We start from the raw sequence: 144,179 nt of genomic DNA, 5'->3' as shown, positions 1-144,179 counted from the left end.
TGATTTTGGGGCTCTTTGGCATCTGAGAAATTTTATGACAGCAGCAGGCACACCAGTTGCACACTCACACCACATAAAAGGACTCTTGACAGCAATCCAACTACCAAAGGCAGTAGCTGTCATCAAATGTAAAGCCCATACATGTGAAGAAGAACCGGTGTCACTGGGCAATAACAGAGCAGAAGAAGCTGCCAAATGGGCAGCAGGGTTAAAAGTAAACATGCAAATTGATAAAATTATGGTTTTTCAAATGATTGACACCCAGAAATTAATTGAGATGCAAAATTTGTGTTCCATACAGGAAAAGGCAGTCTGGAGATCAAAGGGATGTGGTCAGGAGTCCTCTGGACTCTGGAGAGATGGACAAGGTAGGCCGGTTGCTCCCAAGGCATATTATCCAACCCTGGCTGAGGCAGCTCATGGTTTGACTCACCTAGGAAAAGGAGGTATGTGCAAGTTAGTCAGAGCATACTGGTGTGCACCTGGAGTTTCTTCTCAAGCTGAAAAGAGGGCTATATCCTGTTTGACTTGCTTGAGTAAAAATGTCGGGAAGACAATCCCTACCGAACCATCCCATAACCCTCTGACAGATGGACCTTTCCATGTAATACAAATTGATTACTTCTAATTACCACCCTGCAGGAATCTCAAGTATGTATTAGTTTGTACTCATGTGTTTTCTAATTGGATAGAGGCATATCCAGCTGCCACTGGTACTGCTGTTTTTACGCTAAAAAGATTGTTCAGTAATTTGTATGCAGATACGGTATCCCTAGAATCATAGATGATAGATAAGTGACAGGGGTACTCATTTCACTGGAGATGTTTTCCAGAACATGTGTAAGTTAATGGGTATTAATAGTAGACTTCACACCCCCTACTGACCTCAAGCCAGGGGAAGGTGGAGAGAGTGAATGGTACTATTAAGAACAAACTGAGTAAGGTAATGGATGAAACTGGATTAGGATGGCCAGAAGCCTTACCACTAGTCCTCCATAGCATCAGGACCACTCCTAGACCTCCTCTTAATCTGTCCCCCTTTGAGACACTGTTTGGGAGACAACCTCACTTGATTATAAATCCACAGGATGATCTGAAGTGCAATAATGAGGTTACTGTGAAATACCTTATAAAAATGTTGTTACCTGATATGCCTGAAACAAACTGTCATGAAGTTGAACCTGAAGAATATGTTATGATCCGAAATTTCTTACGTTCAGGTTGTTTGACAGATCGGTGGGGAGGACCGTATCAAGTGTTGCTGACAAGTATGACATCATTGAAAGTAGCAGAGAGAGAAACCTGGGTCCATTCCACTCACTGCAGAAAGGTCAATCACCCGGAGGAGATACAAAGCGGAGTCGAGACAGATAACGTGGACCTGTCAATTGCGAGCCTGTTCCAAGAGAGTTAGAGATTGCAGTGGAACACCTGAGCTAGGGAAATTTGCAGACCACTATTCCAGCAATGGAGTGGTGGGCTGGGGTTGTTTGTGTTTCCTTCCAGGGTTCTCATCATACTCATTTGTTTCGATTTTCTGTTTCTGTGACGGAGGACAGATGACGGAGAGGGAGATTGATGGTGATATCGATGGAGTGGGGTCTGGAGAAGGAGTGATAAAACAATCAGGGCAGTATCTGGCAAAACTCAGTACAGTAATTAAGAGATCTGTCATCCTAGTAATTCGGAGTCAGTGTGAAGGTCTATTGTCTGAGGAATACTGTATGTGTGCGAACTGTGGATCCCTAATTGATGAAAAATGCATCCAATGATGCCAGTCCGAGAGTAATTTATATTTGGGCGAGCATCCTTTAGAGGATTACCATTCCTTCATGGGTAAGGTCTTAAACCAGACTGAGTGTTGGGTTTGCACTCATGTGCCTCAGGGACAACATAATGTAGGTTTAGTACCACTCCCGTTAAATGTCTCTGAGGTTCTTGGATTACATAAGGGGAAAACGCTGGATGGGAAATTCGTTAAGTCCAAGTTCCAAATTTTAAGCTCCACCCATACCAAGTAGATAGAACTCTCTTATGTTTAAACTTCACCAATTTCAATACACCAGGAATCTGGGAGGTGACCGGGAACAATCAGACAATGACCTTCTCACACAGAGCTGATAAAAGACCACTAGATGATAAACTTGTACATTACATTACTTACAGTGGGAGATATTTCCAGTATAGTTATACTCGCAGTCCATTAAGGAAATAGTTGGCAGAGTACCAGTAGGGTACTGGGCAGATATTATACAACCAGAGACGTGTATTAGCCAAATGGGAGAACCTGGGATAGGATCCTTTGTCAGAGAAATGTGTTTAATGGTAATGATACATTCTATTTCTTATGTACTCCCAGACGATGTGTATTTTATATGTGGATGGAAAGCATACAAGTGGCTCACTCCGAGTTCTGAAGGTTTATGTTATCTGGGAAGGGTACTCCCAGAGGTTATGACCCTTACACAAGGTGAAATGCTTGGTATTCATAAAAACACACCATCACTATATCTTCATACACAGTATGAACACAGAGACAAAAGAAACATGATACCTGGTGATGTACAAACAGCCACACAGTTGATTAGCGAAACAACTGGCTTCCAAATTTTGGTAGCATTAGATCCCACCAGGATCACTCGGGATATTTTAAATTTTAGATACATCCAAGACCTTGCTAAATTAATAGATAATATCACCAAGATGTATGATGACATGTTCAGGTACACTGATAAGAAGCTACAGGCCTATAAGAAAGAACTTGTTCAGCATAGACTAGTATTAAATTATTTAACAGCTGTTACTGGTGGATACTGTGTGACTCTGGCCACCCAAATTGGTGTCAAGTGTTGCACTTACATCACAAATAATACTAGTGAACCCAAAGAGGTGGTAGACTGGAAGATGGATGAGATTCTGCAGCTGAAATGGGAATTTCGAAAGAACCATAATGTCTCATTGACTGAGGTGGAGGAAAAGGTAGAAGAGTGGTTCACGTGGTTGAACCCTGTAAAATGGTTTTCCGGTCTAGGAGAGTGGATCCAAGAAATGGTTGCTAGCGTAGGTAAACTCCTGATCCTCATATTGGTTGTCATCTTAATAATTGGTTTATGTGTAACATGTGTTCCTACTGTGTTGAAGTGTGCGAAATGTAATGCTAAGGTAAACCGGGAGAATGAAATTATGATGGTGGTTAGTAGTAATAGTACGAATACCAAGGTAAATGAGGAACTGCATTACAATCCTGAACTAGAATGTACCATCAGATGATGAAAGGTGGATAGATTTAGCCATGCATGAAATGTATTATTAAATGTTATTTTAAACATCTTAAATAATGAAGTCCCTATCCCCTTCAAAACTTCCTTTATAGGTTAGGTGCATCACCACATCTTTCCCATGATCTTCAGAGATCCGCAGTGTGCATATAAGGGTAGTTTTATGTCCCTCCCCAGGGCGCATTATTGATGGTTTAATGACCAAATTGTGCCATCACATAATATAACATTGAATAATATTTTATAGTGTATGACTGAATAGATTAAGCCTAGAGTGTGATAGCGCTTTGGTTGCTATCAAAGGGTGGACTGTCAAAGCTGGATGATTGGCTGAGACCAAATCTTTAAATTAACATCTGGTGATGCCATTTTGTGTCACCTCTGATGACGCCATTTTGCGTCCTCAGTACGATACCATTGTGTACCATGCTATATTTGATTATTAGTGTCGTGCGTCTGTTTTGCTACTGCATGATGGTGTAAGTCCAATCAAAACCTATACGCACATTAGATAATACATATAAAACATACACAGTGCACAACACATAGTTGCGCTGTACATCAAAGCAGATAAGCACAAAACACATAGACGCACAATGCATACTAGCGAATTTACACAATATTCTCACACATGAAATCACTTATAACAAGGTTCCCAAGCATTAAGGTTAATATTAGAGGTTTTATTAGCAAATACTTATGTTGTGAAATGTAATGTATATGATATTTAAGGTAGATAAGCTAGTAGACAAGTCATGTTTGGTATCATTCTATATCACTGTTTATTTGCAGATCTCCGGTTCTGTCGGCAAGGAGATCGCATCATGTGTCTGCAAGTTATGAATTATAGGAAATTAGTGGTTAAAATGTATATCTGTATGTAGCGTCTTTTACTAGTTTAAACCAGTTCTTTGGCGGGAAAACCACACAAAGCAACATCTGAGGAACTGGGACATACCCCTAGTGAATCTGTATGAACTGTCCTATGACCTGCATCGTACTAGAATGTCCAGGAGCAAGACCCACTGGAAATCTGTCAACTAGTTTCTTTGTTCTGTAAGGTATATAACCTGAGTACTGATTAGCCATTCTTCTTGGATGACCACAGGCTTCTGGATAGGTGATTGTATACTGGGACCAGTGCGCACGCGTATGTATCAGCTTGTACCTTTGTATTTACTTGCTTTTTGCGCTAATTGTCTGGATCACAGTGCGTTATACTTTACATTTAACAATATAACTTTTTGTGCTTTGGAACCACAATTGGATTGGAAAGCAATTATTTCTTATGTGACTTGTAGCGCTAAATAGCAACATTTGGGTCTAGAGATTGAGAGGTATCAATAGCAGATAAACAAATGTGTGTAATTACTATAGAAGAAAACAGGCAGAGGCTCTGTTAACGTGGGTACAGACCTGAAATATATATCTGCAGATCAAGTGATCTGCAGATATATCTTTATATGATGGTCATTCATACACACTGAATGGCCATCATCTACCCGGCAACAACGGGACCCGCTGGCAGGGAGGTGGGACGGGGGGGCCGCCACCCTCATATCTGTCCATCGTCTGTACACACTGGCCAACGTCCAGCTTATATATTGGCCGATCAATTAATCGGCCCAAAAAATCAACCAGTGTGTACCCAGCATTAGATTCTGGTAGCCTCAGGGCAAAACGGTTTGTATAACCTGTACACATGGAGATTCTTGGTATTATATTAATGCTGAAGTGAACATAGAAACACAGTGTGGACTCACTGTAGTCATTGTAGAATTATTTCTTTCTTTCATGCATGATTCTATATTGAGGAGAGATTTTTTCTACTTCTGGAAGCTGTGGGAAGCTGTGGGAAACACAATTTATTACAGAAGTAAATAACACAGAAACGTTTGGTAATGTTACTAATACAGTGACAGTGGGAATATTCTCATAGTGTAAAGTAATTGGGGTGTTAGAAAAGAACAAGAGCAGCAGAGTAGCGCAGAATGATATATCTCATACTGAAGTAGAAAATGTTGTTGAACCAGTTGACTGTATGCCTGATCTTGATTGGAGAAAAGAGATCTTTGTCTCAGAGCAGTTAAAAGACCCTACTTTGGTAAAGGCTAGAGAGAATGTAATTGCGGTTGATGAAACCCCATTAGAGCCTGATAAAAGATTGTCATACCCTCACATGGCGGTATATCAAGATGTGTTGTATCAAATGTCCAAAAAGGGGGAACATATTGTGGAACAATTTATAGTTCCTAAGGCTTATAAAAGAACTGTATACAATACAAGATAATCTCCACTCCAGCACATATATATATATATATATATATATATATATTATATATATATATGTAATATATATAAATGTAACTGTGTAAACATCTTAAATGTGGCTAAATAGTACCCTGCATGATCAAGACTTTGTATATCCAATGAACAACTTCCTCCTTCAGGCTGAGGAAGCAGTTGAGTAGTAACATGTTACAAGATTCCAAGTGAGACTCATTCTATTTTTATTATTTTGTATTATATTTTTTGTTTCAATTGATTCACATTTTTAAGTGTTTGTATTTGCTACCAGACTTTTTAGTGCCAACTGCCTAGTTAAATTTATTTTATTTTATTTTTATTTTATTAAATTAGTCATTGTCTGTTATATGAACTGAGATCCAAGACATAATTATGTCTTATATACTGTGTAATATAAAATAAAGAAATTTCTGTCACACCTACACTATTGTAGTGGACAATTCTCCTTTTCTTGTGTGCACAGCTCACTTAAATTGAGTAAAGATGTAGTTTGTTCATTGGACAGACAAAGTCCAGGTCATACAGGGTACTATTTATCCATAATTTAGGTGTATAAACTGGAGCCAGTGAAGGGGGTTATATTGTATTGCATATCCATCTTTGGACTCTATTTGCAAGCTTCCATTTATCTCCTTGGTTGCAGGCTTTAGATGTTGTGGCACCAATAATTTCTGCTCTTACTCTATATAGAATAATTGTGTTGGAGCTGACTCATGGTCACATAACTGCAGGACATCTAGAGGTAGAGAATACAGCCAAAAGAATTTTGCAGCAGTTTTAGCTGGCCAGCGGTCCATAAAGATGTATCTGACTACTGTGCATCTTGCTCCCAGGCCACATTATAGAAGTCTGCTTGTCCCATTACCCATTATTGAGGTCCTGTTTGAGAGAACAGCTATGGGTTTGGTTTCACTTCTAATAAAGTCTGCTCAGGGTTATCAATATCTTTTGGTGGTAATGGATTACGCCACCAGATACCTGGAAGTGATACCATTATGCAATACATCAACAAAGACAATTGCTAATACATGTCTTTAGCAGAGTGGGAATACCTAACTGATCAAGGTACCCCATTTATGTCAAGAATCATTAAAGAGTTGTGCCACCTGTTTAAGTTTACTTATCTAAGGACCTCCTTGTATCACCCTCAGACTGATGGTTTACTGGAGAGGTTTAACAAAACTCTAAAGAATATTCTAAATAAAGCGATGAATAAAGATGGAATATTGGATTTATTTGTTACCCTGTTTTTTGCTGGTCATTAGAGAGGTTCCACAATCTTATATGGGGTCCTCACTTTTTGAATTGCTATATGGTAGACACCCACGGGGATTGCTGGATATTGCAAAAGAGACATGGGAGGGGCAACTCAGCCCTTATAAAACTGATATTGAACATGTTTCTCAGATGCCGAACAGGATAGCTGCAGTGGTGATGAAAGTGAGAGAGCACTTGGAACAGGCCCAACAGGCACAACAAAGGGTGTACAATCGTAATGCATAATTACACACTTTTTCTTCTGGGGACAGAGGGCCTGATTCAGAGCCGGACGCTATTTGCGCTCGCTCATTCAGAAAAAGGGGCCGGCTATTTAAATTGAGCGCTCGCTCTTTGCGGTCTGTTGACGCCTCTATGTCTGAGCGAGCGAACAAAACATGCGCTGGCTATTTTGTAAAGACGCCCCCTGGCCGCTCGCATCCTACGTCATCTCCACTATTTATTTGATTAATTGAGTACATCGAAAGGCGTCTGAACTGCTCGCAGTGCTTGTGGTTGGGTTTTCCTACCGCAATCATGCGAACAGTTCAGGCTAAGAAACTACCAAGTGACGTAGTCGATGACGCTGCTTTGTTAATTATGCACACCCTTAAAACGGCAGTTTTGACCGTTTGGCACGCCTGCGTTCAGATCACCACTCTCCGTTTTCAAGCACCTTCCCCTGTTACCACCCACAAACGCCTCATCCTGCCACTCAAATTAGCAGGCACTCGCTATTTTGCGAGTGCTCGATTTCCGACTGCAATGACTGGTAGGCGCATGCGCATTATGACCCATATGCATGCGCAGATGTGCAAACATCGCTTGGAGCGAACGAGAGGCCGCTTACAAGCGGCTCTGAATCAGGCCCAGAGTGTTTTTGGTTCCTATGATAGAAAGTAAATTCATGGCCATATGGCAAGGACCATTTGAAATCAAATAAAAAGTGGGTGAGATTAATTATAAGGTTTACCAACCTGGGAAAAGAAATCCAGAACTGATCTATCATGTAATCTTATAAACTTTGGAAAGATAGAAAAGCTCTGTCAGCTTCCCCTTGCAAACCTCTCTCAACTATTCAACAGCATGATGCTAAAAAAAATTCTAAAAAAAATAGAGATTTGTTTTCTGACATAGTTAGTAAAACAACAGTCCTTATTAAACATGACATAATCACTGAATCAAGGGATAAGTTAAACCTAAAGCCCTATAGAATACCAGAAGCCCAAAGGGAAACATCTAAAGAAATTTAAATAATGTTGAAATTAGATATAACTAAAGAGTCACATAGTAAGTGATCAAGTCTCATTGTACTAATTTCAAAGCCAGACTGGAGATTACGCTTCTGCAATGAATTCCTTAAATTGATTTGTGTGTCTAAGTTTGATGCCTATCCAATGCTTCATGTGGATGAACTTATTGAAAGGCTGGGAACAACACTGTACTTAACCACTGTAGACTTAACCAAAGAGTACTGGCAATTGCCACTGGCAGTCAAGGCAAAAGAAAATACATCTTTTCTTGCACTGGAGGGTCTGTTCCAATATAAGATGTTGCCATTTGGGTTACATGGAGCACCCACCATATTTCAGAAGATGACAGTATGCTGCTGCTTATCTCAATGATTGTGTTGTCACCTATAGTCCCGATTGGCAGTCTCACCCAGGGATGGTGGAGTTGGAGGACCTTGGATACAGCGCCAACTTAATAAAATTGAGGCAATACAAAATTGTCCACGACCCCTAAATAAGAAGCAGATGAGAGGTTTTTTAGGAATCACAGGGAATTATAGAAGTTTTATACCCAATTTTGTCACCATTGCTGTCCCTTTGACTGATCTTATGAAGGGTAAACAGTCAGTTATGGTTAAGAGGAATCCTGAGTCAGAAAAAAGGCGATGAAGGTACTGTAGCGTTGTGCACCCAACAAACTTTACTGATACTTGACTTTAAAAATAAATTTGACATACAGATGGATGGCCAAACATGTACTTAAGAACCTCTATATAACACCATGTTAATTTATAGTTTATTATATATATTTTTGATATTTATTATTTTTAGTACTTAGAGTGTGCATCAGCTCTCCCCCTTTTTTCTGCAATATAACTACAGGTCTCAGCAAGGTAGCACCTCTTATAATGTTGTAATTAGGAAGTGCAGCCGATTCCCCCTTTTTTATGCATTCAGATGCATCAGATGTAGGGATTGGTGCTGTATTGTCTAAAAGTAAAGATGGTGAAGAGCATCCTCATATTTATTTTAGTAGGAAATTGAATATACATGGAGAAATTATACCACTGTTGAAAAATAAGCATTGGCAATTGTTACGTTCTGGGTTATTTGTGGACCCGGGGTGGTAGCAGGAGCGATCACAGAAGCAGATTTGTAAATAAAACTAGGATTTTTAATAAGTGCTCGAGTAGACATATAATGTGGCAGTAAATAAAAGTCCAGGAAAATATAAATGTGCACAAGAGTTCTGTGGTGGGAGCAAAAGGGTTAATGTCCAGGTAGAAACAATTAGAGCAGTCCAGGTGTGCAGGTAGTGAAACTGAAAATAAACAAGCCAGGTTTGCAGATAGTGAACTGAAGTGCAGGATGTCAGCAGGCTCAGGCACTCAGGTATGGGCAAGGGTGATGGAGGTAGCGGGGTAGTCCAGTGGGAACTAGGAGCTGACAGGGAGACTGGCAGACAGCGGATTCACAGGAACAGGAAAGCACAGAGAACTCCCTCTCAGCTAGGCTGAGATACACGTTGCACTGGCAAAGAAGGAAGGCACTGACCCTTCCTAAATACCCCATGCCGTGCTGTTACTGGCCGGAGGGAACATGTGACTCACCAGGATTGGCCAGCCACATCACATGGCCAGAAGGCAAGATGGCGGCGCCCATGCCAAACGGAATGGAGACGCCGCCAGGCCTTACCAGCGCAGAGTGACAACAGGCCCGCACAACAACGCGTGCAGCCAAAGCCCCCCGCCAGACACCAGCTCCACCACCAGACAGCCCGCGCCACAATGACCTCACAGGTAACACTCGCCTAGCGCCATGCTGAAATACCCTGGCCGTGACAGTACCCCCCCCTTTTGGGGTGGCCTCAGGACACTCACCAGGCTTCTCCGGATGGGCAGAATGGAATCTCCTGATGAGCGTGGGAGCGTGGACATCACGAGCATCGGTCCAGCAACGTTCCTCTGGACCGTAACCTTTCCAGTCCAGCAAATACTGTAGATGACCTCTGCGTAGACGAGAGTCCAAGATCTGGGCGACCTCAAACTCAACTCCTCTCTCCGTCTGGACTCGAGGAGAAGCAGGTAGAGCACTATGGAATTTATTCAGGACCAGGGGCTTCAATAAGGAAATATGGAAGGAATTAGGGATTTTTAGGTATGGGGGTAACTGTAGACGATAGGCCACTGGATTAATGACTTCTGTTATGGAGAAGGGACCGATGAAGCGTGGTGCAAATTTCATAGAAGGAACCCTCAGACGAAGATTCCGGGTGGATAACCAGACCTGGCTTCCAACTTGCATGCGTGGAACTATTCTACGCTTCTTATCGGCCTCGGTCTTATAGCGAGAGGATGCCTTCAACAAATCAGACCGTACTTGAGTCCAGATGGCAGCAAAATTCCGCACCGTGTCCTCCACGGCCGGAACATCGAAAACAGGCAGGCTTCGGAATTTGGGAACACGAGGATGAAGGCCATATACAACCTGAAATGGCGTTTGGTAAGTTGACGAGTGGTAGGAAGCATTATGTGCAAACTCAGCCCACGGCAGCAAGGCAGCCCAATTGTCCTGGGAAGATGACATAAAAATTCTTAAGAAAGTCTCTAGATCTTGATTAACTCTCTCGGTGGAGCCGTTGCTTTGCGGATGGTAGGCCGTGGAAAAGTTTAACTTCACTTGAAGAACAGAACACAAAGCCCTCCAGAATTTTGCAGTAAACTGCACACCACGGTCAGAGACAATTTCAGCAGGAAGGCCGTGTAGACGAAATATGTGTTGGACAAACAACTGTGCCAGGTCAGGGGCAGAAGGTAACTTCTTCAACGGTATATAGTGGACCATCTTAGAAAATCGGTCTATTACAACCCAGATAGTGTTGAAACCTTGAGAGACTGGCAGGTCTGTGACGAAATCCATGGAGAGATGCGTCCATGGACATGATGGAGTAGGTAATGGAAGCAATTCCCCAGCTGGAGCTTGTCGTGATGATTTATGCTGGGCACAGGAGGAGCAGGAAGAGATAAACTCCATTATGTCTGTCTTCATAGAAGGCCACCAATAGTGTCTTTTCAGGAACTCCAAGGTCTTCCGAGTGCCTGAGTGCCCTGCGAAGCGAGAGGAATGTGCCCAAGTGAGAAGCTGCTTCCTTAATTCCGGGGCCACAAATGATTTTCCCGTAGGAGGCTGAAGTTGTAATGCGGCGAATACTCTTGATTCCAAGACAGGGGTATTGCTTTGATTTTCAGATTGATCATCACAGAGGAGAGATCTCGATAGGGCATCAGCCTTCTGATTAAGTGCTCCAGACCGAAAGGTCAGGGTGAACTGAAACCTGGCAAAGAATATTGCCCAGCGGGCCAAACAAGGACTCACACATTGGAGGTTTTTGAGAAATAGGAGATTTCTATGGTCCGTAAATACAGTAAATGGAAACTTGGCGCCTTCTAGCAAATATCTCCATTCTTTCAACGCCAACTTTACAGCTAGTAGTTCTTGCTCACCTATGGCGTAGTTCCTTTCGGCAGGTGAGAATTTTTTAGAAAAGAACCCACACGGATGGACTCGGTTGTCCTCATAACGTTGAGACAAGACTGCTCCCACAGCTTCAGATGATGCATCTACTTCCAACAAAAAAGGCCTGTCCAGATCTGGTTGTCGAAGGACTGGTGCTGAGATGAAGGCCTGTTTTAGAAGATGAAAGGCAGACTCTGCCTCAGGTGACCATTGGGCAGGATTAGCACTTTTGCGGGTCAAGGCTGTAATGGGAGCCAGCAGTGTAGAAAATCCCTTAATGAAGCGTCTATAATAATTGGCAAAGCCCAACAATCTCTGGATGGCCTTCAGTGTCTGAGGTCGGGTCCAATCCAGAATTGCTTGTACCTTCTTGGGGTCCATTTCTAAACTGGAGCCAGATATTACATAGCCGAGGAAAGCTACACTGGGCACTCCAAAGACGCACTTCTCCAGTTTGCAGTAAAGGTGGTTTTCCCTCAAACGGGTCAGGACTTCCTTAACATGTTCTTGATGTTTAGCCACAGAGGGTGAAAAAATCAGTATGTCATCCAGATAGACAACAACCGAAACATATAACAGATCCCGGAAAATCTCATTAACGAAACTTTGAAAGACAGCAGGGGCGTTACATAATCCAAAAGGCATTACTAAATACTCGAAATGTCCATCTCTGGTATTAAAAGCGGTCTTCCATTCATCGCCAGCTCGGATACGAATGAGGTTGTAAGCCCCTCTTAGATCTAATTTAGAAAAAATGACAGAGCCCTTGACCCTATCAAACAACTCAGTAATCAGGGGAAGAGGGTATCGATTTTTTACAGTAATGTCATTAAGGCCTCGATAATCGATACATGGTCTTAGACCAACATCCTTCTTGCCAATGAAGAAAAACCCAGCTTCGGCAGGTGAAGTAGAGGGGCGGATGAACCCCTTTGCCAGGTTGTCCCGGATGTACTCGGTCATGGCTTGAGTCTCAGGCAAGGACAGCAGATAGGTACGACCACGAGGTGGCATCTTATCAGGTATCAATTCAATTGGACAGTCCCATTCCCTATGAGGGGGTAAGATATTTGCTTGTTGTTCAGAGAAAACGTCGGCAAACATCTGGTATTCCTTGGGAATGGCAGAAGAAACTAATGAAACTGTCTTTCTCACAGGTCGAATTTTTGGAAGACAGGATTTCTGACAGTCCATACCCCATGACAGAATCTGGATAGAACTCCAATCAATCCTGGGATTATGTTTACGTAACCAGGGTAGACCGAGAACAATTTCTTGAGAGGCCTCTGATATCACCAGGAATTTTAAGGACTCAGAATGAAGTGCCCCAATTCGGACCAATACAGGTTGAGTCTCTTTGGTGACTATCCCATTAGTCAGAGGGCGTCCGTCTATCGAGGTCAGAGAGATAGCATGGTTGAGAGACAAACAAGGTATCTGAAATTTATCAATGAAACTAGATGTTATGAAATTTCCGGCTGCTCCTGAGTCGATTAGAGCAGAAGCAAAGACAGGTTTGGGTTTAAGATCCAAGGCTAGGGTAATCGTGAAATCTTTAATTTTTGGAGACGGGTTCATAACTCCTAACTTGATGTCTCCAGGGTCAGTTAGGATTTGGCATTTCCCGGTTTACGGGGGCAGGAGATCAGCAGGTGACCAGACTCTCCGCAGTACAGACAGAGGTTCTTTTGCATTCTTCTCTGACATTCTTCTTTGGAGAGGTGTGTATGATTCACCTGCATAGGCTCCTCTTCAGTGGGAGAAGGAATGGGACGGGTAGAAATGGAGGGGGTAAATGACCTTTGCCGGTCAGTTCTGTTTTTTTCAGCCTGACGTTCCCTGAAGCGTAGGTCAACTTTGATACACAACGAAATCATGTCGTTCAGATTAGTAGGAAGCTCTCGAGTGACTAGATCATCCTTTAGTCGGTCTGACAACCCATCCCAGAAGGCCGAGGTGAGGGCTTCCTCATTCCATTTGAGCTCTGATGCTAAAATTTGAAATTGCACGGCATATTGACTGACAGGACGGACCCCTTGTCTCAGTGTCATGATGTTTGATGATGCTGATACAGTACGCCCAGGTTCATCGAAAATCCTCCTGAAGGATGACACAAAGCCTGCGTAATTATCCAGCAGTGGATCTGAGCGCTCCCAGAGTGGGGAAGCCCATTCCAAGGCCTGGCCGGATAACAGAGAGACTATATAAGCCACTTTAGTTCTTGCAGTTGGAAAGTTGTCAGGCTGCAGGGTAAAATGTATGTCACACTGATTTAGGAATCCTCGGCAGAGTTTAGGATTGCCGTCAAATTTATTTGGTAAAGGAAGACGTAAGCGGGGAGATGATCTGCCTCATGTATTCCCAGACGCTGATGCGGATGTAGTTGCTGGTACTTCAGGGGTAGAAAAGGAAGTTTGCAAACTATCCTGTCGCTTGGACATCTCTTGTAGAAATTTAGCCATCTGATGCTGCATGTTTTCCAGATTTTCTAATCGACCAGAAATGCACCTGAACAAATCCACTCCTGACTCCTGATCCGTGGCCGGCTCCATGGGGCCAGTGCAAACTGTTACGTTCTGGGTTATTTGTGGACCCGGGGTGGTAGCAGGAGCGATCACAGAAGCAGATTTGTAAATAAAACTAGGATTTTTAATAAGTGCTCGAGTAGACATATAATGTGGCAGTAAATAAAAGTCCAGGAAAATATAAATGTGCACAAGAGTTCTGTGGTGGGAGCAAAAGGGTTAATGTCCAGGTAGAAACAATTAGAGCAGTCCAGGTGTGCAGGTAGTGAAACTGAAAATAAACAAGCCAGGTTTGCAGATAGTGAACTGAAGTGCAGGATGTCAGCAGGCTCAGGCACTCAGGTATGGGCAAGGGTGATGGAGGTAGCGGGGTAGTCCAGTGGGAACTAGGAGCTGACAGGCAGACTGGCAGACAGCGGATTCACAGGAACAGGAAAGCACAGAGAACTCCCTCTCAGCTAGGCTGAGATACACGTTGCACTGGTAAAGAAGGAAGGCACTGACCCTTCCTAAATACCCCATGCCGTGCTGTTACTGGCCGGAGGGAACATGTGACTCACCAGGATTGGCCAGCCGCATCACATGGCCAGAAGGCAAGATGGCGGCGCCCATGCCAAATGGAATGGAGACGCTGCCAGGCCTTACCAGCGCAGAGTGACAACAGGCCCGCACAACAACGCGTGCAGCCAAAGCCCCCCGGCAGACACCAGCTCCGCCACCAGACAGCCCGCGCCACAATGACCTCACAGGTAACACTCGCCTAGCGCCATGCTGAAATACCCTGGCCGTGACAGCAATTAAGTGTAAATCAGAATCTCTAAGGTACTACCTTTTGTGGAAAAGAGTTAGATTGATTACAGATCATGCTCTGTTGAAGTGGATCGCTGAGAATAAAGAGAACAATGGCAAAATACTAGACGGTTTTTTGGTATTTCCAAATTATAAGTTTTCAGAAAGCATACAGTATGCTGGAATGCCAACTGGCCAATACAGATACTATGTTACATGTTTTTTGTTTAGGGGCTACAGGTGTTTAGATCCACAGATAAAAACAGGAGGGGCGGTCGGATTTATGACAAAAACACTGGAAAGGTTAAAAGGTGAGATATACTGTATTTGCCCCAGGTTTTTAGCTTCTGTTTGGTAGACAGAAGCTGATTAGCAGCCTTGATTGCCAGACCACCTTTGGGAGGCTGATAAAGGGATTGTTAGTCTCTGTCGTCAGTCTCTCACTCCCCGGGGAACAGATCAGAGGCCTGTTGAGAGAAACTGTTATTACTGAATGTAAGTGCTGTATTAAAGACTTCTGTTTTGTGAGGGGGATGTAAGGTCCCTCCACTCTGAAAGAGGGAATCATTTTGTTCTGTTAGAGCCGGACAGTCCAGGATTTACTTTTATGTGCTGTTTATTTTGTGCTGCAAATAAAACTAGCTGCAGTTACTTGTAGAAAGACCCTGGACTGGTGTACTACTACTTGGCTGCTGCATAATAAGTGCAACCGTTTACCCCAGGAGACAACATCCTTACCCTGAACTTGCCACAGTATGTTTTATCGACAGTGCGAATTTCGAAAATAAGAAGGGTTACAGCCTTATGTCGAACCAAGCATTGCAACTGTGTAGTAATGCAATTTAAAGCATTATAACCATGTCGGCTTTAGAAAGAACTTTAAATATGATGCTTTACCATTAACTGAGCTACACCTGACCACATGGTCCACCCCTCACCACCAGATGAGGTTGACATAGGGATGGCCATTGCTTGGTTGCCCATCATTGGTTCCATCTTTAATTAACGTCGATGGCACAAATGAACTACAATGAACTATCAATGGTTTACATCCTTCAATGGCCACCGCTGCTGGGTGGGACGATGGTCATGGGCCAATAAGCTTCAGGGACAGGGATTATCAGGGAGCCGGGGTGGGTCTAAGCTTTGCACCATCGGGAATTAGAAAGACAATATTGGTTCCTAGTCAACCATCGATGGCAGAGAACCATTTGATTTCTGCTATTGATTGTGAAACCAAAGATGGTTCTCAACTATCAATGGTTCATAGCCATCCCTAGGTTGACAACTGTTTCTGAACTCCCAGTGTAATACTATGTGGAAACAGGTCAGCATCGGAGGAAAGGGATACAAGTAAAGGGTGAGTCACATATTGAACACTGAATCAAAAAAGAGTTTACCTGGAAGCAATGCTGTGAAATGCACAATATTACAAATGAGTAATAATTATAAAAAAGTACATGCTGGGCAAGCAACCTCCCAGGGGCTTATTTATAATGGGTGCAGGGTGTACCTGTACCCATAGTATAGTTACCTCTCCAGAGTCCATTGCCGCCAGTGTCTGCACTATAAAAACATCTGGATAATGCCCACAGTGGCCATTTTCCCATCATTTGCACATGCACAGCACAGGAGAAAATGGCTACCATGGTCATTTTCCCGATGACCTGCACATGCACTATAGACTGTGGGCACACTCTAGTGCCCAGAGTCTATAAGTGCGGCGCTGGCCGCATAGCCTCAGGACTGAGAGGAGGGGGCCCATGACGGGGACTGCACATGGGCCCCCTCCTTCTAGAAATGCCCCTGCAACCCCCATAGCCTGTACTTGATCTGGGTACTGTGGCCCCACGCTACTCCTCTACCGAAATGCACTTACAGTTATTCAGAGTCCTGGTAGCAATATTAGGATGAGTAAAATTACGGTGTTGTATAAGTCAGATAATTAATTATAAGTACTGTACATGTGTTAAACACATTAAGCCTGATTCAGAGTAGTGTGCAAACCGATGGTTTGCGTACTGCTCGATTGCGAGAGACCTGCGCAGGCACAGGATCTGTATTGCACATGTGCAGGTCTCCCTCTACAAGATCTCTCGAAGTTCCCTCAAGCAAGGCGCAGCCTGCTTGACAGGGTGCAGCTGCTTGGAGGCAGAGTGGGCGGAGCCAACCTCCTTCTTCCTCAGACTTCCTGGCCTTAGCTACAGAGCAACGAGGGGCTGTCTCAGTAACCTCAGATTACTCAGATTGCCTCATGACTGCGATACAGTCAAGAGGCGTCTATTTGCACCAGACGCCTCCTGCATTTGCTTTTGTATATGAGTTGTACGGTATTACACAGCCGCTTCCTGGCAGCTGTGCATTACCATACAACTCTGATCAGGCCCATTTTCAGCAAAGTTACCTTCAGGACTGTCCTTACTGTGAGCTCTGGAGATGAGAAGTCTAAGGCAGAATGCTTAGAAACGAACAAGGAACATTGCAGAAGCCAGGGGGCTATGGTTCTCAGGAATACCATGAGTAAAAGCAATGGAGCAATTTTAATTGGCAATGAGAATAAGTGAGTATGTGGCCAGTTCAGGCTGTAGCAAATTATTTTAACATACAGTAAGAATGGTTCTGGCAGGTCCACCTCAGAAAGGGCGTACGGTTCCTGGGGTCCTTCTCTTGTCTGCTGGAGTGGCTTCCAGCTTCCCCCTAGTATGCGCAACGTGATGTTCATCGGCTCTCCTGGAATTTGCCAGATGGCCAGTCTGGACCTGGACGGCTAGCTTTTATTATTTACAGTCTACCAAAAATGAGCTGCTTTTGAAGCGAAGCTATTTAGGACTGTCTTTCTTTGGGGTAATGCAAGTAAGTGAACGAGTCAGCCCCAAAAGAAGAAATGTTAGTGGCCTTGATGTGAAAGAAATTTAGTTAATGGAATGGGATCAGTTTTGATATAAGGAGGTTGAAGACTAATCAGTTGGTAAAATGAAGATGGACCAGGTTAAAGGAGATGCAGGGGTCAGATATTGTCACTGGGCTTTCATCAGGGCTTATTTCATTTTATTATTTTAAGTTTCCATTATTTACCATTACATTCCATCTTTTTTTTCTATAAATCTGAAGATAATATCCAATATAGCCATAACAATTTAAATGTATAACTTGTTATGGCTATATTAACAGTAAAAACTATATTACACTTGATATTTTATATATCAAAATGTGCAGTGTTTCCACTCAGAGGAGTTGTTTGAAAATTAATAATGTAAATCTGATTATGACTTGATAACTAATCTGTATGAGTTATACGATGATGTATTTAATAATTGCATATACTATGATTGTTACATATAGCGCAGTGATTGGCAGCAGGTGGACCCTAGGGCTGCATGCTACCCCCCAAGCCCTCAATTCCGTCCTACTTTTTTGTCCTATTTGTTTGTTATAGCATGTAAAGACTGTTTAAAAGGCTGCTGATATGTTATTACAGATGGGCATCACGTCCATTGATTAAGTGGGTTCATTTAAGTTTCTACTAAGACTAAAAGTAATGTGTGGCCTTTTTGAAGGTTAAAGGGCTGGCCAATGTGGCCCCCCGAAGTGTATCAGGCTGCCTATCACTGACTTGTTTGCATGTGTTCCACCCATCTATTATATCATGTCATAATACAAATGTTACATTTATTATTATGTAAAATATATATAATGTAATGATATGCTGTGTCCTATATACATGTACGATTAAAGCCCTAAATTATTACAACACCATGACACAGGGTGAAATTCTATAATACAAATTCTGCCCTCTGTCACACTATTTGATACTTGATTTATACATTTTAATTTCATTTGCTGCATTCAAGTTATTGTAAAGGAAATTGCCATAATCTATATAATAAGCAAGAAAGCGTGTCTGTCTGTCTGTTTGTCAAGTATGCACGGCCAGAGTTTTGGACCTAGCTCCACCAAATTTGGCATGGTTGTGTAGGTTGATCAGGATTAGGGTTTTGCCTAAGTTTGAACTTCGTCAGAGCCTCACACTGTCACACAATCTCTAAAAATGGGGACACTCTTATATTACACAGGTTCTGGGGCTGGTTACAGTGAAAATTGTCAGTCTGCCAAAAAGCTGTGTGAAAGCTACAAAAGTATCCGCTAAACTTCACAATCTGAGCAAGTGTCAAACTGTATGACTCATGTATGTTCATATTAAATCTAGAGTTAAGGCCCCTACAAACTACACAATATCTTTAACGATTTGTCCGATTCCGACACATCGGAATGACAAATCGTTCAAATATGTGTAGTGTGTATACACTACATTGTGTAGTGCACGCTCTCCCTTGGGGTCGTTAGCCTCATCGCCTGATCTTTTGTGCAGCAAGTAAGATCAGGCAAAATGGCTGACAATTTATGCAGTGCTATGTGTGGGGGGCATATCGGGCAGTCGGGCACTGGATTGATCCAGTGTGCATGGACCACCCAATATGTCGGCCCATCGGCAGCCAGGTCATGTGTCTCAACGCTGGGTACAAACATTGTTTAGTGTGTACCCAGCATTAGTCTTTTTTAAAGTGACCATATATATTAGTCAGTCCTCTGTGTTTGCATGCAAGGGTGTAACTAGAACTTTGGAGGCCACATAGCAAGATCTTAAAGGAGCCCCCTGCAGAGGTAAAAAAAACCATATACATTGGCCCCCACACAAAGACCATTCATTTTATGCCACACAGAGCCCATTCAGGTTATGTCACACAGCAGTACACATTATGCCATGCAGTAGTAGTGCCCCTTATACATCATGACACACAGTAATGCCCCTTACACTACACAGTAATTCCCCTCACACATTGTAGCACACAGTAATGCACTTTACAGTTTATGCCACATAGTAGTAGTGGCCCATATAACACATTATTTCACACAATAGCATTGCCCCTTACATATTATGCCCCCCGAGCAACTCACCTAGCCATGTCCCTCCAGGAGCCTCCCGCTTCGCCATCAGCATCCAGCAGGTGTGGATTTGGGGCCAGGCTGTCAGCTAATTACAGCTGGTGCACTGGCAGGCAATGCCAGACATGGACAGACAGCGTCGGTGCAATTTGAATCTGGTGCCAGTTGCATGCCAATCTGAGTTTGAGGACTGGCAGCAAATCAGGAGCCGCCACTGCTGACTGGCTGCCTGTCCATGAGCTCTGATTGTCTCGCGACTGGCGGTGTTGTCTCTCCATGTCTGTCTGCTGGTGCAGGGGGACTGGACCGGCCAACCTTGTGTGTGTGACTGGGTGCAGGATCAATGGTTTGTGGTTATAGACAAGGACAATGTAAACAAATAAAGGCTGCATAATTCAGGGTCCAGTCTTCAACCACATTATGCCCTTTATGACATTATGCCACTTAGTAATGCCCCTTACACATTATGCCCCCCCAGCAACTCACCTCCCCAAATCCCTTCATCAACTTCTCATCTCCCCCGTGTGCCATCAGTAGCCAGCAGGTGTGCATTTGGGGCCGGGCTGCCAGCTAATTACAGTGGCAGGCAGAGGCAGACATGGACAGGCAGCACCGGCGCATTTTGAATCTGGCGCCGGTCATAAGATAATCAGAGTACGTTCGCAAACAGTAGGGTCATTTTTAGGATCAATGAAATGGGATTATGGGCGAGAACAATGTAAACAAATAAAGGCTGCAGGTGTACTTCAGGGTCCAGTGTTTAACCCGGGCAATGCCGGGTATCCCAGCTAGTGACAGTGTAGTAGTATTTCAATAACTTGGGGACCCATTTAACAATGAACCATAATTCCAGCTGCAAATTTCATATAATATCACAGTGATGTTAATGAATATGAAGTTGGTATTTAACATTACTTATCTCTCCAGGGAGGTCCAGCGATGTCCCCCTCACCAGCAGCATCCTCTATTCTGTTGCTTACAGCCTATCACTGCCAGCTATGGGCTGATGTGTCATGGGCATGCGCAACGGCCAGTCTGCATTAGCAAGACACTTTTACCAGTTGGGGACTCGGCGATGCCTGGAAGGCATCTATAGATGGCGTAAGCAATAAGTGACGAACAGCGGGAATCTTAGCTTACGGCTGTTCGTTAAATACTGAAAAGAGGACATAACCCCTTTAGCAAGTGCTGACGGGGTTATGTCTCATTTTTAAAATGGGGCCTTAAAAGGTGAATCAATCTATTGAAAGATAGCTGTTACTGCTAAATTTACCTGCATAGTGCCTGATTCAGTGATGTACGCAAATCTGATCATCTCCGAAGGTGGTGGGACTGCGCATGAGCCTAACCCGTTTTGCAAATACGCAGAACGGGTCCTGCGGGCTCGCAGTATATGTGAGAAGGTTACACACCTTACTGTATATACAGGTACATGTTTCCACATTATACCCGTTGCTTACTGTGCAGGCAGTGGTACATACTGTAAGTGCATGTTATACATGTTTGCACATTATACCCGTTGCTTACTGTGCAGGCAGTGGTACATACTGTAAGTGCATGTTATACATGTTTGCACATTATACCCGTTGCTTACTGTGCAGGCAGTGGTACATACTGTAAGTGCATGTTATACATGTTTGCACATTATACCCGTTGCTTACTGTGCAGGCAGTGGTACATACTGTAAGTGCATGTTATACATGTTTGCACATTATACCCATTGCTTACTGTGCAGGCAGTGGTACATACTGTAAGTGCATGTAATACATGTTTGCACATTATACCCGTTGCTTACTGTGCAGGCAGTGGTACATACTGTAAGTGCATGTTATACATGTTGATTAGGCAGGGGTGGGCAATAAGCGTCCCTCTAGCTTCTGTTAAACTGAACATCCCTGAATGCCCTGCCACAGTTTTAGCATGCATAAAACAATGCCTGAAAAATGCCAGCAGGCCTTCCTAGGATGTGTAGTCCCACAGCAGCTGGAGGGCCGCTTATTGTCCACCCCACTTGCCATGCTAACAGGAAGTGTCAGTAACATTATTAGGGCAATGTTAATAGGACTGTCACTTTCTTGATATGTGGCAGATCCGAGTGTGACTCTGGCCGGGATGCACTAAACGAAAAAATGTGGTTAAAACCCTGTTTCCGGGGATTTACCGCATTTTCCTTATGCATCATTGTCCTGTCCGCCATGCTGTGATGCAGAGGGTAACGTAAGCTATTGCTGGCGTTACCCTATAGAAGCCTAAGAGCTTCTACCGCATTTGTTCTACTCTGAGGGATCCAAACGGATCCCTCCCAGCATGCCCCGTGGCCGGTGCGTCACACTGCGCATGCACAGATGGACACCCGGGTCATAAACCCGGAAGTCCACGAGGCGGGAGGGATCGCTAAGGACAGCTCTTATCGGAAGAGATGTCCTTTGCTGTACAGATCGCATATGTTAGTGCATATGCAATCAGTACAATTGCAGTGTCCAGATGTAAGTGGAGCACTATGTTAGTGTGAGCAGGGGCGCCGAGAGGGGGGGTAGCGGGTACAGATTACCCGGGCCCGGGCTTCCTGAGGGGCCCGGCGGGGGCCCGGGTCCGACGCCCCCCCCTCCCTCACAGCAGCTCAGCACACAGCTGGGCTGCTCCCCCGCACAGTCTCCTATGCCTGTGCGGGGGAGCAATCACACTGATCGCATCCCCCTGGCTTTGCACTGGGCTGAGGGGCTCAGAGCGCCCCCCTCCCCGGCGCACAGCACCGCTTAGCGGCGCTGCAAATCTTTTTAATTTATTTCTTTTCGGCAAGGGGGCGTGGCCACACCTCCCGAGATTAGGCCACGCCCCCTATTACCGGGGCTCGCCTTGGCTCTTGGCGTCCCTGAGTGTGAGCTGGCATTCCTACTCCATATTAGATACTTCCAATTGTGCTTGCTGATCTCCTGTAGGTAGCACAGCTATGTTATACACATTAACTATCTATACAGGCAATAAACATTTGTTATTCAACACTGTTATTTGTATAGATGTCTTCATTGCAGTTTATTATAAATGAAAAGATGAATTGAAGTATTGTATGAGTAAAAGTAAAATTATGAGGGCACTAATTTATTTTATGCAGGTGGGGTGTTAGATATTCTAGCGCCAGCCCTGGTTGTGGGGTTAATAATATAATTAATATGCCCTTTACTGGTGCACTAGCGGTCCTAGAAAGCCCTCTCAAAGGGTTAATAATATAATTAATATGTCCTTTACTGGCGCAGCATACCCTGGCACACAGGGCCCACTGGCATCTGTAGTGCACCTGTAAAGAAAATATGAAAAAAACTTTTGCAAAAAGGCTCCCTTGGACCTCTCAAACACCAATTTAATACTTGCAAATCCCATAGGAAAGGTCCTCTTCAGTCCATGTAGCATCCTACATACGTAGCAAAACAAACAAACAAAGCGGCTTATCCCTACGGGAGACTGGCACTATTGAGAGTTTACTGACGGTAGCTCTCATAGGAGTCAACGTGACTGCACTAGGACCAATTCATTCCCATTTATTCCAGCCCTTAAAATTGAGTATGACAGGACCTGTAGATTGCCTGTACAGGACAATATTAATTATATTATTAACAATGTATTAACCCCTCATCCATCTCCCTGGGCTATGGGGAATAGTCCTAGTACTATTGGCACTAAGACGGTATATACCTAGGAATGGGTTCTCGCATGATTTTTGTGGACAAAAATGGAGAACCCAGCCCTGGTGTAAACTGGACTGGGGCTGGTTAGAACAATGGTGGGGGTATAACCATACTGCAGTCTCCCATCTTTGTTTATACCAGCCCTAGCTGGTCAAGTGCTAGTTAGTGGAGGGAAGGCTCACACCATTTTTTCAAAGTTTTGTGAATTTTCTTTTTTTTTTTAATATAGAAGTTTGTATAGATCCTAGGGATCTGTGCAGTGCTTTAAAATTGCAGTGTATTTGCTGTTGGTTAAGGGTTTTTAAATTGATGGGCATTGATGGCGGCTATCAAATCCAATGCTTACTAAATAACGTATTTCAACCCCCCAAACTGCTGGAGTCAAGTGTCTTTTGCCCATGGTATCTGGTTTGTACAGTAGGTAAATTCTGTGCGTGTGGCTTTAAAGGCTAAACAAATATAATGTTTGTATGACCACTGATCCAGGGACAACTGAGTGCCATGACTTATCATATCTAGATTGTAAAATATCAAATTTTTATGATTTTTGTTTTGCAAGGTAATTTAAATAGAATGGTATGCAAACAATATTAATATTCCATTAAGAGAAGAAATATGTGGTTATAGGTCATTATCGTGCTTTCTGCATTATTTTAAATATAAAAGTGATTGTAAATCCTTATAGGTTCTACTCCTAAAGCATTTAATAACCATTTATTACAAGGTGCTGAAGAATTATTATATAAATTGTCAACAGGTAGATAAGATAAGTCACAGAGCCATGGGTGTAACTACCATAGGTGCAAGGGGTGCAGCTGCTATGGGGCCCAGAGCTGAGGGGGGGTCTATCTTCCTTGTCAAAGTTACATGTGTTATATAAACTTTTCACCAATGGGTGGTACATAGTGGCCCTTACAAACCTCTGCTATGGGGCCTTCAAATACCTAGTTGCGTCCCTGGACAAAGCTAAGTTATGGTTTCAGTTCTATAAGAATATTTGTAGTTCAGCTGTCCCAGCTCTCTTTTATATATACTGTAGGTAATATTTTGTTTTCAATATGCAATAAAAAGATCTACATTGTTGCCAAATGCCTTCTCTGTTTCCTCCTGTGACTCACCTCTAACACATTGCATTCTCCCTTCTCCCAGAGAGTAGATATGTTTAATCATAGATGTTCTTATGTGAACCAAGTTGTAGCCATTGATATATGCTAACTTATAAACTAGTAGATGTTATATTTCACAATCAGGGGCATGATTTACAGTTAAATGTTAATGATATGTATTAATCAGTCAAATAAGGGACTTGCATCCCCAAGCCCATAGCCACTGGGGGAATACCACACTTCAGGGTTAGGGTTGTTGCAGGACCTGTGGGAGAGGGGAGTCAGGCAGTGCAGGGTCACCTGCAACTCCAAGATCCCTGCTCTGCTCTCAAAAAAGTATGATATGCATGGATCCAAGCAGGGCTGTAACTAGGGTAGTGCTACTTGTATCCTGGCACAGGGCACTGCATGGCAGGGGGCGCTGTTTGGGCCTGTCCATTTTCTGTTTATTATCATTCTCACTTGTAGCTTCCTCTTCGTTTATCCCCAGCATCTCCTGGCCTACCCTATCTCTTCCCTGGCCCTTCCCCATGAGGCCATGGCCCTTTTTTGGGTTGTTATCTCCCTATTTAAAAAAATAGGGGGGCGCCTATGCTCTTTCTGGCACAGGGCACCAAAAAGTCTAGTTACGGCTCTGGATCCACGACCTGAGTGAATCACCAGAAGGCTATAGTTGCATCGCTGGGCCAGAATCCAAAATTGTGTTAGGGTCCTCCACCCTAGTATGAGGAACTTATTCTGATCTACCTCTCCAAATACAGCAGTATGCAAGTATAAAATATGCTCATCTGAAGATGTGGGCATAAATTGTGTGATTTACGTGGCACAAAAGGAATTAGATCTCATGCTCTCATCCTTTCCTCTTTCTATTGAGGTCAATCAATTATATGTTCTCTGCCCTCTGCTCTTCTCTTTTAAGGCCAGTACACACTAGATGATGTCTAGTGTGTACCAACCTCGTTAGCGATGCATCCCAGCGTGGTTGCTGGATGCCGTGAGTGATGACGAAAGAACGATGTCGCTCGCCGGACCTGCATGTAGGTCCAACGGGCAATGTCACAGACAATGATGCGGGAGAGCTCATCGTCAGTGACATGGAGGGTACACACTAGATGATGTTGCTGACATGTTTTCCAATCCAGCCAGATCGGACAACATATCGTCTAGTGTGTACTCGGCATTACACTTCTTGTCTCGATACATATCTTTTGCCTTACATGCTACCACTATGCAGATGACATTCAATTTTACCTCTCCTCCCCTGATATCTCTCCTTATCTATTATTTATTTATCAAACTACCTTTCTATCATCTCCACCTGGATGTTCCAATTGTGCTCTTTTGGGTGATCTGGGCTTCCCTTTTCTTTGTGTATGTGTATATACTGAGTTATAGTGTACTCCTGCCGTACAGTAACATTCTAGAAAGAAAGGAGGCACTGGAATATAAATATATATATATATATATATATATATATATATATATATATAGTTTAAATTAACCTTCTACCAGGTGTTGTTCCATAATAAGTAATATAGACTCCAATCCAGTATACTTAATAATTTGTAATTTTATGAATTAATTAAATAAATTGATCAAGCCCTTAACTGGGAGAAATAATGTATTCCCCAGGGTTAATGCAGCAGTCAACACCCATTGACATTGTCACACAGTACTTATACCCTATTACAATTTTTAGGTAATACGCCTTCCTTATACACCCACTAACATTATCAGATAGACAAAGCTTGTTCTTGCTAGCTCCTCCTTGGCAATCAGAATCAAAACTGAATTCTTTTAAGAGATACTCATTGCTTGCTGCATCCCCATATTTGGTCCGAGTATTTTCTTCAACACAAGTATACATATATGGCAAGCTCTTATTCACTGTGTTAGATAAACAGTTTTCCTTGGGAGCGGCCTTAAAGACACACACTAATTTCCATTTAAATGTGAGTTTGGACAGAGAATCAAAATGGACGTACAAATGCCCTATTGAATCTCCTGAACTGCTTCATTATACAGCATAAAGCATATGTAAATATGGAATTATGTAAATTAGTCTTTGATAATATATATATATATTTATTATAAGGCACAGGCCTTATATTAAGGCTGAATCGAAAAATACGAAAATCTCCATAGAGATGAGAGGGGGGGGCAGGGTGTTTAAGGGCTACACCTCAGAAGCTATAGGAGGTGCCAAGCTGAAATTTGGCATGGCCGGGTAGAACTGTCGCTTGGTGCTGCATGCCAAATTTCAGGGCAAAAACATAAAAAATTAGGATTTGGGAGTAATCTTAAGTTCCAACTGACAGTTTTTTCTGACATTCTCAGTTAGGACCACTTTTCTGCTGTTCTCTATAGGGGATACTTGGGAAGGCATAACTCAGGGTAGGGGGCGAATTTAGACTTGGGGTTTGTTTTATTAGGTAGATATTGTTCCAGAACAGGGCCTTTGGAGGTTCAGGTAATTGAGAAAGTTACAGGTTTAAACTATTACCTCACGAATCCGCCATTATACAGATAGGAAGTTTCAATTCATTGCACGCCCTCAGTATCAACCTCCAGCAGGTGTACTCAATGTGGCTTCACTCAGGTGCACCAAGATGGCTGTCCTCTGCAGGCAGTAGCGGCGATTAGCTCAGGGAAATTAAAAGGGGTATTAGCTGCATCCGGGGCCCGGAGGAAAGGGGTTGGTAGCTGGCGTTAGCTCCAGCCGGGACCCAGGGATGGTAGCGGCATTAGCGGCGGCAGTGTGGGCGGCGGTGGTGCAGGCATTAGAACTGGGGGGAGGTAGCAGCACACAGATGCAGGCTTGGATCTGGAAGATCCGTGATACCTGCATCTGTGTTTAAATAAACAAACACAGAAGCAAAGACGGGATCAGTGAGACCTGTCTGTGCTTCTGTGTTTAAGTTAAAAAAAAGATGTGTAAAAATTTTAAAAAATGACATTCCCCCCCGCCAAACTGGTTGTGCTAAATACAGGGGACAAACAACATAGGGGTCTCCCGTGTTAAGCACAACCAGCACCAGGCTTTTCAGAACCAGTCCTGGTTGCCAAAATACGGGAAGAAAAATGATGTACGGGTCCACAGTATTCAGTGCAACCAGCACTGGGCTCTGAGCCGGTCCTGGTTCTGTAAATACAGGGGGGAAAAATGTGTAGGGTCCCCCTGTATTTACCAGAACCAGCACCAGACCCTTTCTAGCGGGGGGCTGATGCCACAGCCAGGGGAGCACTTTCACCAGGCCCCCCAGCCAAAGCATCACCCCTTATGGCTAGTCAGCCCAGGCTGGGGGTCCCTGGGGTGCTTGGAACCCCCCAATAAAGGGGTTCCCCTCTCCAGGGCACCCCAGGCCCAGACTGATAGCCTGGGGCTATCCCCGGCACCCCTGGCCGGCGGGTGCCGGGTTGATCATGTAAAGTGTGGTTCAATTAAAGTTAAAATATTGGCTGTTGCTGTGGAACTACAGTTCCCAGCTGGCCTCCCCCGCATGCTGGTACTTGTAGAAACACAAGTATCAGCATGCGGGGCATTACAGGCCTGCTGGTACCTGTAGTTCCACAGCAAAATCACAGAACACACACACCTTAGAAAACTAAAATGTTATTAAAACATATATGCACACACACATGCACATGCTATCTCACATACTTACCTATGTATCCCTGTAAAAAATCCATACTCACCTCCTCCTATGCGTGGATCTGTCCTCTTTGTTCCAAAGTAGGCAATCCATGGTCTTGGCAAAAAAAAACACGCAAATTCGTGGATCCTCGTACATAGTAGTGTCCTCTAAGGACACTAGTACCCAAATGACAGCTCTGCCGTGGGATTCAGTACAGAAATCCCAGTGTAAAGCGCTCTTTGGTTGAGAGAGGCGAGCCTTCCACCTCCCAGCCAATGAGCGGTTCTCACCATTGACTTCAATGATGAGAACCGAGCGTGCCCATTTCAAAAATGGTGTCTCAGTGGCATTTTTAAATTTAAAGATGGCCGCCATGAGCCAATCATGGCTTGCGATGTCATCGCCCTGCCCCCTCTGCTGGCTTATATAAATCCAGCTACAGGCGCCGTCCAGCCAGTCCATCGGCTGGGTACAGTAGCAGCAGACAAGAGCTGCTGAAGAAAGAAGACGCCAGAAAGTCCTGGATGAGCGGCGGCTGTGAAAAAAAGCTTAAAGGCTCCCAGGTGAAGGCGCAGATAAATAAAATATTTTAAAAACAGTGTCTTTGTTTTATTTAAATATTTATTTTGCAGGGGTACTATAGGTACCAGCGATCCCTTAATGCCCCGCCTGCTTATACTTGTGGATCCCAGTGGGATTATTGTGGTGACTAAATGGGAAGATTGTGTACATCTAAGTGGGATGTGTGTGCCACATAACTGCTCAGACCTCAGTTGCATAGACTGCATGTGTGTATTTCAATGAGGACACAATTCTGTGAATTGGCGGAAAGCAGTCGGGAAGCCGATGGACAGAATCCTGACCATCGACTTCCCGACTGTCTAATCCCGGCAAAGGTTAAATAACAGGCGTCGAAATCCTGAAGCCTGTCATTTTCCCTATGCCGGGAGCCCAACACCCGGCTTACCGATTGAAGGTAAGCCGGGCACCGGGTGGACAGCTTCGGGAAAGGAGGGTTAGGTTTAGGGTTCCTGGGGGGGGCTTAGGGTTAGACACCCCCCTGAGAGGTTAGGTTTAGGCTAGGGGAAGGGAGGGTTAGGGTTAGGCTCCCCCAGGGGGAGGTTAGGGTTAAGCACCCCCCGGGTGACTTGGGTTTAGGCGGCGGGGAAAGGGGAAATGGGGGTTAGGTTTAGGCACTTAGAGGGGGGATTAGGGTTAGGCACTTGGGGGGGAGGTTAGGGTTAGGCACCCCTAAGGGAGGGTTAGGGTTAGGGGGTAGAATAGGTTAGTCAATACTTACCTTTCAACGATCAGGAATTTTACTGCTGCCGGGATACCGCTGTTGGGATTTGAACCATACTGAATCCGAATTAGCAGCTCCACCATTTTGTGAGAGACAGCAATCTCACTCTGTGAGAGAGATGAATCTGCAGTTAACCACATGGTGTCATGGCATACCAAATCTGTATTAAGCAAGGAACATGTCCATTAAGGCATCAGGTTTCTCTGCGATGGGGAACCTCTGAAGAAATTTGATCCTCTCTGGGCAGAGGGTGTCTTCACTCTGTATTCACTATTCATGTAGGAAATCCCATTGTCTGGAAAATGCCTGTTTGTGTAGGAATATAACTAAAATCATTATCATACAACAAAGGTTCAACCAGACTCGCCACTTGTGTCCCCCTCCAGCCTCCTGCCGTGTGTCACTCCAGCCTCCTGCTCCATGTCCCATCTATGCCAGCTACATTATCATACCCCATTTCATCTCCAGCCTACTGCTCCCTGTCATCTCCAGATCCCTGCAACATTCCGCCGAGCTCTATGGTCTTGCTCGGCGGCGCAGCGGCAGTCCTGCTATGCCACAGTTCCTTCTACCTGAAGGACTGCTGCGAGCGTGACGCTGACCTCATGATGTCACGTCGCACTCCCTACCGAAGAGAGGAGCCGCGGCTGTGTGGGACTGAGACCCGGATCAGCTAACAGAGGATCATGCAAAAGGTAAGAGAGGGGGCATAGGGGGACATAGGCCAGCTACAGTCCCCCCCTGATTGTGGCCCTGCTCATGACCCTGTCACCAGTATACTGGTTGTCCATCCTTGGGTCACTTTTGGTAGGTACTAACCACTACATACCAGGAAAACCCAAAATGTTATATGGTAATAACACAAGCGGCATTCAAAAGAGGATTTTTCTAAACTTCTGTGTGTTTGCAATGTATTGTAAAGATGCATTTAAATAGCAGCAGTAAATCACAATTTTTCATAGGTATCCAGTAGCACAAGTTGCAGCTTTAAATATACAATACATTGAGAACTCTCTGAAGTTTGGAAAAATTCTCTTTTGCGTGTTGCATGTGTTATTACCATATAACAGTGCTATTTATAGTTCTTCTCAACAAAGGCACCTGGGAAGCTGAGACATTAGTCACATTTGTACCAGACTTTTATTGTATGCTACTTATCACCAAACAGGGTTAACTGCTATTGTGACTGCTGTGGCAAGTGTCAAGGCACAGCAAACATTTTTTGGAGTTTATATTAACAATTCCTGCATATGAATATTGTGCTGGTTGTGCCATTCAACTTAAATGAAATATACATCATAGTTTTTACTGATTGATCCTCTCCTAATCTGCTTTATAAAATATAATTTGTGATCATAAAGCACTTTAGCCTCCTGCTTCTCCTTTGTTATAATAACAAGTCATTTACCAGTGGGTCCCGCACTTGACCGCATGGATAATCTGGATAGCAGCCATAATATCAACATAGGCACTATGGGATATTTACACCAATAGGAGAAACCTTAGTTTTACAGACACAGAATCAGAAAAAAATGATCTTCTAAATTACACATTTACTAATACTTAAAAACCCAAATCAAAAATTGTCTGTTAGTAAATCTGTGATTTAATCCCAGAAACACAACATGATGTTGATGATCGATTTTCATCTATTTTACATCGATTAAAATCGACCTTTAGTATATATACCTCTAGGAATTTTGTTCCACCAATAGAAGAAACCCTTAGTTTTACAGACACAGAATAAGAAGAAATTCTCTTCAGTACATCAGCTGCATTTACAGATGACCTTTGATAAAGCTGAGGTTCTGACAAAGCGAAACCCGTAAGTTGGCTGCTACACCCTTCACCATTCTCCTTGACATACAGGAGTTTATTTAATTTATTGCTGATGTGCTTATCAAGCTATACCAGCCAAACCAGCCTATCATCGGACTTGTGCCCAGGGGATCATTTTGCAAAAGCTTACCAGCATTGCTAATTGGACCTATTTATGATTGTCATACTAGTCCAATACCGGACCTGTGCCCAGAGGATCTACGTCATGCAAAAGCTTACCAGCATTGCTAATTGGACCCCATTTCACACTTGGGGCTCTATTTATTAACATTATTTTTACTAAAATAATGTGAAAAAAAGGGTGTTTTCACACCCTTTTCACATTATTTTAGTTTTACCTGTAGTTATTACAGGGCAATTGGAGTAGAATTAGTAAAATTCTACTCCAACCCCCAGTATCACTTATTTTTAGTAAAGCAGATCGCATTTCCCATAATTGTAATGGGAAATGTGATCCGACCTAAGTTACTAAAAATAAATTGTAAAAAAATACAGGGGGAAGCCCTGTGATAATAACGCCACCTGGAGGTGGCGTTATCCAGGGTCTCCCCCGGTTACCGAGCTCCCACTCTGCTCTAACGGGGAGAGCAGAGGCGGGAGCCGGTACCAGTAATCAGCTATGTGGTCTAAGCAGACCGCAAGCTGATTGCTGTAAAAAAAAGAAAAAAAAATTAAACATTTTTTTTTTGCTTACCTGAATCCAGGGACCAGTGATTGGGCCTCCGGTGATGGCTCCTCTCTGGTCAGCTGGTCTCCCATAGTACACTGGGGCCCAGTCATCGGGTGATCGGGTCCCAGTGCAGTATGGGAGATCACCTGATCGGGAAGCCCGGAGAAGATCACCGGAGGCCAGGAGGATGCAGGTAAGTGTAATGAAGGGAGGGGGGGTCGCGGGGGTCCGCGATCGCAGGGGCGGGGCTTAGCGCCGGGGCGGGGCTTAGCATCAGTGGGGGGGTAGTAGCGGTGGTCGGTCGGCGCATGCGCTGGCTCTTAGTCGCGGTATTTTTTCCGAAAATACCGCGACTAGAGTGCGGATGGGATCCGCAGGGACAGAGCTTTGTCGCAAGCTCTGTCCCTGCAAGGGATTTATAGTAAATTCCTGTGATATTGCCTGAATTCGCAATGCGAATTCACTCGGTAATATCACACTACAATCCGCATTCAATATGCGGATTGTAGTAAGTAGAGCCCTTGGACACTGGACTCGGTAATTATTTCCCTGGACTGTTATCAACAGCACACAAATTTATTGGTCTATTGGATTTACAATTATGTTTCCTATCCAATATAGACTAGTCCATTGATTGGTGGATTGGGTGATGTTGTATGAAATTTTATGATTTTAGATGAATATGTATTGAGTATATGTATACTTATTGTGATGATCATGGTCATCCAACATTTTTTCAAGTATTAAGTTTTCCACTTCTACTGAATGCACCTTTAATTAGAGCGCTGTTATCTTTTGTATGTATTTCTGCATTTACAGAACCTGAAAACAACCAGGAAGAGTTTTATCATAAGCTGTTAAAGTTGAAAAAAAGAGAAATAAATTTTGTGCTGCATGGCACAACCCTGAGAATTACAGGAAGTAAAATTACCTAGAGGTTAAAAAAATGGCAATAATTGGAAGGAATAGTATAGTTTTCTGCAGACGTTGGATTGTAATCCTCTGATCGCTAATGAGGAGGTTGATGATGAAGGAGTTGGTGGTAGAGATTGTATGTGCTCTGGGGTGCTGAGATGAAATGGGGGGAGCAGATAATAATTATCCAGGCTTGTGTCCAGCCCCCCCTCCCTCTTACCTGTCAGCAGCCTGTGTTTTTACAGCCCAGCACATGCTGCTGTGTGCTGAGCTGCAGTGGGACCATTGAGGCAGCAGTCTCCTCTGGCTGGGGGGATAGTGATCACACAGATTGCCCCCCTCCAGGATTTACCCCTGGCTGAGGGGCTCAAAGGCAAGTGCTCAGCAAATAATGTGTCCTTTTTTTCTAAGGGGTCATGGCCATGCCTCCCGAAATTAGGTCACACCCTCTAAAGTACCAGGGCTTGGGCCAGCTCTCCGTGGGCCTACATGTGCTGGGATCTCTCCATGCTGCTGGTACCTGATGCGTGACTGCTTGTATATGATTTTCCAGATGTTCAAAAACCACTGGAATGAACTTGCTACAAATTACATAACAGGGAGGAGGTGCCGAGATGGTCAACATCCCTACCTCAACAAATGCCACAGATAGCTTGACAATGTTGCCAGGATTTGAGTAAAAATATTTCCACATGGAATAGGTGGGTTTTGGGCTTTTGCCAAGACATGACAATGCTCTTCTTAACACTAGCATTTGTTGCTGCCACTGTTGGCTGACTTACTTTAGCACAACCATTATCATATCATATCATATAACATTATAACATAACCATATTACTACTTGAATTTTATAAACTTGTTCTTGTCATCATCATCCTCATTATTTTTAGATACACAATGATCCCCTCATCCTGTTTCACAGTAACAACTTCCAAAGCAGCAACCAAAGTAGCATCTCAATTTCTATGTCTAAACAATCATCATCTTTACTTTTACTACTACTCATCCTCACATTTGCAAAGGGTTCAGAAATGGTGGAAGGAGGCTTCTCTAGATTTCAGTGTCAGACTCAGAAATGTCAGACTCATACATAACACTTGATGACACCCTTAGACATTCCTCAAAAATCTGTGAATTTTGTGAACACACAATGTGTTCTTCAGCCCTGGTGTTGTTTTTGTGCACCGATTTTCTGGTTTTATAAGTGACACATTCTAGAGTGAGTGGGTGAGGCATGCACAGTTAAAGAAGATGCCTGACTGTGTTTGGCACTGGCTTTTGCATTAGACATTCTAGTGCATGAAAGAGTGGTAGCAGGCCCACAACTCACAAATATAGGCCATTGTCTCAAAAACACATAATCTTCCCTTGAAATTTCTACGTTGAATTATAAAACTTTAGAATTTTTTGTAAACCAGTAAAAGATGTTTTCTTTGGCATGCAGCTCATTCTGACACAGCACAGTATTTTTTGGTCAGCTAAGCTCGCAATCACAGTACTGTACAGTATCTGCCTCTAATGCACACACAATATATATATATATATATATATATATATATATATATATACCCTTAAAACTGTACAAAGTAAGTGCAGCTCAGACTCTTAAATACTGTACAAGCAGGAGCCTGTGCAGATTCATAGCTATAAGGGTATATTTACTAAAGTGCAGATTTGCAGAAGTGGAGATGTTGCCCATAGCAACCAATTAGATTCTAGCTATTAGGGTGCTAGATAAATGTTAAATAGAGCTTAAAATTCTCCCCTGAACCATTTGTATTAACAAATAGAAAGTTGGTTTTACCTGGAAGAAACTACACATTTTGTATTATGTTTATTTTTATATATATATGAACAACCCAGGTTGGATGAACATTAACCACTTGCCTGGCACGGTCGTATCAGATACAACCATACCAGACTGGGCTTTCCCTGACATGGTCGTATCTGATACGAATAGTCAGAAACACACAGTGGGCGGCTTGCTGGAAGTTAACTTCCAGCAGCCGCCCATCTCAGAGGGACCTGCTGGTCCCTCTACACCTGCACCTTCTCCTCCTTTGTGTCCCGATCACTGCTGGCCACAGTGATTGGGCACCGTCGGCACCCCCCTAGAAGCAGCAGCCATGGCTCGTGATGCATATGCATGCGCAGTATGCAACAATCGGCCGATTGCGTGCGTATTAGCAACTGTGTTCCTTGCTAAATCAGGCCCTAAGTGTTTTAAATCTATGGGCAGAGCTTCAATTTTGTAATAGACTAGAGTGGTATTACCTTATTGTTTAACGGAGCCAGGGCCGGCCCTAGTCCAAATTTTTTGGTAAGCGAATATATTTTTTAGCACCCCCCTATGCAGTGCCCCTTGTACAGTGCCCCCGGTAGTGGTCCCCCCTTTGCAGTGCCCCTTGTGCCCCCAGTAGTAAGCCCCTTATATAGTGCCCCCAGTAGTGGTATCCCCTATATAGTGCCCCCAGTAGTGGTCCCCCCTGTGCAGTGCCCCTTGTGTCCCCAGTAGTAAGCTCCTTATATAGTGCCCCCAGTAGTAGTCCCCCCCATGCAGTGCCCCTCAATAGTGGTACCCTTTATGCAGTGCCCTTTAAACAGTGGCCCCAGTTGTAGTTCCCCCCTATGCAGTACCCCCAGTATTGCTCTTTATATAGTGCCCCAGTAGTGGTCCCCCCTTGTAGTGCCCCTAGTAGTAGTCCCCCCTCTTTTAGTTCCCCTAGTAGTAGTCCCCCCTTGTAGTAGTCCCCCCGGTGGAGGTTCCCCCTATGCAGTGCTCCCAGTAGCAGCCCCCCCTTGTAGTGCCCCCAGTAGTAGTTCCCCCCTTGTAGTGCCCCCAGTAGTAATCCCCCATTGTAGTGCCCCCAGTAGTAGTCCCCGCCTGTAGTGCCCCCAGTAGTACCCCCCCTTGTAGTGCCCCCAGTAGTAGTCCCCCCTTGTAGTATCCCCAGTAGTAATCCCCCCTCTTGTAGTGCCCCTAGTAGTAGTCCTCCCTTGTAGTGCCTCCAGCAGTAATACCCTCTTGTAGTGCCCCTAGTAATTGTTCCCCATTGTAGTGCCCCAAGTAGTAATTCCCCCTTGTAGTTAATCCAGTAGTAGTCCCCCCTTGTAGTGCGCCCAGTAGTAGCCCCCCTTGTAGTGTTCCCAGTAGTAGCCTTCCCCCCCTATGCAGTGCCCCCAGTAGTAGTCCCCCCTTGTAGTGCCCCCAGTAGTAGTCCCCCCTTGTAGTGCCCCAGTAGTTACACCCCCTTGTAGTGCCACCAGTAGTAATCCCCCCTTGTAGTGCCCCCAGTAGTAGTCCCCCCTGCAGTAGAGACACACGTAATAAAAAAAAAAAAAAAACACTTACCTGAAACCCCGCTCCTGCTCCTGCCACCGCTATCAGCTCCTCTGTCCATCCTCCCAGGCCAGGCCGCTTTGCACAATGGGAGAGAGGTCATGATGTCTCTCCCATTACCCACTGCGGGAGCCAGAAGATGCCCGTCTCCGGCAGTGGGAGTAGCAGCCAATGAGAGTCTGTCTGACTCTCATCAGCTGCTAAAGCAAACACACAGCTGCCGGCGTCTGTGTGTTTGTGCTGTGTAGTGCTGACCGAACTCTGTCTGGTCAGCGCTACACACGCGGAGCAGCTGTGTCACAGAGACACAGTCTGTTCGCGGCCCGCATGGTACGCAGCTGAGGTGCCCTCCACTATGTGGCGCCCTGCTCAGCTGCGTACCATGCGTAATGGGAGAACCAGCCCTGAACGGAGTTTTACTGTAATGTCAGGCTAACATTGAACAATGGGCCTGATTCAGAGCCGAATGCTCTGACCAGAGCGCTCGCTCTGAATCAGTGCCCTCCTCCCTAAAAATGGAGCGGCCTTGCAACGAGACCCTGCGGTAGGGTCTCGCTGCCGCAAGCCCAGGAGTGATTTTGGCTCTATCAGAGCCAAAATCACTCCCACTGACATCATTACTGATGTCAGTAGGGCCGGCTTGAGACGGTAGGCGTTCCCATGGGAACGCCTCCGTCTGGCAGCCACGCCCCCGGCATGCCCACCAAAGGGGGCGTGCTGTCAATCAACATCGACAGCACGCCCCCTTTGGTGCGAGACTCGGAGCGACTGAGAGCCCGTCGCTATCCGGGTCTCACGCATGCGCACGACGGAGCTCTCTCCGTCGTGCGCATGTGCAGTGGAGCAACATCGACCCGCTTGCGAGCGTCCTGCGCTCGCGAGCGGGTCTGAATGACCCCCAATGTATTTTATCTTATGTTTCATAAATTTAATTTTTACTTTGTGTGGTTTAGTCATTCTCTAATTGCTTTAGATAAAGAAGAGCTAATTACTTATCACTTGCTGTGGTTCAATGTAAATTTTCCAACTAAATCTATTCTTAAAACAGAATATTGATAATCTGAGTGCTTCACGAATATGAGGAAAATGCAGCAAAAGTGCAAGGTGTGCACCACCAAGAACACACCAAATAAACAGAGAAAAAAGGATCGGTGCACCTTGCGCAAACAACTCAATAGGGAATGGATTTAAAAATATGTTCAAATTGATTTGTAAATAATAAATATCATCAAAAGTTCCTGAATCAATATCTTTCAAATAAATAAAAATTAAATAAATAAATAAATAAAAGTAAGTCTTAAGAAGACGTTTACTTGTACCATTTGTAACAGAAGAACTTTGCTAACTGAATTAACGGATTACTGATGGTGACATTGGACTTACTTTTATTTATTTATTTAATTTTTATTTATTTGAAAGATATTAATTCAGGAACTTTTGATGATATTTATTATTTACAAATCAATTTGAACATATTTTTAAATCCATTCCCTATTGAGTTGTTTGCGCAAGGTGCACCGATCCTTTTTTCTCTAAATCTATTCTTAGTAATTGAGCCTTTAGGGCCTGATTCTGAGTTGGATGAATCTGTGAAAACTGACTTGTCTCACATTTTCGAGCCATCTGCACATGCATTTGAATCACAAAACATGGTGTGCGCATGCGCCACACAGGACCGACATCAGGGGGGGGGAGTGAGGACTACTGTCCTAGGCCCGGACACTGCGACAGAGATGAGGGGGCCTGGCCAATTCCTAACACCCATTCGCCCATTGGCTGCTTCTGCTGCAAGGTGAAAGGGGCCTATACACGCCCACCGCCGCTGCTGCCAGTGCAAGTGAAAGGACCCCCCGGATGGTCTGCCCGCCCACCCACGGCTACTGTCTCCCCCTCAGGGTGAAAGGGCCTTGCCGCCGCTAATGCTAGTGCAGGCAGTGAAAAAAGTTCCGATCCTGCTGTCCGTTCCCCTCTTCCGATGTACAATAAAGTTTATTATCTGGCGTGCGTGTTGTCATGGAGCCGCAGCGCCTGAGGAGCAGCAGCCTAGGACAGAAGAAGAGTAAGATTCATATGCTGGCTGAGGCAGAAGGCGCTGGATTGCCTGGGGGGTGGGATGGCCTGGGGGCGCTACCAACTGTACCTTCTGTTGGCTGTAGCCCATGCCCTCCTTTGGCTCACGGTTCCCACACTGTGAAAAGGGGAGGCTGCCTATTCTGTCAGTCCCAGGCCCCACAATTAGGGTGTGTGACTGGTACCATGGGGGGACGTCTCCAAGACTGAAGCAAGTCCACAAGTCCTTCCCGGTAGACCAGTGGGGTTTTACCATCTTATGCTTGCTTGGGTGTTAGGAGACTATACCCCTACAACACGGTACACGGCTATTTTTTACCCTATCCTGTGGATTGTGTTTTTATATGTTGATGTTGTAATAAAGCTTTTTTGGAAGTACTTCACCATATAGAAATTCTATTTCTTCTCGTTCACATGGTCTTTGGAAATATTCATGAAAGTGTTATCCTGGGGCATAAGAAGATCTGAGAAAGTAGAATTATACAAGGAACATTGGTGACTGATTTTATCGGACTTATTCCCTATATTATACAAAGGAACACTCGTTGACCCCATTTAGTGGCGCAAGAATTATATCTCTATATGTGTATGTGACTTTTTGGAGGAATAGAGACTTCTCCTATGTAGTTCCTTGCTGCCTGAATAATTTTTGAAGCGCTAGTGTATTTTCTATTTTTTTAAAGTGTACCCACAATTTCTGATGGCAGCCCTGGCACCACACGATGTATCCAAAGTCGGAGGTAGCTGGATGTGTGCCGCTACAAAGACCAGCATAAGGTAGGTGTTTTGGACAGTGAGTATCAAGATGCACGGAGCGGCTATTTCTGATGGGAGTGTCGTTGGGGTGTATGGACATCTCTGTGCGATTCTGAGTTGCTCGTATGGTATGGGACGACTGTTTCAGGCAGATCTCTTGCACCTTGCATGGGGATGGTGCAAGTGCCTATACAACTAATGATGCCGGAGACTTGGACTTTCAGACGCATAGATGTGCAACTTCGTTTGCCAGAGGGTCCCATTAGCCTATAAGTGAGTACAGTGCCTTTGCCGTAGTTAAAAGTGGCAGCAGAAGCTCAGTACTAAGAATCACCCTATAGTGCTCATGTGCAGAGATCTTGAAAACCTGTGGTGTGTAACATGAACATTTTACGTTTATAGTTTGGCAACTGAGAACTTTATAGTTGGGAAATAACCGGCCATTTTTAAACTAGAAACTCCTCGTGCAGGACATGCCATGCTGTTATCTTGGGTGACTAATACATGGCACAATCTCCTTTTTGACAAATGTGCTTGTAAAATGTACACTTGGGACATTGTTTATGTTGGTTTTCTTTGAAGATGTGTTTGCTTAACTATAACTGCAGCTGTGTAGATTTGGCCACAACAAACTTAGGGGTAAATTGACTAAAGTGAGAGTTTTTAGAAGTGGAGATGTTGCCCATAGCAACCAATCACATTCTAGCTATTATCTTCTAGAAGGTGCTATTTAAATGTTAAATAGAATCTGATTGGATGCTATGGGCAACATCTCCATTTCTAAAAACTCTCTAGTACATTTATCTCTATTATGTCTTAAGTATTGAAAAATGATGACTCCTTTACCTACAGTCAGGTGCATAAATATTGGGACATTGACAGAATTTTCATATTTTGGCCTCTATTCACCACCACAATGGCTTTAAAATGAAACAAACAAGATGTGCTTTAACTGCAGACTTTCAGATTAAATTTGAGGGTAATTACATCCAAATCAGGTGAACGGTGTAGGAATTACAACGGTTTCTATATGTGCCTCCCACTTTTTAAGGGGCCAAAAGTAATGGGACAAACTAAACAATCCTAAATCTAACTTTCACTGTTTAATACTTTGTTGCAAATCCTTTGCAGGCAATTACAGCCTGAAGTCTGGACCGCATAGACATCACCAGATGCTGGGTTTCATCCCTGGTGATGCTCTGCCAGGCCTCTACTGCAAATGTCTTCAGTTCCTGCTTGTTCTTGGGGCATTTTCCCTTCAGTTTTGTCTTCATCAAGTGAAATGCCTGCTCAATCGGATTCAGGTCAGGGGATTGACTTGGCCATTGCATAACATTCCACTTTTTAGCCTTAAAAAACTCTTTGGTTGCTTTTGCAGTATGCTTCGGGTCATTGTCCATCTGCACTGTGAAGCACCGTCCTATGAGTTCTGAAGCATTTGACTGAACATGAGCATATAATATTGCCAGAAACACTTCAGAATTCATTCTGCTGCGTTTGTCAGCAGTCACATCATAAATAAATAAATACAAGCGAACCAGTTCCATTGGCAGCCATACATGCCCACGCCATGACACTACCACCACCATGCTTCACTGATGAGGTGGTATGTTTTGGATCATGAGTAGTTCCTTTCCTTCTCCATACTCTTCTCTTCCCATCACTCTGGTACAAGTTGATCTTTGTCTCATCTGTCCATAGGATGTTGTTCCAGAACTGTAATGGCTTTTTTAGATGTTGTTTGGCAAACTCTAATCTGGTCTTCCTGTTTTTGTGGCTCACCAATGGTTTACATCTTGTGGTGAACCCTCTATATTCACTCTTGTGAAGTCTTCTCTTGATTATTGACTTTGACACATATACACCTACCTAAGTGCCTAAACCTAACCCCCCCTTCCCCACTGCCTAAACCTAAGTCCCCGGGGGGGTGCCAAACCCTAACCTCCCCCCGGGGGTTCCTAACCCTAACCCCCCTTCCCCTAGCCTAAACCTAACCCACCCGGAGGGGTGTCTAACCCTAAGTCCCTCCGGGAGCCCTAAACCTAAGAGGCTGTCCGCGCCCGGTGCCCGGCTTACCTTCGTTTGGTATGTCGGGCGTCAGTCTTCTGGCGAATTGTTAATGTCAGGCGTCAAGTTTTCGACGCCTATCATTAGTACCACACCAGGGTTAGAGAGTCTGGAAGCCGGCGGTCGGCTTTTAGACCATCGGCTTCCAGACTACATCCCGTACAGTGCTTTGTGATATATTAGTGCTTTAAAGAAAGTATTAAAAATAACAATAAAAAAGAATTCTTGGCTTGGCTGCTTCTTGTTTTACATTAAATGTGGTTTTACAGATGTATTCAATGTATTCAGGGGCGTTTTAAGAGAGGAGGGGGCCCGCGTGCAGACTCCGTGCGGGCCCTCTCCTCTCACCGGCGGTCCCGCAGTGAACTGTAGATTCTGTCTTAGTGCCAGAATCTACTGCGCATGCGCAGGTCTCCGGGAAAATGTTTAACACTTAGTAAATGTATTGTTTTATATTTTGGCTTCAACCCTCTGGTCTATCGTTTAGCGTTGTTTATATTTTCAGCTACATAACTTTGAAATGGACCTAAAGCCAGTCACCTTATTCGGGCTTTAACAACTACAGCTATGCTGGTTACCAAACTTTTTTGAATCGCGGCTCCCTAGAGTATCAGTATTGTTTTCACGGCACCCCTGAGCCAAAAGTTTCTTATTGAGAAATTCTGAAAAAATGTAGTGAAGTAGAAAAGTGAAGTAAATTGTGCTTCCCTGTCATCCTTAGGTTCACTTATGTGCTGGTTGACCGGTTTGTGCTTCTGTTTGTCCACATATTTACATTACATTGACCATAAAGAATTTGATTTGGTGCTGGACCACTAACCTGAGGCACCCCTGCAAGTGTCCCAAGTCACCCAGGATGCCACGGCCCACAGTTTGGGAACCACTGAGCTATGGGATATTCACAACCTTAATGCGTTACAAGAATGGTGATTACTAATGTAACAAAATCTCATACTAATTAAACGGGTTGGGTACGGGATGCTGGTATGAATACCTAATGATCTATACACCCTAAATGACGCTATTTAGCGTTATAAGTCGCACAAGAAATAATTGCTTTCCAGACTTTGATTGTGGTTCCAAAGCACAAAAAGATATTATTCACCAAAAAGCAGATAGTTACACGTTGTGATCTAAATACAATTAGCACAAACAAATCATACAATCACAATGTACAGTCGAATACATACGCGTGCGCTCTGGATCCAGATTTCCCGGCATCAAAGGTGAAGCCTCCGTCAAAACAAAGGATATGATGACTGACTAACAGATTCAGAGTGCTTGTTTATGTTCCCTTACAGAGATAGGCAATACAATAGAACAAGTTGGCATAATCCCATTGGTTCTTCTTCTTGGTTCTTCTGTTATGATACAGTTCATAGGCCAGTTTGTATTGTAATAGTCCAGCCTCCAACAGCTCTTTGTGTCCATTTTCCCACCGAAGAACAAGTGTAAACTGGCTAATAAACATTACATTACAGAGTACATTTCAATGCCTATCTCTCTATGATCCATAATTCGCAGACGCATGTTGCGATCTCCCTGCCGATGGAACCGGAAGTCTGCAAATAAACAGTGGTTTAGAATAGCACCAAACACAGTCTGCTTATCATGTACTAAACCTGAGATCTTAAATACAGTCGCTTTACTACATAATTAATAGTAAATATAATCTTGAATATTAACCTTAATGCTAGGGAACCTTTCTATGCAAGTGTACAATGTGCAAGTGTAAGGATTTTAAGAAAAGAAGCTAGTTAGCATTGTGCGTCTACGTGTTTGTGAAGTACACTGTGGTACGTGTTTTGCAGGGTTGTTCATATTATATGTTTTAGTAAATGTATGTATTTATATAATGAGGATTTTTAACATTGTTCTATTGCGTGGGAATCGCACAACGCTAAATAATAACAGTGCCGTATGTACTGTTATTGTGTGAGATTCGCTAAAATGGCGTTGGGCGGTCATTCGTAAAATGGCGTCTTGTTGCCATTAGCAAAATGGAGACATGCAGATTTTAATTTTGACAGATTCTGTCTCAACCAATTATCCGGCTTCGACACTGGTGCTCGGGATCACTGGCATCCCTACAGGGTCAGGACACCGACACCTTTCGGTCAGAATCGAAATGCCGGTGCTGGCATTCTAAGCGCCTGCATCCCAACTTTCGGTATTATGACTGCACCCCAGTCAGTGGCAGTTCCTACCTTTTTTTTGCTGGGGGAGCTGCTCGAGCTGCAGTCCACACCTCCTGTGTGCTGCGGCGACTGTGCACAGTGACGGTCCTCCTAAATGTTTATGCTTTAAATGCAGTATAATAATATTAATAATAAAAAAACAACAGTAAAGAACGATAAATTATTTATAAGTTAATAAAAATGATTCTGCATTGTATTGTACAATAGGATATTATGTTACAGACAGAGGAGCACAATGACATACAGAAACCTCACTTTCATGCCATATGGGGATCACTGATATGACAACTGGTAAAATATTAGAGTGTCGTAAAATAGTAAAAGTGATGCTGCACAATAGTTGGTGTGATATGGATGTTGTAAATAGTGGCATGGACTGAGGGTAAGACTAGCATGATAATGAACCTTCAGAAAGTGTGCACATGTTACATAACAACATACCTTATAAATAAGGCGCTTGAATAGAGCGTGTCAGTTTCACAAAAGATGTGACACTGCAAATTTACCAGGGCTGGTTCATACATACTGTAAGTGGATTTGGTCAGATTGCACCACTGGTTACTTTGTCTATGATTAGATCATTTGAGACTGATGCAGAGTTGAACACAAGGGCCCTCATTCAGAGCCGTACGCTCTGAGCAGAGCGCACGCTCTGCATGAGGGCCGGGCTCCTTTTTCATGGAGCGTCCTCCTGGACGCTCGTATAGCTGTGGGTCACCACCCACAGGCTATACGAGCGTGCATTTGGATGGCCGCGATGGTCGTGACCATCGCGACCATCGAAATTGCGAGCCGGAGCCTGCGGTTGAGGTTTTCAACCGCAAGCTCCGGAGTGATTTTGGCTCTATCAGAGCCAAAATCACTCCCACTGACATCACTAGTGATGTCAGTGGGCCGGCTTCTGACGGGAGGCGTTCCCGTGGGAACGCCCCCGTCAGGGAGGCACGCCCCCGGCACGCCCACCAAAGGGGGCGTGCTGTCAATCAACATTGACAGCACGCCCCCTTTGATCGGACACAACGAGCGAAGGAAAGTCCTTCGCTCGTCGTGTCTGGCGCATGCGCACGACGGAGCTCCCTCCGTCGTGCGCATGCTCAGTGCAGACCATCGACCCACTTGCGAGCGTACAGCCGCTCGCGAGTGGGTCTGAATCAGGCCCTAGGTCTTTAGGTTTAGGTAATGCTACTGGAATTAGGAGGACCTTGTATAACCTCTTAATGTGAAGAAGACCTTAATAACATTAATGACCTGCTTGAATCCAATAAGATAGTTTAGAGCATCTGGGCATTTGGATGGCAAATTGGCATGAGGCAGCAAGGTGGGTAGTATGTGTGTGGAGGGGTGGTGCCGTCACTGTGTCATCATGGACACGTCCCTGCTATACAAAGCTGAGATTCCTGGCATTGTAAATTAGGGGCATGGCCACAATGACGCTATTCAGCGTGAATCTCGTCATCAAGCCTGCTGGACCTCGCACTTCATTCAGGAAGTGGGTGGCAGCAGGCAGTAGCGGGGGACCTCCTGGAGACTTGCCTGCTTCTCCAGAACATACAGGTGACTTCAGAATCTCAGGTGGCTCTCCCAGATGTTCCAGGAGGGTAGTTATGTATGGACTTACTGCTGTAAAATATGCCAGTATGGTGTTCTTCTTAAAGGGATTTATTATTTATTTATTAACATTTACTTGTATAGCACCAACATGCTCCTCAGTGTTTTACATCTATTTACCGACTTCTGTAAAAGCCCCTCTGGGAGAGCCCAGGATAAGGTAAACCTCTCTGATTGGTTTATGGGGTGTGTGTAGTGACACATTCTTGTCATTGTTTGCTGCACATCATTCCACTGTTCAAAGCCTTTCTTTGTGGCATTTTACAGCCCACCTAAATTCGGGACAACAAAAATTGGCATTAATAAACAGACCAAAGTAAGAGGGCCCAGCTCACAATGTATAGTAGTTATTTCAAGAACTGCAACCTAGTGACTTCTAGAGCTATTACTATCATATGATTTAGAATTCATTATGTTTATCATTCTTTCATATCCTGTCTTATCAAATCATAGTTATGTGTACTCAAGTAGGTACATTAACTCCCAGAATAAATATGGAACAATTCACACACTCTTGTTAGGCAGTGACGATTTGTTTTCTCCATGAATAATTAAAATGTTATTTGACTTATTGTGAAATAGGTAGCATATAACATTATATGGTCTACTACAGTTATTTTTAAAAAGAACTGTTTAAAGGTGCCCACACACATAGCGACATTTTACACGATTTGGCCGATTTCGACGAATCGTGACGACGAATCGGGTAAAAAAGGTACAAATCGTGAATTTATACTCACGAGCACGATGCCGATGCGCGTCCCCGCTCGTCGTATATCGCATCTTCTGATCTGCCGTGCTGTAGGGCAGATTAGCCAACCATGAACCCGATCGACGCCGATCGTGAGGGTTTTTTTCCTCACGATGAATCGTACGATTCATCACACAATGCAGAATTTGACTGACAGAAGCCTGGACACGCCCAATCGCCATCTTGTGCAGCATCGTGTATGGAGCAAGTCAGTCGCACTTTGGGAGCCTGCACACTGGATATTTGTTTTGTTGGATATTTGGTGAGTATTTGTACAGTTTGCAACCACACTGACTACCAATATGTGCTCCCCACTGCCCACCAATGTATGCCCCCAGGCAATAAATGCATGACCCAGCCACCGCCCGCCGTATTGAGGCGGGCGGTGGCTGGGTCATGCATTAAGCTCCCCCACTGCCCACCAATGTGTGCCCCCAGGCAATAAATGCATGACCCAGCCACCGCCCGCCGTATTGAGGCGGGCGGTGGCTGGGTCATGCATTAAGCTCCCCCACTGCCGACCAATGTGTGTAATACCTCAAATAAATAAATAAACACGTTTTTTCCAAAAAAACACCATACATTACATTTAAAAACACACATTATTTCAAGCTGGGGGTCTTCTACCTTTCGGTCTCCAGCTGTTGTGGAACTACAGATCCCAGGATGACCTGCCACCCACCTTTGAAACTATTTTTAGGGCATCCTGGGATCTGTAGTTCTACCACAACGACAGGCCCAAAGGTGGAAAACCCATACTGTCAAAGAAAAACATTATATTACCAAGCAATAAACACATAACATTCCTGTAAAAGAAAACATGATTAGAATACCATAACAAACCTTTAAAAACCTGTAAAAAAGAAAATATTAAAACATTAAAAATGTGAACTATAACAACATTACATTTTACAAAACTATATACACAAATATTTAAATGTCCTTTTTTTTCTTATTCATAGATAATGTCCATGGATTCTGAACGTGAATTTGTTACAGGATTCATTGAAATCCTGCACTCGAAAGACTGTCTGTGGAAGATCAGTTCTCGGAAGTACCACAATAAGTCGCAGAAGTTGGCCGCACTCGAGGAACTGTTGGTGTATACAAAAAAATACATATCTGATGCAGACCTGAAAACTGTACGGCAAAAGATACAAAATCTCAGGACAGTATACATCAAAGAAAAAAAGAAGGTGGATGACTCCAAAAAATCAGGAGCGGCTACAGATGAAATATATACTCCTGCGCTGTGGTACTACCAAATGATGTCATTCATCAGTGAACAAGAGCCTCAAAGGGAATCAATCATCTTGATGTCTGAGCGTGAGGGAGATGAGGAGGTTGCAGAAGTCTTGGTAAGTAGTGACACAGTTTAAACCAAAATCCTTAATGTTTTTGTTGTTAAATCCCAAATGTCCAATTTAGTCAGTAGTTCACAGATAGTCCTCCTGCCATGGTACAGCACCTGGTCCATTGAAATAGGTCATGTACTCCTCCCTCACTTCTTTGGCACGTGCGGTGGATGTTGTTGTAGTTGTTGGTGCAGACACAGATGTCAAATGTTCAATGTCCTCCAGGGAGGCAATCGGGAAGCCGACTGCCTAAATACCGGCAGCCGGCTTCCCGACTGTCTTATCCCGGCATGGGTGAAATGCCGGGGGTCTAGATATAGACGCCCGCATTTCCCCGACGCTGGGAGACCGGCGCCCGGCATCCCGATCGTAGTGATGCCGGGCGCCGCGAGCGGACAGCTGCGGGGGGGGAGGGTTAGGTTTAGGGCTCCCGGGGTTGACTTAGGGTTAGGCACCCCCCCGGGAGGGTTAGAGTTAGGCTAGGGGGAGGGAGGGTTAGGGTTAGGCACCCCCGGGGGGGACTTAGGGTTAGGCACCCCCCCGGGGGACTTAGGTTTAGGCAGCGGGGAAGGGGGTGGTTAGGGTTAGGCACTTAGAGGGGGGATTAGGGTTAGGCACTTGGGGGGGAAGTTAGGGTTAGGCACCCCTAAGGAGGGTTAGGGTTAGGGGGGTTAGGTTAGTGGATACTTACCTATCCACGATCAGGATTTCCAGCGCTGTCAGGCTTCCGCTGCGTCGCACTCTGCTTCTGTTGGGCTGCCGCTGACGGGAATCGAACCGCCGGCCATGCGGCTGATGGTATTTCATACCAATTCCGTCCTCCAGGGGTCCTACATCTTCTGGTCTAGCTGGGACTGGTCCTCGTTGAGTAGATTTTCTTCGCAGAAAGTTGTGCAGCACACAGCACGCCATCACGACCCAGTCTATCTTCTCCACATGTAGATTGATGGTGGTGTGGAAAATGCGGAAGCGGTTGCTCATTATTCCAAATGCATTTTCCACAATGCGCCGTGCCCGGGATAGACGGTAGTTGTATATCCTTTGCTCTCTGGTCAGGCCCCTGTGTGCAAATGGCTTCATCACATGTTCATGTAATGCAAAAGCCTCGTCTGCAACGAAAACGTAATTTAGGCCGTGCTTTGTCTGGTCCAGTGAGGGCAGGTTGAGGGTTTTGTTGGCGAGTCTCTGGTAGAAAGCCGTCTTTTTGAAGGATCCACCATCTGAAGCACGCCCATTCTTGCCGACATCCACAAACAGAAATTCGTAGTTGGCATTCACCACTGCCATGAGAACGATGCTGAAGAATCCTTTGTAGTTGTAGTAATATGATCCGGTGTTGGCAGGTGGGTTGATGCGGATGTGTTTCCCATCGATGGCTCCTCCGCAGTTAGGGAAATTTCAACGTTGTTCAAAATCTTCCGCGATGATAGTCCACTCCTCCACGGTGTTAGGAAACTGTAAAAATAGGAAAAAAGATGTTAAAACATGACTATAATATTTTTTATATCTTTTTTCCCTATATAGACTCCCACCCAAGACCCTGATTTAACATCCACACCGGACCTCAGTCTGCTCGGTGGCGACAGTGATCCGGAGAATAGCACACAAGTGGAAACTCCACTTCCACCTGGACCCTCATCTTCGCAACAACCCCAAAAAAAGAAGAAAAAAGGCAGAAAGGAGAATTTTACAGAACGAGAGGACCATTTTTTACAAAACGCAGAACGGCTGCTGCAGAAACCCCCAGATGCAATTGATGATTTCACAGCTCATGTGAACAGCACATTGAGAAATCTGGATGCAGATATCCCAAAAAAAAATTTACGGTTAAACTACGACCTCTTGAGTCGCTGTATGAGCAAAAATATCTCAAATTCGACATACATTGCAGATCCAATGCTATTTTCCCCTGCCCCAAATAGGTATGTCCGCCCCCCCTGCCCAGTTAGATATTACTCCCCCACCAAGCACCCCAAGCACCAGCACCACCTTGTATAATGCTCTGCTGGATGCAGCAGATGAGTCGCCCCAATATACAGAGATGTAAATTTGTTCTATATTGTAATATCACCAAATTTTATGAATTCCAATCGGTGCTGCTGCATGGGATAGGGTGGTGATGACGCCATTTGAACAAGGTCACTACGCACATGGCACAAGTACACATAGCTGGAAGCGGGGCCACAATGTGTACTTGTGCCATGTGTGTATTGGCCTGTTCAAACTGGCGTCTGACCCACCCTATCACATACAGCCGGCTACCTATTGGGATTCATTAAATTTGGTGATATTTAATTTGGTTGTTTTTTTGTCTTGATTTTAATGTCACCAAATTTTATGAATTCCAATCGGTGCTTGCTGCATGGGATAGGGTGGTGATGACGCCATTTGAACAAGGTCACTACGCACATGGCACAAGTACACATAGCTGGAAGCCGGGGCCACAATGTGTACTTGTGCCATGTGTGTATTGGCCTGTTCAAACTGGCGTCTGACCCACCCTATCACATACAGCCGGCTACCTATTGAGATTCATAAAATTTGGTGATAATGTTCTTTTGTAAAGTTGTAATAAAAAAGTATTTTGCACACAGTTTAGTGCACACTTTCAGTTGCCTGCAGGTCAGTGCACATTGTATTAAAAGAAGGCAATTTCTTGCTTTATATGTTGAGTAAAAAATAAATATAAAAATTTTTCTTTGCACAAGAAACCAATGTGTGGTGTTTTTTTTTTAACTTACCTTGCAATACTGGTACTGTAGCACTTTTACGATGGCTTTGCAGGTCTCCGGAATGATGACGCCCAAAGACTGAGGTGAGATGAGTGTCCCAAACTTTAGGTCTTCCAGTGACCTTCCTGTAGCCAGGTATCTCAGGGTAGCCACCAGTCTGTCTTCAGCAGGGATTGCCCTCCGCCACCTTGTGTCCTGTCTCTTGATGTGGGGGGTCACCAGATGCAGCAATTCTTGGAAGCTGGCGTCATCCATGCGCAGGTAGTTCCGATAGTCCTCCGGGTTGTTCTCCTTGATCTCTATCAGCAGGGACATGTGAGAGCGGGTATCCCTTTGTAGCAGCCACTCCTTGGTCCAGCATGCTCTCGTCCTTCTTCGCTGGGCCCTCTTCCTAATCTCCCGGACCCCGGCTTCAGCGACCAACACTTTATACTGATAGGGACGCATCAGTACAGAATTCAGGAACAGGATAGAATGCAGGTAGGTAGCACACACTTGCAGGTAGAATAAACTTTGTATAAGGCAAGCCAAATACAAAGAGCACAGTAGCAATGTACAGGATTCAGCAGGAATACACCTAGCCTCATCTAGTAGCAGAGCAGAATGTACACAGAGTTTAAAGGGTTCCTGCTGTTTATACTCCCTAGATAGCCCCTCCCATTGTTATGGCTATTTAAATTTCCCACCAATAGTCAAGAGCCTGTTTTATTTTTTTTTTAAACTCACGATTTGTTATGTCCAATCTCACGATGTGTACGATCCGATAGATCGTGAGATCGTAAGACAGATTGGGTGTCTTTTTTCCCAAATCGTGATCACGACGGCAAGGGAGCCCCCGTGAAAGTTCATGAGGAAATTGGCCATAAAATCGTATCGTGAGCACATCGGTATATGTGTGGGCACCTTTAGTTTTGAAACAAACTCACCTCTAGTTTATGTGCAATGATACTGTAAAATTTAGCATTGATAAATAAAGGAAGAACAAGGTTGCAGGTAGAGATCAGTGTAGGCAGTAAATCAACTGATCTGAGCTGAGCTGGTTTCTACTACTGATAATGTTCTCCCTGAAGCACTTACTGAATGCTATGAGTTAGAATCAATGCAGAAAACAATCAGGGATGCCATTAGCAATGGTGGGCTGCAGTACAAAGAGGGGTGTGGTCACAATGTGTGGGCGTGGACATACCATATTGCTGGGCCACTGAAAGGGGCCCACAGGTGTGCTCAGGTCCTCCCCTTTCAGTACTCCAGAATAAAATACTAATATATAACAACATAGCAATTATCCCAGAGACACTTTTCTGTATACTTTGGCCTAATTGTCAGTCACACAATCTGAAAACGATATTTATCAAACTGTACATTCTCCGCAGCTGACATATAATGCAACTTAGAGTAGCTACGAACTATTGTGGATCATATGCTTCTCACTGATGACAAAATGTTTGTTAGAGGGTCACAACTGGATGGCAACAGGACGTTCCTACGTAAGAGTACTGTAAGCGTGTTGTGGTCATGAGAACAGAGCTGCAAGCTATTATGAGTTGTGTGTATGGATTGTTCGCGCCATATTCAGCCCCCTCTTCTGCACCAAGCATGGGGTAGCTCTAAGTGCCCTTACTAGTGATGGCGCTGCTCTACCAGCTGGGGGCGGTGCAAATGCATAGATCACTGTAGTCATGTGTGATTGCAATCACATTATGTGCTACTCAGGATCAGGCACTAGATTTCTAACAACCAGCTTTACTTTTGTTAGATTAGAAATGGATATCCAATTATCATACAGATCAAAATTTCCAAATTGTGCACAAGTACTTGAGTTACCACCTCAGCAAGTTATAAGTGAACAATTCTAAAAGGCACATTCTGCATTTCTGTATTAGTTCATTATTATGCTAATAAAGTATATGGAGTTGTTGCTATAGAATTACACATCATACATTTCAACAATTTCCAAAATAGCTCTGTTTGCTTTAGCCTTAAATCGCCAAGTGATATTCATATACTTTAAAAAATGACTTGCTCGTGTTGATGTGCACCAAAAACGGTCTGTCCAGCAAAATAGAAGGATACATGCTGGGATGGGCGACTAGGTGTGCAGGGAGGAGGATGCTTCTGTAGAGACGCAAAGTGCAATGTGCTGATATGTGTGGGCTATTTGATGGTGGTATGAGTTAAAAAGAAAACACCAGCAGGATTGCAGATATAACAAACAGTCCAGGTGCTTAACCAGGTGTCAGGTTTATTGAAGTGTAGTAGTAGTTACTGGTACAGCCATACTGACAGTTACACACTTGTTAATCTGGATGGAGCAGAGCTTGAGTGGTACAGAGCACCAGTCAGTGATGTATGTCAGTAGCTGAGCAAGTATATGCAGGATATACAGGCCATATACAGGATAATGTAACAGGGTCTCTGGAGCGAAGTGGAACACGTCCGTGTCCCTCTGTGGCATTCATGCACAGTGACAGGATGACGCAGCACATGCAGACGACCAAACATGGCCATCTTGGTTAGGTAGAATGCTTCAACTAAGGTGTATTTATGGAGGCAATGCAGTAGCACACTCCAACAAAGGAGTCTCTTTAATAACACAAGCTCCTACCACTTTAAAAACACATCTTTCATTAAATAACACTTTTTTCTTTCCAACAAAATGCTGCTCAGTTTAGCCTGACTTGTGGTATAAAATTGCCATGACAGTGGGGAAAAACAGGACTGTCATATTTACATCTGACAGTTTTGAGTGTTTTGAACCATTGTGTTACTTTGGATAAAGCATCCAAAAAAGGTTGTGCTACCTCCACTCAACAACAAGCAACATTGTGCCCTTCATCTGATTTCAATAATCTAGCTCCACAAAATGAAAGCTCTATTTTGGACTTCCCTGCTAATCACTAGGCACCCCAATAAGTCTACAAAGAAATTCACAAGGAACGACCTCCTTCTGCCCAACACTCCCACTGACGGGTACAATCTTCTATTTCTCCATTTTGCACCATAAGCCCATACAGATATCTCAGTGTATTGTACGTGCACAAATCAAGTTTTCTTGCACCATGTAAAAGGACTATGCACTGCTCTATATATTTGTATAATATGAATTAAACAGAATGCGGTCTGGGGTATACTGGGAAAGTGTAAAATAATATCTCTTTTTACCAATTAAGCAAATTAAAATAATGATAGGATAAATAAAAGTTATGTGGTAAAACGAAAGCTGCACCCCAATCCAAATTTTGCTGTTACTAGAGACATAAAAAACCATTCAGGACAGTTTAGAATACCTTTTGTGTCCTCCTCTGGCTCATTTGATAAATTTCTGCTGGATACTTACCATTGTACTGAGTTTTATGCTTTTATAAAATAACTGGAGTCTGATCAACTCCTTTTATGATGACTAATACTATTTTATTCTAAGGAATGTTCATATGTTTCCCTGTATAAAGACTTGTTTATATGTGATACTTGGTACAACTTGCAACATTACTGTACCTTTTTATTTTTGGTTTAATTCATGTCCAAGAATGCTGAAGCGCAGTGTTTCTGTGTTTTTGGTTACTAGAAACACCAACATATATATATAATTTGATAATTTAACAACCAAAGTAGTCACTTTAAAATTATCAAATTCTTGTACGTACAGTGCATCCGGAAAGTATTCACAGCACTTCACTTTTTCCACAATTTGTTATGTTACAGCCTTATTCCAAAATGGAATAAATTCATTTTTGTCTTCAAAATTCTACACACAATACCCCATAATGACAACATTTAAAAAAAAAATTTGAGATTTTTCCAAATTTAATAAAAAAAAATTAAATGAAGAAATCACACGTGCATAAGTATGCACAGTCTTTTCTCAATACTTTGTTGTTGCACCTTTGGAAGCAATTGCAGCCTCAATTCTTTTTGAATATGATGCTACAAGCTTGGCACTCTCAAGCTCAATCAGGTTGGATGGGAAGCGCCGGTGTACAGCCATTTTCAGATCTCTCCAGAGATTTTCAATCGGATTCAAGTCTGGGCTCTGGCTGGGCCACTCAAGGACATTCACAGAGTTTTCCTGAAGCCACTCCTTTGATATCCTGGCTGTGTGCTTAGGGTTGTTGTCCTGCTGAAAGATGAACCGTCGCCCCAGTCTGAGGTCAAGAGCGCTCTGGAGCAGGTTTCATCCAGGATGTCTCTGTACATTGCTGCATTCATCTTTCCCTCTATCCTGACTAGTCTCCCAGTTCCTGCCACTGAAAAACATCCCCACAGCATGATGCTGCCACCACCATGCTTCACTGTAGGGATGGTATTGGCCTGGTGATGAGCAGTGCCTGGTTCCTCCAAACATAACGCCTGGCATTCACGCCAAAGAGTTCAATCCAGAGAATTTTGTTTCTGAGAGTCTTTCAGGTGCATTTTGGCAAACTCCAGGTGGGCTGTCATGTGCTTTTTACTAAGGAGTGGCTTCCGTCTGGCCACTCTACCATACAGGCCTGATTGGTGGATTGCTGCAGAGATGGTTGTCCTTCTGGATGGTTCTCCTCTCCACAGAGGAATGCTGTAGCTCTGACAGAGTGACCATCGAGTTCTTGGTCACCTCCCTGACTAGGGCCCTTCTCCCCCGATCGCTCAGTTTAGACAGCCGGTCAACTCTAGGAAGAGTCCTGCTGGTTCCGAACTTCTTCCATTTATGGATGATGGAGGCCACTGTGCTCATTGGGACATTCAAAGCAGCAGATATTTTTCTGTACCTTTCCCCAGATTTGTGCCTCGAGTCAATCCAGGCTCGGAGGTCTACAGACAATTCCTTGGACTTCATGCTTGGTTTGTGCTCTGACATGCACTGTCAAGTGTGGGACATTATATAGACAGGTGTATGCCTTTCAAAATCATGTCCAATCAACTGAATTTACCACAGGTGGGCTCCAATTAAGCTATAGGAACATCTCAAGGATGATCAGTGGAAACAGGATGCACCTGAGCTCAATTTTGAGCTTCATGGAACAGGCTATGAATACTTATGTACATGTGATTTCTTCATTTTTTTTAATTTTTATTAAATTTACAAAAATCTCAAAAAACTTTTTACACGTAGTCTTTATGGGGTATTGTGTGTAGAATTTTGAGGATAAAAATTAATTTGTTCCATTTTGGAATAAGGCTGTAACATAACAAAATGTGGAAAAAGTGAAGCGCTGTGAATACTTTCCAGATGCAATGTATATGTTGGTACAGTTAGTTTTTCCACAGTATACAGTTTATTAAGTACACAGATAGCCATATTCATGGAAAGGTTTTCATTTTTTGGGTAACCAAATTAACATTATCAAGTCAGCTAAATGTAATTTTAGAGATATATTTCATATCATAATTTAGTTTAACCTTTAAAATAATCAGTGAAAGTAGATTTTCTTTCAATCCCAATACACTTGTGTATTCACAACTTCATACACTGTACACTGACCGCAGAGCTAGTATTTAATAACACTAGTCATATTCAACAGCCATAAAAAAAAATCTTGTTAGTTGGGATCATGTAATCTAATAGAGGCTCATATCCAAAAATTGGAAAAACAAACCGCTTTTCCTCTTGCTGACTGATATCCGTTTAAATTCCTTCACTCCAGGGGCCTCTTTAATTAAATGAAGATTTAACAGAATATCAATGTATAATCCAATTTGAACAGAAGCTGACGGCGATTTGAAAATCTTTTGCAGTACTCTGCATGCACAATGTTTCAACTTGCTAACTGACACAATGAACAAACAAACAGCTTTAACAGAAGCCATTGCAGAGAAGTTCTCATATGTTAACCATTTAATGGAATAAGTGGTGCTTCTAGAGTTAAATTCTTTGGCATTACATTGCAAAACCTATAAGTTTTAGTAAATGCTACTTAGAATGTAATCTCTCCAGGAATGTCTAGAAACTTATCAAGAGATAAAACCTTACTTCACAACCTTTTATGTAACGTGTGAAATTTTACCTGCTTTTTGATAAAATTCAGTAGAATGTTTGTACTGTTCCTCCAGGCCCTGTGTGTGTTTACCATTTAAACCTTATTATTGGTGGGTATGAGGCTTTTATATAATAAATTAACAAATGTTTTAATCAAGGTTAATATTGTAGCAATATGCATTTAGTGCCTGATTCAGAGGCGCACGCTATTTGCGTGCGCTCGCTCTGAAGCAGGGCATCCCTCTTTTTTAAAATTCCGGCCTCCAGGCCGCTCGCACAGCTGTGGGTGCCACAGATTGTGCGAGCGGCCTGGCGATGGTCACGATTATCGCAACCATCGGCATTGTGAGGAGATCCTTGTGGTAGGGTCTCAGCACTCGCAATGCCAAGTGGACTTCCTGCTCTAATAGAGCAGGAAGTCCACTACTGACATCACGAGTGATGTCAGTAGGGCCGCCCACAAACGGCAGGCGTTCCTTCGGGAACACCTCCGTTTGTACAGCCACCCCCCCCTCCCCGCCTACAAAACTGGGCTAGCTGTCGAACAACATCGACAGCTGCCGCGTCTTGTTGAGAACCCCGTAACAAGTGATTTCTCACTCGCTACTGGGCTTGCGCACGCCCACCATCAACCCGCTCACGAGCGCATTGCCGTTAGTTGTAAAGAGAATGCTTTAATGAACTGGAGCACTAACACATCATACCACTAATGTGTAAAATCAAGTTATTGTGCTTATTTATAGAATTTCTTATGAAGTTGTTGCTGTTTAGTTGGAATTTTAGACATGATTATATGTATGTAACCTGCTGATTTAAGCATTAGGGGCTTTTTGCCTTTGACATGTCTGTAAAATATATAGGGGGAATTCAATCAGTCGTCATAATGTGATAACTTAACAGGTGTTATCACACACTTCGCAACTTTTTGTGCGGTAATTTTGCATGTTTTGGCTATGTGCGTTCGTGTGTATTTTAGGTAAAAATGGGGAAAACTGCCTGTATTCCAATAAAAGGCAAACTGATATAGAAAAACAATTTAAAAGTGTATTAGTGGCCCTAATAAAAGTATTGGGTTCTTAAATCAATCAAATGACTGTTATCTGCATATTTCAAAATCTGTCAAATAATGATAGAAAGCAAAGTGTTTTTTGCCAAATAAATGTTTTACTTAAATTGGTGGTGCATAAAAATGCCTATAAGTATATATTTGTCTCATTTAAAGACACTTTTAAAATAACTTCGCAATACGCCTCTAACACCCCAAAGCAATCTTAAAAAAACCTGTACTACTCATATAGCACCCCCATATACCTGTTCCACATCAAGGTTCCCATTTTCCTACATTTTGCATTTTTCATCAGTATTGGCCAAATTAAGCTAATTCAAAAAAAACTTTTGACCTGATTAGTAATTAACCACTTAACTGATTTTTTATTTTTTATTTAATTAAGTTTATAAACTATTTTCAAAAATATATTTAAATATATTATTAAAAATATATATCTAGGGGTTGTTTTGCACCCTCCCCAACCACCATATCCATAGGCCCCCACTGAAATTTCTCCTCCCACCCACCATGCAAAATAGCCTACCCCAGTGTAAAAAATTCACCAGCAATATAAACCCACTCCCTAGTGGTAACAAGTCCACTAGCAGAGCCCCCTGACCTTACCCCCAGGGACAATGGGTTCCCAGTTTAGCACCCCACACTCTCCTCATGTATCACTATTTATAGTTATACATTTTATATATATTATATTTCTCCCCAGACAAAAATATATTTCAACATTAATCATAACCCCCCTCCCCCTAGTGCCAATAGATGACCCCCCCGTTCTCCCCCCTCCCTCGTGCCAACCCCCGGCCCCATCACCTCTGTGATGCAGAGCTCAGTGGAGGTTGGTGCAGGGGGAACTAATCATCAGTCCCCCCTGCTGCAGCTGATCTCTGCACACACAGAAATCAGCTTTCTGGTGCACAGAGAGGAACGATGTTCCCCTCCTCGCACTTTAATCCCAGAGTGCCGTTTGCATTGCATTCTGAGCAGGGGCGTCTTAAGAGAGGAGGGGGCCCGTGTGCACTCCCTGTGTGGGGTTCCTCCTCTGACCCCAGTGGCCAGCAACCGAGTGACGCGGCTGGCCAGCCTCTGAAGCATTAGTAGACTCCGGGCACTAGAGTTTGCCCGTAGTTTACTGCGCATGCGCAGAACACCAAAAAGTGGCCGCGATGGCCATTTTCCGGCATTCTGTGCATGCGCAGTAGACTCTGGGCACTAGAGTGTGCCCGGAATCTACTGCGCATGCGCAGGACACTGGAAAAAAGTCAGCAGCGGCCATTTTCCGGTGTTCTGAGCAGCGCTGACACCCGACGCGGGACCACAGACAGGTGAGTTTAAAATCATATAGGTGCAGGGTGTGTGGTGCGGGGCCCCCCTGACCCACACACACTGCACCCATTATAGATACGCCACTGATTCTGAGGCGCGATCCTGGTAGTGATGTCGGCGATCACAGACTGTCAATTACTGCAGGGGGGCCTGAACAGAAGGAGGAGATCCGTTCTGTAGTCGCCGGGGGACAGAGTGGCTGATGTGGTTGCATGTAATGCGTTCTTGCCAGATGAAGCACTTCTGGCTCTGGTCGCATTACATATGACCACGCCAGTTAAGTGATTAAGAGGGGTGTCCCAGTGGTTCTGAACCAAGTCTCGACATTTTTGGCACAACTTTTCACCTACTCAAGAGGTGATGAAACCTTATTGTAGCTGTTTGCTATGGAGAATTCACATCTGCTAATAGGATTTTGTGATACGCATTTTTGGCAAAAAGTTAACACCGGTGAAAACTTTGCAAAAAAGTGACTTATCATGGCTAACTGAATACCCCCCATAGGCTGACTTACTTAGGTTATATGTCAGAGGTCCCCAAAGAAGTCCTCAAAGCACCCCAACAGTTCTGGTTTTAGAGATATCCATGGCTGAGCAAAGGTGGTTAAATAAAATTGACTGAGGTACTAATTAAGTCACCTGTGGTCAAGCATGGATATCTTTAAAACCTTGACTGTTAGGGTGCCTTGAGGACCGAATTTGGGAACCTCTGTCATATGTGATGATTTTGTTGTTGTGCAGAGCAGAGTGCCAACGGGAGAATACAAATAGAAAAAAAATAACAGCGCCGTGGAACGCAATACACAAGCTTTTAAAAACATAATAGTGGTAAATATTTATATGTAAGAATAAACAAGAAAATGTTCAATTATGCCATTAAAAAAAATGTAATCATTATTTATACATACACTAATCAAGTGATACTCATATCTAAAAGGACATCAATAATAAATCACACATGCACATGAAAATAAATAAGTTAAAGAAATAAAAAATAAAACAAAATAAAATTTCTATGTGGTATCTGTGATCATATACCATGGCAGATTATCAGTGGTTTCTTCCCAAACAGAGATTTCCTCACACACCCCGCTGAGGAAATCCCTGTTTGGGAAGAAACGTGTTAAGGAACATTATTATTATTTGATCACCGCCGTGGGCAGCTCTAAGGGTTTATTCCACTTGTTTATTTTAATGGCATAATTGAACCTTTTCTTGTTTATTTTTACCACTACAGGTTGAATCTCCCATATCCAAATATTCCAAAATCCGGAATATTCCGAAATACGGTTTGTCAGGTGGGGCAGTACACCTGTCAAACCATAACGCAGGTGTGCTAAGGCGAGATCAGGGAGGACAGAAACCTCCCGTGGAGCAGAACCATCAAAACCTTTGCTTTTGATGGTTCAATGTACACAAACTTTGTTTAAGGCACAAATCATTAAAAATATTGTATAAAATTACCTTCAGGCTGTGTGTATAAGGTATATATGAAACATAAATGAATTTCATATATGTACACAAACTTTGGGCCTGATTCAGACCCACTCGCGAGCGGCTGTCCGCTCGCAAGTGGGTCGATGTTCTTCACTGAGCATGCGCACGACGGAGGGAGCTCCGTCGTGCGCATGCGCCAGACGCGACGAGCGAAGGAAAGTCCTTCGCTCGTTGTGTCTGATCAAAGGGGGCGTGCTGTCGATGTTGATTGACAGCACGCCCCCTTTGGTGGGCGTGCCGGGGGCGTGCCTCCCTGACGGGGGCTGATAGAGCCAAAATCACTCCGGAGCTTGCGGTTGAAAACCTCAACCGCAGGCTCCGGCTCGCAGTTTCGATGGTCGCGATGGTCACGACCATCGCGGCCATCAAAATGCACGCTCGTATAGGCTGTGGGTGGTGACCCACAGCTATACGAGCATCCAGGAGGACGCTCCATTTTCATGGAGGGCGGCCCTCATTCAGAGCGTGCGCTCTGCTCAGAGCGTACGGCTCTGAATGAGGGCCTTTGTTTGAACCACAAAATTATTGAAAATATTGTATAAAATTACTTTCAAGCTGTGTGTATAAGGTTATATAAAACATAAATGCATTCTGTGTTTAGATTTAGGCCCTATTCTAAGACATTTCAATATGGTATACAAATATTCCAAAATACGGAATATTCCGATATCCAAAATATCCCTGGTCCCAAACATTTTGGATATGGGAGACTCAACCTGTATTAAGTTTTTAAAAGGTTGCTGTGTATTGTGTTCCACAGCGCTGTTATTTTTCTTTATTTGCACTTCTTTTTCGTTAGCAACCTCACTAACAGCAGCGTGAAACACACCATTTTAGATTTATATTGTTTATTGTTTATAGTGCCTGTGGCTATATTTTTCCTTTTTTTTCTTGCTAGTGGTGGAACCATAGTTGCAGCTGCCACAACTTGGAGAGTAGGGTGAGCATGGTGGGAGGTCGTTCTCTGCAGCAACAGACTGACAGCAAGAGCCTCTGTGGAGCCTGCCTGACAGGCGGCTTATTGATGCTTATTGAATGCTGTGTGGCTGCAACAGAGATTTCCTACATGTACAGATGTGTCCTCGCTTATCTTTGCTACCGCTGCGACTTGCTGTGGCACATATGCCGCGAGTCACGTGCCTGCGAATGGGCTCATGCGTCTTTTTTGCACTTGCGATCCATAGGATTGCGTGGTGCAAATGTTGTCGCCTGGCAGACTATGATGTACGCGCACAAGGAAAATTGCAAGCCGAAAAGTGTGCGCACTTTTTCCACATCGGCGGCAAACATGAGCGTGGACACATCTGTAAGTTACGATGTGGGGGGTATAGAGTATGGTAGTAATAGTAAGGGGGTAAGGGGTTAATGCTTTAATGGGGCTAGTTAAGATTAAGTATTTTTTATGCCTGACTCAGAGGTGGATGCAGTTTAGAAATTTGCGTAATTGTGCCAATATTTGCTACTACGCATGCGTGAAAAGCCGTGAAATCCCTATGACACATAGGTATTACTGAGTGTACGCAGAGATTGCTGTTACAATCTCTCTTATTTGAGCTGCAGGTGGAAAGCCATGGGCATTCCTGGGAGGTGACTGTGGGCGGCATGAAGTGAACGCAATAAAAGCGTCTCATGGTTGTGCTATGGGAGTGTCATGGCATTGTCAGTGAGGGCAGCTGCATTCTCAAACACAGAGCCACAGTTACAGAGGCCATAACTAGGTATCCCAGTGACTGGAACTTGATACATGTTCCTGGAAAAAGATTCCTTATTGGTGCAATATACGGCAAAAATGAATATAAATCTTCAGGAGTAGACTGCACATTTTATTTAGGTGATGACATTATTTCTGTTTGGCTGCAGGGAGCTTTATAATATTTCACAATAAAATTGAGTTTTATGGTGCATACACACGGTACGATAAAAATGCACGATATGAACGATAACGATATAGTTCATATCGTTATCGTTCAAATTGTTCATTTTTAGGAGCCTTCCAACCCTGAAATGAGCAGTGATGCGCAGGCATGTATGGACGATAACGATATTGTCCATCGACCGTGCATGCAGGCCAACCTGGTCGATATCGACCAGGTTACATAGGTTGATCGCGGGTCGCTGGCCATCGTTGGTGGGTTGGCAGTGTGCTGGATGAACGATATCGATCATCCAGCACACCTGGAAGGTGCAGGGAGATCAGTCAGCGATATCGTTGTCGCTGACTGATCATACCGTGTGTACGCACCATAACAGTTACTTTCAGTGACTCTGCTGATCCTACAAAGAGCGTTCATCCAGTATGCAGTGATACAGAAACAGCTGACCCATGAAGTTGTTGTCGACATATTTCCCCTGTATCTAGTCTGAGCATTATTGAGGAAGAAACATTATTGCTGTTTGGTTATGTGTCATGTGACTACTAGAAACAGTGCTACACATGTTTGTTATATGCTGGCAATTTGTATTTAACATGGCTTTTATGTAATCTCTGCCACTTATTATCACATAAATTGAGTAAAAGATATTCTGAGATACAGTAAATAAGAGTTGAAATTACAAATGTCTGTTAAAGTCCTAGATGGTTCGATGTGCTACAAATGTGTCCTCATACACCTGCCTAATAGCCCCTCCTGGCACTAGGGTCCCTGGGGCTATAAGAAGCAACAAAACTACATTACTAGTGTACACTGGGCTTGATTCAGAGCCGCTCTCTAGATGCGATCGCTCATACGATGTGTATGCAAATTGCGCAGGCAATGCTACCGCACAACAATGCATTAGCAAAACTAGTATTTCTTACAGTGAGATCACATAGTGTATGCAGACACCCACCAGCCTGTTGTAAGATGCCCACTTGTGCACGTCATGTACAGGAAGTGTATGCAACCATCGGTACATTGGATGCTATCGCAGCACTTGAGGTTGACCATACCCTGCCACAAGCACTGCGAGCACTTCAGTATAAAAACAAGCCAGGTGACGTGTACTATGATGCTGTCTTATAATTATGCAAACCTCTAAAACGCCATTGAGATGCTCAAGCACGCCTGAGTTTGCACCTCCACTCCTCCATTTTTAATGGCCAGCCCGTTACCACCTACAAACGGCTTCCCTTGTCACTCACTCTGCTGGGGTGTCTATGCGCAGCGAGCAAATGCATTGTCAACTTTCGCTAAAGTATGCACATGCGCACAATGCATACCCAATGCATACCATAGACAGCAGCGAGAGTATGCACCTTAGCGAGCGGGTCTGAAGGAGCTCCACTGACTGCTTGCTGTTCTTCTGTGTGTGACTAAGTCAAAAATCTGTGTAAAACTGGTTCCGATATGAGCGAGCTTGGGTATTCCTCCCAAAACCTTCTGTTATGCTAAATCTGCGACTTTGCTTATAAGTTATACTAATCCTTTGCAACAAAAGTTGCGACCTAGCGTCTCTGGTACACTGTGGGCCTGATTCAGCTTAGGACGGAATTGCAAAGCTACACGCAAGCAGCTTTATAAATCCGTCCTTGCAATTATGTTAATGCAGCAGGAGGCATCATGCTTCCTGCAAGCATTACTTATCCGAGCTGCGCTATTCAACACAGCAACGTTTAATCTGTGAGAACATCAGCTGGCTAAGTAACCCATGGGGTCATACAAGCCAGTCATCGCAGATGAGAGAAAGAGGCTAGGAAATCTCCGTCAGCCAACAGAGATCCTGGCCTCTTTCCTCCCCCCCAACGGCGGCATCACACTTCCGTTCGGGAAACTGAGGCTTTTGCCGCCCCCTCCCCGCCCACCAACAGCAGCAGACCGTCAATCAATGCCAGTCTGCTGCCAGTCTGCGTGCGAACACGCAGGACCCATACTGCACATGCGCAGTCAGACATCTTGCACAGATTTCTGACCATTGGGAATCTGCGTTCAGCAGTGCATTGGCGTGCTGAATCAGTCCTTGGCGTGCACTTCTGAATAAGGCCCTGTAAGTGGTTACGTATTTGACTTCAATGCAACTAAGACGCAATATTTTGTGAAGAAATACACTAAGCTATCCGTGTTGGAGTGACTGCTATTAGGTAGCTATTAGGTAGCAATCCCCTTCATTTTGCACATCATATTTGACCATGACTATGTAAGTAATAAATCTATTCTAAATAGTAATTCAAATCATACTTGCCAACTCTCACTGTTTAGGTAGCATCGCAAGTTAGACAGGCAATAGGTCGACAGGAAAACAAGGTCGACAGGGTCAATAGGTCGACACACTAAATGTCGACATGTAAGCAGGTTGACATGTACAGATGGTCGACATGGCCAAAAGGTCGGCACACAAATGGTCGGCACTTTTTTTGTTTTTACAGGGTTAGGCACTTACTCCAACGGTTAGGGTTAGGCACCATGAGGGAGGGTTAGGGTTAGGTACCAAGACTAGGGCTAGAGAAAAAAAAAACATGTGTAGACCATTTTTGTGTTGACCATTTGTGTGTCAACCTTTTGACCCTATCGACCATTTGTACCTGTCAACATTCTTACATGTCAACCTTTAGTGTGTCGACCTATTGACCCTGTCGACCTTGTGTACCTGTCGACCAATTGCCTGTCTAACTTGCGGTTTCTACTTACAACATTGTGTACCTTTTTACTAATGATCCACACCCGTCTTACCCCCATTTTTAAGCTGTTTTGAAGCTATATACATTCAAATGGGTTCAAATGGGTAATTCGCCTGCATTGGTTATAAGGCACAATGGGCCTGATTCAGAGCTGGACGCAAGTGGCTGCTCGTTCGCTCTGAGCGATGTTTGCCCAACTGCGCATGCATACGGATTATAATACGCATGCGCGAACCAGTCATTGCGGCCGAAAATCGTTTGTTCGCTAAATTGCGAATACCTGCTATTTTGAGTGACAGAATGAGGCGTTTGTGGGTGGTAACAGGCGAAGGTGCTTGAAAACGGGGAGTGGAGATCCGAACGCAGGCGTGCTTAAAGGTCAAAACGGGCGTTTTATGGGTGTGCATAATTAATACAGCAGCGTCATTGACCACGTCACTGGGTTATTCTAGAGCCAGAACTGCTCGCAAGATTGTGGTAGGAAAAACCAACCACAAGAATAGCGAGCAGTTCATACCCTGGTCGGTGTACTCGATTAATCTAATAAATAGCGGACATGACGTAGGATGCGAGTGGCCAGGGGGCGTAGTTATCTAAAAAACGATCGCAAGTTTTGTTCGCTCGTTCAGACATAGAGGAGTGAACAGACCGCAAAGAGCGAACGGTTCATTTGAATAGCTACCCCCTTTTCCTGAACGACCGTCCGCAAATTGCGTCCGGCTCTGAATCAGGCCCAATGATCCCTATTGCTACATGTATTTTCTGATAAGTATCAGTGTGTTTTCATCAACAAGTAGATCTTACTAACTGCTTTGGGGATCGTTTACATTTAGATGTAAGTCAGTATGGCCTCTTATATGTAGCAGTTGCATTCATAATCTCCCTGAAAATCTTTTTCAAAAGTTGGCAAGTATGATTCATTCAAATAAGCATTCTAACATTCCCACTGTTTATACACTGCTGCCACCCAGAGTACACAGATCAAATAATAAAAAGAAACAATGTGATTAGATATGTATACAGTTCTGTGAAAAATGTATGGCCCCCTATCTGCAGTATTACATATATTTTAAAGTCATCAAATCCAAGAAAACCTTTTATTAATAAAAAGTGTGCAACATACAATACCCCTTACAATTAGGGCTTGAAATATCTGCTTTATTAATTTTATCACCTTTCAGACACTTCCTGTAATTAATGATCTGTCTCTCATACTTCTGGAGAAGTGTTTCACCCACTAGGGCCGGTGCTAGGTTATTCGGTGCCCCCCTGCAAACTATACATTTGTGCCCTCCCATATTCTATATAGGGGCAAAAATGGGGCATGGCCTCACAAGGAAGGTGCATGAAACCACATTAGTACCCCCAATTCAAATTACACCATACAGTAGCACAAACTTATTCACATTAAACTGCATGTAGTGCCCATGATTCACATTACACCAGATAGTAGTGTCCCTTATTCACGTTACGACACACAGTAGTGCCCCTTATACACATAATCATATAATGTCACAGTAGTAGTGCCCCTTATACACGTCACAGTAGTACTGCCCCTTATACACATAATGTATTAATATAATTTATGGAAGGACTGTGGGGGGAGGTCAATTCCCTAGGGATTACAGAATTGGGTTGACAAGCCTAGGGTTGGTTGCCATCATGGCAGGAGGACCCCACGCTGTGCATCTCCCTGCTATAGTGTTAATATTAACAATAAAAAGAGTAGTATTCCCCCCAAGCTTAACCAGCCCTTACGCTTGTGCCTAGGCTGTTCCTATACCAGCACTGGGCTTGACCAGCCAGGGATTTTGGGACCATAAAGTGGAGACCCACAGTGTCCACACCATTATTCCACAAGCACTAACCAGTTGCCACTAGAGCAGGTTTCCCCAGGAGAGTGCGCTTCAGGCAGGGGCCCACGGACGATTGTGGTCGGGAGCAGCTTAGTGTGTGAGGTCACCTTCCTCACAGTAAGATATTAGGTTAATGGGGGTTGTTCTCAGCACTCACCTATGTGTTCAAATGATACAGAGTAACATGTCTCAATAAACACAATGTACCGATACTGTGTAATAAAAGTTTATTTTGTTAATATGGTAATAATACAATTAACTGATTATAATGAAATTTGATTTCACAATATAAAATAAATGCATTATTATATGAATCTTATGTAAACAGTGTGACTGGTTTTTGAGACAGATATTGACATGCATTCACAATGTTAAAATACATGCGTAAAGCTAGGTACAATTATTGGGCCGATTTGCCAATAATTGGGTGATTGCCCTCATTTATTGTATAGTATGTATGAATGATCGTTTCCGAGTTTCACTGACAAAACGGTTAGGAAACATCCACCTTTGATAATCCAATCTGTTGGTCAAGACAGAAAATCTCAGACTCAATTTCCCGATACTGAGCAGCGTGTGTGCATTCTCAATAATCTGCCCATATTTCCAACTAGCTGGGATATCTGGCTTTGCCTGTGTTGAAAAATGGATTTTGAAGTCCATCTACAGTCTTCATTTTTTACATTGTCCGCACCTATAACCCCATTCCCTTGATCTTGAAAAGGACCCCTTTGTTTGCTAGTGTGGTTTTAGCCCTAAAAATGAGCTATCTATCAATTTATATAGAGCATTTAGACACTGTTGCCTCAACACTGAGGTATAAACAATGTTGTACAAGCAATATTGCTGCAATACATGAGGCTGCAACTGCAATTGCATTTTGCTTTTGGCTACGAACTTTGGCCAAAAGCATCTAGAAAGACAATACCTAATTTTTTTCTTGTTTATATTTTGTTGTTGATCTGACACCAGCCTGGGCTCATTTTCTGCCACAAATCTCTGCAACTGTGCAACATTATAGCTTGTTTCACATAACATGTTTTTACCAAAACTGTGTTACTTCTGGACCTGATTCAGTAAGGATCGCTATTGCGAATGCAATAGCGATTACGCATGCAGTTCAACTGCAATAGTATGCCAATCCATTGCGATCGCTATGCTGCCATAGCACAACATAAGGACGCCCACTTTACCTTACACACATCCGTAATGTTTAGCAAGACTGTGAAACCATCGGTACAGTCGAGTACCATCGCAGCCTCACGCACACTTGCACAAGGTCTGACCTTACTCAGAAATTGCTAACTTCAGCGCACGTTATGAGTCCTCAAGCTGCGTAAGGCATTGCAGTGGATAATTTATGCACGCTCCTGCAATGGCGTTCAAACGCACTGGCACGCCTGCTTTTTGCCTACCACCCCCATCACCTCCCCCAAATGGTACTTCCTGTTAATCACTCTGCAATGGTTCTGCGTAGTGACTGCCCAATCACAGTGACTGGATCGCGCATGCGCACTGTGTTGCATACGCATGCGCAGTACGCAACAACCGGCTGATTGCGTGGATATTAGCAGTTGCTATCCAAGCTGAATCAGGCCATCTGTCAGGAGTTGGGAGCCATATCTGATGCAGACTCTTGCCTACTATCTTTTGAATTTTGTCCTCCAAGCAGAGGAGAGATAGGTTAAACATTGCATCAGTGTATTGCAACCATGGGTCCTCAAGGCACACTAACAGTCCATGTTTTAAGGATAGCCAGTTATTTTGATTTAACCATCTGTGCTCAAGCATGGATTTCTCTAAAACCTGAACTGTTAGTGTGCCTTTGAGGACTGAGGTTGGGAAACACGGTTGGGAAACACTGGTGTATTGTAACCTTAGCTCAGGATTGGCTCGTTTTGCTTCACTATTCACTCATATTTTATCTAAAGTAAGGCCTAGGTTGACTTAGTAACTGTCAGTGCAGGTGCAGTGTGACAGTTGATCCTTAACTTGCTGCTCTTCCGTTGGAGCTCTGTCTGCCCCCACTGGTACATATCAGCCTGTACCTTCAGGTCAGTGTAGTTTTAGGCACTGGATGACATCCTGAGCAAACTTGCTTAAACAAAAATTTCAAATCAGAGACTCCATGACTACTTGGTGGGCACCATGTAGACCCCCATGCCCCCTTTTCGAACTTCAAAAATAGCCATAAACCTAATTCTGGTCAAACTACACCACCATGCCAAATTGGGTGGAGCTACAGTAGGTACAAACTTCTGGCCGTGCATAAAGGACAAACAGACAGACACACACACACTTTCTTGCTTATTATATAGATGTTTTCCTATCACTATATCATCCTTCTTGTGGACGGACATATGCAAATTCAGTGTGAAATTCGCCAGGTATTTTATTAAAATTGTATAGTGTATGGCACAGATATTGGAACGGTGATTTTGTAGAGAAATTGTCCCAATTATCTGTTTGATCTAAAAATTGCATAGTGTGTACCTAGCTTAAGAGAGAATGTTTCAACCAGGGGTTGATGTAACAATGCAATGATGTAGTAATGAAATAGGTGAATGATGCATCCAATCTAGTTGATTTATATATGGAGGAGTCCAGATGCAATCTGCTGATCATCATCAGCACATATTTTGCTCCAGGGGTTGAAACCAACTGCCATATAAACCCTTTCAGTTGGCACAAATAGGAATTACACAGATTCTGTGCTTGACTAGCTGACTTCAATACTCATTTCAGATCGGAATGGAGTGTTGCACCCAGGAGTTTGTCCACCCTGGATGCGACTTGGCTGGGACCCCTTTTAGACAGGTGGCTCAACCCGGCAATAATGATGGGTCGATGACGTTGTCATCATCACATGCTGAGCTGGCGCTTGGAGATGAGATCATCTCCAAGCGCTGGTTCTTCCTATGCAGTGAACAGGACCCGGTTTACCTGTTCACTCTGCATCTGTGTTCAACCCTTCTCGAGACCAGGGTTGAAATGCCAGGATTCTCAACCCAGCTTATTTCAACCTGGGTCTATCACACTGCCCAGTTCGTTCACATGCAATAACTTGGGTTATAGGAGCAAGTGTGAAAGGGGCACAAGTCTCAATTTCTACTGGTTTTAATCAGCCAGAGAACCTATGTAATTCACGTGTCCTGAATTAAAGGGATGACATGGCAAGCCTAGATATGCATCTATTTCCAGATCTACCTCTGTTGCAATTACGGGAATCCACTATTACTGTTCTCAGCCAACTCTCTGACAAAGCCTCCATAGGGGTGAAACTAGTTAGACGACTATTCCATCTGTCATTTGGCGCTGTTGTACCATCTGTGTACTGTACAGTGGACCCAGAGAACACCCTGTAGCCACCGGTTTGGATTTCTGCTGCTGCTGCAGAACTGGTTTGTGAGCTCACATCAGGATTATTTATTTCCCTTGGTGGTGTTGGTACAGAGCATATATACACTTGGAGATAGTGCTCTGCATGAATTCCCACTAAAGAATTATCTTCATACAAGCCAGATATTATACTGGTAATTTGGGACACGTGCAAGTACACAATTTTGGAGCATAATTAACCATTGAGCGGCTTTAAGTGCTGCTTAATGTTTACAACAGCCTCTCAAAATCGGTCCTCAGGTCCCCAAACAGTGCATGTTTTCCAGATCTTCTTCCATAATCGCAAGTGAAATAATTAGCTCCACCTGTGGATCTTTTAAAATGTGTCAGTGATACCCATTTTCCACTAGATTGCTGGGTCACACACAGGATTATGTCCACACGTCCATCCCAGGCGCAACCCGGCTGAGACCCGTCAGACAGGTGGCCCGACCCGACATCACGTGATGAGCCAGCACTTGGAGATGATCTCAACTCCAGCGTTTGCTCTTCCTATGCAGATTATGGGACCTGGGTCGCATCGGCCAGGTTACCCGTTAACACTGCATCACGAGCAGGGTCAAACACGTGTTCGACCCTTCTCGTGACCAGGGTTGAAATCCCGGGCTTATTTCAACCTGGCCCTTTCACACTGCACAGTAACCCGGGTTGGTGTGCGTTTACTTGTAAAAGGGGTATGAGTAATGAATACACCTGTGCACCTGCTAGGTGACCTGGAAAACATGAACTGTTTGGGGTCCTGAGGACTGAGTTTGAGAACCACTGGTGTATACAGAGAGAGTCCATTTATTAATGTGACTGTTCTTAAACAGCGGTTTATCGAATACCTTATTTTATATATTGATAATTATGTGATAACTTGTATTGTTATGTTGTGGAATTTCTTTTTTATTAAATGTTGTGTCATTGTTTAGTAATTTAAGTGTTTTGATTACATCGTTCTGCCGTACTAAGACCTCTGTTTTCACATTATAAGCGCAGCACCGCTATGTTGTATTCTGTTCACTTTTCCTGTTAGAAAGGTATTTTAGTGAGTGTCCACAAACTCATCATCAGGGTGCTGCAGCAGGTTTTACTACATGCTTTTAATTATATTTCAGTATTAACCCATGGCTTCACCCATAATGAAATCGCTTCTGCCAACATATTTTTAGGTGTGCCCTGTGCCAACTCTTTTATGTATCCTATTCAAGTGCACACAGGCTCAAAGCACCTCTCCCTCACCCATTACCGGCCGTGCACATGATGCCACCACTATCTCTTGCATTTATGATGTCAATAAATTTTGTTATTGCTCTGCTTTAACTTTACAGATCCAGATGAAACAAAGTGCAGGTTATTTCTATGAGTTTCCACTACAATATGATGCAGTTTTCAAATCAGTTCAAAAGTTTTTGTGCCAACTTGGAACAAACAGACAGGCATAACATTCTTATTGTATTAGTATAGATTACTGATCATTAATAGATTTGACCTTTATGGTCTTTGATTAGCGTCTGGACTCAAAGGTTTTTGACTAATGATTCTACTTAAGACCATTTAGACAGTCTTTAGTTTAGCTGGTGATTGATTGCTAAATAGAGATGATTAATATTACCAGCCTTCTGAACCATGTAAACCAGTAATCTTAACTGCAGGTAATGCTGGTTTTAGACAAAATTAGGCCTCTGGCTGGAATTATGATGAGGCCACCTAGTGAATGCTGCACCAAAGGCTCAGTTGCATGGTTAAATTACCTACCACACATAGGGGCCTATTCATAATCACTTAATTTCTACAAAAGCAGGTGAAAATGAACATTCTCCCCTGCAATTATTGGGCCATTCATCAAGAAGGTAAAACAGGAGATATCACAGATATATCCTACTTACCTTCCTCTTGCGGAATCGCCCGCTGTCCCCATACAATATTATGGGGACAGAATTCATCAACCTTCGAAAATATAATATTTTCGGAGCTTAACTGCGGGAGCATTCGCCATCTTCAGATGGCGTTTGATCCCGCTTGCAACGGGCAACCAGTTCCTTCCCTATGGGAAGGAGGTCCGGGTTATGTTTCGGATCCCTTCGCCCCGTCCGGCTCCTTCCGCCTTACATCAGGGCTCTTGTGCACATACGTGACCTGTAGCACTTATCTCACTGCTGCGAAAGTAGTTAAAAGTTCTGTGGAGACAGCTGATTTTCAGATCAGTTGTCTCCACGCTGGAGCAATGATGAATTGCTCCAGGTCTCACGGTGAGAATAAATGTTAATTATCGGGGACCGTTCGGACCCCGATAATTAACATGATGAATAGACCCCTCAAAAAGTTACATTATACGCATTGTACTGGACACCACACATTTTATTTTCAATAAATATTTAACTATGTCTAGGCTTGCCATATCATCCCTTTAGTTCGGGACACATATGAAATACACAGATTCTGTGGCTGGCTGGCTTCAAGTCTCCATTTCACCTGGTTTTAATCAGCCACACAACCTGTGTAATTCACATGTCACAAATTACAGGGATGATATAGCACGCCTAACTATAAATAAGTTGCTTTAAAATTAAATATATGTGCCGATTTTCATATGCAGAGCCATATCTCATCCTAAGTCAGATTTTCAACCTATATCTGATGGCCAGCTTAAAGTGCAGACCTGTACCTTGTCTTAAGTCTGACGTGCAAGCCATATCTGGTGGCCAGTATAAAGTGCAGACCTGTATCTGGTACCAAGTCTAACGTGCAAGCCATATCTGGTGGCCGTATAAAGTGCAGACCTGTATCTGGTACCAAGTCTGATGTGCAAGCCATATCTGGTGTCCGTATAAAGTGCAGACCTGTATCTTGTCTTAAGTCTGACGTGCAAGCCATATCTGGTGGCCATTATAACGTGCAGACCTGTATCTGGTACCAAGTCTAACGTGCAAGCCATATCTGGTGGCCGTATAAAGTGCAGAGCTGTATCTGGTACCAAGTCTGATGTGCAAGCCATATCTGGATTCAGGTGGCCGTATAAAGTGCAGAGCTGTATGTGGTGGCAAGGCTGATATGCAGAGCAGTATGTGCTGCCAAATCTAGTGTACAAAATCATATGTGGTGCCAATCTGATATGTATGGCCATACCTAATGTGAAACTAATATACAGAGCCATATCTAGTGCTCAAGCCTACAAGCAGATCAATAAATTGCCCTATCCCCCCCAAACACATGCATACACACCTAATGCCTCAATAAAAACATTTGAGATAAACAGCATTTAGTACTGAATCATCACAGCAATACAAGTGTTTACATATTTACATAGTTGTCAATTGTCCCAATATGTTAGTGTCTGTCTAATGCTGGGTACACACCTAGGAGACTTGTCCGCCGACCCACCCACTTACTAATACACACTTACCAATCGGCCGCTCGATATGTCTGGCCTGACATCATAACTGGGTGGGCATTTAAATTTGACCGCCCAGTAGAGACGTCAGTGTCGACGGTCCCTGCAGCAAGTGTACAGACGGCTGAAGGGTCGCTCATATACACAGCCAGATGAACCGATACTGTATATATGCAAGATATACCGCCATTGGCTGTGCTGCATGGCAGATGCGAGATGTCTGTGAGATATACAGATGTGTCCTCACTCGTCTTTGCTGCAGTCACGCCAAGCAGCCCCTCTCGGCGTGCCTGGTCACGTGAGACTCTGCCTAGAGCAGGGCGTCTTTTTTTTCGAAAATACATCTAAGTTGAAATGAGATGTGATTAGGACGCACCCGGAGACTGTGCTGATTAATTTGATATGTGACACTTGTATATTTGGATGCGTCTGAGTCTCCCAATGAGCATACGAAGTGCTACAATGCAGCGGCCGCAGCTTCTTTCCACGCCAAGTTCCATTTACAGACTCAGGTGCACACAGATATACAAGTGTCACATATCAAATGAATCACGACAGTCTGCTGGTGCGTCTTAGTCACATCACATTGCAATTTAGATGCATTTTCGGTAAAAAGACGCCCGACGATAGCAAAGTTGCAAGGACTTAGTGGCTCATATTGTGCATCATATAGTGTGTACCCAGCATTAGTTTTGCAGATTTGTCCTTGATTGTTTTTTTCCTCCTGACATTTCTTGTTTTGCGTTCAAGATGTAATCCTCAGTATACAAAGTGTGATATAAATTATCAAAAGAGATTTCTAAAAAGAAAAAAAATAAGACTTGTTGATTGCTCGGCTCATCCAGGGGGTGTACAGTACACCCAGTCTGCATATAATGCATCAAGCTTAAAGTCATCTGAAATGTCCGTAGTAACATTTGCTGTTATGTGCCCAGTATATATCAACAGGAAAGTATCCTTTATCTCCATATGATCCATGTGATCGCAGCAGCTACTGCTCGCCAAGTTATTTTTCATACATAGTTTTTCTTGCTCAGCAATGTAAATTTGTCTACATTTTTCTTGATGCTGCTACTATTGCTCTTTTTTGTATGAAATCCAGTCTTGATAGATTTTAAATAATTACAGTATATATTATTCCAAGATTTGTCAACAACAGGAGCTGCTGGAAGAGTCCTCAATTGGAGTTAATTTGATGGAGTCAGTTAGACAACTCTCTCTACACTCCTGATACTGCAGAAAAAAAAATAAAGAAAATATAATAATTGCATTTGCCCAGCACTGTTTTGTAACAATAACAAAGGAGTCTAGAAACAGACAAACTTTCATGTATATAGATATTATGAAATTGAGAGACTTACCTAATGGTTGTATAAAACTACAAGCATAAATCATGAGACTTGTGTGTCTGTCAAATGTGATGAACCCCAAGGTTCTGTTCTTGGACCTCTCCTATTCTCCCTCTGTACGTCCTCTCTATGTGAACTCATCAGCTCTTTCGACCTCCATTATCATCTCTATGCTGATGATACTCAGATCTACATTTCCTCCCCTGATCTCTCCCCCTCTCTACTGACTCGTATCTCCAACTGTCTCTATGCTATCTCTTCCTGGATGTCCCAGCTATTTCTTAAACTTAATATGTCTAAGACAGAGCTGATCGTCTTCCCACCTTCCAAGATAACCTCACTTCCCACTATTTCTTTATCTATTGATGGCACAACTATCTCATCTATCCCCAAAGTGCGCTGTCTTGGAGTCATCCTGGACTCATCCCTCTCCTTCAAACCACATATCTAGAACCTCTCGCAGTCCTGTAGTTTTCATCTCAAAAATATTTCCAGGATCAGACCCAATCTCACTCAGGATGCTACTAAAACCCTCATACACTCACTGGTCATCTCAAGATTGAACTACTGTAACCTCCACCTATCTGGCCTCCGCAAATCTCACCTTTCTCCTTTCCAGTATGTCCTCAATGCTGCTGCTCGGCTCATCATTTTCTCCAAATACTCTACATATGCCTCCCCTCTCCTACAAGTCCTCCACTGGCTCCCCTTCCCTTTCAGAACCCAATTCAAGGTTCTCACCCTCGCTTACAAAGCCCTCACCCATTCCTCTCACATTTATATCTCTGATCTAATCTCCCTTCACTCTCATGTCCGTCCTCTTTGTTCAACTAATCCATGCCACCTTTCATGCCAACTGATTACTTCCTCTCACTCTCGCCTCCAAGATTTTGCCCGTGCTGCTCCGCACCTTTGGAACTATGGCCCTCATTCAGAGCCGCTCGCTATTTGCGGTCGCTCGTTCTAAAACAAGGGGTGGCTATTCAAATGAACCGTTCGCTAATTGCGGTCTGTTCACGCCTCTAAGTCTGAACGAGCGAGCAAAACTTGCAGTTGTAAATTTCTGTATTGTATTATACTGTAAGTCTTTGGTCACCTATTTGTTTATATACTTTGTAAGGCGCTGCAGAACACTTGTGGCACCATATAAATATATGATAATAATAATAATATCACAGGCATGTTACTCAGAAATTAGGGGCACTCGCCATAGCAAAGGTAATCTCGAAGTTTATTGCTTACATATCCAAAGTATCCATAAAGTCAAAGTTTCGGTCAGGCATTGACCATTATCAAGACTAATCTAGTTGTAGAAAGATAGAGTATACACTATATATCCATAGTAAAAATTAGTATATAGCTTGCTCACCTGATACCCATTACGTAGCCACCGCGCCACCACTCGCCACCGGAAGTGCCGCGTGTTCCAACAAACTGGAAGACGGGGACCAACTGCATCTCAACAAACAACATACAAGTAGTTCTGCCTATTACCGGAAACACCATGCGTTCCCGCAGAACAGGAACCAGGAAATACTTGCATTCCAATAGGCGGCAGCAGTAAATAGTGTAATGCATGTTTAAAATACTGTTAGTGCTCCCTGAGGAATGAGTTGGGAACACACTGATATAGCCCTTTCTTACGCTTCTCTGACTTGCTCCCTCCCCAACGGAGGAGCGTATGGGGGGTGAGCAGTATGAAGAAGCATTGGTTAGGGCTATATATAGTGCACATGTAATCTGACATCTCTTGAGTCAATCTGAACACCGGTAGGTTGCTCATGGCAAGGTGATGTAAAATATCTGAGTTCGAATGAGGCATCATAGTGGGTGTCTGACGCATGGGACATTTCATTTCCAAAATTTGTGCGGACAGCCAACATTCTTCGCTCAAAGGTGTCACATGTGTACTGGGAATATCTCATGGAAGGCATTACCACCCACCATGGACAGCTCAGTGGCCGACCACAGGTGCTTAATAATCGTTGCCAGCAGAGTTTGGCCAGAATTGTTTGTGGTAACAAAGAAGCAACACTGGCTCAATTTACATCCACATTTTGTGCAGGAGGTACCAGACGCATATTCAGCATGTCAGTGCAGCGTTCTTTAGCCTCCATTGGATAAGGAAGCAGAAGACCCACCAGAGTGCCCCTGTTACCATTACGACACCAGACACAACGCCTCACCTAGGCTTGTGCTAGGTGGTCCAGGCCCGATGAGGCCATGTACCCCAGCTGTCAACAAGGCACTGTCAACAAAGGCACCATATAATAATAAATATGGCCTTTATATAATTTGCCACATTAATAAATCTGTATGGTAGACACTTACCTAATTGTTTATTTAACTAAACATGCCTATATGGGCTCAACAAGTCCGGGGATGGATATCATGTGGGCGTGTATTGTTTACTTCAGCAGCTGATTGGCTGTGTGTTATGTTATTATGGTGCTCTAGCATCACTCAGGCCAGCCCTCTGAAGAAGTCATATGACGAAACGCGTTACAGTGTGGTTGGGTGACGCAACCTCGTTCTGCCCGGCGTCTCCTTCAGCTCCCTCAACTCTCCATGGCTCCGGCATGCTGCAGCATCCCACTGCAGTTTCTAGCAAGGGTCGTGTGTCCTGGTGGTTTCCCTGGAGGACGGTTGGTGATTGCATATGTTGCATTAAAATACATGTCATGTAGTAACCAACCCACAGAGTTTTATTCTGGGTACAAGTACATCTCGTAATTACACTGCCGGGAGCACCGAGTCAGGGGGTAAAAGGTGGGCAAAGTTTCAGCCAGCTGCAGGGACTGATTGAATGAAATCTCCCTGTTCCGGATGTGTTTAGTAGAAATAAGTATTTTTCTTCATATAATGCCATTCTGAGATGGTGTTATATAAAGTAGAGATGTGCGGGTTCGGAATTACTCGGATTTACTCAGTTCTTTTCGCCAAAATTATCGCAAGTTCAGATTAGTTCGGATTTATTTTATTGGCTATCCAAAACACGTGATAGCCAATAAAATGCCGTTTTTGAGATCCGAACATTTCTGAGTAAATCCGAGTAAATCCAAACCCGCACATCTCTAATATAAAGTAAGCTTTTATGCATTTTTTTTACATTTTAATGTTTCCTGAATAGCAAAATATGTTAAAGAGCTGTAGAAAGCAATGGCTTGCCCTCTACAGTGTAATACTGAGTGAGCTTGGTATTAATGGAGAAGATAATTTCATTATCTTCGTTAACCCTCTGCTGAATTGCGGGAATACTTAAAAATTGCAGAAATGCTTGTTTCCACATTATTTAAGTAAATATTTAATTACTGAGTAAAGACCTATATGTTAAGTAAATGTGTTGCATCAAAGTGATTTGAAGTTTACACAGCAAATCTTCACTATGTTAAAATATAATCCTGTACAGCATTCTGAGTTCCAGAAAATAGGATTTATGTTTAAGTTACTGTTGACTCCTTTACTCTTAAGCAGGCTGGGGAACACTGGAACAAGGGACTGCAAGTTAGGGCTGGAGCTGGCACTTAAATTAAACTGTAGCTTTAAAAAGTAAGCTCCTCCCCCTGCAATCCCACAATTCCAGTATTTCTTTAAAAGAGTCCGGAGAGGAGTAGCAGGAACCCAGTGAAATTGTTAGAACAACAAAACTAACCAGTAGGGAAAAAGATGGTCAAGAACCAAAAACCTTGCACGACTGAACGTGGGAGGGATCACAGTGTTCCCCAGTTTGCTTAAGAGAAAAGGATTCAATGGCAAGTTGACCATAAATCCTATTTTCTCTTGCAGCATAGCTGGGGAACACTGGACCATGGGACGTTCAACAGCCACAGTTTGAACCTTCGGAAGAAAGGCCATACGCCACTGGAAATGAAGTGACAGGGCTGAAGCCTGTATAGTTACAAAACCCCCAGAAGGAATGTCAAGAAAACCAACCGAGGAAGGTCCTTGTGTAGAAAAAAAAAACGGACCTTGTTGCAGCAGGTTTAGTCGAAGTGGAAGACGAAACCCGAGTCCTACTAATCGTTTGAAAATGTCCACATACCATGACCAGCGTAGCCAGCCTGGACCCACTTTGATTACTCTAAGGGCCGTATTCAATTAGCGGCGAAAAGCAGAGATCTGTGAGACAGATTCGCCGATTGCGACTTTTCGCCAGTGTGACAGTTTCCTCCGTATTCAATTCCAAAGAGTTTTCGCTGGTGCAAAAACGCAATGCAATGTAATATGTGAAAAAGATTCGCCTATGAATAGGTGTCAAAAAAAAGTGCAGAATTGTGGTTTTGCAAAGGTCCCCCAAAGGTTAATTGCATCAAAAAATCCCCCCCAAAAATGAGGAACACCCCAAAAAATTACTTTGAAAAAGGGGGTGAAAAAGTACAAAGTTGGGGTACAAACTTAAAAACTAGCGAAATAAGCTTTTGGGGGGTCTGCAAGTATGGGGGAGGTGGTTTTTTTATTGCAGGTGCTTGCTGAAGGTGCGTACTTTACGTTTTTTAAACTTCACTTTAGCAATTTTTAACCATGCTTGCACCCATTTTCAAGTACCCCAAATTTGCTGGGACTAGTTACTTCCACCCAAAAAAAAATGCTAAATGCTATTCTTCACTACTTGTGCAAAGACGCTATATAGAGGCAATTGAAAGCACTTAAGTACCCCAAATAGCATCTTTTGGGGGGGGTGTCAGGCTGATTTCCCCAAAACTGACAGCACTCTTCGCATGTTTGAGTTTCACCGGGACGTCCTTTGGAATTGAATACGGGGAATAGCTGGGGCGCACGCACGATAAGTTTCCAGGCTAAAACACGCGAAGTCGGTGAAAAGTGCGGCATGCGTAAAGTAATGGACTTTTCGCGGCTAATTGAATATGCCTCTAACTCGGGAAGGCTAGAGACCTTAGGGAACAGTGGGGTTGGCGGAAACAGATGCACTACATCAAAATTCCATGGAACAGTCAAGGCATCTACTGCAAAAGCCAGCGGACACCAGGATCACATACAAACCTGTGGAGTCTTGAAAATGTGTCGAGAGGACTATAAGATCCCCCTGTGGAAGACATCACATCTGAACGAACAATAGGAAGACCACAGGATGGAGAGACCACTGCCCTGGGAGAAACGGGTTCTGTTGAGGAAGTCCGCTGTCCAATTTCCCACTACCGGTATAACCACCTCTGAGAGAGTTGGAACAAATGTCTCCACCCAGGAAACAGTCATGCAGTTGTCCAACCGACTGCGAACCGGCCGGCCGGTGAGGATGGACAGTGCCCCAAAGATAGCTCAAGCCCATCAATTAGCCGAGCAGTTGCAGATGGTGACCAAAGGCCCTGGAGCAAAAAAATTATTTCACGGCACCTCAGCCTAGGAGACACATCCATGGTCACAATGAAGCAATCCAGAGGGACCAAGGATCGGACCTGGGGGAGAAGAACGGAAACCATCCACCAATGGAGAGTGACAAGTTCTGTCAGACAAACAAGAAACCGAGAGGAATGCCAAGCAACCCTTCCAAGCTTGGAGAATGACCCACTGTAACTTCCTGTGAGTGGAACCTTGGGCCTGATTCAGACTTGGGAATAGAGAGAGATATCTCTCTCAACTGATCATCTTGGTGAAACCATGCTACAATGCAGGTGGGGCAGATTTAAATGTGCAGAGAGATTTAGAATTGGGAGGAGTGTTTCTAAACTGACATCTAAATTGTAGAGTAATAATAAAACTGTGCAGTATTTGTGGGCTACATGCAAAATCAGCCAGTATTTACCCCACATGTAAAAAAATGTATGTATTTACACCCCTTGCATTGCAATATGGTTTGTTCAGGTTCACAGTTGAGAGAGATATCTCACTCTATTCCCAACTCTGAATCAGGCCCCTAGTCCACTAGCTGGTCTCTAAGTGGAGACCATCATGGCCAACAACCTAATGTCCCACAACATTGATGGACGAGGCACCGAAATAACTATTTAGACCAAGTTCTGTAGGGTCCGTGCATTGTCCATTGCAAGAAGAACCCATAATGGAGAGAGGTGTCAAAGGCAACCCCCAGAACTGAAGGCACACACAAGGAAGCAGGGGAGACCTTGCAAAACTTGGGATACAGCCCTGATCTGAATATACATGAAAGAAGCAACCTAGAAAGGTCCGAAACTGTGAAGCCTTAGAATCCTTCACAAGCAGAACATCCGAAGAGGGCAAAGTTGTGATACCTTCCATGCGCTATGTGCATGGCATCACCAACTTTATTTTGTTGCAAATACACGGAGCCGGGGCTCCCCCGAATGGTAAGGTCCAGACCAGAAAAGGGACAGATTTGATTGCCAATTGATTAAGGTTGACCTGCCCAAAACAGAACTTGAAGATACGCGTTACAGATGTCTAGCAAGGATTTGTTGGCCTCTGTGCTGTGCATCCTGAGCATAGAGAGTTCATTCAAACTGAACTACCCACCCCCTGTTGCTCAAGGCACGAAGTTACAAGATCGGGTAGAATGAGTCGCTTGGCATTCAACTAGGAAGGAGATAGAACCCCAGTTTCCGTTCCTGTGGTGGCACTGAAGTAAAAAATGCCGACTGAGAAGAGTGGAATGATAGCACGGTCCAATGCCACTGTTTTTGCTGCCACTTGGTGAAGAGCGATGTTGAAAATAACAACGTCTTGGCAGCTGGACCTCTAAGGTCCAAAATGGAATGTTAGTGAATGATGCCTAGCACCCAGGTGCCTGAAGACTTCACTCAACGGTCTCTGAACTGGAGCAACCGCCCTACCACTTGCAAGCGAACTGGGTAGTAAAAGAGATACCCCGTTAGGCACTAAGCTTTCTTGGAGCAGTGGGCCTGATTCAGAGCCGGACGCTCTGACAGAGCGCTCGCTCTAAATCAGGCCGTCCTTCTTGTTTTTCAGAGTGGCCTCCTGGCCGCTCGCATAGCTGTGGGTGACCACCCACAGCTATAGCGAGCGGCCAGGAAGATGGTCGCGATGGTCAAGACCATTGCGACCATTGGGCTTGTTTGCGACGAGACCCTTGTGGTAGGGTCTCGTTGCAGCAACCCCCACTTGTGATGTCAGTGGGGCCGGCCCCAGATGGTAGGCGTTCCCATGGGAATGCCTCCGTCTGGGCAGCCACGCCCCCGGCCCACCCACCAAAGGGGGTGTGCTGACAATCAACATCGACAGCACGCCCACTTTGGTACGAGACCCGGAGCGACGGATTGCCCGTCGCTATCTGGGTCTCGCGCATGCGCACGCTGAAGCCGGCTCCGTCGTGCGCATGTGCACTGGCCCACCATCGACCCGCTTACGAGCGCATAGCGCTCGCGAGCGGGTCTGAATCAGGCCCAGTGTCCCCAGAATGGTGAGTGGTACTGGAAAAACTGCCCCTAGAAACCGAACCCCTGCCGGGAAAGAATCAGCTTGTGGCAAACTGACCTTCCATGGACGCACCACCCTGAAAAAGGAGCGAAAACTTGGAAACGAAGACCCCGCCGTGAGGGACAGCCACTGGAAGAAAAGTGCTTTCCTGATTGGTGGGGAATATGGTATCCAGTTCTGGCTAATGGAGAAAGTCCTTACCAAACAGAAGATATTGTAAGGAACAACTAGATAATGAATGCGCATGTGAAGCACAGAGCCAAAGGGCCCTTCAAGCCAAAACGGCAATAGCTGAAAACCGTAAGCTACCTGTGCCCCATCTTGCATGGCTTCCCACACATAGTACACAGCAAAACTGTAGCATCACTCCAGCAGGGAATCCCAGGGCGAATCACTGTAAAGCTCCACGTGAATTCGTCAGTAGAAGCGACCATCACTCCCGCCACCCACGTGGCCGGATAATGACTCCAGAACCTATTTAAAATAGATAGGAGACAAGCCTTCAAGTTTTAGTTAGCAGATTCCTAAAGGACGCTGAGCCCTGAACAGGAAGGGGCGTCGAAGTGGTGCACTTCAGCGATTGAAGGGGCTGGTATGCAAGTAGGTGGTGCTCAGATCAACTAGTGCTGAGCGGCCAGTGGACATAGAGGGAGGCTTCCAGTGAAGAGGCGGTGATAGGAATGATGAAGCGACATCCATACCCGGCAGGGGTGGATCTCCAGAGACAGTCAGCAGTGGAAACTTCTGAGTTGATTCAGGGATCCCAGGTGTGTGGATAATCACAGGAGTGGTGAGCCTAATAAACCCCAGCACACACTGTCATATGCCATTACTGACACTGCCAGCCCTGTTTCTCCCAGCTCTTCCCCTATGGCATAACTGACAGTGATAACATCAGTGCCAGAGACAGAGAGACTGAGACTTATACAACTCAGGAGAGGTTGGACCCTATTCTCACCCTGTTTCCAGAGCCACCTACCAATAGCCTATAGTCCAGGCTGGGGTGCTCCCAGCAAAGGAAACTCAGGGAAAGTTGTATGATCGTGCAAAGCCCCTAGAGCTGCATCTGGTTACATTTGACTCTTTAGATTTTTACAAGCTTGAAATTGATCTTAGAAGAAATTTAGGAGCTTGTGTTTTTAGAGTAAAGATGTTTGAAATATTGAATTATTGTACTATGGTTGTCACAGTTAACGGGCATTGGGAAGTAGCAGTGCGCGAATGAGGCATGGTGAATGGCCACACATCCAGCTCCAGCTGTGGACGGTTAGGCCCATGTACTGTGTGCCAGGCGAGCGTGATATGGGCAGAGGACTGGTTCCCTAGAGAGTGTAGCATCAGTACCTACTGGTAGCCAGGGCACGCCCCAAAACAAAAAGCTGGTGATGATGTCTGTTAGCATTGCCCACGGCTGCTGTCTGCATGTTAATGCTTTAAACTAAATAAAGCTGTTACCAAAAGTTTACTCAAACATTGGCTCCAAGTCTACTTCTTAGGCTATAAGCAGGTTTACCGGGATGCAGACTGATCAGTCTCTCCCCATTATCACTTCCTCCTTCCCATCCACATCCTTTGCATTGCCCTTATACCTTTTCCCAGAATCACCATCCTGCCCTGAAGCCTATTCAGAAAGTAAGAAATTATTGTGTAATGTGACAGTGTCTATCCTAAATATGCCGCACCACCAGGCTCTGTACAGCTGGGAGCTTTGGTAGAGGATGGGGAAGTATTACCAGCCCTAGGAATTGCATATTGTGCCTGACATATTTTAGTGTCTGAAAAGGGATGGCCAAATTTATGTAGCCTGGTTAATCCAGCTGTATCTAAGCTTGGTTTTTATTCACCTACTATATGGCTTGGTTTTTCAAGGACATTCCCCTCAATCTACCAAAATCTTATTGAACAATATTTATTTTCCTTGAATTTTATTATTTAAGAGTCTGATGAACCCAAATTAACAGGGCAAGGGGTCTGGCTTCAATAGCTGTTTTAGCTTATACTTTAGGTCACATGTTCTCCCACTTTTATATTTAAAATTATCAGAGCTCTGGGTTTAGGTGAATCTGGGGCCTTGGCCGATTCTGTCCTCATTGTTTAACTGGCCAAAATATGTTTTGTTATTTCATCCAAAAATGAGACGCACAGCTGTTTGGCAGTTATAAAAAGTTATAATTGTTGTGTACAAAAAGAATTTGCTAGGTTTTCTAATTAAGGGGGTTACCTACTTAGAACCCTACAGTTTCTTGCTGCTTAAAAGTTGTCCATGGCATATAATAAAGCAATATTTTTTAGGGGGTCTATACATATAATAACACCACTTTTGTACTGCAAATTACTAAACTGCAATGATTTTCTTTAAAGTAAATGAACTCATTTCTCGAACAGTTTTTGTACTGATATTAAACAATGTACTAATAAACATAAAATAATATTTTACACAGTACTATTTAACTCCTAGAAAATGTTTTCTTGTGAGGAGCTACGACAACTGCAAGCTTGTCATCAGTCAGCCACATGACTTTGCTGACCTTGAATATTATGAAATGAGCTGTCTGCTCTTACATCTGGGTCAAAGAGACACTGAGAGGCAAACATAACACTCATATTCATCTGCCAAAGATGGCAACTTCTGTCTTTTCCTGACCTTTTCATACAGCATTAGGGCTGCACTATCATCTAATGAGAGGTGGTACTGCAGCCCCCACCACAAGCTGCTGCCTCATGGGCTGAAACAAAGCTGATTTTCCCAGGGCTTCCCAAATCAACATGGGGGGCAATCACAGTCCTCCATCTTACATATATATTATTTATACCTACGGTGTGTATATATATATATACATATACATACATACATACATAAACACTCTATATACTGTACAGCATACTTGCAGACAATCAGCTCCCTCCTGCCAGGAGGGAGCGGATTGTCGGCTAACAGCGGGGGACTTGCCCGGTCATTGATGTCACATTGGGGGCGGGCCTGCGCATTCGCTTCATCGTTGCCCCACCCCCTCTTCCCAATGCCGTTATTTTCAGGCATTGTGAAGCAGGGGGTGGGGCCACAATGACGCGATATATATTAACCAGTTTCCAGGTAGAGAGCTGTATTATTTAATGTAACACAGTATGTGAGATGTACGAATCTCAATAACAGTCCACTTTATGGACCTTTATGTTACAGCTATGCATTTATGACTGATTAGATTGTTACAATCAGCGCTAAAGGTGGTCCTAGAAAAGTGGTGGAACTCACCACCTCTCTCTGCACTTTAAAAAAAAATCAGACACAGCACACTGTATACATGCGCTGAAAAAGGGGCGTGGTTTCAAAAGAAAGGGGCGTGGTCACACAATAGTATTCCCAATTCAAATTACGCCACACAGTAGCAAAACAAATCCGCCGATGAGCATATGAAGACGCACCATCAATCGAACATCAACTGCACCATCAGACATTAGAGCAACCTTATGGTTGCTCAGAATATCTGCGGCGGTGCCAGTGAAACTGCGTCGGACACCAACACGCCCATTGCCATTTAAGTCCCCGCCCTGTAACACCTATTGAAATTGCATAGATCTCCGTGCAATTCCAATATGCGTCCCCCGTCGGTAACCATAGCTGCACCCACCTCAGAATCAGGCTCACTATGTGGGGTGAAGGGTATAGTAATACCATCTCGGAGCATATACGGCAGAACATACAGTGCCTTGCAAAAGTATTCACCCCCCTTTGCATTTTTCATGTTTTGTTGCCTCACAACCTGGAATTAAAATGGATTGTTTGAAGGTGTCATCGTTTCATTCACAGAACATGCCTATAACTGTGAAGTTGTGTTTTTTTTTATATTGTGAATCAAACAACATTTAGGACAACATAACAGAAAACTTCAGCGTGCATAACTATTCACCCCCCTAAAGTCAGTACTTTGTCGAGCCACCTTTTGCGGCAATTACAGCTGTCAAGTCGCTTTGGATAAGTCTCTATGAGCTTGCCACATCTTGCCCCTGGGATTTCTGCCCATTCCTCAAGGCAAAACTGCTCCAGCTCCTTCATGTTGAATGGTTTCTGCTTGTGAACAGCAATCTTCAAGTCTGACCACAGATTCTCAATTGGATTGAGATGTGGCTTTGACTAGGCCATTCCAACACGTTTAAATGTTTCCCTTTAAACCACTCGAGTGTTGCTTTAGCAGTATGCTTCACGTCATTGTCCTGCTGGAAGGAGAACCTCCGTCCCAGTCTCAAATCACAGGGAGACTGAAACAGGTTTTGCTCAAGAATATCCCTGTATTTAGCACCATCCATCTTTCCCTCGACTCGAATCAGTTTCCCAGTCCCTGCTGCTGAAAAACATCCCCACAGCATGATGCTGCCACCACCATGTGTCACTGTGGGGATGGTGTTCTTGGGGTGATGGGATGTGTTGGGTTTGCGCCAGGCATAGCGTTTTCCTTGGTGGCCAAAAAGTAAAATTTTAGTCTCATCTGACCAGAGCACCTTCCTCCATACATTTGGGGAGTTGCCCACATGCCTTTTGGCAAACTCAAATCGTGTCTTCTTATTTTTATCACTAAGTAATGGCTTTTTTCTGGCCACTCTTCCATAAAGCCTAGCTCTATGGAGTGTACGGCTTATTATGGTCACATGCACACAGGGCCGGATTAAGGGGGTGGCGACAGGGGCTGTCGTCCCTGGGCCCCCACACACGGAGGTACCCCCACTAGTAGCGGTGCGCTGTCTGCGCCCGCCGCTAGTGTCCCCTCCGCTTGTGTAGTGCAGACCATGCAGTGAGCGAGGCCACACTACACAGTGACATACACACAGCCGCCGGTGGCAGTTGTGTGTATGTTACAGCAGCCGATGAGAGTCACACAGACTCTCATTGGCTGCTTCGTCAGCTGAGGGAGCCGGCTGGAGCTCACTCATGAGCTCCGCCGTCCGGCTCCCCCCCGTAGCTGGTGATGATGGGAGAGACGTCATGACACTGACGTCTCTCCCATCTGTGCAACAGAAGAGCGCGTCAGGAGCGGGGATTCAGGTAAGTTTTTTTTTTTTGTGCATGTGCGTGTGGGGCAGCACTGTCACTGCATAGGGGGGGAGCGCTACAGGCGTCCCTGTATAGGGAGGCCACTTCATGGGGGCACAAACAGTGAAGGGCGCTGTGATTAACAGAAAAGAATAATCCTACTGCTGCTCTCTGAGTGGTGACTGGCCACTCTAATTGGATAAACCCAAGCAAAATATGATGTGGAAGAAAGCGCAGATGGAATATTGAATGAATATATTTAATATAGATTAAATTAACATCTTAGACCTTAAATATCAAAAAAAGGGAACAACCTAGATCATATATATATATATATATATATATATATATATATATATACACACAAAACCAATGACCGGCACTCAGACTATCAAATCAGCCTGCGTGGGTGCCCATCTAATAGAGAGACTCTATATGTATACTATATGGAAGGAGATGGCACTCCACGACTATTGAAAAAACTGCAGACAAAACGGTGTCTTAATAGTCTATTAAGACACCGTTTTGTCTGCAGTTTTTTCAATAGTCGTGGAGTGCCATCTCCTTCCATATAGTATATATATATATATATATATATATATATATCCACAAAATAGGTACATAAACTGTGTAAATAATCAGAAATATTAAAATAATTGAATATAGATAAAACAAAAGATACATATAAAATAAATACACATATAAAATTACTGTATAGATATATTGATCAAATTGTCTGAATATATCCCTGTGGAACATAAACCTCAATCCGATGTTAGAGGTATACAATTGTTCCCAAATGATGAAAATTTTTTTAGATGAATAATGTAATCACTTGTGCATATTGCACTTGAAAATTTTTTTAGATGAATAATGTAATCACTTGTGCATATTGCACTCCAGGGCTTGCGGCAGCGAGACCCTACGGCAGGGTCTCGTCGCAAGCCCGATGGTCGCGATGGTCTAGACCATCGCGACCATCATTTTGGTCGCTCGCTATAGCTGTGGGTGGTCACCCACAGCTATGCGAGCGGCCAGGAGGCCGCTCCAAAATGAAGGAGGGACGGCCCTGATTCAGAGCGAGGTTCTCCCACATACGGAGCCCCAACCGCTGACAACAACGATCATTAACTGCCGCGGCTATTTAAGGGGTACATAAACCAGTCAGATGGCTTCTATCAGACGGCTCCACACATAGTGGCTACTCCAGATTGTCATATTCCCGGTATATATCATCTTCATTTCATTCTAGGAGAATATCCCTCTGTGCGGTGACATTTCAATATCAGAGAGGCATTCCGGACACTGCCATCTGTTCACATTTGGAGTACAATCGGGAGCCCAGTAACAGGTCAGCTAGTATTGTGCACAATACCATTGTTCTAATTAACCAATACAAGTGCAATATGAGTGATTACATTATTCATCTAAAAAAAATTTCATCATTTGGGAACAATTGTATACCTCTAACATCGGATTGAGGTTTATGTTCCACAGGGATATATTCAGAATAATTTGATCAATATATCTATACAGTAATTTTATATGTGTATTTATTTTATATGTATCTTTTGTTTTATCTATATTCAATTATTTTAATATTGCTGATTATTTACACAGTTTATGTACCTATTTTGTGGATATATATATGATCTAGGTTGTTCCCTTTTTTTGATATTTAAGGTCTAACATTTTAATTTAATCTATATTAAATATATTAATTTAATATTCCATCTGCGCTTTCTTCCACATCACTTCATGGGGGCACTGTATAGGGGGTGTGTGCTACCAGGGGCAATGCATGGGGGGGCTACTACTGGGGGCACTGTATACTGGGGGACTACTACTGGGGGCAGAGCATGGGGAACTACTAGTGGGGGCACTGTATAGGGGGGGACTACTACTGGGGCCTGTATAGGGGACTACTACTACTGGGGGCAATGCTTTCGGGGGAATACTACTGGGGGCACTATATAAAGGACACTGCATAGGGGAGATTACTACTGGAGGCACTGTATAAAGGAACTGCATAGCGGAGATTACTACAGGGGGCACTGTATAGGGGTGGACTACTACTGAGGGCAATGCATAGGGGGGACAACTACTGGAAGCACTGTATAGGGGGGACCACTACTGTGGGCATTATATAAGGGGCACTGCATAGGGAAGACCAATACTGGGGGCACTGCATAAGGGGCACTACTACAGGGGGCACTGCATAGGGAGGACTACTACAGGGGGCACTGCATAGGGAGGACTACTACAGGGGGCACTGCATAAGGAGCACTGCATAGGGGGGGCCATTACTGGGGACATTGCATAAGGAGCACGTCTACAGTGGGCATTGCAAGAGGGGCATTAAGGTGAATAGAAAGAAAAAAAATCCTAGGGTGCCGAGAAACGGTGGTATATAGGGGCCCCCACAAGTTTGTTGCCCAGGGGCCTCCACAGACCTTAATCCGGCCCTGCATGCACAGATACACCAGTCCCTGCTGTGGAGCTCTGCAGCTCCTTCAGGGTTACCTTTGGTCTCTGTGCTGCCTCTCTGATTAATGCCCTCCTGTGAGTTTTGGTGGGCGGCCCTCTCTTGGCAGGTTTTTGTTGTGGTACCATGTTCTTTCCATTTGATGATGATGGATTTGATGGTGCTCCTGGGGATCATCAAAAATTTGGATATTTTTTTATAACCCAACGCAGAATTGTACTTCTCAACAACTTTGTCCCTGACTTGTTTGGAGAGCTCCTTGGTCTTCATGGTGTGATGCCTCTTGCTTAGGGGTGTTGCAACCTCTGGGGCTTTTTAGAAAAGGTGTGTTTATACTGACAGTTCATGTGACACTTAGAATTCACACAGGTGGACTTCATTTCACTAATTATGTGACTTCTGAAGGTAATTGGTCGCACCAGAACTTTTGAGGGTGATTACATATGCACATGCCAATTTTCACAATTTTATTTATAAAGATTCTTTTTTATATATATTTTTCTCATTTCACTTCACCAAATTAGACTATTTTGTGCAGATCCATCACATAAAATTCAGATTAAAAAAATAAATAAATTAGAGGTTGTAATGTAACAAAAAAAAAAGTAAAAAGCCAAGGGGGGGGGGGGGGTGAATACTTTTGCAAGGCACTGTACACCCACACACACACATTATATGGTAACAAAATACAAATTTTATATATGGAGAGAGTGAGAGAGAGATAATTTATCTGCCTACCTCTGTAATAGGGCCCCCTGTCTGATGTGCCCCGGGTCCCCCATAGCCTTAATCCGGCCCTGTACGGTGTATATTGGCTATTTTCGGGATCGTTTTTATCGGTCTAGTCATTAGCATCATTATGCAAAATCTTTTAGTGCGTACCCAGCTATTACTGTAGCACCTACATAGTATTTTGACAGTTACTTATGTTTCTGCAACACTTAGGGGTCCTGTCGAGCACACAGTGGGGGGTTACGAGTACCTAGAAACCCCGCCTGGGGGCACTACTACTGGGTTCATTACTAATGGGGGCACTACTATTGGGTGCATTACTAATGGGGGCATTTCCACTGGGGGCACTATTAATGGGGGCATTACCACTTGGGGCACTTCTAATGGGGGTATTACTATAGGGGGCATTACTACTGGGGGCACTACTATAGGGGGCATTACTACTGGGGGCACTACTACTTGGTTCATTACTAATGGGGGCACTACTATTGGGTGCGTTACTAATGGGGGCATTTCCACTGGGGGCACTATTAATGGGGACATTACTACTGGGGACACAACTACTGGGGGCATTGGTATTGAGGGAACTACTACAGGGGGCATTACTACAGGGTGCATTACTAATGGGGCACTACTAATGGGTGCATTACTACTGGGGCACTACTATAGGGGGCATTACTACTTGGGGCACAACTACTGGGGGCACTACTACAGGAAGCATTACTACTGGGGGCATTACTACAGGGGGCACTACTACTGGGGGCACTACTACTGGGTTCATTACTAATGGGGGCACTACTAATGGGTGCATTACTACTGGAGGCACTACTACTGGGGGCATTACTACTGGGGACACAACTATTGGGGACATTACTATTGGGGCACTACTATTGGGGGCACTAATACAGGGGGTATTACTACAGGGTGCATTACTAATGGAGGCACTACTAATGAGTGCATTACTACTGGGGGCACTACTAATACGGGCATTGCAAAGAGGGTACTGTATAAGGGGCACCACTACTGGAGGCACTGCATAGGGGGCACCACTGCTGTGGGCTTTGTATAAGGGGCACTACTGCTGTGGGCATTGTATATGGGGCACTACTACTGTGGGCATTGTGTCTAAGGGGCACTAATGTGGGCATTGTGATAAAGGGGCACTACTATGCGTCATAACATGAATAAGGGACTACGGTGTGGTGTAAATTGCACTGGTAGTTTAGTTTTTGTTCGCACATGCTATTACACATTGTGCATAAGAAAGGTTATGTCCAGATGCCTTGTTATTTCTATTATTTACATTTAAACACTTGAAGACAACAATAAAGTGTATGTTGCAGGCTTAATCTGATTAGACTCTTTTGTCATTAGTTCTGTAACCAATTATTTGGAAACCCGCCTTTCAAAATCCTGCGTTTGCTATTGGGGTCAATCCAATTAGGTGTAAATTGCGAGACACGAGTTCCTGTTTTCTCTTCAAATTCACACAGCAAACTCAGGGCTGATTCAGCTGTGGGAATAGGGTTATACCGCTTTTATACCTAAATTCCGGGTCTGACCCAGAGATTGGAACAGGGTATCAAACTGGATCAGACCCGGAATTTAGCCGGCGATGACCCAGGCTATTCCAGAGTCGGCACCGTTCACACTGGAGCCGGGTCTGCAGTGACCCGGCTCTTCCGGCGTGGAAGTGGATGCTTGGAGATGACATAATCTCCAAGCGCCACTTAAGCCGGCGAATTGGCTGGCATGCGTTAGCTCCAGGTCATCATGACCCGGATTGCGCCATTTACACTGCAGGGTTTCACGGGTCATTCCCGTGTTAAACCCTGCAAGTTACCTGGGTTGGATTGCTGGGTCACTCCACCCAAGAATTCCACCCTCTCCCCTTTTACACCAAGGAGATACCCAGGTTAACCCTGCAATAACCCGGGTTTTAGCTCTGCTGTAAAAGGGGTATAAGTACCTGTGAACCAGGACAAATCATTTTGCAATACAAGGGGTGCAAATACATACATTTATTCTACATGTAGGGTAAATACTGGCTGCTTTTTGCATGTACAGTAGCCCACAAATACTGCACAGCTTTATTTTTACACTGCAATTTAGATATCAGTTTGGACACCCCCTCCCAAATCTAAATCTCTCTACACATTAGAAATCTGCCCCACCTGCAGTGCAGCATGGTTTTACCAAGATGATCAGTTACGTACTATATCAAATACCCCTTTTACACCAGAACTAAAACCCGGGTAGCTCCTTGGTGTAAAAGGGAAAAGGGTTGGATTGCCGGGTCGAGTGATCCGGCAATCCAACCCAGGTAAATTGCAGGGTTTAACACGGAAATAACCCATGAAACCCTGCCGTGTGAACGGCGCGCTCCGGGTCATGATGACCTGGAGCACGCCACATGCCAGCCGATTGGTCCAGCTTCAGTGGCGCTTGGAGATAACATCATCTCCAAGCGTCCACTTCAACGGCAGAAAAGCTGGGTCAATCTCCGGTGTGAACGGCGCCAACTCAGGAATATCCTGGGTCGGCGTCGGGGAAATTCCGGGTGTGATCCAGGTTGGAACTCTGGACCTGATACAGACCCGCTCGCCAGATGCACCCTCCCGAGAACTCCAGTCTAATTAAAAATGTCCATTCGCACTACTTGCAGCGGAGGGGTGCAAATTGACTGCCAAATGAGATTTGCGAGAAATGCATGAAAATTGACCCCCCAAAATGGATAATTTCGTTAGCACGACCATATAGAAGGTTGTTTGTGGGCATTAGGAAGGTACTGTAGGTTTTTAAATGGTGTCAAATGGCTGATTTGTGTTTTTTTTTTTTAAATGCAAGAAAATGATAAAAACAAACTTTGTTTTGTTTAATCTGAAACGAATTAAACGAAAAATGCAAAAAAAAAGTAGTAAGAAGGGTGATTTTGGGGTACTTTGAGCGCACCTTGAAAAATTTTTAATTTTTTTATAAAAACAATTATTTTTCAACTTAAAAATTATTGTAATTAAATTTGGGGTGCCTAAACTAATGAAAAAGTTGATTTTGGGGTAATTTGAGGATATTTTATTTTTACCCCAAAAAATGACATGTAATTATTGGACTAATTAAGCTAACTGGAAACTTCCAAATGCCTAATTAGTCATTAGGAGGGGGGTGTCCAAGGGGTTCAGCACAGAGGACCTTATTCAGAGTCGGTCGCGAGCGCCAATGCGCTCGTAACTGACTCGATGGTTAGGCCTGTGCACGCGCAGCGGCCGCACTGCATGTGCGCAAGCCCCGGAGCGACAGAGAAACTCTGTCGCTCCGGAGCTCGCTACCAAAGGGGCGGCTGTCGATGTTGATCGACAGCTGCCCCCATTTGGTAGGCGTGCCGGGGGGGTGGTTTCCAATACAGAGGCGTTCTTTTACGAACGCCTACCGTTTTGTGGGCGGCCACACTGACATCCATCAGAGCAGAAAGCTCCCTGGGGCTTACGAGTGCCCAGACCCAACCTTAGGGTCTGGTCGTAAGCCCCAATGGTCGCGATGGTGATCACCATCGTGACCATCAACCTGGTCGGTCGTTAAGCTTAACGATCGACAAGGAGGCGGCCGTTCAGGATGCAAGCGGCCGTCCTGATTCAGTGCGACTGCTTGCATCTAACGACCGCCTCTGAATGACGGCCAGTGTCCCGACATTTTAACCTTAAAATAAATATTTTCCTTTCCATCTCTCACCCTCAGGGAGGTGCGAATGGAAAGATGCGAATTCAGTCTGACTGATTCAGTGCGAGTTGCTAATTGGAATGCAAAATTAATTCGCTATGCGAATTCGAAGTGAAAATAACAAATCGCACCTCGGAATTCACACCTAATAGCATTGACCCCTAAGTATGCAAACCAAAATAAAAGGCTATATCTGTAATTCCCATGCTGAGTGTACATGCTGTAGGTCTATTTATCCTTGTTTTTGTTACCTAAGAGCTTCAGTCATTTGTCTGACTAGAGCGTGGACTGAAATATTGTAAGAGCTGTGAGAGGCTTACGCACATTCTAATACATCCACTCGTGAATTGTCCTGTAAGGCATATACATTTCTGTTATACTGTATATGCTAATACAGCAGGTATCTGAACAGTTTTATTTAAGTAAAATAAAATGTTCAGTGGATAGTGGAAAGTACTCAGCACTCAACCACTAGATGGCATTGTGCCTCATGTGAGGCTGTGTAAGCAGTCAATGAACAGGCTCCGATTTTCATTTCTTAATCACAAATTTACTAACAATCATCAAGTGATTGTAAGTAAATGGTTACAAAGCTAAAAATAATCATTGCAGTGTTATTCTGTGTGTGTGATCATGATGTCAATATGAGGCATGATTCCTGCTGACTGTTAATATTCTGTTCATAATGTGTAATTTTTATTCTTTGTTTTTACTCTCTGTCAGGGAATTTACTAACAGTAGGGAATCCTTAATACAATCTGGTGATTCACTTAACAAAGAGTATGAGGGTCACATCAGCATGCTGTGCTGCAGGAAGGAAGACTGACAGTCAGAGAAGACGCTTCAGCCGCTGGCAGTGGGATGAAAATACTTGAAATAAAGGGAGTGCTTAAGACAGACTGCCTGATCTCCTATATTATGGACACTGCTGAACAACAAGCTGATCATTGCTGTGAATGTTTGGGCACTTCGGGTGATATTTCACTTAAACCTAAGCACTATATAATCCCCACAACCTGATAACGCTCCCCTTTAAATCCCAAGACTTCCCACCCTTGTGTTTTCCATCCCTCCAATCTCATCCACATTTATCCACTACTCTTCATGCCCTTTTCCTGTGCACTCTGCACATCCATACATGATACATTCATTTTGGCGTCACCAAAACTCTGTGCTACTAAAGAAACCTGGAGTGCTCTCCTATGGGGACTGTCCCTCAGCCACAAAGACAGACCTGGAGACAGGCCTGTTGGCGGAGCAGGCATTCTATTCGAGTCTTACCCCCGGAACCTCCCCTCTCCTACTCTCCTACTTTAGTGTTCACATCACTCATCTCCACCTTCATATTGCTGTCATTTATTGCCCCTAAGGTCCATTATCCTAACTCCTTAACAACATCACTGGCTGACTCACATACTTCCTATAATTAGACATATCTACTCTTATATTAGGTGATTTAAAAATTCCCATTGAAACCCCCAGTGTCTCTGCTACCACAAAACTTAGAGCGTGATTCAGGTTGGTTTACAAGGCTGCGTTCGCACGCACCCCGCTCACTGCAAAAATATGCTAATGAATGCAATCGCACGGCAACCGCAGCACTATACCAAGATGCCCACTTCCCATGACATGCATCCGCAAGTCAGCGAAAATATCGGTAACATCGAGTAACATCGGAACCATCCGCACAGTTGTGGTTGACCTGACCCTACCGCAGAAACTGCTAAACTTCCTGTCACCATCTTGACCTCTGCCAGCGTATGCTATTGCAGGGGCTTAATTATGCATGTCCCTGTAACGGTGTTTAAATGCCCAGACATGCCTGCGTTTCTCTGACCACCCCCCGTCACCACACTGAAACTGTCACTTCCTGTCAATCATTGTGTGAAGACTCTGCGTGCTCAATGCGATCGCTTGCCGATCACTGTGGCTGGTTCGCGCACACGCACTGCGTCTTATACGCATGCGCACATTGCAAACATTGGCTGGCTGCGTGCGAATGCAGTCTTGCGAACCAAACCTCAATCAGGCCCTTAAATCGCTTATGTCCTCCTTTGGTCTCTCGATAATATAATTCATCTCCCACCCAGTATAATACACATGTTCTCCTGCTAAATCTCTAACTTACCCACCACGGCCTTTCAGTTCTCCGGCCACATACTCCTTGCCTTCAGCCTCACCTTACATTACACCTTACATTATGCCCTCAACCCAATCCACTTTCATCTTCACTGAAGCAATTTATCTCTCCTGTATTGTCCTGGACTGGTTGTCTGTTTGGACAATAGCATCAATAGCGAAAGTCATGGATTTTTAAAATAGCATCTGTTGGGTAAGTGTGCAGAAGCTATTCTTCAGTATATTAGTAGATAGCCTAGATTAAATGTTTATGTGATTTTTACAAAACATACCATTAATAGCTAAGATCATAATGACAGAAAAGGAGAGGCAAAGAAAGGCTGGGTACTCACATGTATTAAAGCTTTCTTGGCAAGAGTCTCAAAAGCCAGGTCAACATTAATGTTATCTTTAGCACTAACTTCATAATACAGCATTTTTCTTTCTTTACACCAGGAAATTGCTGATTCCTCTGATACCTAAGTAATGAAATGTCACATGTTTAGCTTTTATAGCCCTGGGTAATAACATTATAATTATATCAGTGGTGAACAAAATATTACTAAACTCACTGTTTTCATTATAGGTGATAAAGTTGTGTAGAAAGATAGTGAAGAAAAGACCCAGCAGTGACTCTGGTCTGTCTCCATATTTCATTTAATTGATGAAAACAAACCTTATAGATAGCAAAATTCCTCTCTGTACAATGTACAACTATGTGGAAGGACAGGTTCCACAGTCCAAGAGACACTCATAAGATTGTACTGTTTTGTGGTTATTATTGCTGTAAAGCTTACACCATCTCCATTTATAGTCTTGGTATAATAACCACAAACCTCTTCACATTTAGTACATGTCAGCAAATAAACTAGATACTGTAAACTAAAAAAGGCTTTTACAAATCTGGGAATATATATATGAATTGTGAAGCCAAACCGCCAACTAACGCCTAGGACCAAGGTGGGAAATTTATCGCAGCAAATTTGTGTTCTTTATCCAGCAGGATTGCATCCTGCCAATTTACTAAAGGTAAAGCCACCCCAATCCTGCAGAGAGCACACTTTAAAATAGAAATCATCATTGAATCACTACATGCAGGGGCGTATCTTCTTATTGGCCAGGATGGCACTCGCCAGGGGCGCCGGCCGGGGGGGCGTCAGCGCCGCCCGGCAGTGTCACCCGCGGCCAGTTCTATCAAGTCTGTGCTGCTGCTGATCTTTCATTCAGAAGCATCAGCGCCGGATGACAAGGGAGAGGAAGGCGATCGTCGAACATGCAGCCACCACGGTCTGTTTACTAGCTGCCAAGCGGGGGGGCACCAGTCGCCCACTTTCCCAGGGGCGCTCGGACCCCTAGATACACCCCTGACTACATGTGCCACAATCCTGCCCCCCTTCCCCTCCAAAATGACCTGTTTTTCACAGGTGTGTTGCAGTGCAAGCTTCTATATTTTTAAAATTCTAACATTCAAGGGACAAAGAGCATCTACAACCATCTTCCCTGATATTCTACTAACCAGCACTAGATTTATCAGCCAGAACAGGTGGCACTCTACCAGGGGAGGTACTTGGTGTGGGGTCCCCCTCCTATTGTGCCAAGCAGCTCTGGGCCAGTTAGCACAGGGTTGGAATCCATAGGGAAGTGGGGTACATACAAAGAAATATGCCTGCTGGCACCTGTAAATAAAATATTACTAGAAAGACAAGACTCGCACACCAGATGCGGTAATACTTTATTAAATAACCACACACCCAGACATTTTTAAACCCTGCTAACCGTCGAAGTACTACTTACATTGGTAGCTATCACAAATGACAGGTCATTACTGAATATTGCCATAGGAATGAATGGGAGCACTCTGATTGGTCAGAGCATTGGAGCTGCTGCGCTTTGACCCGATGTTTAGTAAATTTCTGCAACTATTTAAAACTCACGTTTGTATTTAATATGACGCACATAGAAATAATATATGTTAGATTTCCCATACCTGACGTTCTTTTAGGTCAATCTTGTTTCCAAGAGTGATCATAGGGAAACTACTAACGGGTGACTGGATTTTATCAATGAAGTCATTCCTCCAGGTCTCAAGGCATGCAAAGGATTCCATATCTGTGACATCAAATACCAGCAGGCAGCCATCTGAGCCTTTATAGAAAGAGGACACCAAGGATCGGAATCGTTCTTGTCCACCTGTGTCCCAAATCTACTAGGGAAAAAAGAAAATATTAGCAAACGTAATATTAACAGCTACATTTTAGGATTTACAGATATATATATATATAGAGAGAGAGAGACAATGATAGAAAGTGGTGGCAGAGAGTGAATCTCTTAATTTATTTGCATGAGATCTGAGTGCCGCCATTATCTATCGTTTCTCTGTATCTCTGCAACCTGGTGGACAACAGACACAGCAGCTGTTGGATAAGCATGAACAGGGCCGTAGCTAGGGTAGTGCGGCCGGTGCCATCGCACAGGGCACCACAGGTCAGGGGGCGCTGCTTGGGCCTGTCAAATTTCTGTTTATTATCATTCTTGCTTGTAGCTTCCTCTTTTTTTTTGAAACAATTTCTTTTATTGAGACACCGCACATAAGCACAATCAGATACATCAAAATAACAATCACACAAAGTATAAATATACATAGAGTACAGTAGACATATAGATCATAATTGTTGTGAACATAATATAATAACAGTGTGTCTACCAAAGAAGAAAAGAACCCCCCCCCCAAAAAAAAAAAAAAAAAAAAAAAAAAAAGAGCTCTCTCCCAATCCTCCCCCCCCACCCCCAAAGGATCCATAATCATCTGTATCTGATGAAAACACATTAGGTCGTGGCAGAGTTGATGTCTATTGGTGTATTATTTCCAACAGTCTGGAGTAAAAACCAAGATGTATCCTTCACACTATAATATATTTGGCGTCGCACGTCGAGGGATAATGTAGATATATATGATTCCCACATATCAAAAAATTTCTCCACTTTCTTTTCTTTCTCTAAGACTACCTCTACCCAATCCATTCGAAATATGTTATATAACTTTGTCTTAAATAACACAAAAGATGGGGAGGTGGTCGAAATCCACTCCTGCAATAATGTTTTACAAGCAGCCGCGCTAATTGCCAATAACAGTTTTCTGCTTCCTTTGCTAGCTCTCATATCTGTAGGCATAATGCCAAAAATAGCCCACTCTGGAATGAAAGGGACATAATTGAGTAAAGCTGATTCCGCATATCGTTTGATCCGTAACCAAAATCCTCGGACTATTGGGCACGACCAAAAACAATGATATAAGTCCGCATTATCTTCTCCGCACCTATAACAGGAATGAGAAGCCGAACGTCCCATTAAAAAACTTCTATGCGGAGACAAATAAGCTCTGTGAAAAATGTTTAGAAACATCTCCACATATATTGTTGATGTTAAAGTTTTACAGGAATAATTAAGGGCAGTCAATAACTCTTCCGGTGTATACAGAGGAAATTTTTGAACCCACTGCGAAAGTCCCCTAGCATTGGACGCGTGATCCAAAGATATTTTAAAATACTGATAATAATTAGAAATAGCTTTCTTGAGTATTGGAGGCCTGGAAAGAATGTCATCTACTGGATTATTCCAATCTTCCGCCACAAACATCTGGATTACTGAGTTGATATAATGCTGTGCCTGCAGGAAGGCCATGGGGAACCCCGACAAAGCATTGTACTGTTCTGCCGCTTCGCTAAAAGATAAAACCAGACATGCTTCTTTATCTACCAAGCAGCCTATTCTCTGAATGCCACCCACACGCCATATTGTGAATGGATATGTCGCCTGCCCCGACTGAAAATGTGGATTTTTCACTAAAGGAAGAAATAATGATTTGTGTGAGTTAAGGCCCGCCTCTTGTCTTATCAAGTGCCATACTCATTTTGTATTCCACAATAAAGGATTATTTTTAATTGCGATTGGTAACTCCTGGTCACGGGAGTGAAGAAACGTAATCAAATCGCCCTGGTCTAAAAATTCTCGCTCAAGTGAGGTATTAGCATAATTCTCTGATCCATTTATCCAATCCGACAAATAACGGATCATAGCTGCTTTATTATATAATCTGATATCTGGAAAGCTTATTCCACCATTCAATTTGGTTTGTTGCAATTTTAACAAACTAATCTTAGACCGCTTACCATGCCATATAAAGGACCTAAATATTTTATTTAAAAGACTCAGATCCTTAACTGTAATGAGCAAAGGTAGGATTTGGAGCGTGTACATTAACCTTGGAAATGAAATCATTTTGATTAAGCTCGCGCGACCCATATATGACAGAGTGATATTCCTCCAGCCATCCAATTCGTCCGAATTTTTTTTTATAATGGGTCTATAATTAAAAGGATATAAATTTGCCAAATTGCTAGGAAGCACAATACCTAAGTATGTAATCCTGTCTTTCGCCCATTTAAGTGGAACATCACTAGGCAGACGTGGTAATGAATTGCGCGAACCCAAATAAAGTGCCTCTGATTTACCTATGTTCACCGCGAACCCTGATATTTCTTCAAAACTTTTCAAAAGCCCTAGTATATGCGTTAGGCAGTCATGAGGATTTGCAATGTAAAGCATTATATCATCTGCAAATGCTGTTAATTTTATTGTTTTAGAACCAATCTTTATTCCCTTAAAATGATCGTCCTTCTCCAGTATTCTAATCAGCGGATCTATAGCTAGATCAAATAAGAGGGGTGAAAGAGGACACCCTTGTCTAGTACCTCTGAACATCTCTATAGGTGCACTAGTACAACCATTTATCATTAGGGACGTCATTGGGGATAAATAAAGATATTTGATCAATCCGATAAATGAAGAGTTAAACCCACGCATTTGTAATACATTAAATAGATGGGGCCATAACACTGTGTCAAAAGCCTTTGTCGTATCTAAACTTAATAGAGTGTTAGTAGAAATTGAAGATGCCCCTGCTGACACTGCCACTGCAGCAATAGCCGCTCTAACTCCTCGAACTGAATGACGCCCTTTTACAAAACCCAATTGATGAGGAGTTAGTAATTCTGGCAAAATAGTTTGTAAGCGACTTGCCATAATTTTAGCTAACAACTTCGCGTCTGTATTTAACAAACTGATAGGTCGGTACGATTCTAATTTTTGCACATCCTTTTGAGGTTTAGGGATCAATATTGTAGTTGTATTTGTAAAATATGGGAATGGAGAATTGTTGTCTATCATGTCATTAAACAGATCCACTAAAATCGGGGCTACCTGGTGGCGCAATAATTTATAATATTCGTTTGAATAACCATCTGGGCCCGGTGATTTCCCGAGTTGTAACTGTGAAATAGCCGACAGCACTTCATCTGGTGTTATTTTCCCAGAAAGTGCCTCCTGTTGTTCTATAGTTAATATAGGCAACAGGTCATCAGGGATTAAAGCTTCATACCGAGACTGATCAAAAGGAAGATCTCTATACAAGTCCTTATAGTACTCTTCAAACTTATTTATAATTTCATTATTCGTTGTGAGTAAAGCATTGGTATGCGGATCTTTAATGGCTGTGATATAAGTTCTTCTACGCCAGGGCTTAGACATGTTAGCAAGCAACTGTCCAGCTTTGTTCCCCCACCTGTAAAATTTATGCTTAGTGAACAGTACATCCTTTTTAGCTTGGGATAAAAGGTGCGATTCTAAGAGTTGTTTTGCCTGAACATACGTTTCCCTAAAGACATCAGTAGGGTCTGCTATATAATTTTGTAGCGCTAAAGTTAGGGCCTCTGACATTGATTTATACACAGCAACTTCTGCCTTCTGTTGGGAAGAGACAAAAGTTATGATCTGTCCCCGCATTACAGCCTTCGATGCACCCCAAAAGATTGCTGGTGTATCCCATGCCTCTATATTGTCGTCTTGATAATTCATCCACTGTACTAGTAGGTGATCTTTAAATTTAGTGGACTTGTATAAATAAGACGGAAACCTCCAATGTTTCAAGCCCCTAGATGACTGCGTTAAACTCAAAGAAATTGTAATGGGCGCATGATCAGATATTAGAATTGAATGCAATCTGGAATCCTGTATGCAAGATACCAAGCTATCTGAGACCAGAAACAAATCGATTCGCGACCAAGATCTATGGACTGCAGAGTAAAAGGTGTATGATTTATCTGTAGGGTTCAATAGTCTCCAAACATCTGTAAGTTGATGATTTGCTTTAAAAGATTGGAATTGTCTCCATATTGCCATATTAGATGATTGGGGAGTCGGTTGTCTGTCTAATGAGGGATCCTCTACTGAATTGAAATCACCCGCCACTATCAATGCATAGTTAGTACGTTGCGCCAAAATGTCCATCACCCTTCCTATGAATTCTTGAGGTGAAACATTCGGTGCATACAAATTTACCAGAGTATAACAGGTTCCCTGAATCTCTACGTCAATAATCAAAAATCTTCCATTGGGATCCGCAATGGTATTTATAATAGAATATTGCAGATTCCTTTGAAATATTATGGCCACCCCCCTGATCTTTCTACTGCAGCTAGCCTTAACACATTCCCCTATCCATGGGGCCCTCAATGTGGAAATATCTCCCTCTGCCCAGTGCATTTCCTGCAAGAACATTACGTCAGACTTAAATTTTTTTAAATGAGTTACTACTCTTTTGCGTTTAATAGTAGAGTTCAAACCCCCAATGCTCCAGGATAAAAATTTTAACTTATCAACCTGTGACCCAGTGTTACCGGTACTCATATTGTTAGACATGTCTTATCCAATACCTTGCCGTGGGACAAAACAGTCTAAGAACAAAATTAAGTTAAAACGTGGCACTCCGTCCCAGCAAGCGGAGACCACCCTTTTTGAAGAATGCAAGCCTTCTGGCCCCGGAGTCCCCCAGGGGGAGAGAGAGAAAACGAGAGAGCCAACAAAATAAAAAATGTAAATAAAAATAATAAAAATGAAAAACAAACCATAAAAAAATAGATGCACTATACACTTCTGCGCAATGTCTCTTACACCCTTTTCCTTTATTTTCTCTCCAACATTTCAATGTGGTGTTCATCACTTGCAACCTGTGATTCACACCTGAACTACTCAATATCACTTATAAAGTAGCAAACAAAACGTATATCAGTACAGTAGAAAATCTTCACCAAAACGAGGAATGCTCCTTCATGTCAATTAGACGTTATGGTATTCAACATTGGTGTCACATTTAACAAAATAATAGCGAATATAAGTGCATAATCTACTCTCAGGGATGATCGTGGTTATTTAGAAATTAGAGCCAAACCCTAAATTAGTGTTATATCAGTTATCCAATCATCTGTTTGGTGATTGCTGCGGTGAGCGCTCCCTGTCTATACCCACACCAAAATGACGTTTAGCAATCATAGGGTCTGAAAAATATAATGTTTGACCCCCATCCTCCACTCTTAGTCTGGCAGGGTATAATAAAGCAAATCTAGTGTTACGCTCATACAGTAATTTGCACACATCTGAAAATTCCCGTCTTTTCTGTGTTAACGCTGCTGAAAAATCCTGGAATATGAGCACCTTAAAACCATCTACCATTAGTGTGGGTGTCTTCCTATATTCAGCAAGTATCCTGTCCTTCATTCGAAAGTCTAGATACTTTGCAATCACCAGTCTGGATCGTGAATTAGGCGCTGGTCTTTCTGGACCTATTCTATGAACCCTCTCTACGTGGGGCAAAATGGAATCCTCTGACAAATTTAGGGCTGCAGGAATTTTGTGGGCTACCAGTTGAACCAGAGCCTGACCAGTTATTTTCTCAGGTACCCCAATAAACCTCAAATTACTTCTTCGAAGCCGATTTTCCATATCATCAATTTTGACTAAAAGCGATTGAACGCTTTCTGCTTGCGTACCTACAATTTGTTGCACATCATGGGAGCGATCCTCTACATCACTAACTCGCTGCTCTAAGGTAGCGAGTCTGGAGGTGTTTGAATCTATTTTGGCAAGTGCAGCGTCAAAAGATGACTGGAGGGAATCCAGTTTCTTATCTATTAAAGGCATTAGTATTTTAGAAATTTCCTGAGCAGTTTCAGCAACCGATGAAGGACCCTGAGAGTGATGACTGAAATTTGCAGCTTCCTCAGGTTCCACATCAGCAGTGTCACTACGTGATGGAGAAGGAGGAACAACTTTAGCTGGAGTCTTAGTTACTTTGCCCATTTTACTTGTCGACCCTTGTGAAGATGTAGCGGGAGTAGATTTACGGACGTATCTGTCCATAACCTAACGAGAGATTCCTTGAAAATTCTACTCAAAGTAGATCCTTCGCAGATAATAAGGTCAGATAATTTCCAAATTCCTCAACAAGACACTAAATTAACAGGAGGTAAAGCACGGTTCAGGAGTAGATGTGCATCAACCATCCCTAAATTGTAGACATGTTATGAAGATTCAAAAATATGCATCACTCTGTCGAACACCCATGTCTTATATTCTGAACAATAGTGATTGAACTACATTCCTCTATATAATGAAGCCCTAATATGGTTCCATGATACACTGTGTTCTTATAAAGTAACACTAACAAAATTTGCTTCCGTTACTGCTAGTATGTGGTAACAATGCTGTATAGATAGTTTGTGAAATGTCCATCAGCTTAGAGGCTAGAATTAGATACTGTTGTTTGTCACTATGACCAGTAGATGGCAGCCACGCACTAATATTAGATCAGATATAATACAGATAATAACCGCAATTATATCTTCACTGTTCAAAGTACAATATACTAAAAGCTCACATAAAGAAAAACAGCAAGTATATATATTTAGCTGTGTTACTTATCAGATTTTCAGTACGGTACAACAAAGTCCAGGATCAGGATCAGCCGGATTATTAGCCAAGTGTAGCAAGCCAAGCACCCCGGCCTCCACCCTCTCCCAGGATAGCAAAAATAGAAAGTCCGGTCATCAGCAGTCCAGGGTCAGAACCAGCGAATCCTCCTCAGCTCGCAGATACAGCGGTATGGGGATAAAATTGATACCTTGGCTGGCAACCGGCGTTGGGAGAGAAGCAGGGGGAGTCGGATAGTTATTACGATTGGTCACCAACCAGTAAGATCAATAGATCAAACAGCAGACACTGGCGTTCCAGACTGTTTTATAATAGCCAAATTTTTCGGCTGGTAGGGCTCGGTATCTTCTTGTAAAGCTGAATAGCCAGGGGTCAGAGTCGAAAGTCACATCCGTGACGAGCCCCAAGTAAGTATCAGGGCAGTAAACTTTGGCCGCTTCTCAATTATGTGACTGTCTGAAGGAAGTCTCAGCGGCAGTACTCTCAGCCCTTCTTAATTAGATCCCACAGTTAGAGACAATGAAAGGCATAATGCCTGATGTGAGTCTCCCCCAGCACAGTCGTTTATGCGATATGTTCCGAGATAGTAGCAGCGCTCCCCAACGGTACTCACACAAACGCCCCTCAGGTACACAGGAGCCCGTCCAGCGTCCGACAAACAGCGCGATCACCGGGGAGAGCAGGGAACCACGTCTTCAGCTTCACAGCAAGCTATCAGGTGAGTACATCTCCCGCCGCCGGAAGGTAAAATCTCCCTGCAGCCAGATCCAGCAGTCGGAGCCTCCAGGCTGACAACAGCGCAGCGTAAAGTCGTTATCTCCAGGGACCAGACGGTTAGAAGGGAGCTTTACGTACAGCCGCACCGCGTGGTCCCGCCGGCGCCAGGTTTACACAGCACACCCGTGCGTGTCCGGTGCAGGATGTCTGGGGTCGCCGACAGGTAGCAGGTAAGTGTTTCCTCCTAGACAAGGCCGGAGGGCAGATGCAGGAAACTCCGCTGGGAGAGCCGCCAGCTCTCAGATGTGTTTCGCGCCAAACAGGCTGCCAGCGCTCATGCAGGCCATCTAAGTTGGTGGCCGGACTCCAGTGCAATCAAAAGGCGCTCCTTGGCAATGAAGGTATCTCCAGGGTCTCCAAATTAATGGTATTATCAGGAGAAGCCCTTAAATCGAGAGGCTTTGCAGGATGGCACTGGATCCTAAGCCTTCAGAGAGGAGCTGAACTAAAAAGCGGCCATGCTTGATGCCCCGCCCACCGGAAGTCTTGTAGCTTCCTCTTATTTCATCCCCAGCATCTCCTGGCCTCTCCTATCTCTTCCCTGGTCCTTCCCCATGAGGCCATGGCATTTTTTTGGGTGCATTATGTCCCTTTGAAAAATGAGTGGGGCGCCAATGCTCTTTCTGGCAGAGGGTACCAAAAAGTCTAGTTACGGCTCTGAGCATGAATGTCGAATACTGTCTATAATATTATATAAATTGGTATACTATATATACTGGTACTTCTCTCAGTCTACTATAAATCACCGCTTCATGGTTAACTGTCACAATCTCTTTTGTCTCCAATGCAGAAGCCATAGTGGGGCTGCTATATACATAGACCTCTGTTTATTTTTGTCTCCAGGGAAAAGGCTGTTGTTTGTATATACACAATATGTAATGGAAACAAGATACAGGCAACATTTTAAAAACTTTGCCTTGGCAGAATGGACAAACCTGGAGATCTTCTATTTCGTTCTCCATTATTTATAACTATTCTCAGTATCTGTCTCAGGACACGGCTAAGAGCCAGATTTCTGCATAAAGGATGTTATTCTCCGTCTCTGTTCTATGTTGTCTGTCTGTGTGTCCTGTGTGTGCTTGTCTGTCTATGGGGGCAATTCAATTCAGTGCGCTGTTGATTTTGCCGGGAGTGAACTACCAGAGCTATTCAATTCAGGGTGCTGTTTAGAGAAATCCGACTAAAGTGCTGGCCGCAAGGCTGTTTTCCGGCTAAACACTCAGGTTAACTCGTGAGAACTGGCATTCTCCGACTTGACTTCTAACTGTCGGACCTAACAGAGAGCTGTATAGAACAGCTCCAGTAGCTCCATCCCAGCAACAGCGCACTGAATTGAATTCCTATGTGTCTTACGTATGTGCGTTTGTGTGTATCATATGTGAAAATGTTTGTGATAATGGGGCTGATGTATCAAAATTTTTTAAAAGATCCCGTTTCCTGCCGCCAGACATCGTGTATTATCATCATCTTTTCGCATTTATTTTCGTCATATGTATCATGTATCTTCACCAAAAATGGGAATGTGATAAACCCCCTGAATTGTGATCATTTACGCATTTTAGTTTTCGAATTAGATAATGGGAAAACAACTGCATAGTTGATTTTATTCATATTCTGATAAAAAAGTTTTAGTTTTGGACATGCTCAGTGAACGGTAGTTGACAAGCGAAAGTCTAGTGGTTTTCAAAATAAAGGAATCCATTGTTACTAGATTGCCCCTCCCTAGTTTCTTCTGATTTTCCCTCCAAAAACGTAATTTCTTCTATGAGTCATATATATATATATATATATATATATATATATACTAGGGGTGAGCGGGTTCGGATTTCTGAAATCCAAAACCCCCCGAGCCCCCCTGATCCGAGGCCGATCCGAGTCAGGCTCGACTTTTCCCGCCTGTTCGGATCTGAAATCGAGGCAAAACGTCATCATCCCGCCTTCCGGGTCTCGCGGGTTTTGGATTCTAAATAAGGTAGCCGCCTCGGCGCCATTTTCTCACTCGGCTGTGGACAGTGAAGAGGGAGGGTGGAAGTTAGGGCTGGCTGGGCTGTGTAGTGTAGTGTTGTGCTGTGCTGTGCTGCGCTGTGCTGCTGTTGTCCATAGGGGCTGTGTCCACTCCTCCAAAGTCCATAGGGGCTGGCTGGACTGTGTTGTGCAGTCAGTTGTCCATAGGGGCTGTGTCCACTCCAAAGTCCTGTGCAGTGTCCCAGTCCTAAAGGGGTGCTGTAGTGTTGTCCAGGGGGTGCTCTGTCCATCAGGGGGGCTCCCCCCAAGTGCAAAAAAAATAAATATTTTTTCTGTGTTTGTGAATTGTGTACGCAGTAGCCGCACGTGCATCAACAAAGTAGTGCCAAGCGTGCGCCTGTTTCATAAGTAAAGGGCCAGCTGGCTTGTCCGTTAAAGGGTGCTGTAACCCCCAAAGTTCACTCCAAACAAAATAAAAAAATATTTTCTGTGTTTGTGAATTGTGTGCGCAGCAGCCGCACGTGCATCAACAAAGTAGTGCCAAGCGTGCGCCTGTGTCCCATAAATAAAGGGCCGGCTGGATTGACCGCTAAAGGGTGCTGTAACCCCCAAAGGGCACTCCAAACAAAATAAAAAAATATTTTCTGTGTTTGTGAATTGTGTGCACTGTGGCTGCACGTGCATCAACAAAGGAGCAGCGCCAAGCGTGCACCTGTGTCCCATAAGTAAAGGGCCGGCTGGCTCATTTCTTAAAGGGTGGTGTAACCCACAAAGTGCACTAGTCTCCAACAAAAATAAAAAATTATTTTCTGTGTTTGTGTGCGCCTTAGCCGCACGTATATGTCAATATAACATAAATGGAGGACCAAACTTTCTCCGATAAAAATAAAATAGGGAAAGATCAAGAACCACTTCCTCCTAGTGCTGTTGCTGCTGCTGGGAGTTGTTCATCATCCCAGAGAGGAAGTAGGAACACCACTACTTTTACTAAACAATTGACCCTTCAACAGTCTTTAGCGAGGAGGACGAAGTACGACAGCAGTCATCCTGAAGCAAAACGTGTAACTGAGGCCTTGACTGCTATGTTGGTGTTAGACGTGCGTCCGGTATCCGCCATTAGTGCAGTGGGATTTAGACAATTGATGGAGGTAGTGTGTCCCCGGTTCCAAATCCCATCTAGATTCCACCTGCATCCTCAAAGCAGCAGCGACAAGCGTGCGTCTGTCTGTTAAAGGGTGGTGTAACCCTCAAAGTGCTCTCCACAAACAATAAAAAAATTATTCTTTTTTTTCTGTCTTAGTGAATTGTGTGGGCTGCAGCCGCACCTGCATCCTCAAAGCAGCAGCGACAAGCGTGCATCTGTCTGTTAAAGGGTGGTGTAACCCTCAAAGTGCGCTCCACAAAAAATAAAAAAATTCTTTTTTTTCTGTCTTTGTGAATTGTGTGGGCTGTAGCCGCACCTGCATCCTCAAAGCAGCAGCGACAAGCATGCGTCTGTCTGTTAAAAAGTTACATCGGTGACAGCATCCAAGTAGGCATGTCAGACAGTCTGTACCTGTACTGGCAGGAAAAAGAGGCAATTTGGAGGCCCCTGTACAGACTGGCTCTATTTTACCTGAGTTGCCCCCCTCCAGTGTGTACTCCGAAAGAGTGTTTAGTGCAGCCGGGAACCTTGTCAGCGAAAGGCGTAGGCGGTTGCTTCCACAAAATGTGGAGAAGATGATGTTCATAAAAATTAATTATCAACTCTTCCAGGGAGACCAGCCTCCAGAACGTACAGAGGGACCTATGGTGGTGGATTCCAGCATGGATGAATTAACACTCTGTGAGGATGAGGATGTATACAACACTGAAGAGGGTGAGGAATCGGTGGATGAGGAGGAGGACGACATCTTCCCTCCGTAGAGCCAGTTTGTACACGGACAGATTAATTGCCAGCTTGTTTTGTGGGGGCCCAAACGAACCAATCATTTCAGCCACAGACGTGTGGCAGACCCTGGCGCCGAAAAGATTGGTTTGTAACATAAGGGTGGGTGGGAGGGCCCAAGGACAATTCCATCTTGCACCTCTTTTTTTTCTTTGAATTATGTACTGTTTGGGGCCTAGTTTTGCAAACTGCCATCCTGTCTGCCACTGCAGTGTCACTCCTAGATGGGCCACGTGTTTGTGCCGCCCACTCGTGTCACTTAGCATAGTCATCAAGCTACCTCGGTGCAACCTTTTGGACTAAAAACAATATTGTGAGGAGTGAGGTGTTCAGAATAGACTGGAAATTAGTGGAAATTAAGGTTATTGAGGTTAATAATAGCATAGGAGAAGAAAAACCCACAAATTCTGTGATTTTAGCTGTTTTTATGCTTTTTTTAAAAAAAATACAGATCCAAAACACAAAACCCAGAACCCAAAACACGGAAGGGTGGTTTTGGCAAAACCAATCCAGATCCAAAACACGAAGAAAGATCCAGATCCAAAACCAAAACACGAAAAATGGCCGGTGCACACCCCTAATATATACATACTAGGGGTGAGCGGGTTCGGATTTCGGAAATCCGAACCCCCCCGAGCCCCCCTTATGTGTCCCATAAGTAAAAGGCCGGCTGGCTTGTCCGTTAAAGGGTGCTGTAACCCCCAAAGGGCATTCCAAACAAAATAAAAATATATTTGTTTTTGTGTTTGTGAATTGTGCGCGCAGTAGCCGCACGTGCATCAACAAAGTAGTGCCAAGCGTGCGCCTGTGTCCCATAAATAAAGGGCCGGCTGGATTGACCGCTAAAGGGTGCTGTAACCCCCAAAGGGCACTCCAAACAAAATAAAAAAATGTTTTCTCTGTTTGTGACATGTGTGCACTGTGGCTGCACGTACATCAAGAAAGGAGCAGCGCCAAGCGTGCGCCTGTGTCCCATAAGTAAAAGGCCAGCTGGCTTGTCCGTTAAAGGGTGCTGTAACCCCCAAAGTACACTCCAAACAAAATAAAAAAATATTTTCTGTGTTTGTGAATTGTGTGCGCAGTAGCCGCAGGTGCATCAACAAAGTAGTGCCAAGCGTGCGCCTGTGTCCCATAAATAAAGGGCCAGCTGGATTGACCACTAAAGGGTGCTGTAACCCCCAAAGGGCACTCCAAACAAAATAAAAAACTATATTTTTTTGTGTTTGTGAATTGTGTGCGCAGTAGCAGCACGTGCATCAACAAAGTAGTGCCAAGCGTGCGCCTGTGTCATAAGTAAAGGGCCGGCTGGCTTGACCGTTAAAGGGTGCTGTAACCCCCAAAGTACACTCCAAACAAAATAAAAAAATATTTTCTGTGTTTGTGAATTGTGTGCGCAGTAGCCGCACGTGCATCAACAAAGTAGTGCCAAGCGTGCGCCTGTGTCCCATAAATAAAGGGCCGGCTGGATTGACCGCTAAAGGGTGCTGTAACCCCCAAAAGGCACTCCAAACAAAATAAAATTTTTTTTTTTTGTGTGTTTGTGAATTGTGCGCGCAGTAGCCGCACGTGCATCAACAAAGTAGTGCCAAGCGTGCGCCTGTGTCCCATAAATAAAGGGCCAGCTGGATTGACCACTAAAGGGTGCTGTAACCCCCAAAGGGCACTCCAAACAACATTAAAAAAAAATATTTTTTTGTGTTTGTGAATTGTGTGCGCAGTAGCCGCACGTGCATCAACAAAGCAGTGCCAAGCGTGCGCCTGTGTCATAAGTAAAGGGCCGGCTGGCTTGACCGTTAAAGGGTGCTGTAACCCCCAAAGTACACTCCAAACAAAATAAAAAAATATTTTCTGTGTTTGTGAATTGTGTGCGCAGTAGCCGCATGTGCATCAACAAAGTAGTGCCAAGCGTGCGCCTGTGTCCCATAAATAAAGGGCCGGCTGGATTGACCGCTAAAGGGTGCTGTAACCCCCAAAGGGCACTCCAAACAAAATAAAAAAAAAATTTTGTGTGTGTTTGTGAATTGTGTGCGCAGTAGCCGCACGTGCATCAACAAAGTAGTGCCAAGCGTGCGCCTGTGTCATAAGTAAAGGGCCGGCTGGCTTGAACGTTAAAGGGTGCTGTAACCCCCAAAGTACACTCCAAACAAAATAAAAAAATATTTTCTGTGTTTGTGAATTGTGTGCGCAGTAGCCGCACGTGCATCAACAAAGGAGCAGCGCCAAGTGTGCACCTGTGTCCCATGAGTAAAGAGCCGGCTGGCTCATTTCTTAAAGGGTGGTGTAACCCACAAAGTGCACTACTCTCCAGCAAAAATAAAAACATATTTTCTGTGTTTGTGTGCGCCTTAGCCGCACATATATATCAATATAACATAAATGGAGGACCAAACTTTCTCCGGTAAAAATAAAATAGGGAAAGATCAAGAACCACTTCCTCCTAGTGCTGTTGCTGCTGCTGGGAGTTGTTCATCATCCCAGAGAGGAAGTAGGAACACCACTACTTTTACTAAACAATTGACCCTCCAACAGTCCTTAGCGAGGATGAAGTACGACAGCAGTCATCCTGAAGCAAAACGTATAACTGAGGCCTTGACTGCTATGTTGGTGTTAGACGTGCGTCCGGTATCCGCCATTAGTGCAGTGGGATTTAGACAATTGATGGAGGTAGTGTGTCCCCGGTTCCAAATCCCATCTAGATTCCACCTACATCCTCAAAGCAGCAGCGACAAGCGTGCGTCTGTTAAAGGGTGATGTAACCCTCAAAGTACGCTCCACAAACAATAAAAAAATTCTTCTTTTTTTTTCTCTTTGTGAAATGTGTGGGCTGTAGCCGCACCTGCATCCTTAAAGCAGCAGCGACAAGTGTGCGTCTGTCTGTTAAAGGGTGGTGTAACCCTCAAAGTGTGCTCCACAAACAATAAAAAAATTCTTCTTTTTTTTCTGTCTTTGTGAAATGTGTGGGCTGTAGCCGCACCTGCATCCTTAAAGCAGCAGTGACAAGCGTGCGTCTGTCTCTTAAAGGGTGGTGTAACCCTCAAAGTGCGCTCCACAAACAATAAAAAAATTCTTCTTTTTTTTCCTGTCTTTGTGAATTGTGTGGGCTGTAGCCGCACCTGCATCCTCAAAGCAGTAGCCACAAGCGTGCGTCTGTCTGTTAAAGGATTACATCGGTGACAGCATCCAAACAGGCATGTCAGACAGTCCGTACATGTACTGGCAGGAAAAAGAGGCAATTTGGAGGCCCCTGTACAAACTGGCTCTATTTTACCTGAGTTGCCCCCCGTCCAGTGTGCACTCCGAAAGAGTATTTAGTGCAGCCGGGAACCTTGTCAGCAAAAGGCGTAGGAGGTTGCTTCCACAAAATGTGGAGAAGATGATGTTCATAAAAATGAATTATCAACTTTTCCAGCGAGACCAGCCTCCAGACCGTACAGAGGGACCTGTGGTGGTGGATTCCAGCGAGGACGAATGAATACTCTGTGAGGATGAGGATGTACACAACACTGAAGAGGGTGAGGAATCGGTGAATGAGGAGGATGAGGACGACATCTTGCCTCCATAGAGCCAGTTTGTGCAGGGCCAGATTAATTGCCAGCTTGTTTTGTGGGGGCCCAAACGAACCAATCATTTCAGCCACAGTCGTGTGGCAGACCCTGGCGCTGAAATTATTGGTTTGTTAAAGTGTGCATGTCCTGTTTATACAACATAAGGGTGGGTGGGAGGGCCCAAGGACAATTCCATCTTGCACCTCTTTTTTTTCTTTGCATTATGTACAGTTTGGGGCCTAGTTTTTCAAACTGCCATCCTGTCTGCAACTGCAGTGTCACTCCTAGAAGGGCCACGTGTTTGTGCCGCCCACTCGTGTCACTTAGCATAGTCATCCATCTACCTTGGTGCAACCTTTTGGACATAAAAACACTATTGTGAGGTGTGAGGTGTTCAGAATAGACTGGAAATTAGTGGAAATTAAGGTTATTGAGGTTAATAATAGCATAGGAGCAGAAAAACCCACAAATTCTGTGATTTTAGCTGTTTTTATGCTTTTTAAAAAAAAAAATACAGATCCAAAACACAAAACCCAGAACCCAAAACACCGAAGGGTGGTTTTGGCAAAACCAATCCAGATCCAAAACACGAAGAAAGATCCAGATCCAAAACCAAAACACAAAACACGAAAAGTGGCCGGTGCACACCCCTAATACATACATACACACACACACACATATATATATATATATATATAATATATATATATATATATGTGATATATATGTATATATATATATACAGACACACAGACATATATCCAATTTTAGAGAGAGCACTCACATGGTGTGTCCCCATAAATATCCAGAGTCAGAATGGCACTCACATAAGCAAATATAATAATCTTGCTGGGGTGCGTTGTCTCAGGCATTTACATTGAGCATAGTCCCCAAAACAAAGCCAACATATATACAATTGTAGAGAGAACACTCGCCAGTCTTCTTTTTATGCCAAAGATAAAAGTATAATTACTCACATACTTTTATGTACAAAGAGGTCGACGTTTCGGGCCCCGGGCCCTTTATCAAGGCCGAATGATCAAAAATGCATCCGAAGCACAAACCAACACACATCACTTATGAGTCTATATATACACAACATGTCTTTCATACCACGCCTCCAATTAACAAACCAGGAAGTGTGGGTAAATGACAACAGGATTATTAACACTGGCACATATCCTGATGACCTTATATAGAAAATAATTTATCAAAAGCATAGTTATGCCTAATATAGAGGCAAAGATGTAATTACAGACCATTTAGAAGGCAGAGAGCATATTCAACACCATGTATACGTTCCGATTCAGAGGAAAGCATGCTTATGCAAAGCAATCAGCTACAGTGACTCATAGAGGCTTATCTGCACATGCAGACTATACATATAAAGTATGGCATATATTACCATTAACCGTCGCCTCCTGACCTGGGATCATGGACGTAGCCAGGCTGTTTCCAAACGATAGCAGGCGGAAGTGACGTCATGCGTTCCTTACTCGTGGAACGCAAACCCGGAAGCTCTGTCACGGGCTATTGCTATGCTCTCTATAGCACAGTCAACGTGACATCATGCATTCCATAGATATGGAGCGCAAATCGGAACTCCTAACATAGTCACAGGGATCATTTACTAGCTTAGAAAACCTGAGAAAGTCCAAATAGGACGAAAGGCATTGGGACTAGTTCACCTACACCTCCAACAAAGTGGACTTTATTCAGCTTAAGCCATATTAAGATAAGCATGTTTACAAACTATATTTTTTTCCTGTTACCATTTTATCTGTCCCTGTTTCATGTGTTTATTGAGTAATAAATGATCGTTTACGGAGACTTTTCTCCATTTTTATGGTCTGAGGCCTGATCTACCTATGAAGATGGAAGTTGGTCTCTCAAACACTGGAAACAGGAAGGAGTGACACTCTTATATGCACTATATATTGCATTATCTGGTACGCAGACTGTCCATCATGTTTGTATAAGAAAATACTACACCATATTGCTTTCTTGCGTTTGTTTTAAGCCCTCTCTTTAAGGTTTATTCAAGTGGTTATCATCCCTTGGCTTAATATCCAGAACACATTGGCATCGCGTGCTTCCTTACCATAGGAGTGTTACCTGGACATCAGATAAGCTTTTAAACGTTTAATTTTTGGTACGCACAATAGTTACTTTGAGCACAAATTGCTTTACTTTAAATGCTACACTATTAAGCACACGTCTCTTATTTTTCAGCACCCATCTTCCCGTTGCCACACGGACCACTACAAGACTGCTGCCACCTCTTATTATCAGGAGTGTTTTTTTTCACAAATTATTACCATTTTTTTCAACAATATATGACTCACATAAGGAACTTAAAATTTGCGCGCCAGTGTTCATTTTATTAATTCAATATATATATATATTCTCTGTAAAGCACTGCAGAAAATGTGTGCGCTATATAAACAACTGGTAATAATAATTATATTTCTTCTATAGGACAGGTATGTGCAGTACTTGTTTGATTTTGAACCTTATGTTTGCACCAATTTATCTGACAATAAAAGCATATGGTAATTTTAATGATAAAAAAGAGAATATGTATATACAAGATCTATGATGCCCTAATACAATTAACACCAGCAAAAGCTGGAAAAATGAATGATAAGTTTCTTAACAAATTCATGATAAAACAATGATACATAAGGGTCTCATTCATTTTCAATAGAGAAAAATTTTTTCAAAAAAACCCTGAAAATCTTAGTTTACCGAAAAAATAGGGAAATATATAGCGAAAGACTTTCTTCCATTCTTACATACTGATTGATAGTGAAAATTAGACGAAACTCCGTTTTATCACTTTTTTTCTGAAAAATCTGTTGATAAATAGCACCCATTATTATCAATTATTTGCATTATATGACACTTTTTATTTTGATAGATCAGTGATTCATTTAGAAGAACGGCCTGCATACAGCAATGTAAATGCCTTGGCCATCGCCATTCAACCACCAAATACATTATGTGGATCACGTTACAGGAGCACATATGCAACTCATGTACTTTTTACCTAATGCTTGTTAGTTGTGATACAGAATAAAAGAAGTGTTTTTATGAACTTCTCTTTCGGGTTTTAAGTGCCATTATACCCCAGGTGTTAAGTGTACCTGAAAATATAGAGGCGAGGAAGACTTCTGTTCCAAAGACCACTGGCGACACTCCCGGTGCGGATAGGGATGTCTTGTGCACACGCCCCCGAAAAGGAGCATGGCCTCGAGGAGGGGGTGTGGCTTCAAGGGAGGAGGCGTGGCCTCACGGCCCGAACCCGGGCCCCGGTATGTCGTTATCAATGGGGTGTTGTGGGGTGGCCGAGGTGCGGGCAGTGAAGGCTACCTCACTGTGACAGGAGACGAGTGCTGCACTTAATGCTCCTGTCACTGAGGGGGAGTCTGCACCTTGGTGTCACCCCTCCGCGGGTGACACCTGGCTGCGTCCCGCACCCCCCTTGTGATGCCACTGCTAAAGACCCACCTAAGATAGTCACGTGTGTCCCATAGGGTGGTGGAAAAATGTATATCTTACAAACATTAATGTGTTAACCGTATTACACAAGGATCTGTTTCTGTTTCTTTCCTCTTTTTACATATACCTACAAAGCTGCTGAGATTGAATGAGGAACACCTTATAAAGAAACCTAAAGGAAGTGCAGTTAAAGTTTACTTAAAGTGCCGTATGCTATACGTTATATGTTATATATAATTGAAACTTTGTTAAAACATCTGTAGATTAAAAGTTATTTTGTCATTTAGATAATTAAATCATTATAGCACACAATATTCCAGGTACTGTATACTATTAGCAAAAATGTTCCAGGTACAAATGTTCCAGGTAGACTGCATGTTATAATACAGCCATTAGACAGCGGAAGACTGCATACTATAGAAACACTGACTATTCATTGCCAATATTTTCAAAATCATGAACATAATATTTTGATCAATATTTATTGCAGTATTATAATAGTATATCACAGTGTAACAAACAGTAAATCAAAATGAACACAGTATAAGCATGTCTAGGACACAGTATAAGCATGTCTGCCTTTTTAGCTTTGTAAACTGAATTCTGAATCAAATGAAATGGAGAATGGTATAATAATATGTAAAACTTTCTCTTAATTGTACCATAATGATGGATCTCTTTTAATAGCCATATTGAAGTGCATAGCTCAAGTGATATGTAATAAGCAAACCTGTAGCTTCAGTGACTTATGATCCAGATGGATGGTTTTGGAGAGTATGTGGGCTCCCAAAGTGTTCCTGTAGTCATTCCGGAAACATTTGTGTACATACTGGTTCAGAAGAGAGGTCTTCCCAGTTCTGTGGATACAAAATAAAATAATTTAAAATAACCTACATTTTCCTTACAATACTATAGAATTGAAAATACAGTATATTTTCCATTTTCGATATTTGATTATTGATGGTATCAAAGATGTTTTTATTAACAATATTTAACTTTTTGCAAATACTGACGTGGCTTCTCTTAACCCCCATTCGTGCTAAGGACAAGTAACGCTTAAGCTTAATGATATTACTGTGAGGCTGGTGTCGAAACTGGATTATTGGCTGAGACAAGTTCAGTTTAAAATTGAATCGCAGCGACACCATCTTGCGACTGGCCGCAACACGCCATTTTGCGAAATGGCCGCCTAAGCGCCATTTTAGATAAACTCACACTTTAGTACATGTGGTGATAATACTATTAGCATCATGCGAATGCATCTGTGACCATCGCCATAAGTTACGGCGATTCACCAGAAGCCTATTTCATGACTTTACGTATTATAAAGGATATATTTCAGAAATGGCTTTACAGTATTTAAAAAAATTGGATTGCATTAGATGAATAAAGCAAATGGCTACGTGACAACTAGCTTGTGTAGATAAGCTTCCTGGACAGTGTCTGCCCTCACTACAGGTGGTCTGGCTCGAATACACACCTACATTAGCAGGCTTCCTGCAATGACATGATTTCAAAGACTAGAGTGTCATCTTAGGTCTGTCTCTTGTAGCTGGGCTATTTGCATTTCACACAAGAGACTGGGAGAATAAAGAGTTTTTCTTTTGAAACCTGGGACAGGTGGGGGGGGCTGCTGACAGAGTGGGCATGTGGAACTATCTGGCTCAGCATGTCACACTGCTAAGATGTTCACTTAGTGAGAGTTAAGTGCACCCTTCCTCATACACACATTAATACGTCTTTATATCAAACCCCGAATACTCACACATTACATATTCACACATAAGGTTTAATAAGCTTTAAAGTATATTATTTAAGTTGGTTCAGTTAGTTTAAATGCTGTGAAATAAAGATATTTGATAACTAAGGTTCTATACATGTTAAGACTGCCGTGTTTGGTTTCGAACTGATGCGTACTCTTTCAACAGAATTCCGGTACTATCAGTGTGGAGATCGCATCAGGCATTCTCAACTTATGGACCGCAGAAACTACAAGCAACAAAATGTATATTTTATGAACAACTGTTAGGATGCAGCATGGGGAGGCGGGAGGGAAAAGACCCTCAGTTGTTAGAGGCTGGGCGAGTCTATTTGAACCAGCCTGTTAAATGCACTGTAACATATGCTTCTCCCCTGGGAACCAATGGCATAAGCAAGAAACTTCTCTATTGTCCTGCCTATTCTGGGGGGGTATAAACATGTGTGCTCAAACACTGGGTCTGTAGTCTTCTTGCTGAATGCTGATTGACAGAGGTTTTCTTTCTGAATGCCGGGATCTGGTCCAGAGGCGCTGCGTATGTATACTGTACTTGGGTCTGTATAATTCCTTTGCGCTAAATTGGTCACAGATCATAGCGTGTAACTGACTGTACTTTTACTTGAATAATACTTTGTGCTTCGGAACCACATGTTCTGAGTCTGGAGTCTCTATTTATTGTATAACGTTTAAAAGGGGTGCCGCAGTATTTAATACGCGGCTGAGTCGCAGTTTTGCACACAGTAAAAGATGCACTTTTGCGTACGCAGTTAAAAAGTCATTATATGGTTGTGTAGTAGTCGCATTATTTTGTATGTGGCTGGTCGCACAATAAGCGTATACGTATTTCCGGTTGTGCTGCCACAGTGTTAAAAAGCCGTTGAGGTTTACCTTTTTCAATTGTTATCAATATCTGGGTTAACGTGTATTTTTCTGCACAGGAAAAAGTGAGTAACAGTGAATATTTGTTGGACAAAGTTAAGGGTATCGTATGATCCTTAAGGGCTAGGTGCAAGGGTTAGTCTAGCCGCTCGGCAAGTAGCTTTACCGTTCTATACACAGTAGCAGGTGTACATGTTGTCTTTGTTGTAGAGAGGTGAGGTAGCGGCCGACATATAAACTCCCATAGGTGTGGAAGTTGCCTTACTAAATCTTATCCGGGTGTGGAAGTTGCCTTTTTCAAATCTTATCCAGGTGTGTGGGCGCCACCGACTTAAATCGTCCACAGGTAAGTGAAAGTATCTTGATTGTCTTTCACCAGTTTAAAACTTTATTGAAAAGCGTAGGATTTTGTCTCAGAATGGGAGCCATGCAAACAGTAGAGATGTTAGACAATGATGTGCTGCTAATGGAAGCGCCATTTGGATCGGCCCATCGTATTATGCATACTAAGTACGGTACTTATGCAATAAGGTATTGTGATGTATGGTTTAAAATGACGATGAAGAGTTTTAGACCGTTTTCCAGAATTGGTAGTTTTGATAAGGATGTATTAAATAATGTCCGGGATCACATCAGTCTGATGCGCTCCCGAGAGAAAAAGGTGAAATATTTTGAATGTTTAAAATTGTGGCAGCATGAAGGGGATGCGTGGCTTAAAAATGTGCAAGCGACGCAAACTAGCGTTGCGAGCACATTGCCAGAAAATATATCCGTGACGCTAAATTGCAATACGGGCGAGCCGCAAAATGGCGCGCACGTGCGGCAAGGTAGAGGTGTCGAGAGTATTGCCAGCAGTTCACGCTCACCTCCCCCACCTTATGTGGATGGAGGTGCAAGTACAGTTACCAAAAATACCCATAAAAATGTAACAAGCAATTTGTACCCTCTCTTAAGCAACCATAAAGAATATGTTTATGATGTGGATGATGAGCCTATTGTAATGTCTGCCATTTCCCATGCTGTGCAAATGATAGATGCTGCATCACCACAATCACGGGTGGTGCCGCCATCTCCATCGGCAACAGCAAGGGAAGTGTTAACACACTCTGCACCCGTAGAGGAAGTTGTTAATACCATACGTAGCAGCAGCAGATTAAACCCCCAGCCAGGTAACCAGGTCAGAGGTAGCAACGCTACCGGTCTGCATCCCATTCGGACGATAATTGTTCCGAATGGAAATGCAGATGCGAACGGTGTAGTGCCCATGAGGGAAGTGGTAATGCATTGTCCTTGGACAAGAGCGGAACTAAATTCCATCATAAATGATTTCCCCGATCCCAAAAAGGAACTAGCCAAATGTCAAAGATTTTTGAGAAATTTGGGTAGTTCTCATGAGCCAACTAATAAAGATTGGCGTGTGGTGTTAAGGGCCTGTCTACCACACAATACCGACGTGACAAAATTTATCACGGATTGAGTATTGAATGGTGACGTTCCCTTAACAGACCAAGTAAACCAAGGTAACATTTCCCGCATTGTAACTCAATTGGTTATATATTTTCCAGTAGTAGTTAACTGGAACAAAATTTTCACAATTAAGCAAAAGGAGAGCACAGGGGAATGATAGTCACGGTACTCATGGACGGTCTGAAAGACGGCTTAAAGACTCGGGTTCAGACCTCACAACCTGGCTGGAGGGGAGTCACAATAGATAACCTCATAGAGTCTGCCATAGAACATGATAAAAATATCACAAAGAAGAGAGAGAGACCCAGAGCGAAAAACTAATGGCTATCAATATCCAAGCTCTGGAAGGAATGACAATAACATCACAGCCAACCGACACACCTGCACCCACATACACATCTGCACCTGAACAATTACACGTCCTCACCAATCCCACACCACAGCAAACACATCCTTACCCCACATATCATACACAACCACAGGCCTCATACTACCCACAAACTTCATACCTCCCACCATACCCTTATCCTCCATATCCTTACCCATACCCACCACCTTTCCCTCTTGCTCAAATCCCACAACAATCTTTTCATCCACCCCGTTCAAAAATATGTTTTAACTGTCACCAAGTGGGACACGTAAGTAAGAACTGCAAAGTGAAGAACACCATACAGGAACACGAGTTTCCCATGGGTTCATAGGTAACCCCAGTATCTTCTCCCAGGCCTTATATGACTGTTTACAATCTTTTCAACCTATCAATGGATCTGTTCTAATGTAAAATGTGGACGATTTATTGTTGTATTTTAGGTCATGTTTAAATTATATTAAACTGTTGTGCTTTATCTCCCACTCATAGGACACAAGGTTGCTAAGGATAAACGGCAGCCATGCCAGGCTGAGGTCGGCTACTCGGAATACTATCCAACCCAGTGGCCCAGACATTATTTAGAGCAGTAGCTATTAATAACAAGATTTAATTGCAGGATCCTGTATGCAGATACTATATCCCTAGAATTATTCAAAATGATAGGGGGACTTATTTTACAGGTGACGTTTCCAAGAACATGTGTAAGGTGATGGGTAACAGCACTAAGATTATCCCAGACTGTCTTTTCCATTATTTGCCCCCCTTTGAGATACTATTCAAACAGGTAGCCTCATGTGAAAATATGATAATGAGGTTACTGTGCAGGGACTCACGAAGATGAATGCGAATAACAGAAATTGAAAGTGTTATTAACTAACATATTTAATGCAAACTGTCATGATGTCAAATCTGGAGAATTTGTTATGATCCAAATTGTTTTTAGCTCAGGTTGTTTGACTGATCGGTGGAAAGGTCTGTATCTGACGATACAACATCCTCAAAGGGTGGCCAAGGAAGATACGTGGGTCCATTCCACTCACTATAGGGAGGTTAACCAACCGGTGGAGATACAAGGCGGAGACAAGGCCGATAACTTGGACCTGTCGATTGCGAGCTTGTGCCGGAAGGATTAAAAAGGTGACGGTGAGATATCTGAGCTAAAGAAATGTGTAGATCAGTGCTTCCAGCAATGGAGTGGTCTGCTGTGGTCATCCTAGTTCTTTTTCTTTTTACAGACTTTTGTCGTGATGATCTGTTTGGGGATACTCAGTGTCTGTGATGGAGGACCGATTGAGGAAATGGGAGCTGATGGCAGTGCTGATGGAGTGGAGTCAGGAGGAGTGCAATGCCAATCAGGGGAGTGTCTGACCAATTTTAGTATTGTAATTGTTATGTTATTTGGGAAGAATACTTCCAGAAGTTATGACCCTCACACATGTTGAAATGCTTGATATACATAAAAATACACCATCACCATATCTTCACACGCAATATGAACACAGAGGCAAGAGAAATACGATACCTGCTGATGTGCATAAAGACGCTCAGTTAATTAGTGAGACAACTGGCTTTCAAGTTTTAGTCGCACTGGATCCCACCAGAATTGCTCGGGGTACATTAAACTTTAGATATATTCAGGAACTTGCTAAACTGATAGATAATATCACTGAGATGTACGATGACACATTCAGGTATACAGGGAGAGAATTGCAAGCATACAAGAAAGAACTGGTGCAACACAGGCTAGTGTTGAATTATTTAACTGCTGTTACTGGAGGGTATTGCGTAACGTTAGCCACCCAATTTGGAGTAAAATGTTGCACCTATGTCACCAGTGATACCAGTGACCCTAAGGAGGTGATAGACCGGAAGATGGATGAAATTCTGCAGCTAAAGTTGGAATTTCTTAAGAACCATAACGCTTCAGTGGCTGAAGTAGGGGAGAAGATAGAAGGATGGGTTTCATGGCTGAACCCAGTGAAATGGTTCTCAGGTCTAGGGGAATGGGTCCAAGAAGTGATCGCCAGCATAGGCAAATTCTTAATCCTTATACTGATTGTCATCATAATAATTGGCATATGCATCCGGTGTGTTCCTATTGTGTTGAAGTGTGGAAAATGTAGAAATAGAGTAAAACGAAAGAATGAAATTATGATAGTGGCCAGTATGAATACCGAGGTAAATACAGAACTGCATTACAACCCTGAGCTAGGAAATACCATCATTTAATGTATTATATTTAGCCATGCATAGCATGTATTATTGAAATGTTATTTTTAAAACACCTCAGATAATGTAAAGTCTAAATTCCCCTTCAAGACTGCTTTTATAAGACTGGTGCATTCCCACACCTTTCACATGATCTTCCAAGATCCGCGGTGTGCGTATAATAGTAGTTTTATGTCCCCAACCAGAGACACATTATTGATTGATTAAGAACCACCTTGTGCCATCCCATAATAACACAAAATAATATATAAATGTAAGCCTAAATTAAATTTTAAGAACAGATTGTGATAGCATGTTGTTCGCTATCAAAGGGTGGACTGTCGAAACTGGATTATTGGCTGAGACAAGATCAGTTTAAAATTGAATCGCAGCGACACCATCTTGTGACTCGCCTAAGCGCCATTTTAGATAAACTCACACTTTAGTACATGTGGTGATAATACTATTAGCATCATGCGAATGCATCTGTGACCATCGCCATAAGTTACGGCGATTCACCAGAAGCCTATTTCATGACTTTACGTATTATAAAGGATATATTTCAGAAATGGCTTTACAGTATTTAAAAAAATTGGATTGCATTAGATGAATAAAGCAAATGGCTACGTGACAACTAGCTTGTGTAGATAAGCTTCCTGGACAGTGTCTGCCCTCACTACAGGTGGTCTGGCTCGAATACACACCTACATTAGCAGGCTTCCTGCAATGACATGATTTCAAAGACTAGAGTGTCATCTTAGGTCTGTCTCTTGTAGCTGGGCTATTTGCATTTCACACAAGAGACTGGGAGAATAAAGAGTTTTTCTTTTGAAACCTGGGACAGGTGGGGGGGGGCTGCTGACAGAGTGGGCATGTGGAACTATCTGGCTCAGCATGTCACACTGCTAAGATGTTCACTTAGTGAGAGTTAAGTGCACCCTTCCTCATACACACATTAATACGTCTTTATATCAAACCCCAAATACTCACACATTACATATTCACACATAAGGTTTAATAAGCTTTAAAGTATATTATTTAAGTTGGTTCAGTTAGTTTAAATGCTGAGAAATAAAGATATTTGATAACTAAGGTTCTATACATGTTAAGACAGCCGTGTTTGGTTTCGAACTGATGCGTATTCTTTCAACAGAATTCCAGTACTATCGGTGTGGAGATCGCATCAGGCATTCTCAACTTATGGACCGCAGAAACTACAAGCAACAAAATGTATATTTTATGAACAACTGTTAGGATGCAGCATGGGGAGGCGGGAGGGAAAAGACCCTCAGTTGTTAGAGGCTGGGCGAGTCTATTTGAACCAGCCTGTTAAATGCACTGTAACATATGCTTCTCCCCTGGGAACCAATGGCATAAGCAAGAAACTTCTCTATTGTCCTGTCTATTCTGGGGGGTATAAACATGTGTGCTCAAACACTGGGTCTTTAGTCTTCTTGCTGAATGCTGATTGACAGAGGTTTTCTTTCTGAATGCCGGGATCTGGTCCAGAGGCGCTGCGTATGTATACTGTACTTGGGTCTGTATAATTCCTTTGCGCTAAATTGTACACAGATCATAGCGTGTAACTGACTGTACTTTTACTTGAATAATACTTTGTGCTTCGGAACCACATGTTTTGAGTCTGGAGTCTCTATTTATTGTATGACTGCGTACGCAAATTAGCGTCATCCTTAGAGGTTTATAGGAAGGATTTTAGAAGGTACAGGCAGGGGTATATAGAGGTTCATTTTAATATCAATACTGGGCTTAGTTATTGTGATCATCAGATAATAAGCCATAAGGGGATCCAGTCACTTGGTCAACAGTTACCATGTCGACATTCATAATGTCGACAGTAGAATGTCGACATGGTTCAACAAGTTGAAAAATCACCATGCCAACGCCATCAGAATGTCGACATTGACACAAGTGTCAACATCTGAAATGTCACCATGTGAAATAATGTTTATATTCTCAGAATGCTGATGGTTATGGTTATGCTGCGGGGGGAGGAGAGGGTTAGGCTGCTGGAGCAGGGTTTTAGTCACTTGGTGAAGGGTTAGGGATTAGGGTTAAAATACATACCTAAACCGGCGCTTCGTCAGAGGTCTGCACCGGAAGTGATGGTCACATGGGACCCGGAAGCCACGCTGGAGCCGCTGCAGCCGTCGGGACCAGGTTAAATGACTGCTGGGACACCAAGGATGTTAGGTCGACATTCTAATATGTCAACATGTCATCCATGTAGACATGATGAATGTCGACATAGTCCGTATCAACATGCTGCATGCCGACATTTCACCCATTCTCATGTCGATTTGATGCATGTTGACATGTAACTGTCGACCTAACATACCACACCCACCATAAGCCCCTACACTATAGAAGTCAGTATGAAATAGAGGAATGGGGGAAGATATCCCCTATCCTAACTTCGATTAAATCAGGGAAAACTTGTTTGGAAGTGGGAGTCCCTTCTTTCAAGTTGTGTGGCCCTTTAGTGGTTATTGTACGTGAATCACTGGACAATATTATCTTGAACTGCAGAAATACTAGTAGAGGGCATTTAAAGTGCTCGATCACTTCTTTCAAGCAATTTTAGTCGTTATTATTTTGCGATGACCAGACAATAATACCCCATACCACAGAAATCAGTAAGAAGTCCGAAGATGGTGAGTTCTAATCCCCCATCATAGTTTTAATAAATTTAGGGGTGCACTTATTTTATGTGTTATGTTGTCTACTTTTCAAAATGGGAAGAATTGTTGCACTGTCATATTATTCCTACACATGTTATGCATTTCATTCAAACTGGGGGAAAACAATGTATCATTTTCAACTACAGGTGTTATTACAAAAACCCTACATGTGGAGTAAGAACCACAAAGTAAATCTTGATTTAAAAAGAAAAAAGATTTGTGAATACAAGCAAGGTATAACTTGCATGGGTACTGCATAACACAGGGCCTGATACAGATGGGAACGCTAATGCACTAGCAGCTGTAATCTTGTATGCTGCCGTGTGAAAATATGCTAATGTTACAGTCGCCTGGAAATATATTAAGACATCCATTGGCGACCTCGCAGATCCAAGCAACTGCATACAAATACGCAGTGGTGGGCGCAGATCCTTCGATAATCCACCACCTGAGTAACCCTATGGTCACACATAATGGTGGCAAGAGCTAAGACACTGGTGCCATATTTTCTGCATACAGGATTGCAGATGTAGGCAGATACATGCCTCAAAAACAGTCACAACATACCCAACTTTTTCCCACCACTCCGCTACTTCCCAGAAAACGCCTCTTGTCAGTCAATTACTTGTGAATAAATCCTCACTTCAACCGTAGTGTAATTTGATCACAATTCAATCGCCACGTGTGCACATTGCGGTCAAGACTCATGCGTAGTTCAGCGATTATCGCTTAACTGCATAAACATTGAAAGAGCATCCGCATCTGAATCAGGCTCATAATTACTGATATTGATGTTGGATTGTGATCAGCTGCAAAAAATAGGCTCAGCACCTGGGTTAGATAAACATCAGTGGCCAAGGAGTTAATATTAATTATATATGTTGATGCTTTCTTTTTGTACTTATAGGGTTATGGTGTAAGTATTGATGAAATTAAATCTGCCCCCATTAATACTTTTCCAGCTAGCATTCATATGGGTTAGGTATGAAATCCAGACTGTCAAAATACCGACAGTGGCATCCCAACAGGCAGAATCCCGATATCCATAGGTATAACGGTGAGTATATTTCCATCCCCTACCCTAACCCTAGCACCCCCGCCCCGGTGCCTAAACATAACCCCCCCTGTGCCTAAACATAACCTCCCCCTCCCCACACCCTAATCCTAACACTCCCTACCCTAACCCTCTCCCTAATGCCTAAAACAGTGGCTCCCAAACGGGGTGCCTCAGGACACTTGCAGGGGTGCCTTGGTTTGGTGGTCTAGTACAAAATACAATGATTTTTAGTCAGTGTGAAAAATCAGTGCTAATGGCTGCCAATCAAAATATATGTGGACAAAAATAAACACAGCTCTATCAACCACCACATAAATGGACCTAAGACATATAAGCACAGTTTACTTAATTTCATTTTTGCTGAATTTCTCAATAAGAGAAAAATGCTGATACTCTAGGCCGCCGTGATTCCAAAAAGTTTGGGAACCACTGGCCTAACCCTAACCTCACTACCTAACCCTAACCTCACCCTAACACCCTGATACTTACCTTCGGGATGCCAGCGGTCGGGATACTTGTGCCGGGATCCCGACCTGTCGGCATCCCACATGCCAGGATGCCGACTACATCCCATTCATAGTAAGCAATCGCTCCCATGATCACATTGAAGTGAAGATGGAACGCCGCTCGCACAAGTCCAACTTTACTTTAATTAAGCAATTGGAAGTTTTTTTCACCTAATTGAATATGCCCCTTAACCACTTAACTGACAAATTCTTTTTCCAAAAACCGCTCCAAAATTGTCGGTTTCTTTTATGATTGAATTAGGTCAAGAACATAATTTTAAACTTATCCATCGCTATTTTATTTGAAAAAAAAAATTTTTTTAAAACACAGTATACCATAAAAATAGCAATTTTTATGTTATACTGTAGTGATGACCACTGACAGCTGTACTATCGATGGTTCAATCATCGTTAGAAGCCATAAATTGTTTAGTGATTGGTCGAGGAGATCTGTGTAGACCACAACTGCCGATGATGTTTCATAAACATCGATTGAGGGTTGCCATCGATGGTGCAACATTGATGCCCACTAGCAATGGCATACCACTTGTTTTTAGTCAGACCATTGTTGATTTACAAACCATCGATGGTCGGTTGCCATCCCAAATCAGAGGCTCTGCGATATCTATCAATATATATATATATATATATATATATATATACAGCATGTAGAGGGGCACTCACAATTCCACAGTAATAGTGTCGGGGTGCCTTCCTTAGAATAATGTAACAATGCGGTGTCTGTCAGAAACAGCGATAGGTGGCGCTCCACGGACTTGGTAAATGAGAAAAACAACTTTTATTACCAACGTTTCAAGACCAAGACGGCCTTATCATCAGGGTGTAAAACCTAACCCTAACCTCACTACCTAAACACCCTGATGACAAGGCCGTCTTGGTCTTGAAACGTTGGTAATAAAAGTCGCTTTTCTCATTTACCAAGTCCGTGGAGCGCCGCCTATTGCTGTTTCTGACAGACACCGCATTGTTATATATATATATATATATATATGTATCTATATATATATTTATATATATATATATACATATACATATATATATAAAACTGCTCTTGCTTACACACACGCGTATATATATATATATATATATATATATATATATATATATACATATATATAGATATAGATATACACACACATATACATACAAATATATATATATATGTACACGCACACAAACACATATATATATATATACATATATAAACACATATACATATATATATATATATATATATATACACATACATATATATATATACACATAGACGCCTAATCAGCCGTGTGCAATTTGTGTATTCCGGAGTGCCGCCGTGTGGATTACACACACATATATATATATACAGGGCCGCAACTAGGGTGGGCTAGAGGTGCACGTGCACCGGATGCTGGATTGCAGGGGGTGAAAAAAGCTGACTCGAGGTGGCTTTGGGACTGCAGACTCAGAAACGGCCACCCAAAAATGGCCGCTGCCAAAGAGGAGACAAATGCTAGAGGTCTTTACTGGCCCTCTAGTGTCTGTCTCCTCCTTGGCGGTGGCCATATTTGGATGGCCGTTTTCAGGAAATTCCATGCGGACTAGGTGTCCGCGTGGACTCTGCTGAAAACGGCCATCCAAAAATGGCCACCTAGGAGGAGATAGATGCTAGAGGTCCTACTGGACCTCTAGTGTCTGTTAGGCAGGCACAATGCACACAGCGTTCCCGGCACTGAGAACGCTGGCACTGCCGGGAGAAGATACTGAAAGCTGCATCTTCTCCCGTGAAATGCCCTGGCAATGAGCATAACCCCCCTGGCAACGAGCATGAAACCCCATGGCAAGACGCATAAACCTCATGGCAACGAGCATAAACCCCATGGCAACGAGCATGTAACTCCTGGCAACGAGCATGTAACCCCTAGCAACGAGCATGTAACCCCTGGCAACGAGCATAAACCCCATGGCAACGAGCATAAACCCCTGGCAAAGAGCGTGAAACTCCCCGGCAACAAGCGTGAAACTCCATGGCAACGAGCATGTAACCCCTGACAACGAGCAGGTAATTTTAAAGTAATTAGAAGCCTTACTGTGGGGTATAAAATGGTGTCGGGCAAATATGTAAGTAGCACTTTGGTAATAGGCATTACAGTGTGTGGCATAATGTGTAATGGGCATTATGGTGTGTGGAATAATGTAAGTCACTATACGAGGGACGTCTGACTAGTGCACTGCCTTATGGAGGAGCAAGGACAAACTTCAGGTACAGGAAGGGAGGGGGCGCAAAATTGCTGCCTTGCACCAGGTGACAGATATCCTAGTTTCGGCCCTGATATATATATATATATATATATATATATACACATTTTATATATATATATATATATATATATACATACATATATATATATATATACATACATATATATATTATTATGGCCTGGCCCTTATAAATATGGGCATTATGGGGGGGGAGGAGGAGGAGGAGCAGCTGAGGCCGGAGTGGCCCGGATACCTAGATCAGCTGCTGTCTCTACACATTCAGTGATCACTATGTGATCACTGCCGAAGCCGCAGCGGGAGGGTGTCCCACTGGCACATAGCACAGCGGCGGCTACCAGAGTCAGCCAGTGATTACTCAGCCAGTGATTACTAGGTGATCACTGTTGTGCCGGAGCCGAAGTGGGAGGGTGTCCCGCGGGCGGCTCCGATACATAGCAGCAGCAGCGGCTATCCGAAAGGAGGAAATCCTGACAGCGGCAGGTAAGTAACCTAACCCTCCCCTCTCCCCCCTAACCCTAACCTTCCTTTACTGGTGCCTAACCCTAACCTTCCCCCTAGTGCCTAACACTAACCTCCCCCCAGGGGTGCCTAAACCTAACCCTCCCCTCCCTGCAACCTAAACCTAACCCTCCCGGATGACTACCTAACCCTAACCCCCCTTTTCCGTAGCCTATCCCTCCTCGGGGGGTGCCTAACCCTAAGTCTCCCCCCGGGCTGCCCAAAACCTAACCCTCCCCCACCCCACAGCTAAACGGGCGCCCCGGACTCACCTCGTTCGGGCCCGCATCGTCCTGGATTCCGGCGTCGAGATTATGTTAGGTGTCGGTATCTCGACGCCTATTATGAATCCCTAGCCTATTCTGCCATCCGGATTGTGACCGGCGGCCGCACATAACTACATACCCACTTGGATAGCTGAACAAAAATAAGTTATTCTTTGTTTACAGAGCAAATAGTAAAAACTAAGAAGTTGTCATTAGTGTTTCAGTCAGTAAAAAGCTAAAACTAATACTGTTTTCATTCACACATTATTTGTTCTTACCCCAGAGGACCAATAATATTCATTTTCAGATCCACTTTCTGATCACGATGCATGAAGAGCTGGAATATGTAAAATACAAAAACTTGTCTTATTTTTTTTTCAAAATAATATTTATTTTAGTAGTATTTAAAAAGTAACTCTGTGTGTGTGACGCGAGTGAGGTACCACCCACTAAGTTTAAGTCCACTTGAGACACCTCATCAGGTATAAGGAAAATGACACTTCCCAACCAATGTATTTTTAAATATGTGGTAATATTGAAAATGCAATTGAAATAAAGGAGCTACAGCCACCCTGGGGTATTGTCCCCGGGGGCCATACCACAGCTTGTGATGTGTCTTGACGGACACATCGCTGCCTGGAGATCTGCCTGATGACTCCTTAAAACATGCCCAGATGCCAGTTTCTCATGGTGTCATCTTCTGTGATGTTTTGTCACATGCGCTGGAGCCGGATGTACCAGTTAAGAGTACATAAGTACCCTGGTATGGCATGGACTAGTCCCACCAAGAGCTTTTATTGACAGCTGTTTGGACCAAGGGCCTGATTCAGCAAGGATCACTTATGCGATTGCGACAGCAAGCGCGTATGCAGTTCTGCGGGGGAATTATACAAATGACTGCGATCGCAATGCCGCTGCAGCACAACATAAAGACGTTCACTTTTCTTTACTCACATCCGTAATACCTTGCATGTCTGTGAAAACATCGGTACCATCGGAGCCTCACACACAATTAAGGCAGGTCAGACCTTACCCAGTAATTGCTAAACTTCCTGTATGCAGCTAGAGCTCACGCTGTGGCTAATTTATGCATGCCCCCTGTAACACCCTTGAAACGCACTGACACACCTGCGTTTCTCCGACCACCCCCCGTAACCACCCCCAAACAGCTCTTCCTGTCAATCACTCTGCGATGGGTCTGCGTAGTCACTGCGATCGCAATCCCGATCACAATGGCTAGTTCGCGCATGCACAGAACGCAACAATTGGCCAATTGAGTGTGGTTTTGCACTTGCGATCCTTGCTGAATCAGGCCCCAAGTACGGCAGGCTCCAACCACTGTCAATAAAGGTGGGGGAACTTTATGCCATAGCGGCTGGTTACCCTAGACCAGAAGTTCTGAATGCCATTAGTTTATATTTAAAAATTAATTTTAGGAGGGGACTACCACATTTTTATCTAAAATTATTATGATCCTTTGATGAATAACATGTATGCCTATTTTGTATGCCCCTTAGCTTCAGAGTTTGGGGAGTCATTAGCAGCATGGAGTCCAGGAGGACAATTATCAGTGACTTGGCCTTTAGCTACACCCAGGATATAAGGATAACCAACTACTAGATGGCAGATAGTGAGGCTAGCTGCCCCTCACTGACAGCCAAAACCCAACATTATAGGATCTCTAGTGTGCATAAAAAATAGTGCCTAAGAGCCATTGCCAAATGGACAGACTGGGAGGTCTAGGGAATTATGGTTCCTCCTGTACAGTCCAGGAACAACAAACAGCCAGGATCATTCAGAAGCTTGTGGTGACCTCTGCTGGATTGCCAGACACCTCCTGGTCTTTGCACTGAAGTGTGCCTGCCAAAAGCATTGGCACATTGACTGGACGGTTACCTTTTCAGCAGAAGCAAAAATTGCATCTATCTTTTTGAACTGAGGGCCTGATTCATTACGGATCGCTATTGCGATTAGGCCGATTGCTGCATACTGCGCATGCATGTGCATTGCAGTGTGCATGTGTGAAGGCAACACTGTGATCCCACTACGATCGCAGTGACCACGCAGGCCCATCGCAGAGTGACTGACAGAAAGTGAGCATTTAGGGGTGTTGACGGGGGGTGGTCGGGAAAATGCTGGCGTGCCTGTTCGTTTGAACGCCGTTACAGGGGCATGCATAAATTAGCCACTGCCGTGGCATACGCAGCTTGAGCTATCACTGCGTATGATGAGGTTAGGAAATTCTGAGTAAGGTCAGACCTGTTGTAGTTGTGATGAGGCTCTGGGCCTGATTCAGAGCCGGACGCTGTGACCAGAGCGCTCGCTCTGAATCAGGGCCCTCCTACCTGAAAATGGAGCGGCCTCTTGGACGCTCGCATAGCTGTGGGTGACCACCCACAGCTTATGCGAGCGTCCATGATGATGGTCACGATGGTCAAGACCATCGCGACCATCGGGCTTGCGACGAGACCCTGCGGTAGGGTCTCGCTGCCGCAAGCCCAGGAGTGATTTTGGCTTTATCAGAGCCAAAATCACTCCCACTGACATCACTAGTGATGTCAGTGGGGCCGGACCCAGACGGGAGGCGTTCCCATGGCAACACCTCCGTCTGGCAACCACGCCCCCGGCACGCCCACTAAAGGGGGCGTGCTGTCAGTCACCATCGACAGCACGCCCCCTTTAGTGCGAGACCCATAACAACGTCTTGGCTGTCGTTATTCGGATCTCGCGCATGTGCACGATGGAGCTCCCTCCGTCGTGCGCATGCGCATTTGGGTACCATTGACCCGCTTGCGAGCGTCCTGCGCTCGCGAGCGGGTCTGAATGAAACCCTCTGATGGTACTCGATGTTACCGATGGTTTTGCAGACTTGTAAGGGGAAGTGGGCGTCTTTATGTTGGGTTTTGACGGCACAGCATTTGAAAACATTAGCATATTTTCGCAGAACGTCTGGGTGCGTAATTGCAGTTGCGATCGCACTAGTGATCCGTAATGAATCAAGCCCTGAGCACGCTAAATGGTACCCCAGGGTGGCCTGCTAAATATCCTTGATGTCATTTATCGTTGCCCTATGTATGGTATAAAACATTATTCAGTGAAATTGGATTAACCATTTCATAAAAGAGGTACAGCTTCCTGGCTAAAAATATAACCTTTAATATTGTTTAAGCAATATTTACTTAAGTGTAATAAATGCCAATGACCACAATATTGGGCACTGCACTGATTATTTTGATATGCGACACTTGTGTATCTGTGTGCGAATGAGTCTAAAACTGTATACAAAACACAACGGAACTTGGTGTGGAAAAAAAGCAGTGGCCGCTGCATCAAAGCACTTGGAATCTGTGGAAGCTCTACGTTTTACCCTAACAACTCCCTTTCTGTCACAAGCCGCAGCCGCATTTTGTTGGACAACGGTGCTCTTGGCGGTCGTCTTAGGCCTGTTGCTGGGAAATGGGGATGCCACGCTGCTAATTCATGAAGTCCTCCCATCTGGCACTACGTCATCTCTGCCTGGACTGGATTGGTTCCTCCTCCTTTTTCTTTCCTGCTGGGGCGTTGCTCAGGTAGCCGGTGATAGCGTCTTACACATGTTTCCGGTTCCATAGAGTTGGTATCTCTCTGTGTATCTCCAGCGTCTCCAGTCCAGATTGTGTTATTGTCCTGTGCCGAATCAAATGCCGGCGGAATTGGCCGTACTGAAGCATCTGACTATTCAGCATACCACCGCGGCAATCTCAGCTGCAAACTGTCTCCAGCTATCCCAGTGCCGTACCATATCCCAGCGGCACAGTCCGCACTACAGCGTACGAGGGTTACCAGCCTTACACCGCAATTACCTCCACTGTATTGTGTTGCTGTCATCTCCCATTGCCGGAGCACATCCTGGCCGCATTTACCGCACCACAGCGTCTGAGCAGACTCAGTCAAAACATCACGGCTAATTCCGCTGCTCTGCATCCCTTGTCACCACAGTTGCCGCACCACTTCCCGGCGGCGTTTACCGCATTGCAGCGTCTGAGTGGACTCAGCCTAAACATCACGGCTATTTCCGCTGCTCTGCGTCTCCAGTCATCACAATTGCCACACCACTACCCAGCAGCATTAACCGCATTGCAGCGTCTGAGTGGACTAAGTCTAACATCAAGGTTATCTCCACTGCTCTGCGTCTCTGAACATCACCAGCCTTCTAGGCTGCAACTTGGCTACAAGGCCACATCCTTGCCAAGTGTCTCCAGCCCTCAAGGCTGCAACGTGACCACTGGGTCACCATCTTGCCAAGTATCTCCAGCCCTCAAGGCTGCAATGTGACCACCAGGTCACCATCTTGCCAAGTATCTCCAGGCCTCAAGGCTGCAACGTGACAACCAGGTCACCATCTTGCCAAGTATCTCCAGTGCTCAAGGCTGCAACGTGACCACCAGGTCACCATCTTGCCAAGTATATCCAGCCCTCATGGCTGCAACGTGGCCACCAGGTCACCATCTTGCCAAGTATCTCCAGCCCTCAAGGCTGTGACATGACCACCAGGTCATCGCTTGGCCCAGCATCTCCAACCTTCAAGGCTGCAACTTGACCACCAGGTCTCCACCTTGCTAAACATCTCCAGTGTCTAGGCTGCTGCTGCGCTATCTTTCAGTTGACCCCATTGCTCATATAATCCTCAGCACTATTGTCTCCTCCAGAAGTGAATCTTACCTGGGACTCATTACACATTCAAATAGCATATACCTGTGAATAATTAAAGGTTAGCTTTTATGTAGAAAATAACATTGATTATACTGTGAATCTGAAGAAAAGCTGTGAAAATGAAGACAAAAAAGCATTCTAACAAAATTAAAGCTAATGCTATAAACATGCACAAAATGAGAAAAGGCTAAAAAATAATATCCACGTTCTTGTATATCTCAGTGAACACTGTTGGAGCAATTAGGAGGAAATGTAAGGTGCATCATACCACCCAGGACAAAGATGTCCCTCAACATTCAGCGTAAGAGCAAGAAGGAGATTTTGTAAGGGAAGCCAGAGAGGCCAACTATCACTTTGAAGGAGCTGCAGAGTACAGAGTGAATGTGCAACAGTCAACAATATTAAGTGATCTGCATGTCCATTTTCTGGTCAGATGAGACCAAAAATTTGCCTTTTGCTCCTGATTTAAAATGCTATGTATAGCGCAAACTTAGCGCTGAACATTGTTTAGCATATACCACCCAAACAGTGAAGTATGAGTATTATGTTGTTGGAATTTTTTCCTCACTGGAAACTGGGATTCTAGTTAATTTGAAGCACTGATTATGGATGGAGCAAAATACAGGGAGATACTGAAAGCTAACTTCAGTTTGCTAGATAACTACACCTTTCGAGAAAATTCATCTTTCAGCAAGACAATGATGCCAAGCACAAGACCAAAGCAACATTGGTGTAGTTGAATAACAAAAATGTGAATGTTCTACAATGGCCAAGTCAAAGTCCAGATGTCAGTCCAGGTGAGAACCTATAGCACTAATCCAGTTGAGAACCTATGGCACTATTTGAAAAGTACAGTCTACAAGCATCATCCAACCAACCTGAAAAACCTGGAGCAAATCTTAAAAAATTTGATATCATCCAAAATCTATCCAGTTGATGGACCAGAACAGGCTCCCTGGGTCAAATTTCTATCCGGCGCACTCCACCCTGAGGTCCGACTGGGACCCCAACCACTCTATTAGGCATCCCAGACCAATTGCCACCCCTCTGTGAAGTTTTCATCCAAATCCATCCAGTGGAAGGCCCAGAACAGGCTGCCCAGTGTACACCAATGGGAGGTCTGACTGAGACCTCAACCCCCTAGTATGTCTTCTGGGATCTATGTCACCACTCTGTGAAGTTTTCATCCAAATTATGTGATGTCGTCCAAATCTATCCAGTGGATGGCCCAGAACAGGCTCCCTGGATCAAAGTTCTGCCTGGCATCCCAGACCAACTGCCACCCCACTGTGAGGAATAGTCTCTCCGGGTCAAAGTTCTACCCGACGTCACCGGGTCAAAGTGTACACCAAAGGGAGGTCCGACCGGGACATCAAGCCCCTAGTATGTCTTCTGGGATCCAATATTTTCCAAATCCATCCAGTGAAAGGCTGAGAACAGGCCAGGTCAAAGTTCTGCCCAGCGTACACCAATGGGAGGTCCGAGGATCCAATGTTACCACTTTGAAGTTTTTGTCTAAATTATGTTATGTCTTCCAAATCCATCTAGTGAAAGGCCCAGAACAGGCTCCCTGGGTAAAAGTTCTGCTAGGAGCACTCCACCGTGAGGTTCAACTATGACCCCAACCTCCATTAGGCACCCAATTGCCATCCTCCTGTGAAGTTTTCATCCAAATCCATCCAGTGGAAGGCCCAGAAAAGGTTCCTATAGTTAAAGTTCTGCCCAGCGTCCACGGATCAAAGTTCTGCCCAGCATACACCAACGGGAGGTCTATCCGGGACCCCTACCCACAAGTATGTCTTCTGGGATCCAATGTTACCACTTTGTGTTTTTTTGTGTACGTTTTTGTCCAAATCATCCAGTGGAAGGCTCAGAACAGTCTCCTCGGATCACAGTTCTGCTCAACGTACACCAATGGGAAGTCTGACTCGACCCCTAACCCCCCTAAAACCTGGCCGGGATCCAACTGGACAACCTCGCATTGGCTTCATCCCAATCAGTGCAGGGGTGTCCGAATGCATACATACATACATACATACATACAAACAGACAGACCAATGAATTTTTTAAATAAGATTGGACTGACATCTGGACTTTGACTTGGCCATTGTAGAAAATTAATCTTTTTGTTATTCAACTACAACAATGTTGCTTTGGTCTTGTGCTTGGGATCTTTGTCTTGCTGAAAGGTAAAAATTTCTCTCAAAGTGTAGTTATCTAGCAAATTGAAGTTGGCTTTCAGTTTCTCCCTGTATTTTGCATCATCCATCATTAGTCCTTTAAATTAACAAGAATCCCAGCAGGCAGGGGTTGGATATTTATTCAAGCATAATTTTTTTTTCGACAGATAGATAGATAGATAGATAGATAGATAGATAGATAGATAGATAGATAGATAGATAGATAGATAGATAGATATTCTATCTATCAATATATATGAATACTTGATTTTATTGCAACAATTATTCTATTAAAACAACAACTAAAACAGGAGAATTCAATGTGGATTAAATATTAAAGAATAAATTAAATGAATGAATAATAAAGTCCTATACACTTTAAAATAAATAATTACTAATAAGCTACTGGTTAGTATGGACACTCACTCTGCACAAAGATAACCTGCACATACTAGCTTTCAGAGCTCTATCTAGGAACATTTACGAGGTACTCGAAGGAGCATGGTGATATTGTTAACAGATCTGAGCCATGTTTAATATACCTTATAGAATGTTGTTACATAAGGATACCATTGTAATGTAAATTGTATCTGTCCTGCTCCAGCACTTATGCATCCTAAGTACGTATCAAAGCATTGTTTGTAAACTAAAACAATGTTGGTATAAACAGTTACCTTCATTTACAAACAAGCGTCTACCTTGAATTTTTAGATGATACATTGTGATAAATTATGCACATTTATCCAGATGAGCAGTATATATTCTCTGTGTCTATGAATTAACACTGGAGAGAGATAAGCAGTGTTAGGAGATTTATCATTCGAATTAAATGAGTGCACTAATGTGGGGACTCCTCACTGCACTAATGTGGGGACTCCTCACTGCACTAATGTGGGGACTCCTCACTGCACTAATGTGGGGACTCCTCACTGCACTAATGTGGGGACTCCACACTGCACTAATGTGGGGACTCCTCACTGCACTAATGTGGGGACTCCTCACTGCACTAATGTGGGGACTCCACACTGCACTAATGTGGGGACTCCTCACTGCACTAATGTGGGGACTCCTCACTGCACTAATGTGGGGACTCCTCACTGTCTTCCAACAGGTGTCTTGAGCAGATGTAAAAATTAACGAATGCACTAAACAATATTTCTCGTCTAACGCATTTAATTGTGACTTCAACAGCAAATCTAATTATAATCTGAAATGTTTAAAGTTGTATTAAAAGATTGCACCTTTTACATAAAAAAAACCCCTTACATAATAGAGAAGGATTGTATCTTAATAACGTGCAGTTCCATTTCTCCCCTGGAAAAAATCAGTCTCAACTTTTCATTGTATCCTGCCTGCACTGAGATGAGTCAGCCCTCAGCTATGTGCCTGTTCTCTATTCATACTGCTGCTGATAGATGTCACCGTGTTTTAGGCTTCTTCCTGATGCTTACCACTCCAGCTGGCATACTCACCTAGTGCTATTACTCTTTATCAGTGATCCCTGGTACTGGATGGGGCAGAGTCAGGTTTAGTTAGAGCGCAGAATGTGACAGTCCCAATAGTATTTAACTCCAAGTGGCGAGCGCAAACCCCGCCGATCCGTCTACGTCACGCAAGTGACGACACTCCACCCACGCACCCAGCGCTGTATGTTAGTGTTATCTCTGTGTCACTTGCTCCGGTACCTGTCAGTGTAACAGCCGTAGATCGTCCGGCCTCCACCTAGGGAGGGAGAATCTGATGTGCCGTCGCCGGGGACACTGTCAGCAGCAACAGCAGCTCCACCGTCCTCCTCTCCCCGCTTCTTCCCCCTCAGCAGAAAGGAGGAGCGGTATCGTGCTGGGTGCTGCCCTGCGCCGTGGGCTATCCCACACTGTGATCCTGTACTGTACTCATGTACTGTCCTTACACGTGGTATTAGAAACAACTTCGCAATATTTTTCAACAATTTTACACAGCTCATCGGTGAGAGATCTATTCCCCTTTATCTGCAGACACACATTGGGATCCTTCCAACTGGCTCAAAAGTTTTCAAAGAAATGTGCAATTTCAATGCATAGTATTATTAGTAATCCCTAGGGGATTCTTGCTCTATAGGACTGTATTAGTCATGGCCATAGGTGGGTTAACCATCGATGGCGCCATTAGTGATCAACCTTCATTAACCTCGATGGTATAAAACCATAGACGGTGAACCATCGATGCTTTGCACCCATTGATGGCTGTCTCTGCTGTTGCATACCTCAAAACTGTCCTGCTCCCCTATTTAGGGACTATCCTACCTGCAGGCCGCCGTGTCCCATGGTGGGGGGCAGTTGGGGGAAATCACTGTATAGCAGAGCAGCGGGTGAATACCGCCATGCGCATGCGTGCATCTCTTCACTGTGCAGGGAGAGCGTGGGGGTGAGCCCAGGACCCCAGCATCGGGGCAGCCCAGCATCTCCGGGAGTGCTGGGCTCACCCCCAGAGTGATGAAAATAGGGTTGTGCAACGAGGCCACAGCCATGCCCCTTTTTGGATGTACGCGCACGTGGAGATCCCATTTACGAACTCCAGAATGTTGGGAGGTATGCTGTTTGGAAAGACAGATGGAGACTGAAAGCCTATTAGTGAAAGGGGTGGGGCTTAGTGGGATGCCAGTGCCAGAGCCAATGGATCTCCGCCATCGTTGGCAAAACCATCGACCATCGGTGGCAAACCATTGATGGTGGCTACCCATCGAGGGTCGATGGCTATCCCTAGCAAGCATTGTCCCAATTGCCAGGGAGTTGAGGAGGTATGTTCATCAAGGCTTCTTTCTGGTGCACGAGGCAGTTAAAGAATACAGTAGTGGGAACTGGTACTAGACAAGAGGCAGCCCCCTGTCTTGAAATGCTAACCTCTGATGTTGGAAAGTATATTCGTCCACTGCACAGCAGTAAACGGGTGCTGTACGTACCTCTCACTGGTGCACTAGTCCAAGCCTGGCCAACCTGTGGCTCTACAGCTGTTGTGTAACTACACATCACAGCATGCCCTGCCAAAGTTTTAGTATTACCTAATAGCAAAACTGAGGCAGGGCATGCTGGGACATGTAGTTTCACAACAGCTGGAGCATGTAGTTTCACAACAGTTGGAGAGCCACAGGTTGTCCAGGCCTGCACTAGTCAGTTAAAGGTTACAGGATTGGGGACCAATACTAGACAAGGGGCAGCGACACAGTCCCCCTGCCCCCTGCCCAGAAATGCTAACTTCCGATGTTGGAAGGTACAGTATGTTCGCCCACTGTGCAGCAGTGAATGGTGGTTGCAAGCACCTCTCACTGGTGCACTGGTCAGTTAAAGGTGACAGGAGGGAGGAACTGCACTAGACAATGAGCAGTGATGTGACCAGTGAAGTACCTGAGATGCTGATGTTGTTGATTTATTTTGTACAAAACAGGGAAACTTGGTCTGTACATGTCATTAAAAGACATGAAGATGGGGGTGTGGGTTCTGGCATTACATGATAATTGAGAAGCAAGTGGATGAAGCAGGGGTGATTTAAGAGAGGAGGGCGCCCATGTACAGACTACTTCATGCAGTCCTCTTCTCTGTGGTGCAGTAGACTCTGGCATTGTGCAAGAGTCTAATACACAGGTCTCCAGTAACATGGCGCCCGTGCCTTGATACTGGGAGACATCTACTGTGCATTCGCAAATCTCTCCAGGAAAATGGACACTGTGGCATTTTCTGGTGATTTGCGCTGCCGTAGCAGCGCCCAGGGGCGGATTGAGATGGAAAACCAGCCCGGGAAATTTTTGGAAGCAGCCCTAATGGGTCAGGGTCTGTTGAGAGGGAAGGATTCTCTCCCCTTTAGGTCCTGATTCTGAGTTGATCACACTTGCTTCGTTTACTAACCCCATGCATGGTGTACAACCATGCGTCCGAAACTGCAAGGACTGAGAAGCCTACTTTTAGCGCCTATAGACGCTGCTGTACTACTTGGTGGATCTTTAGAAGCCGTCAATGTGCAAGGACTGTGACACCCACTTTTAGCATCTACAGATGCTGCAATAAATCTTGGTGTGTCTTTAGAAGCTGTCATCAGTCCCACCATCTGCTATGTGCAGATTTTCCATCTAAGTATGGCCTCCAATGTGAGCGACTGAGCGTCTCTGCACCCAACCACTTTCAGCTACACTCCTGTGTCCCTTCAATAACACACCCTAACCCATTGCTATATCTGAGTCTGATTAGCCAACCCCCTGCAACCACCCAGAAATGCCCAACACATTTCTGATGCACTTCTTTGTGCGTGTGTCTGACTCTGTACTGCCCTCTGTACAAACACCACTGGGAAGTATACACAGTGCCACCGCTCCACTGCGTCCAACATCGCTGCTGCGTCTGACTCAGAATCAGGCCCATAATCCTGTGTAATATGCCATGGTGGTGCTTTCTATGGAACATAACTACAAAAGTGACATATATATTTACTAGAGATGAGCGGGTCCGGTTCCCTGAGAACCGGCCTGCCCCGGATCCCTGACCCGAGGCAAAACCTCGTGACCCCTCTGTCGAGTCACGAGGTTTTGTTTTGAGCGGGCTTAACGCTGATTGGCTGAGAGAGCCGTCTGTCACGACTCTCAGCCAATCAGCGTTAAGCCCATTGAAAACACTACAAGGGAGGGAAAAAAGATGGCGCCCGCCATCCTCCGCCGCCTGACACCACCGGCATCCCCCGCTGCTGACACCGCCGGCTCCCCCACTGGCAGCATCCCCCACTGCCGACACCACTGCTACCGACACTCCTACACTGCGGCCTCCTGGCCGCTCGCTAAGCTGTGGGTGACCACCCACAGCTTTTGCGAGCGGCCAGGTGATGGTCGCGATTATCGCGACCATAAGGTTTGCGACGAGACCCTTGTGGTTGGGTCTCGTCCATCGCAAGCCCCAGTGAGCTTCCAGCTCTAATAGAGCTGGAAGCTCACTCCTGAGGCCACCCCCAAACGGCAGGCGTTCCCTCCATTTGTGGACCATTACAGCAATCATAGGTTACACTACACTAGTGGAATTATTCTTTACTAGTGACCTGCCCCAGCTTCGCACAGGAGCAATTTTATCTTGCCACAACCCCCTGCATCTCATAACAACATATGCCATGTCACCACAGTCCCCTGCATCTCACCACAACACCCTGCTTCTCACTCCTGCCCCCTGCATCTTACCAGTGTCTCCACAACCCTCAGCTTGGGCCCAACCACTGGGATGTGCTAGAGAGGGCAGGAGGATCATGGATGAGAGATTTGTATTGCAGCGACTGTAAGCATTACTAGCATGTAGTTCCCAGGCCACCTGTACATATTTCCGCAGCCTCCATGCACACCCCTCCATGGCTGCCGAACATGGCGATGATCAATGTCCTCTTTGCACAATATACCCTGTATTTTTGGGGCTTCCTGTCGAGCTTCCTAACGGTAATGCCTCTGTCCGAGAACAGCACTGACTTCCATGAGAGATGCCTTCTGTTCACCAAGGGTGTGTAGCTGAGTGGGAACATCACACTGGAGAGGGAGCACTTTACGGTGAAGGATTGGTGTCCAGAGTCCGCCTTCAAGTTCAGCATAGGGATGGACATCGGAATCCGATGGTTACTAACCATCAATGTTTTTGTTCCAGTTGTAGTGTTTTTACCATTTGGTGGTGGTGGTCCAATTTTTGCCACCATCAAATGGAAATCACTTGTTGATGTTCCGATGGTTTTCTTTTTAAAAAAATTCCTGATAGCTATGCCTCCCCTGGCTCCTTCCTGGCTACTGTGTCTGCATCAGGGCATCTTCATGGGTTAGTTGGAGGCTGTCTCTCACTCTCTAGCTGCATCAGACGTGACCCTGCTCAGTCCCTGCCTTCCTCCCCTCTCTAGGCTGCTGCTAAGCAACAGGGCACATTGCTATCTTTGATTTTTTTTTTATGTGACTTTGCTTCACTAAAATCATCACTGTTCGGTTCCTTTTTGTTACAGATGAATGGTTCATATACCTTAACCTTCCTCGACCAATGCTGTTTAAAATAATGAAAACCCCAAACAAAATCCATTCAGTGGTTCAAGAGATGTCCCTGAACGAACAGGCAGACCACTAAACCATCAACTTTATAATAAGCGAGAAAGCCTGTATGTCTGTCTGTTTGTCCTTTATGCACGGCCAATTTTTTGGACCTAGCTCCACCAAATTTGGCATGATGGTGTAGTTTGACCAGGATTTTTGCCATTATGCCTCCCCAGCAACTCAACTCCCCATGTCCCTCAAGCAGCCTCTCTCCTCCCCCTGTGTGCCATCAGCAGCCAGTAGGAATGAACTTGGGGCCGGGTTGCCAGCTAATTACAGCTGGCGCAGCAGTAGATATGGACAAACAGTGTTGGCGCAATTTGAATCTGGTGTCGGACACAAGCCAATTGGAGCTCACTGATCGGCAACCAATCAGGAGCTGCCACTGCTGATTGGCTGCTGGTCCAAGAGCTCTGATTGCCTGGTGATTGGCGTGCTGTCTCTCTATGTCTACCTGCCAGTGGGCCAGTTGTAATCAGTTGGCGGGCAAGCACCAAATCAACACCGCTGGCACCCAGGCCCCCCTCGGAAGCCCTGACTGGCTTGTGTGTGTGACTGGGAGCAGTGGGCCCCAGATTCAGCTCGGGCACCATAGCAGCCGCACCCCTTTCGCCCACGGTAGTTACTCCACTGTTTGCATGCATGTTAGCAAACAGTGCGGTCCTTTTCTGCATCGGACGCAGTGCGGCTGCAGGCGTCAGGTGAGTGACAGTCTTCAGACGCAGCAGCGGATCACAAAAGTATGCAGTGGATGTCTTTTTACTACAGACGCCTCCTGCTGCTTTTGCATATTTCTTCTTCAGGGTCCACAGGGAAACAATGGGGTGTGGGTGGGACCTTAAAGAACCGGACACCAACAGCAACGTTTTTCAATCCCAGGATGCTCCGGTCCTTCCCCCTATACCCTGTCCACAGCCTGAGGGCAACTCAGTTTCGTTGTTGTCTGGCAGGAGCTGGGTCACCATTTTTAATAGTGGGGTTGCTT

At 43.9% G+C, this 144,179-nt stretch overlaps 1 protein-coding gene across 2 annotated transcripts; it reads right to left on the bottom strand.

The window, feature by feature from the left end:
• Window positions 1-72,821: 72,821 nt before the first annotated feature.
• Window positions 72,822-138,895, bottom strand: RAB7B (RAB7B, member RAS oncogene family). Of its 2 annotated transcripts, none has more exons than XM_088462403.1 (6): window positions 138,813-138,895; window positions 130,534-130,592; window positions 116,997-117,123; window positions 97,716-97,931; window positions 96,082-96,207; window positions 72,822-74,169 (listed from the first exon to the last, which is right to left on the bottom strand). In XM_088462403.1, the coding sequence occupies exons 2-6, from the start codon at window positions 130,584-130,586 to the stop codon at window positions 74,086-74,088; spliced, it is 606 nt and encodes a 201-aa protein (XP_088318529.1). In that variant the 5' UTR covers window positions 130,587-130,592; window positions 138,813-138,895; the 3' UTR covers window positions 72,822-74,085. The 2 variants fall into 2 exon arrangements, with proteins under 2 accessions (XP_088318529.1, XP_088318530.1); XM_088462404.1 differs by lacking the exon at window positions 138,813-138,895 and adding an exon at window positions 138,600-138,688.
• Window positions 138,896-144,179: the final 5,284 nt, after the last annotated feature.

Source organism: Taudactylus pleione, unplaced genomic scaffold (assembly GCF_031769625.1).
Source record: "Taudactylus pleione unplaced genomic scaffold, aTauple2 ptg001228l, whole genome shotgun sequence".
Lineage (NCBI taxonomy): Eukaryota > Metazoa > Chordata > Amphibia > Anura > Myobatrachidae > Taudactylus > Taudactylus pleione.
The sequence above is the reverse complement of the archived record's forward strand: the minus strand, read 5'-3'. Positions and strand labels throughout refer to the sequence as shown.

Excerpts from the sequence above, each read along its gene's own strand:
- RAB7B (XM_088462403.1), bottom strand. The coding sequence starts at position 130,586 with ATGCATCGTGATCAGAAAGTGGATCTGAAAATGAATATTATTGGTCCT. Across the intron at positions 97,932-116,996 it reads ATAAGTCACTGAAGCTACAG|ATTTGGGACACAGGTGGACA; the intron begins GTTTGCTTATTA and ends TTTCCCTAGTAG. Across the intron at positions 96,208-97,715 it reads TTGACCTAAAAGAACGTCAG|GTATCAGAGGAATCAGCAAT; the intron begins GTATGGGAAATC and ends TTCATTACTTAG.